Source organism: Cynocephalus volans, chromosome 2 (genome assembly GCF_027409185.1).
Source record: "Cynocephalus volans isolate mCynVol1 chromosome 2, mCynVol1.pri, whole genome shotgun sequence".
Classification (NCBI taxonomy): Eukaryota; Metazoa; Chordata; class Mammalia; order Dermoptera; family Cynocephalidae; genus Cynocephalus; species Cynocephalus volans.
In genome coordinates, this window is record NC_084461.1 from 203,290,621 (window position 1) to 203,412,516 (window position 121,896).

At 47.4% G+C, this 121,896-nt stretch overlaps 3 protein-coding genes, 1 non-coding gene and 1 pseudogene across 6 annotated transcripts; 2 read left to right on the plus strand and 3 right to left on the minus strand.

The window, feature by feature from the left end:
- The first annotated feature begins 34,003 nt into the window (after positions 1-34,003).
- Positions 34,004-42,457, plus strand: NEFH (neurofilament heavy chain). The gene is made up of 4 exons (XM_063088055.1): positions 34,004-34,871; positions 36,831-37,030; positions 38,134-38,258; positions 40,372-42,457. The coding sequence occupies exons 1-4, from the start codon at positions 34,004-34,006 to the stop codon at positions 42,125-42,127; spliced, it is 2,949 nt and encodes a 982-aa protein (XP_062944125.1). The 3' UTR covers positions 42,128-42,457.
- A 7,915-nt stretch (positions 42,458-50,372) lies between these two features.
- Positions 50,373-50,677, minus strand: LOC134370749 (HIG1 domain family member 1A, mitochondrial-like; annotated as a pseudogene).
- Positions 50,678-54,932: 4,255 nt separating this feature from the next.
- THOC5 (THO complex subunit 5) lies at positions 54,933-88,209 on the minus strand. Of its 2 annotated transcripts, none has more exons than XM_063085894.1 (21): positions 88,121-88,209; positions 84,987-85,118; positions 83,558-83,701; positions 82,627-82,740; positions 82,358-82,455; positions 80,143-80,289; positions 77,738-77,852; positions 74,158-74,290; positions 73,436-73,471; positions 72,196-72,273; positions 71,538-71,578; positions 71,189-71,288; positions 68,630-68,738; positions 64,333-64,434; positions 63,513-63,609; positions 62,822-62,936; positions 61,389-61,492; positions 61,148-61,235; positions 59,257-59,372; positions 58,389-58,579; positions 54,933-55,294 (listed from the first exon to the last, which is right to left on the minus strand). In XM_063085894.1, the coding sequence occupies exons 2-21, from the start codon at positions 85,080-85,082 to the stop codon at positions 55,231-55,233; spliced, it is 2,088 nt and encodes a 695-aa protein (XP_062941964.1). In that variant the 5' UTR covers positions 85,083-85,118; positions 88,121-88,209; the 3' UTR covers positions 54,933-55,230. The 2 variants fall into 2 exon arrangements, with proteins under 2 accessions (XP_062941964.1, XP_062941963.1); XM_063085893.1 differs by having other exon boundaries at positions 74,062-74,290.
- Positions 88,210-90,213: 2,004 nt separating this feature from the next.
- Positions 90,214-104,695, minus strand: NIPSNAP1 (nipsnap homolog 1). Of its 2 annotated transcripts, none has more exons than XM_063087814.1 (10): positions 104,658-104,695; positions 98,590-98,717; positions 98,347-98,392; positions 97,979-98,073; positions 94,382-94,452; positions 94,097-94,237; positions 93,749-93,780; positions 93,298-93,392; positions 91,842-91,925; positions 90,214-90,344 (listed from the first exon to the last, which is right to left on the minus strand). In XM_063087814.1, the coding sequence occupies exons 1-10, from the start codon at positions 104,693-104,695 to the stop codon at positions 90,280-90,282; spliced, it is 795 nt and encodes a 264-aa protein (XP_062943884.1). In that variant the 3' UTR covers positions 90,214-90,279. The 2 variants fall into 2 exon arrangements, with proteins under 2 accessions (XP_062943884.1, XP_062943882.1); XM_063087812.1 differs by having other exon boundaries at positions 104,598-104,695.
- A 937-nt stretch (positions 104,696-105,632) lies between these two features.
- Positions 105,633-105,706, plus strand: TRNAL-UAG (transfer RNA leucine (anticodon UAG)). Its single transcript has one exon. It is a non-coding gene; the product is annotated as a tRNA-Leu (tRNA).
- The last annotated feature ends 16,190 nt before the right edge of the window (positions 105,707-121,896 follow it).

Sequence of the window (121,896 nt, forward strand, 5' to 3'; positions counted from 1 at the left end):
TCGGCCAAGTGTGGGTGTGTTCAGCTCTGTGAGAAAAGGCTCCCGCTTCTTCAAGACACCCACGCACACCATCAAGGTCAACAGCGACAAGAACAGACACAGGCCTCAGCCTGTCCACATGGGCTCCAGGATTCCAGCAGGTTCTTGGTGTTTTCCCCTTTCCTTCCAGATGGCCTGCCCTGTGGACTCTAAGCTCCAGCATCAGACTCAAGGACAATGGCCTTCCAGAAACTGCTTAAGCAGTTCCCACAATCGCATAAGTTCGAATATCTAGGACAAATCCCTTAATCCATATGTCCTGGTCTTTCTGTTTTTCTGCTTGAACCCTGACTGGATGAGAGGGGATACATTGCTTCAGAAGAGGTGGGTACTTAGAGGTCATGGCCTCCAAAACCTGACCTCAACAGGGCCTGCTCAGAGTCCAGCTTTCCTAACTGCCCTGTAGCCATCAGTTGCTGGAGGACAGATTTTTCCCAGGCTAACGCCAACAGCAGAAAGCTGCAGTTACCTGCTGACCCATGGCCAAACAAAACAAAAGGAAACCCAGAATCCAACATCAAAACTAGACCTTCCATATCATAGGGGGTAATTTGTTAAGTGGGCATCTTGGAGCTGCAGCAGACTGGGAACAAAACTGGTGATGGGACTGTCAGTGGGTATTAACCCCCCACTCCCCCACCAGGATGCTGAGACCTGGTTGCTGAGACCCTGCTTGGCCATCTACTTCCGGTTGGGTGAAGAGGCACATGTGAGCTGGGCTCCCAGCTGGGGCTGAGCTGGACTTCATGATGCCCAGACTCTCCAACTCAGGCCTTGGCTGGCCACTAGAGGGCTCTGAGGCCATGTTCAGGAAGGCAGTGATGTCCTTAAGGGTGCCAGGGTGGCTGGGAAGTGGGAAGAATCCAGGGAAGAGGAGTTGGGCGGGACTGGGTTGCCCAAGGGGTCTTCAGTGTGGATCAGGACAAATTCCCTGTGCAAGGCAGCCAGCTACACCTGTAGGAACTCTCGGTGCTGCAGCTCCATCTCATCACCGTGGGCAGCTGGGGGTACAGATATGAGTTAGTGCCATCTAGGACCCCCATTGGAGCTACACTCATGTGGGGTGGGAGGCTGAAGATGACAGGCCTCAGCCTCATGCGGATTTCTGTTACTCCACTGATCGTCAACTGTGATCCACTGACCCCTGTTCAGGCCTCAGTTTCCCCATCTATACAATAAGGGGCTGCATTGGATGTTCAGTCGGGTGGCTTCCAGCTTACTGGTAATAATATTGATTATGATGGTCACCACATGCCAGACTCCATGCAAAAATCATTCAGTTGGACTGTCCCCCTTAATCTGCACAATAACCTCACGGGGTAGGCACAATTGTCATCCCCATTCCATAGATGAGGACATGCAAAGCTCATATAGTTGGAAAAGAGCTGAGCTGGGAGGGAGAAGGTACAGCTGGGAAGAGCCCAGCCCAGAATGCCATGGACCAGGGCTTGGACCCAGGTTCTGCCGTTTCTAGCTGTGTGACCCTGAGCAAGTACTTGCCCTTTCTGTGCTTCTGACTCCTCTGATGCCCACTCGGCAGGGCTGCCAAGAGGACTAAAGGGGGCAATGCACCACACCTGGCACATAGGGAGCACACCGTAGACATCAGGCATTGTTCCAGATTAAACTCATCATTATCTGTGGCTGAGATTTGACCCACACAGTTCATTTGATTCCATAGCCTGGGCTCTCCACCCTCTGGGGATGTCCCTGGTAGCAGAGGGTGCCTGGGTCCAGGACTGATTTCACAACAAGCTCAGGTCACCCCCTAGAGGAGCCTGGTCGACACAGCCGCACCACAGGCCTGCCAGGTGTCCAGAAAGCTGCCTGCCCAGCTCTCCACCAGCCTTCTCCCCTCACCTGGCCAGCAGCCTCTGCCACCCCATCCTGGCATGCCCATAACCAGCCCCTGCTCCCAGGAGCTTCCTGTTTGTGCCTCACCAAATGCTCTCAGCCCTCCCTGCAAGGCCCAGCTTTAACCTCACTTCTTCCCAGGCCCTGGGAAAGCCCTGTGACCAGGCCCTTGACAGCAGCCCCATCCTCAGTGTCTCCAGAGCTGCTGTCCTCTCTGAGTTCCTCAGGGGACTGCCATCCAAGTTAGCTGTTGTGGAAGCAGCTGTGGCTGCCCTCTTCTTTACCCTTACCCACAGGCAGATGCCACATGCCCTGTGCCAGGTGCTTCCCACACATGATCTCCTTGGAGTCACTTGGCTGGTAGGTGATCAAGGTGTGATTTGAACTCAGGACTGTCTAGTCCAAAGTCTACGCTCTTAATCAGCCTTCTAACTCTGCTTGATCTCTCCTCCAGGGAACACCTCCCTGATTCCCTGAACTTCTTCAAGAAAGGGCCTGATCCAGCCTGTTTTGGACTGTTCTGCTCCGAGTCTCAACTGGATCTGGAACCACACTCACTTTAGCCCTCTCTTGTCTCCTATAAGCTGTTAGTTGGTGAGTGGCTGCATGAATGAATGAATGAATGAAGGTGCTGATTGTCTCTGTTCCAGAGGATGAAAGAGTCAGAAGACTCAGGGAAAGGATAGGTGCCTTAGGCCTCTCTGCTTGAAACAAAACTGGGTTTACCAGCCAGCTGCCAAAAAAAAAAAAAAAAAGAAACAAAACTGGGGAACTTTTTATTCATTTGTTCATTCTTTTTGACAAATGTTTGTGGACTCTATGCCAGGCCCTGGGGCAGACCTGGCCTCCTGGGAGCATGCACTGCCAGCAGACAACTACTCCTGTCTGTGTGGTCAAAGCACAGAGCAGGGGTGAGGGCTCTTCCTGGAGAGGAACAGGGAGGGCTCCTTAAAGAAGGAACGTCTGAGCAGGGACCTGCCATCAGGCCTAAGTTTGTGGATCATACCAACCAACGTTTCAATTAGTAGCTGTGAGACCTTGGGCAAGTCTCTTCACCTCTCTGGGCCTCAGTTTACTCAAGTGTGAAAATGAGAGCTACTTGGAAGGTGCTGTTATGAGGTTGCTATGAGATAGCACATGTGAACTGGGGGTAATTCTTACTATGTAACCCTCTCAAGGGTCCAGTGGAAGTTGGGTGCACAGTGGGTGCTCAGGAAAGTGAGCCGGCTAGCCAGGTAGGTGGAGCACCCATCCCCCCCGGGCTGGCACTCTTTTGGGCTTTCACAATTGATAGCTTTAATGCCTTTTAATGCCAAGGTCAAGGGTTCAGCAAAAAACAAATCAAAACAAGAGCTGACTGGTTAGCTCAGTCCATTAGAGTGCACCCTTACGATGTCAAAGTCACAGTTTGGACCCCCATATCGGCCAGTCATAAAAAACAGACAAACCAAAAACAGTAATAACAGTAGCAACACTATCATCACTATCAACATTAAAGAGTGGGTGAGTGGGCCCATCTCTGAGGAACTTCCAAATTCTTATACCCTGAGTCTTAGCTCCACCCACGACCACTGGGGTACAGGACAGGAGCCCCCGGCAGTCCCCAGGCAGCTCCAGGGTCTTGAGTGTCCATCCATTTGGCCAGCCTTCCTTGAGCCTTTTGCTGACATGGTAGCACCTCAGCTCCTCTGCCATGTACTCATTGGCCTGGACAATGTTGTCATGGGCAAGGTGAAACAGTGGGACCAAGCAATGCTGGCGGCAGCCCTCATGACCTCAAGACCATGTGGCCAGCATCCAGGACACCTGGAAAAGCACTGGGCTATAGTCAAAAGGACCTGGGTTGGGCCGGCCTGTGGCTCACTCGGGAGAGTGTGGTGCTGATGACACCAAGGCCACGGGTTCGGATCCTACATAGGGATGGTCGGTTCGCTCACTGTCTGAGCGTGGTACTGACAACACCAAGACAAGGGTTAAGATCCCCTTACCAGTCATCTTTTAAATAAAAAAATAAATAAAAAGGACCTGGGTTATGGATGGATAAACAAAATGTATATATCTGTACAACTGAGGAATGTCTTCATTTATGCCTAGAAATAAAGTGCTGATGCATGCTACAACATAGATGAACCCTGAAAACACACATTATGCTAAGAGAAAGAAGCCAGACACAGAAGGACAAATATTGTATGATCCCATTTATTGAAATGTCCAGAGTAGGCAAATCTAAAGAGACAGAAAGTGGATTAGCGATTGCCAGGGACTGGGAAGACAGGGGAATGGATAGTAACTGCTAATGGGCACAAAGTTTCTTTTTGGGGTGATAAAAATGTTCTAGAATTAGGTGATGGTTGCACAACCTTGTGAGTATACTAAAACCCACTGAATTTTACAATTTAAGATGGCAAATATGTTATGGTGTGTGAATTATATCTCAATTAAAAAAAGAAAAGTGTTGGGCTGCAGTGCTGGTTCTAACCACGTGACATTGGGCAAGTTTCTTAACCCACTGGCACCTCCTTTCCCTCCTCTGTAAAACAGGATAATAATTTCTCCCTTTGGAAGCTGCTTGGAGGATTTAACATGTTAATGAGCATAGAGCCTTGGCCCAGCACCTAGCCCATGGCAGATCCCTAGTGATGGATGTGGCTACTATGATGGTGGTAGAGCACGAGGATGATGTCCACCTTGGCACCAGCCAAGCCATGGCTGGGGATGGGCGACAGAAAGAGGACACTTTCCCAGGCTGCTCACTGTATAGCAGGATATATGTTGGAAGTCACAAGACCTGGCCTGGCTGTGTGACTTGGGGCAAGTCACTTGTCTTCTCTGAGGCTCCATTCATTTCCTCATCTGTACCGTGGGGATGATAATAGTCACTTTCCCACCATAAAGCTGGAAGAAGTGGACAAAAACTCAAGTGTGAAAATGCCAAGTAATGAATAGATGCCTATGCTGAAAAGAGTTGTGGTCATGACTGTGAACTTGGATGGGAAAAACTGGCTCCCAGCCAGCAGACATCTGGCTGGGTGGACCATCTTCCCAGAACTGGCCCAGACAAACCCTGCCACCCTGGAAGCTGCAGAGGTGAGTAGGAGGGGACTGCAAGACCACAAGGAGGCAGATGTCCCAGGGCAAATATCAAGGCTGGCTGTTCTAAGAGCAGAATCAGCCAAGCAGGGGTGACAGGAGTCCTTGGGAGGCGAGGCCACTGATGCCAGCTGGCTTGAGTGGGTCTGGTGCCCCCAGGCCTGTCCTCAGGCAGCCCCCCAAGGGCATCCACCCTGACCTCAAGTCTGGGCTGGGCTCCATTGTAGGACACATTCACAGCACGTGCTCACAGAATGCCTCTGGTTGTGTGAACATGCACCTTGCCCTTGGCTAGGAGCTCTCCAAGAGCAGGTGCCCAGTCTGTCTAGTTCTCTGCTATTCCCCACACCTTGCAGAGGGCTGAGATCCTTCTAGAGAACAAAGCTTAGATACTGAGGGAGAGAATGTGAGAAGGCCTCATCAGCTCACTAGGAGCGTACCTTGGAGGTCTGCCCACCAAGGCTCTCACTGCCCCTGGGAGTTAGGCTGGGGAACCAGAGGCCGGGACTGTCTCGATCAGCCTGAGCCCAACATCCACGTGATGCTCAACATCCTTCCAGCTTCTACAGGCCTGGAGCAAGGCCTTGGCACTGCATTTGTAGTACTGATGGTGTTGACGTCCTGTGGGGAGGCTGAGGTTGAAACACCGCATGGGAAGGGGCAGCCATGGTCCAAACCAATGAAGACAGGGACGACAGTACTCCCCTCTTCACTGTGCTCTTACCAAGAGACAAGCACTATGCTAAATGTGCAAGAGCGACTGTCTCATGTTTAACCTTACAACTGCTTTGCAGGGTAGATACTATTGACCCATTTACAGGTGAGAAAATTGTAGCTCCGAGGGGTTGAGTAACCAACCCAAGTCACACAAAGAGGAAGAATGTAGATAGGACTCAAATCTAGGCTCTGGCTCCACAGCCCACGCTCATAACTACCAGCTCAATGACCCCAGTGATGGGAGAAGTTTATCATTCCCATTTCACAAGGAAGGGACCAAGTGTCAACAGGGGACAGACATCACATTTTGGCTTATGGAACAATCCCAAAGGTCCCTAGGCTGTGTCCTGGCAAGTGCAATAGACATGGCAGCAAGAGTCTGGGTGTGAACCTATCACTGTGTGACCTCGGACTGGTTATCTCACCTCTCTGATCCACAGTTGACTCATCTGCCAAATTGGGAGGGGGGCTGCACCTGCCTCATGAAATTGCTAGAGGATTAAATTAGATGATGAATGTCAAACTGCTGCCTAGTGTCTGGCACATAGCAGATGCTCAGTAAAGGCAGCTGAAGAAGAAAGCCTAGGCAGAATGCACCCTGGAAGCTTTCTCAGCCCCTGCACTTCCCAAATTAACCCATTATAATTGCTCTGTATATTGAACCCTGACTGCACCAGGTGTCTGGCATTAAGTCACTTAATCCTTACACAGAAAGTGCCCGGAGGTTGTGTGTGGGGGGGGTACTATTATGATCTCTATTACACAGATGAGGAAACTGAGGCTAGAGAGATCCTGGGACTGTGAGCTTCCTGAGGGCAGGGAGTGCATCTGTGTGTTCACAGCTGTTTCACCAGTGCCCAACACAGGGCGTGGTACATAGTAGGTGCTCAGTAAACATTTTGACAATAGGGTTAGTAAGGTGTGGAGTAGGAAATTGGATCTGCATCTGTCAGACTCTTTTCAAAGCCTGGCAGGGCTGGCCGGTTAGCTCAGTTGGTTAGAATGTGCTGTTATAACACCAGGGTCAAGGGTTCAAATCCCTGTATTGTCCACCTGCAAAAAAATAAATCAAAGCTTGGCTTTTAATTGCCATCCTGAGCTGTGCATGCCTATTCCTCCCATGTCATTGCATGCTCCTGTGATTAGAAACTCAGGGTCTAGTGCTGAATAGGGCTAAGTAAATAAAGACATGTGGACTGAAGGAAGAAAGAGTGAATTGAATAGCAGTTCAGGGTAGTCTGGATTCTTGGAAATGCCTGGTGTGAGAAATACTCTCACCCGTCCAATGCCAAAGGATGGACACGGAGACATGAGGTACAGTGAAGCAAGACTTTAATAATGGCCTTGCAGGGAGCAATAATCAGCTACAATGTATATCGACAAAATAAAATTAAAAAAAAAAAATAATAATAATGGCCTTGCAAGGTTCGGGTGTCTGTGAATGGGACAGACACATGGAAAAGGGCTGTAGCAAACAATTTATTCCCTAGTATGCAAGTCCCTCCCCCAAGTTCCTCATTAGCTGTGTACTACAGGGTAGCAATCTTTCCAAAGGATACCTAAAATTTATTACCCCCTGTAAGGAATTCCTTTGCCTGGGGCTCAGGACAGGCCTGCAAAAAAGGCCCGCTTAAGCCCTGTGAAAGGAGAAACACCAGTAAATGAAGAAAACAATAGGGGTTAGTAACTAATTACCATCTCAAGGAGCCCTCTGTCTGTTCAGAGACCCTCTGGTTATGGGCTGGACCAGTCAGACATATTTGGGGCTGGTCCTGAATCAGTTAAAACACCCTCAGATAAGTCATTTCTGAAAATAAATCACTTAGATTATTTTCTTACACCTGGGCCCCCTGCCATGGCCCCTGCCTCTTGTGTCCACACCAGCCCTCAATTCCCGGCTATAGCCCACCTACCTGGCTTGGATCAGGAAAGAGATGTATGGAGGCAGAAAAGGGTCCAGTAGTCACTGACAGCTTCATCAAATCAGCAGAAGCCATTCCAGCAGCAGTAGCATTGGGCGTCCTTGACCTTCTCTCTGAACGTTACCCACTGCCTCACATGGGTTGCATCAGCGCAAGGTCTTGAGCCCTGAAGAGAGAGGGGGCTCTAGAGCCACCAAGAAGAGAGTGGTAGGAAACAAAATCTACCTGGGATAGAGTGGAGGGCAGGGAAGAGCCTGGAAACTTGGCTTCATCTGACAACAGATGGGAGGCCACAGGGTTGAACCCATAAATAAGTCAACAGTGAACCAACTCAGTCACTGGATTTTCCCTACACATTGGGCATTTGGCTGATTCTGCAACTTTTTGCATCTTGAAGATTTGTATTGGTTTTACAGAATTGTTCTGTCCTTTTTTTGTTTCCTGCTTTTAAATTTCAAGTTCATTTTCTGCCAACTTGGCCCACTGAGCAACAGCTCAGAGTGAGCTTCTGGTAATAAGCGGGAACCATTTAGCAAGCAAGGCAGACAGGGTCACGATAAGAACACAGTTTTGGACTCAAGACTTCTCAGTTTGGATCCACCACTGGCCAACTGTGTGGCCTTGGACAAGTTAAATCATCTCTCTGTGCCTCTGTCCTCATCAGAGGACAGTACAAGGGCCCACTGGGCAAGGTTGTGGGAGGATTAGACGAGGCAATGTAAGTGCTCAAAACAGTGCCTGGCATGCGGTAAATTCAATGAATGCTCTCCATTGTGGCCGTTATGTCACGATCATTATTAATATATACCAGGCCCTGCTAAGGTGACACAGGGACTGTACCATCCTACTGATGATAAATGAAATCCTAATTCTAATTTATTCTGCTGGACCTGGCCCCAGCCCCACTCTGCCCATAGCTTGGACAAGTGCCCACCACTCACTCCCCTCCAGCCACACTGGCCTTCTTGCCCCTTCCCAGACATGCCAGGCTCATTCTCACCACATGTACACTTGCTGTTCTCTGTGCCTGGTAGGTCCGTTCCCCAGATCTCAGCAGAACTGGGTCCTGATCTCAGCACAAATGTCACTTCCTTGTTTGTGGAAGGAATTGCAAATTGAGAATCCCCCCCATCTAAAGCAGCCCCCTCCCCACACTCCACAGTCTTCATCTTGTCATTGGGTTTTACTATCTTCATGGCACTTATGAAATTATCTCATCACTTATTTACTTGTTGGTTTTCTGTCTCTCCTCATTAAAAAAAGAGCGTCTCGGTCTGTTTTACTCACCACTATACTCTCAGCTCCTAGCAAAGAACCTGGTGCATAAGAGGTGCTCAGTAAATATGTGTTGAATGCATGAATAAACCCCCATGCTAAAGACAGGAGATCAAGACACAGAGAGGTTAAGTAGCTTCCCCAGATCACCCAGCAGAGACGTGGCTCAGGTTTGTTTGGCTCCACAGCTCTGTTGGCTTCCCCCAGAGACAGAGGGTCTGGGAAGAGGCAATGCCATCGGCTGCTGCCCCAAAAGCCTAAGTTGGGGCTCAGAGACCTCTGAAAGATGATGGAAGCTATAGATGCCCCTGCCTAGAAAAATGCACACATTTTAGGGGTCCACCCAGACACCCCCATAATGCCTGCCTAGGTGAATTATTTGTTTGGCATAGTATTTTACCTACATGGTAAAATCATAGGTACGGCTTCCTGATTGCTCACCAGTAACGAGCCAGGCTCTCATGGGTTGAAACGATGCATTTCAACCTCCAAGAAATGTGCCGAGATACCTGGGGCTTCCCAGGACTGTCCCAGAGCCCTCTCTCTGTCACTCCTGTCACTGACTCACTTGGACCCTGCCACTCTGGCCTGCATAGCATTAACAACCTCTAACTAGCTTCTCTGCCATTGGCCTCCCCACCTTCCTGGCCAAAGGAGTGAGCCCTCTAGTGAAGCTTTAACGACATCCCCCTCCTGCTTACGGCTGTCTCATAGCTCCTGGGATCACAAAATAAAGTGCAAAGTCCTCTTTGTGGCTTCAGGACCCCTTAGAACACAGTCCAGTCCCCTGCTCAGCCTCATCTCTCTGCTGTCCCTCCTGGAGCCAACCCCACACCAGTGACGATGATCTGCCTCACCACACTAAACTGCAGCTTCCCCAACACACCCCACCAGGCAGAGACAGGCCCTGCCACTTTAGAGTCTTGTGACTTAGGCCCACGATACTTACTTCTCTGTGCCTTAGTTTCCCCATCTGTAAATTGGAGGTAATAACTGAACCTACCTGGAAAAGTCACAGGTACAGATTCCTGAGCTGAAGCATGTAAAGAGCTCAGTACGGTATAGGCTGTCAGTATATCTGAGCTGCTGTTATTAGTGCCTCTGGTGTCACCAGGATGGTGTCTACTTCTCAGGGTTTTGAGGGAGAACAATAAGATAGAATCGGAACCAGGGACCCTGGGTCTCCCCATGTGCGGTGTGAGAAGAGGCTGACTTCAGGCAGGGAGGCAGCACAGGTTGGCCTCAGGGGATGGGTGGGCAGGTGGGCAGGTTCCGAATTCCAGGTTCTTGTGCACATGCTTGATGCAATGTCCACAGGATGGAGGGGTCCAGATGGGCCGCAGAGACACTGCAGGATGCACAGTGGGGGTGCTGCCTCTTGCAGTGGCTGAGCTGCCTCTTGCAGTGGCTGAGCAGCTGTCATCTTGGCCTGGATATGCACCGACAGGTAGGCACCAGGGGCCTGATGCTGGTGGGAGAGGCAGTGCCACGAAGGCCAGCAGGGCCCACGAGGCTTTCCACAAATGCAGGACCTGCTGGGCTGGGGACGTGGCATCCACCTTAGCTCACACAGGCCTCCAGAGAGTTACCCATGTGGTCCCACCACACAGCAGATGGGTACATATCTGAAAATTGAAGATGTAAATGTGATTTACTGCCATAGAGAGATGTTTGCTCCACATTGTCAAGTTAAAAAAAAGAAAAAAAGCAGGTTCCAAAACACAATGTACAACAGCCAAAAGGTAGAAACAACCCAAACGTCCATGAACTAATGAATAAACAAAATGTGACATATACATACAGATGGAGTATTATTCAGCCTTAAAAAGGAATGATATATTGACACATGCTGCACACAACATGGATGAACCTTGAAGACGTTATGCTAAGTGAAAGAAGCCGAACACATAACAACAAATACTGTCGATTCTATTCATATGAAATATCCAGAATAGGTAAATCTAAAGAAAGAGAAAGCAGATTGCCAGGGAGTGGAGAAGGGAACAGGGAGCAACTGCTCATGGGTACAGGGTTTTCTTAGGGGTGATGAAAATGTTTTGAAAGTAGATAGAGGTGATGATTCCAAAACACTGTAATTGTAATGAATGCCACTGAATTGTACTCTTACAATGGATGATTTTATGCTACGTGAATTTTACCTCAATTAAAAAAATCAATAAATAGGGCTGGCCAGTTAGCTCCACTGGTTAGAGTGTGGTGCTGATAACAACAAGTCCACGGTTTGATCACTGTACCGACCAGCTGCCAAAAAAAAAATTGACTATCAAAAAATTAACAAATAAAAGCCCAGAAGATACACTGCAATTCCAGTTCTATCAGCACACTCCAGCACACACAGGTACACACAAAGATCCGGACGTGAGCAGGAATGGGATCACACATAACTTTTCTATTCTTTTTTGCTTGTATACATTTCCTAAATTTTCCACAATGAACATGTCTTACTTTCATAAAGAGGGAAAAACAACCAGCATTTTCTAAGGTTTACAGAGCACCTACTGTGTACCTGGCTCCCTATGAATGAAAGCAATAATATCTAACATCGGGACAGCCTTTGACAGTCACAGAATACCTTTAACCCCTGGGTTGGAGGCCAGTGGGTCAGAGATGCACATCCCCATTTTCCAGATAAGATATTTAAGGCTCCGACAGGCAAAGTCACTCAGGTCACTGAGCAGGTAAGTGGTGGGGGGCAGGATTTGAACCGAACCCCCTGGCCCCAAAGTACTTGCTCTTAAGTGTTACTGAGTTCTAGTGGTGCCCATGAACTGCTGGGCTCTGCGGCCCAGCTGCCATGAGTGTGTAGTCAGGTGAGAGTAAGAAGCACACACCCCAAGCACTACGCATGTGAAGCAGTATTTCCTGCAAGCCCCTAGTGCATACTGGGCCCTCCTGGGCCAACCTTCTTATTCCAAGAACAGCCCACACTCAGGTAACACTTCTGAGCCTTTTTCTAGGCTGTACACCTGGCCTGGAAGGTTTTCCAGCTGCTCCCTACCCCATCTGACCTCCATCAGCTCACAAGCCTCCTCAGCTGGGAAGCCTGCCCTGCTTCGTGGCCACAAACACTACAGAAGGAGCTTCCTTCAGCCCCACGGCTGGGTTCAAGGAAGGTGGCATCTGAGAAGGTGCCCCGGGCAGGAGGCCTGAGGCATCTCAGACTCAATTGGCCCTACACATAGGGCACCAAGCTGGGCTCCTTGCTAATCATTTCAGAAACACAGATTTTTTTTAAAAATTGTTTTTTCCCTTAACTACAAAAGCGACCTATGCTCATGGTAAAAAAGCTGAAACAGAACAAAAATTCCTTCACCTCGGCCTCACAGAGGTCATCCCTGAGCCAGGGTGGCAGCCCCTGCCCAGGAGGGCAGAGGAGAGTGCCCATGGTTGAGGCTGGGGCTCTGGAACTGGGGATACCAGTCTCAACTCACACCTGCTGCCCCCTTTGGCCTTGGGAGGTTTTGGGCCTCTCTGAGCCACTGTACAGTGGGGAGAAATAACAGGACCTCCCAACAGGGTTGTTGGGCTGGTGTGTGCACGAACAGTGCTTGGCACAGGGCTCACATCAGAGATCTGCTCAGTGGATGGAGGCCACTGTTATTGCTGATATTAGATCCTCCAAGGCAGATAGTCCAAGCTCCATAAAGCCAGCTCGACTGCAATGATAACACTCATAGCCACAGGAACAAGAGCCAGGCCAGGCCCTGTGTTCAGTGCCCTTCACAGTGTCGATGCACCCGGTTTTCCGGAGGATGTGGGAGGGGTCCTGGTCCCAAGACCTAGTGCCGCCCCTGGCCCTCACCTACTCCCACACTCTAGGTCTGCCCCTGGAGGGGCTTTCCTGAGCCTGGCGGAGCCAGGCCTACCACAGGCGCTGCAGGCAGCGTCCTCCCCAAGTGCTGCGCCAGGCTTTTTCTCTGTAAACTTCCCAAGCTCCGGCGGCTATAAGCCTTCTCCTGGCAGGGACTGCAGAGGCTTAGCCTGGTAGCTTGGGAGGCTGACTCTCTCGCCTTCCTCTGGCTCTGCAGGATGCAGCTCCTCTCTGGGGCCAGGGCAGGATGCCCGGGGCCAGGAGACTGCAGCATTCTCGTCCTCATCCTTCAAGGCCATCGTGAGGGGCTGGGATCCTCACTCATCTTGCCTGAGTCCCTGCCCCTCTTGGCCTCACTTTCCCCATCTGAAAAACAAGGGGCTTGGGTCAGAATCTTGCCTAAGTTCTGATGAGAGTCATAGTCACTGTCCCTAAGAAATGCTCACATACACAGAGCACATAATTTTGCACAAAACTTTACCAGCCACTTCTCCCACCAGATCCATCATGTATCTGACAGGTTAAGAGTTTCTGTATTTCAAAAGCTACTGTTATTTGCAAAAAGCAAGTTGCAAAACAAAATGTATTTATATAGTATAATATTTTTAAAACATAAAAATTAACATATATGTGTAAATGCATAGAAAAATGTGAAGAAATCTATATAATAAATGGTTCCAGAGCTTATGTCTAGACGGTGGGGTTTAAAGGGCCTCCACTGCATACCTCAGATATTTTTGTAACTGAATATATTTTTTTAACACATGTGTGTTACTTTTAGGGGGGTTTCCCCCCATTGAAAATATGATCCTGTAATATTATCACCAACAATCTAAAATTCTCCAGACCATTGATCCTTTTGTTGAACAAATTGAGTCAACCAGTGACTCAAAACAGTAATGAGGATTCAGGCTTCTGAAGTCTGATCCACAATTGATCAACATGGTTAAGGCCATGACTTGACACTTACCACTGGGTTCCTATGGGCAAGGCAATTAACCACTCTAGGGCTCAGTGTACCCTCTAAAATGGGGTTAGAGGGTTGTTCCTACACTTCAAAGAGTTTCTTACTTTGGTAGAAAAAAAAATTTTTTTTTTTTTTTTAAAGAAAAGACTTTCAGGATCTCTGCCTGGGTCCCCAGTGGAGGTGACAGGTCTTAGAACTGCATTCATTTGCCCTGGCCAATTTCTTCTTAGCTGGTGGGTCTCAAGGTGGACCCCAGAAGGTCCCCACAGGCTCAAGAGCCCAGATGACAAGTGTGGCTAATGAAATCCGGCCTGGACTCTTGCATCTGGCACCAGTTCAGCAATGGGGATATAAAAAACCCAGACATCACCTCATCGCTGTCTCATCAAGAAAGGAGACTTGCTCCCTGCACATCCCTGCAGAGGACAAATTCCTGCTGGTGTGTTGCCTGGGAAGGAACAGGAAAAGGGAATCTGGGGAGTGCTCCCCTTCTTGGGGGTCAGAGGGTAACCCAGGTCATCACAGCAGTCCGGGTAACCATGACAACCCCAGCTCTCAGGCACTGTGTGGGCACCTGACAAGCATAACCCCCTCCACTCCTTCCCACAACCTTTGCGGGTGGTCTTGGCATCTCCTTCTAACAAGAAGAAACTGGCCCTGCAAAGTGAATGGGCTTGTCCGAGATCACTAAGCTACCGTCAGGATTCACCCCATTCTAACTCTACAGCCAGCGTGCTCAGCTTTCTGGACGCCAAGAGGCCTGTGGTCTGAGCACAGCTCTCCTCAAACTCCACGTGTGATCCTGTGCTTCAGCATCCCTCTCAGGATGTTCCAAGGAACATAGCAGGCCACCCCACCCTTCCTCAGGGAACTTCTGCCATGAGTTTTTATGTTAAGCTTTCTTGGAAGATTTGGTCTGAACACAAAACAAACAAACAAAACCCCCACAGGACTGACAGTCTCCAAAAGATACAACAGGAAGGTTCCCATGGTCCTGGATACCCAGGACTTTCTAGAGACCAGTCCTGCCCTGCTGTCTCCCCTAACCCTGACTGCTCAGTCCACCGGGGTCCTCATGGTTTCTTTTCCTCTGACCTCTGTCATGAAGAACATGGGTCCCTTTGTGCCTCACTGAGTACTGGTCAGAATACTAGTGACCCTGTAGGTTTCTCAGGACTCCTCGACAGGGTTCCCCAAGGCCAATGTCCACAGTACAACCGTGGCATTGATGTGGCATTGATGAGGCATTGGCGCTGATTGACAGGCAGAGATGAATCTTATAAACAACCCCATCTTCTTTCCCTTTCCCAGTCTTTGGATTGATTGCCAAGATGGTAGACCCAGGGGAGCCAGAGCCTTTGGTATTCCAGGAGAAGCTATGAGTCCAGATTTTTATGCTAAATCACCTGGTTGTTTAATGTTGACAACTATACTGGTCATTTGCCATGTGATCTTCCTGACCCATCCACGGCCCTTCCTCTGCTCCGCTTGACATCCCGGGACTGACCCCAAGCTCCTTTGCCAGCAGCTCTGGTTCAGCTCAGCTGATGGAAAGCACTGGAGGGAGACTGGAGGGTGGGAAGAGGCCAGGGTATTGCCCGCTCCCTCGCTGGGTCTCCTCCAGACCGCCCATGCTCCATGGCCCCAGGTCACGGGTTGGGTACCCTCTCCTCACTCCCACCCCCAACTCCTGTTTGGCTTTTCAAAGTTGCCTCCACTGAGCCCCATAAAGTGGGCTCTGTTTTGCTGACTGGGCAACTAATTCCAATCCTCTTTTTTTTTTTTTTCACATTTAAAAAAATTGTGTAAAACATATATATATATAATAAAATATACCATTCTTACCATTTTTAAATTATTTTTTTATTTTAACATTTATTTGTACATACCTGTGGGATATACACTGTTGTTTTAATATATGCATATACTGCACAATGATTCACTTAGGATTGATAGCATAGTTTTGTACCCGTTCGTCCTATTTTTAAGTGTACAGTTCATTAATTACACTCAAAATGTATGCTACCATCACTACTCTCTATCTTCAAATCATATCATTTTTATACCCTTGGGGGACTGGACCAAAGTGGTCTGCAGGCCACATCAGCCTGTGGACTGCCTGCTTTCAAGCTTTGCTTCACAGGTGCAAATACCTTCTCAGTGCATTCCCTTTCCTGAGCACCCCAAATCCCTCCAGGTTAATGGGAGAGGGAAGATCACCCCCATTTCGCAGAGGAGGAAACTTGGGCTCGGAGTAAACAAGAGATGGGCCAAGATGCCCGACTCCCAGCCCTGTGCTCTGTCTGCACCCCACCCCGCTTGCTGACATCCCCCTCACCTGCACTCCAAAACTGCGCACATCCCTGCTCTCCTGCCCCCCACCGAGCATAAACTCCTGTCATTGGGTTCCCCCACAGAGGGTCACCCTGGGAGTGGGGTCCTGTATCTCTGTTGTCTACACACCCAAGGATACCACAGGACTGGGAACCAAATAAGAGTAACACCGCCATAATAATACCACCTAAAGTTTATGACACTCAATCCTGCACATGGGAAAGGAAGAAGAGTTCTGAGCACAGGCACCAGGGGTCTTGTGTCCCTGCTTTTCAGGGCCAGAATGGAAGTCTGGGGAGCTGGCAAAGCTTGGAGCCTCCGTAATTGTAACAACCCTGCTACCACTTACAGAGCGCTGACTGTATTCCCCAAGCAGTTTGGGGGACTTTGTCTCTTACTCCTCAGAGAAAACAGAGGCTCCTCAGTGAGGCACACCCACCCGGTTGCCAGCAGGAAGGGGTGGGGCTGGGACTCAAACCCAAGTCTGCCTGGCCTCCAAGTTGGTGGCATCCCCTCCCCACTCTGCCCGATGTTCCCCTGCTGCTATCCTGCCCAGTGCCCATTCTCTTCCACCCCGCTTCACTGTTTCTGCTCACTGGGCCTTGCTGAATGGAGACCCCCCCACAGCCCACCCAGTGCAGCCCTTCACCACTGCAGCCAGGCAGGGCTGTGGGCCAGAGCCCAGCCTCTGCCGCAGCCTGAGGAACAGAGCCAGGCCAGCAGCTCGGCCAACTGCTGAGGAGGCACAACAGCAATGGAGGAGGTACCCAGATGGGGGGATGGGGGCCTTTGGTGGCCCCACAGCCCTGCCATGGCATGGTGGGCACTCTGTCTCGAACCCTGAGTGAGACGAGGCAACTCACAGGCCTGGGTTTAAACCTGGCTCTGTATAACACACAGTTGGTTTGTCTGGGAGCACACAAACCTGCTCGGAAGGACACCTGAGAGTTAGATCATTCCAGCTGCCTTTCCTGCAACTGGGTAGCTGGGAACAGAAGAGGAAGAGGGAGGCTTTTTGCTATCTATTCTTTGGGTCTTTGGACTTTTGAACCATTAATAAGTAATTTAAAAAATTTTAAGCCCTGGTATGGTAAATTATTGCTGTGTGACCTTGAACAAATCACATAACCTCTCTGAGCCTTTATTTCCCCAGCCATAAAACAGGGTTAATCATAGCATTTACTTCATAGGGTAAGGGTGAGGCATAAATGAAAGCATGAGCATAAAGTGCTTAGCATGGTGCCTGACACACAGTAATAGCACCTGAAATGGGACTGCTATCATTATTATTATTTTCATAGCCATTTGCCTGACAGGCCACAGGCAAGGGCAACCACCACAGTCCTCTCTCACCTTCTAATATCTCATCCTCATCATCCTCAAGATGGAGGCAATTCCAGCAAATGCCAGCTCTGTCACCACTGGCTCTGTGACTGGGGAAGATCACATCACCTCTCCATGCCTCAGTTTCCTCCTCTGTAAAACAGAGATACTAGAACTTGTCCACTATTCACAAAGTTATTGACAATCAAGATTTAGTCATTCAACATTTCCCAGTGATCTTCTCTGTACCACAAATAGTGCCAGGCACAGGGAGTGCCAAGGAGAGGATGAGGGGCTCATAGTCTGGCAGAGGAGGCAGACACATTAACAGATGCTTCCAACAAAAGGGAGGAGAGCTGTATGGGGAAAACAGAGCTGAGGGAGTCCAGTGAAGGAGGCTAACCAAGCCTGGGACAGAGGGCATCAGGGAAATCTTCCTGGAAGAGGAGGTGACACCACAGCTGTGTCTTGAAGGATGACTATCAGTTGGTCACAGAGGAGAAAGGGAATGAAGGGCAGGGGAAGTAGCAAGAGCGAAGGCCAGGGATACAATGGATTGTTCCAGAACAAGCAGGAAGGAGGCTGGCACTGAGGGCAGTGGGAAGCTAAGGAAAGGCTTTGGCCATCAACTTTAGTGGACTGCCTGATTTCAGACCCTGGTTCCACCACTTACCAGCTGTGTCAACTTGGGCAAGTTACTTAACCTCTCTGTGCCAAATGAGGTGAACAGTGCTTACCCTTTAGTGTTGTTGTGAGGATAAAAGCAGATTAATACACGTAAGGTGCTTACAACTGTCCTCTGCAGGCCCAGGAACACAGCAGACATTAATGAGAAGATGCTGACTAAATATTTGCTGAGTTGATGAACAAATTAGCAAACAGGCCACCAAGCTCTTGACAGTCCCATGCCCTCCTTGCTGACCCCCAGTGTTGCGGCCACTCTGCTCCCCACGTCCTGCTCACCACTGAGCAGGGGTCATGCAGATCACCTGGAGGCACTTTAGCCACAGAAAGCCCTGTAACAGCTCACCTCCTGTCTTCTCACTGTTGGTAGGGGCCTGGACTTGACAGCCCCTGGGAACCAGGCTTGGGGATGCTGAGCCGGGCCTCGAAGGGGAAGAAGACCCATATTTATTGTCTCCTGCTAGAGCTGTGTCCAGCACAGGAGTCTGCCTCCACTAACTTAGGTCCGACTCTCTCTATTATGGATGAAGAGACTGAGGCTCATGGAGGCGACAGACTGGCCTGGGAGGAGGGGAAGAGTCCTGCTCAAGGCCATGGAACTCCAAAGCGGGCTTCTCCACCACCCTCGCTCCCCACCCCTGTCCTAGTTCTATCTTGCTTGCCTGGCCTGGTTGCCAAGGTCCCCATTCAGACACACAAGAGACTTGGAGTGGAGAATCAAGATGGTGGAATAGACAGTCCCCAGCGTCACTCTCTCTCATAATCAACCAATTTACAACTATTAAAAAACAGACACACAGGAGACTCAGTTCCAAGGCAAAAGACAGGTGGGGGTGGGGTGGGGGCTGGAGGGGTGATGTAAAAGGAAATCAGAAGCACAGATATCAGTGATGACAACTTCAAGATCATTCACACTGTATAACTGGGGAAACTTAGGCCTTGAGAGGTTCCATATGCCACTCCAGGCCACCCAGCCCATCCATGGCAGGGCTGGTTCAGAACCCTGTCCTTCTGAATGCACAACCTGCCATGATGTCTGAAGTGTCTGATAGTGGGGGAGGGGGAGGCCCAGAAGGCTATAGACTGAGACAACTGCAAACAGGGACCCCAAAAAATGGGCCAGAAGGAGTGGTGAGCAGGCAGTTTTGTTGGAGAGAGACCAGTGGAGCTGTAATTCAGGCACTGTGGCTGCTGGTCTGGAGCAGGGACTAGTGCCCAGCAGGGGAAGCATACCCACCATCCGTGCCCTCTGCCCACCACAGCAACGAGGATGCTGTGGATGGCAGCCCTGGAGGTCCTTGCTGAGTCCCCAGCCAGGCTGCAGCTCTGCAGAGGGAAAGAGGCAGGAGGAGATGCTGAGTCTGGGCACCCCTAGCCACAGTGAGAGCAGAATGCCTAGAAAGTTCTGCTGGGCATGCCCAGTGACCTTACCCTGTTGCTGGTGGTAGGAGAGGGCAGGAGGGAGGATTCAGTCCCTGCAGACCCAGTGGGTCGTGCCTTCCATGGCTGGGCCTGGAGAAAGAGGGACAGGGAGTGGGGCCCAGGGCCTCACTGAGGAGGAGCCAAGAGCTTCTGGGGCTCTCAGCTGGGTCTGAGGAAGATGGGGGAGTGGGAGTATTAGTCTGTTTGTCTTGCTATAACAGAAATACCTGAGACTGGGTAATTTATAAAGAACAGAGGTTTATTTGGCTTACGATTCTGGGACAGCTGCATCTGGCACAGGCCTCAGGCTGCTTCTCATCATGGTGGAAAACAGCAGGCAGCTGGCAGGTGCAAACAGATCATATGGCAAGAGGAAGCAAGAGAGAGAGAGAGGAGGTGCCAGGATCTTTTAAACAACCAGCTCTCGAGGGAACTAATAGAGCGAGAACACACTCATTAATCCCCCCACCTAGGGAGAGCATTAATCCATTCATGAGGGATCAGCCCCCATGACTCAAACAGCTTCCAGCACTGGGGATCAGATTTCCACATGAGTTTTTGGGGGACAACACATCCAAAGTCTATCTTGGGGCAACCAGGCCCTGCCCTGAGGGAGTTGATGGTCTTGTCCCTGACATAATTCACTGTGTTGCAGTGACAAAAGTCACCTGATGGGTGCTGATCATAGTATTAACAACAGCAACAGTGAGAAAAATGTGTGTTGAGCATAGCCAGTCACCGTGAGCCTCAGCAAGACCCTGGGAGGGAAGCACTGCTCATTCCCCGTTCTACAGATAAGGTAACTGAGGCCCAGAATGATGCCATGATGGTCTGCACACCTATGGTTGTGGGGTCTCCATTCCAGATCCCATAGAACTTTGCTGTGCCCCTTCTCCTGGGCTCTGAGCCCCAGGTGGGTGGGGGCACTGTCTGTTGCAGTCCCCACTCTATCCCTTGTGCTGTGCTTTGAGTGCAATCCACACTCAGTCCACAATGGGTCTGGCTGCTAGTTGCTTAGAGCACAGCCTTGTGTTTGGATCCCCTTACAGGCCAGCCACCAAAAAAAAAGAAAGTCCACAATGATGAGTGACAATGAGTGGATGTGTGAAGCCATCCCCTCTGGGGGCAGACAGAGGGAACACCCAGCTCCCCCCTCCTTCTCTACATCCAACCTTCTATCTGTATCTGGCAAAGCCCATGGTCTGGTCTGAGCTTCACATTGTCCCAAGAGGTGGCCAAGGCCTGGAAAATCACCCCTATTTCACAGATGAGAAAATTGAGGCTCGGGGAGATTATGTGCCTTTCTTGGGGCCCCCGCCAGCGAGAGTGGCAGGCCAGGACCCTTCCCCTCTTCCCGAAGCCTATCAGTCCTCTCTGGGCAAGGACTGGATTGGCTGCCAGGAATAAAAAACTCCACTGATAGCTAACATTTAGGAAGCACTCAGGATGTGCCAGGCATGTAGCATCTCATGTTTTCATGTAATAGCTTTGTCGAGATATAATTCATATGCCATACAATTGAGCCATTTAAAGTATTTAGTTCATGGTTTTTAGTATGTTCAAAGAGTTGTGCAACCATCACCACAATCAATTTTAGAACATTTTCATCACCCCCAAAAGAAACCCTATGCTCTTTAACTATCACCCTCCAATCTCCCCATCTCTAGGCAACCTTTAATCTATTTTCTGTCTCTATAGATTTGCCTATTCTGGATATTTCATATAAGTGGAATCATATAGCTAACAACCTTTTGAATAAGTTGTGATTATTATGCTCTTTTCCCAGATGGAAGTAATGAGGCTTGGACACGTGAAATCCTTACCTAAGGGCCGGCCCGTGGCTCACTTGGGAGAGTGCGGTGCTGATAACACCAAGGCCACAGGTTCAGATCCCTATATAGGGATGGCCAGTTCACTCACTGGCTGAGCGTGGTGCTGACAACACCAAGTCAAGGGATAAGATCCCCTTACTGGTCATCTTTAAAAAAAAAAAAAAAAAAAGAAATCCTTACCTAGTGCTCTCAATAGCAAAGATGGGAAAGATTCCAACCCAGGCCTGCCTGACCCCAGAGGCCCTGGCCTTTGTCATCAATTCCACCAGTTAGTGAGCCTCTGAGCAAAGGGGCAGTTCTCCCCATTCTCCCCTCCCCACTCCCTGAGCCCAGGGCCCCACCCCCAATCACACCCAGAGGTCCTATCAGGAAAACCCCAGGCCCAGGGAGCCCACCCAGTTCTCTCACGACCTCTGCTCTCCATCTTTCAGGCCTCAGCTATGCCACCTCCTTTGGGAAGCTCTCCCTGATTGCTCGCCTTCCTTGGCACTGCCACTGCCCATCAGCATTTGTCCATAGAGAATCAGGCAGCATGGTCCCCTCTGTGTGGATGGGAAACTGAGGCCCCAGAGAGGTATCTGGGGTCTTCCAGTGAGGCCAGGCAGAGTGGGGACCAGGGCCAGATCTCTGATTCCCACACCAGTGCTTTTCCCCCTGGACTGTTCCAAGGAAGGGGAGTGAGCACCATACTGTAAATCTGGGTGCCGGGGTCAGGTCCTGGCTCCAGGGGAGCCAACACACAGCTTGGGCCAGGCTCCAGAAGGTCTCATCTTCTCCAGCCTCACCCCACCCTGAGAAGTGGTGCTACCTAGTCCATGGGTAAGGGAGGAAACTGAGTCTCAGCAAGGATCATGGTCTGTCCAAGGCCACAGGCACTGAGTCAGGATTCACCTGCTGACTCTCAACTTGCCCCCTACCAAACACTGGGTCAGGAGCCCCAGTTTGAGGCTCTCACGGCCCCTGGACTTGCTTATCTATCAGCTTTTATGGAATTGGCCCCATACTTGTTGATGTTCCTCACAAGGGGAGCTAGGAGCCCATCTTCATGGCTATATTCCCAGTGCAGGGCTGAGCCTGATACAGGTCTCAGGAAATGTTTGTTGAATGAATGAGTGATAGAAGGAGAGAAGGGAGAAATGGAGTCTGGGGGTCAGTTCTTCAGACTCCTAAATCAAGAGGTCTTCTGACATTTTGGGGTCTTATGCCTCGAGAGTCACCCACACAATCCTGCACAGTTTTGAAGGCTCCTAGCCCCTTGCAACTCACCCACAGGCCCCCAGGAGTTGAGTCCCCATACTGCAGGTTGAGAACCCTGACCCAGGCCACACAGCTGCTGCAGGGACACAACTGAATGCACTTCATCCAAGCCTGAGGCACAGCACGCGCTTCAGTTACCTCTCTCAAACTACAAGGCCACGCTGAGCTCCTGCACACAGTGCAGCAGTCCTGACACCACTCCTCCACTTCCTCTGTCCTCACACAGCCACCGCCCCTCCCTAAGGGCTGCTGCCAGCCAGGGACGTGCTAGAGTGCCCGTGAATACCACCTCAGGAGTGGCAGCCAGCGTCAGCAGCCTCAGGGGTGGGGTCTGCCAGAGTTCCAAATTCAGATCATCTGCTGACTCAGCAGGACCCTCCCTGCTAAAAACCATCTGGGGCTCAGGGGGCGAAGGATGAGCACGGTCCAAAGCTCAGGAGCTCCCCCAGTGCCCAGACCAATGCTGCAGACATAACCAGTAATAGTTGTGTTTATTGAGGGTGTCCTAGGTGAGAAATGGTGTTAGGTTTTTTCCATGTTTTCTCATCTCACAGAATTCCACATGAAGCTGGTACTATGAGCACCCCATTTTGCAGAGGCAGAAATTGAGGCACGGAGAGATCCCTCGCCCGAGGTGCCTCACTGGGAAAGGGGAGGGCTGGCATTCAGCCTTGGACCGTCTGACCTCGGAGGTGGGCTCCCGACCATCAGGAGAGTGAGCCTCCCCCTGTAGGTACTGCTGACTGTTGGGAGGTGACTGCTCTCCTTCACCCACGCAGGGGGTCTATCATTGGCAGCCTCATGCCAGGGATGTTCTGAGTAAGATGGCAGATTCACGTTCATTACAAATTCTCAAAGGAGCTCAGTTTGCTGAGCCTCAGGTTGTCTCTTCCTCTGCAGACATCTGCAATCATCAAATATTCAAGCCCGAAAGCACCCTGGTGATTGGGATTGTCTCGTCTCTATGTTTTACTAATGGGGAAATTTAGGCCCAGAGATGCAGGGACATGGCCGGCATGCCTGAGTCACAGGTAATTAGGAACAAATGGAGTTCTCAAACTCAGGTCTCCCAACATGATGTCAATACTTCCTAAAATCAAAGAACATCAGCTAGGGAAAGAATGTCCACAGCCTTCCAGTCCAAGACTCTCATTTTGCAAAAGAGCAAACTGAGGCCCAGAAAGAAGTGGAGTCTTTATATGAGTGACACACAGGCAAGCAGAGTGAGCCACTGATGAGCTTAAAAGTTCATTTCTTACTAACAGTGTGTCCTGAACAGATGAGGTGACCTCTCTGACCCCATCTGTGAAATGGAAACAACAAAAGCTCTAGCATGGAATACTCTTAGCCCAGCACATAGTGAATGCCAAATGCATGGTATACATTATTAATAGTAGGCCCTTGTCATTTTCCCCTCTGCCTTTCAGGTAAGACATTTCTCAGGACAGTATAATGGGTAAGACTGGGGACTGCTGCTTCAGGCATTTGTGAGCAGAGTGGCCACTCAGCGACTGAGCCTCAAATGCCTCATCAGTAACCTGGTGACGGCAATACCAGTACCTACCAGACAGGGCTGTGGTGAGGTAGAAATAATGCAGGTGACTGACTGGCTTCACATAAAGCCAGGCACATAGTAAGTGCTCAATAAATGTGAGCTGCTACTGTTACTCCCATGACCATGCCTATGTCTATCACCGTCTCAGGCTGCAGGGCACTTGGTCTACCAAGGGTATGATCTTCAACCTCCATGACTCTGTAGTCTCAGAAGTAATAACACAGCAAGGGACGGAGCTCCCAGAGCATCCACACTGGCTTGCCTGACCCAGCTCTGATTTCTCAGGTGCCCGCTTGGGGTCGGGAATTCTGAATATGCTGAACGAGTCTATGGCCATACCACCCTGAACGTGCTGGATCTCCTCTGAAAATGCTGAACGAAATCCCAGTGTTTGCAGTCGTGAAAATGTCCTGGAAGATCTCCCACTTTTCAGATGCAGAAACTGAGTTCTGGGGAGTTGGAGGTTGTTGTCCACGGACACACAGACACCAGGACAGAAGCCGAGGGCTTGATGCACCAGCGCCCCGCTGGTGGCACTGTCCCCCAAGGAAGACCCCCTTCCTGAGGAAGAGCGCCGACCACGCCCCTGTCTGGGCCCCGTCCCCTCCGTTCGAGGCGACCCCGCGTCGTCCCCACCCCCTCAGAGTAAGCCACCGCCATGCGTTACCACAAAAGAAGCAACGGCAGCCAATCCATCACCACCTTTTCGCAGTTCCCGGGGATGCCTCTGACCCAAAACCGCAGCGACCAGGGCAGTAGGGGAGGTCGAGGCGGGCTGAAGGTGGAGCGCTGGGCAACCTTCAGGCGCTGGGGCGTTTCCGGCGCGGAGGGGCGCGGCTGGCCATGACGCAAGCGTGTCTGCCGCCGCCTGCAGGGGGCGCTGTTGCCAGCGAGTCTCTGTCAAGCAGAGAGCGGGCCTGGTTAGCGTGCAGAGGCAGAGAACGGGTTCTGTAGTCCCCAAGCCTCCGTTCCCTTCCTCCCCTAGAAAGTAGATTTGATGACAGATCTTGAGGCTGTAATTTGATGACAGATCTTGAGGTAAGTTTATAAAAGGAACCAGAAGGCACACTGATAAATAAGCAAGTTACTTTCTTCATTTTATTTTTTTTATAAGCAAGTTACTTAAACGATTTATGTCTCAGTTTATTCATGTATAGATGGGGATCACTGTACCTTCCTTTTGTGAGGATTGCAAACGTGGGGGGAAAATACATATAAAGAGTCTGGCACCTTGTAAGCACCCATTAAATGGCAGTGATTGTGATACCAGGCAAAGCACCCTGCCAAGCCAGGAAACAACGTCCTAGTCTTGGTTCCTGCCCTCACGGAGCTGCAGCTGCAACCTGCGGTGAAAGCACTGGCTGCGACTCAGACCTGCCACTGACCACTGGGCCTGCTTCCTCACCTGTACAAGTGATGGTCTCTAAGGCACTCTGAGCCCAGCTTTCTTCATCTCTGTCCTATGAAATGCAGCCCAAGATGGCTTATAATTAAACATATGACATGGAGTACAGTCTATGGGAAGTCACTGCTAACTGGCATTTATTCATTCAACAAGCTTTACTAGTACTCTGGTACCAGGCCCTGGGGATACAACATTGAATAAGAGATGATGGCTCTTGCCCCTATGGAGCTCACAGTCCAGCTAGGAGACAAACAGCCCTTTAGAATACCATGTTAGGGCCGAGCCCGTGGCGCACTCGGGAGAGTGCAGCGCTGGGAGTGCGGCGACGCTCCCACCGCGGGTTCAAATCCTATATGGGAATGGCCGGTGCACTCACTGGCTGAGTGCCGGTCACGAAAAAGACAAAAAAAAAAAAAAAAAAAAAGAATACCATGTTAGGGAGGGCTGGCCAGTTAGCTCAGTTGGTTAGAGTGCAGTGTTAGGAACACTGAGGTCAAGGGCCTGGATCGTGGGAACACTTATTCTATTTTATAGAATGAAGATTTACCTGATTCTAGAATCACAATAAAGCCAATTTGGAACTTCGAAAAAAAAGGGGGGGGCTCAGACCCCTGTACTGGCGAGCTGCCAAAAAAAAAAAAAGAATGAGGGGAAGGCAGGGGACTGTGGGAGTCCAAAGGAAGCAGCCATCAAAACCCTGGGGCTTACTGAAAGCTCCTTGAAGGACAAGGTGACACGGAGTATCCAAAGTATAAAGAGGAGTTATGTGAGGGGTGGGGGCAGTGAATATAGGGATGGAGAAAAGGATTTTTGATAGGAAGTTCAGGGTGCAGAAAATGTGGCAGAATCAAGAATTTCATGGAGATGGACCTGGCATGTAGAAGAGATTTGGGCAGGGGAGGGCACCCCAGCCCTTTCCGTCTATCCCATCCAGCCCTGCACCCTCTTAAGCCACCAGCAGGGAAAATTCTTGTGTCCCTCTTCCTCAGTGGTTATGTCCCCAGCATTTGTTCACCCACTGCACATATCCTGAGTCCCCATGGGCTCATGATCTAGGAGGGGACAGAAGGCACAGGCCAGGGACTCCAGTACAGGTCATCACCTCTGTCCCTGAACATGCACTTAGATAATGAGCAGGGCACACAGTGCCACGGAAGACAGGAAGGTGTTCCTGGGAGAGGACCAGTCTTGAGGTGGGACAGGGTTCTAGAGTTTTGAATACGGGCTTGTGCTTGGCAAGTGATTTAATCTCTCCAGGCCTCCATTTGCTCACTAAAGCTTCTTAGAGTTGTTGTGGAGCCTAAATGAGATAACATGTAAAAGACTTCACTGCAGTAGCTCAATCAGTGAGCCCTGAAGGTTGGCAGCTGTTCTGCTCCAGGAACACCAGCTCAGAATGCACATCCCCAGGCCCCTTCGCCTGAGATTCTGACTCAGATGATCTGGGTGGGCCTGGGAATTTACACTGGTGACTAGCATTGAAGGAGAATTAAAACTTTTTTAAAAAATACAAAGTACATTATCTCTACTAACTCCCCCTAACAGACAGCAAAGACCGGGAGGTGAGCTCTGCCTCCTCCTTCCTCCACCACTAACTTCTCCAGAAGGCAGTTCAGGCACCCAGCAGAGCTTTCACTGGTGTGCAACCCAGTCCCTGGTTCAGGTCCACTTTGGGCTCCTGCAGTCTTCCATCCATAGTGAGTGCCTGGCTTGGGGCTGAGGCAGAGGTTTCAGAAACTCTCCTGGCAAGTCCCTCCCATGCTGGCATCTGCTGCCTTTGAGCAGTGCTGGGCTGCTGCCGGGCCCTGTATGTCCTCACAGCCTGACTGCAGAGGGACAGGCAAGGGTACAGCTGCCCCCAAGCAGAACTTCATACCCACCAAGTCCAGGACTGTGCCCATTTGCAGGGGCCTCTTTGAAAGCCCAGTAATGCCTCATTTACCTGGGAATGCTGACCATCAGGAATGAACTTTTGTTTACTAGTTTTTTGGCAGCTGGACAGTGCAGGGATTCAAACCCCTGACCTTGGTGTTATAACACCATGCTCTAACCAACTGAGCAAATTGGACAGCCCAGAAATGAACTTTTATCCAACTGCTAATTCTCCCCTCATGTCTCAACATCCCAATTTAAACTCTTTGGCATAGAATATTTCTAAAATGTACTATGGACCTCCTTTTTCTCCAAAATAAAGAAATGAGCCATCACTAAAACCATTTTTCCCCCTGAGAGCCAATGTAATACTGGGAAGCACAGGGGTCCTGGGCCACTCAAGGCCTAGGTGTGAGCCACAGCTCCACCACCTTGCCCTGCAACCTTGGCAGGTCACTTTCTTTCTCTGACCCCAATATCCTACTCTATAGAAGAAGATAACCCGTGCACCTGGCAGAGTTGTTGCAGATACCATGTATGTAAAGCAGCCAGAATACAGCAGGCAGGTGCTTACCACACAGAGGCTGCCAAAATTGTTTTCTTGATTACTAAAGATTTACACTGTGAACATCAATCATCGTTCCATAACTCCTTTCTACTTATCTGTCTCCTCAGCTGGGGTTGTCCAGAAAGCTGAGATGGCCATCATTTCAACTTCCTGACTATACTGCCTGGGAAGTCCCTCCCCTCTATTCCCTGTTAAATAAAAATTATAGAAGGCCATTGTTTTGGATCAAGTTCCTGCACTAGGTCCCAAAAGACCAGACTAAAAATCAAAATGGAGTCACCCCTGCTAAGTTCCATGTCACTTAGGCTGTGGTCTGACCTTTCAAGAAATCAGGAGAAAGGTAACAGCCAATTTCCCAAACAGGCCAGTTTTAATCTTCAATAGGTATGATAATGAAGTTTCTTCTGCTTTAATTCTTACACAGGAGAGATAGTTTGAAGTAACCTGATACTATTTTTCTGTTGTTCTTTCTGTCCCCACCTCACAAGGAAAGTAACTTTGAAATGACCAATGTACTTTTTGTTCTTTGTTTCTGCTTTCTTTAGCCATTTTCTGTCTATAAAACCAAGCTCTTCTGCTTGGCTCACAAGAAAACTTACTCTTTTTTGATAGAACACGTGTTGCCTGATTCTAGAATCACAAGAAGGCTATTGAGATCTTCAACTAAATTTATTGTAATTTTGTTTTTTGACACCCCCCACACCCTGACCCAAGACAACCCAGAGCAAAGATAAGAACCTGGAAAAAAACTCACAACTAGTTCTCAACTCTACTTGCTTCCACCAAGGCGCCAGAAGGAACCCCTTGAACAGAGCCTTCAGCCAGCCATGAGAGAACCAGGAAAGTTCTGGATCCAGCTGGGCCTTCCTGTAAACATTAAGACATAGTGGCACAGTCTTATAGACTATACCTGCTGCAGAGCCCATCAGACGAGACTTCAAATCCCAGTTCCACCACATACTAGCTGTGTAACCTGGGACAAGTTACCCAACCTCTCTGAGGCTTCATCTCCCAAACCATGAAGTGGGGATAATAACAGTATCTCCTTCATAGGGCTGCAGGGATGAGAGAGGCCAGTCATAAAAGTGGAGGCATCTCCTCCCTTGCTTAGACAACAGCCTTCATTCCTACTGCTACTTAGCCTCTGCTCTAGTAACAAGAGTAGTGACAGTTCTAGAGCACTTGTAACTCAGCAAGCTCTACTCAGTCACTAGATGAGGGTTCCCTTAGGAAAGACCAATGAACCATCTCACTCCCAGTCTTGGGAACCACAGCCCAAGAATCATTCATCCATAGTTGCCCACAACAGCAATCAGAGCAGGGAAGATGGGGCATCCATCCTATGTGATCCACCCTGTGAATCCACCCACCAGCTCCTGGCTTTTGGGGCAGAATTCAGCCTCCCACCCAGTGCAGTCCCAGGGTGGCAGATGGGGCAGGAGGGCAGGCCTGCTACAGCCTTTCATCACCTGTGACAGTCCCCTGGTGGTTAGGACTGTGGGTGGAAGCTAGGAGGGGGAGACTTATGCAAAACTGCACGTAGTTCAGTTTTTGTTGTTTGCTTCCCAAAGGGAGTAGGGGTAGGGAGGCTGTCTACTCTTTACTATAAATCAGATTCAAGCCCAGCAAAAATAGGGCACCTCTAAAGAGCGAGAGGACAAAACAGGGAGCGAGAGGGGAGGAGGGAAGGGATAATGAGGATAGAGAAATTGGGAGGAAACAAGGAGGGATATGATAGAGGGAGAAGGAAAGGAGAGTAGAAAGGGGATGAAGTGTAGAAAGAAGGGGGCAAGGGAAGGAGAGGTGGAGAATAAGGAGCACGATGAACATTTAAGAGAAAGAAAGACAAGAAGAAAGAAATGCTCAGCACTTTATAGATACATAAAAAGAATTGCTGAACTCAAAAAGAAAAAGGAAATACTAGAAGTGGGGTGAGTTTGCAGGCAATGGAGTGGACAGGGTTTGAGCCTCAGCCAAAGTGAGCGCACAGCTCCGACTGGGAGGCTTCAGGCCTGAGGATGGAGGCCACAGTTTCAAGCTCACCTTCCCCAGTCATTCTGCGGATGGCCTCCCTCCAAGGGCTGAGCAGGCCTGGAACTGTCCGGATGCCTGGTGCTGAAAGGTCCCCTTGATCATCAGCCTCTCAAGCAGAGACTTGCAGTCATCCTACAACTACTTGTTAAGCACTTACTGTATGCCAGCCAATATTTCAAGCTCTAGAGAAATCAGCAGTAAATAAAAGAGACAAAATCCATGGCCTTATGAAGCCTACATTTTAGTGGGAGGAAACAAGATAAATAAGACGCATAGTAGCATGTTAGAAAAGGTCAAGTCCTATGGACAAAAATAAAGCAAGAAAAGAGAATAAGGAGTTTAGCAAATGCACCCCAAACAATGGCAACATAATGTTCCCCACGGAGATGACAGAGCGGTGCAGGATCCCCAGGCCAGGAAGTGGGCCCTCACATTAAGGATGTGTTGAGGTTGGGTTATGGGTCACAGGGACTCTCAGCTCAGCGACCTGTCAGAGGCCAGACCCCGCCCTAGCCCCAGCCAGCTGCCTGTTCCCTCTGTGGGGATCTCTCATGCCTCTACCCTCAGACCATCCAGGCCTCTACTGTGCAAGAGAAATGGGTTTCCCTCCTGTGTTTCCGGTACCAGCTTAGGCCTGGATGATTTGAGACACTGGGATTTACTCTGTCACTGAGTCAACTCAGACAACCCACTTGTCCTGGAAACACTCGGGGGTGAGGAGGGCCCCAGGGCAAATAAGTTTGGGAAACTTGGCATACTCTACTTGCCTCTGGGAGATTCCCAATGCTTGTTGCAAAGTCCAGGCTCCAGGAAGATCTGCTCCAAAAAACCTGTTTAACTCCTTTGGCCATGAAACTCTCTCTTTTCCTCTCCTTTTTGGAGGAACACCTATCATCGTCCTGAAGGTGCCTTGGGAAATGCCAGGCTGGGATTTGGGAAAGAATCGAGAATCCTTGTCCCAGGGACACAATTTTGAGGGTTTATGGGGTTCTATAACCTCAACATTTAGTGCTTGCTATCACATGCTCAATAAGCATTTGATGGGTTGCTGAATGAATATGCTGTTCTATTGTTTTTCTCACTTCCAAATGGTAAGAATCAAGGGGAAGGAGGTGAAAATGATCGAGCCCCAAGGACTCAGGGCAGAATAATTCTTAGTCCCCTCTAGACCACAAGCTGGAGAAGTGATGGAATTTATTCATCCACTCATTCATTCACACCACAACACAGAGAGATAAGCACAATGCTAGGGATTGGCAGTGGGGGCTGTGGGAACACACAGGAGGAGATAATTAACTAAGTTTGGGGATGAAGGAGGCCAGGGATGTCTTCCTGGAGGTGAGCCTGAAGGGCCCTTGGGGGAACTGACCTTAGGGCTCTAGTCCTCATGCCATTTTTCCAGCCTCAAGAGTCATGCTTGAGGCTTCTTGGAATCCACAGTCAGCTTCAATCTGATGGTTGTGGTCCCCTGGCCTCAACAGAACCCATCTTGCTCCCCACCTTTTACCCCAACCACTCCCGCCATTCCTCCTTGCTATCAGCTGCTTGTTAGCCTTCTCACACCCTAAGAATATATCTGCATTCTCCAGACTGAAAAGACTCAAAGGAACAAGGCTCTAATGGCAAAATTCCAAGCAGAATGACAAATAAATGGGAAGCCATCTGAGAGCAAGGGGGCCCTGCCCAAGCTCTCCCGAACCCCCCACAATGCCTTTCTCAGACCAGCCACTCACCTTCATCCTCCCAGCACTACCTGCAAGCCAGCCCCTCTGCCCTCTGCAAACTGGAGCACGACTGGGGCTTTCAATGGGAGAAAAATGCTTCATCATGTTCTGCTGCTTCGTGCAAAACAGAAACTCCCTTCCCCCTCTTCCATCCTCCCCAGCGCACTCTCCTTCCAGTAAAACGTAGTTAAAGGGACAGCACCATCACTTCCCCAGCTCTAAGAGTTTGCTTAGAACCATGGCGCTGGAAGGCAAAGGGCAAAGAGAAAGGAGCTAGTGGAGATGTTTCCTGGGGGGGGGGGAGTCTGTCTGTCCCTGTCCTGAGGATTCCCCTAGAAGAAAAGCCAGAGTAAACTGGATGTCATAGGGGTTGAGATAATTGCCTGGGGAAGGTTCAGATCTGGGAGGGGAGTTTACACTGATGCAGGGTTCCCAGCATCCCCGAGGGTCCTTTTAGCTCCCGGTGGAGGAGGGGGACAGCCCAGGTGTGTGTGGGAGAACTTCATGGAAAACAGGGAACTGGATCCCTAACAGAAAGTGCAGGGGTGGGTCCCTGGACCCCTATGTGAATTTGCCAGATCATTCACACGCCCCTCCTCAGTTCCCATCTGCAGGGCACAGGGGTCAGGCAAAGGAGACCTGGCATGCCTCCCTCCCCTCCCCCTAAGGTAAAGGCAGAAGAGAGATTAACCACTTCCTCCCCAACAAAGAGCAGGCCCTGTCCCTGGTGCTGAGGTGCAAGCCGCAGCGCCGCCCCCACTCTCAAGGCTTTGACATGAGCCCACACCAAGAAAGAGCCCCGAAATTCCAGGGACCCCTTTTTCTACCTGACCCCCTATAGGGCTCGTGGAAGTGAGGGACTTTGGTGCCCAGAAAACATCCCACCACTTCCCCGGGTGCGGGAAGGATCCCTATAGAGGCGCCCGGTTGTCTGTTGTGGGGGTGGGGAGAGAGATGACAAGTTGAAGCTGAGATGGGGAGGGAGGGAGGGAGGAAGAGGAACTTCCTAGTTGTGAGAAAGCGGCTGCCATATTCACAAGCAATACATGGGCCCCCCTCCTCTAATTCGGCTAGAGACATCCCCCCCACACACACAAAATGGAAGCTCCTGGGGCAGGTGAGGGTCTGGAGTTACAGCCCGTCCCTGGGGCAAGACCCTCTTCACTATACAGATGGGAAAACCAAGGGTGGGGAAGGCACAACTTGTCCAAGGTCATTCTGCCAGCAAACTGCAGAGCTGGCCCCAGTGTGCAGAACGGGGCTCCGGTGACTTCTAGCACACCCGTCACTTCCCCTAGTCCTGCACAGGGGCCGGCTCTCTCAACTTCATGCCCAGCCCCCTGCAGCACCCCCACTCTGGGTTCTCTGCCCCTCACACTCAGTCCAGGTTCCTCCCACATATCCAGTGGACCCTCTGCCCCTTCGCTGAGGGTCCTCCTTGCTGGGTTCGGCTGCAAAGTCTCCCGCCTCCCATCTTTGGGGCCACTGTAGACTTCTCGGAGACCACTGTGATCACCCCATCCGAGTTTCCCTTTCTCCATCCTCTGCAGTGTCTCCCACACCCCCATTAGGGATAGCCTTGCCTTCTTACCCAACTCCCGGTCCCCCTCCCCTATTCCGGAGCCGACTGCAGAGTTTCTTGAGCCCTCTCCTGGTGGCCCCTCTAGCTATTAGGGGAACATTGTAGTTAGGTCAGTGGTCCCCTACCTCTATTCTCTGTTTAGCGTCCACCATTCAATATTGCCTTGTTCCTTCCCCTGTTCCGGGGCGAACTGCGGAGTCTTTGCACCCCCTATCCTGAAGGCCTAACTAATTGGAAAACTTGTGTCCCCTCTCACGCAGGTGCAGTCTTCCATCGCTCCATCCCGAAGGAACCCTGCCCCTATCCCCATCAGGTCTCCTTGTACTTTCCCTATTTCAGGTCCCCTCTCTTATTCCTAACACGCTAGCAGACTCTTCCGACCCGGGGGTCCCCACTGGTCCACTCCGGGAGTTCTCTACCCCCTGCCCCGACCTCGGGTGGTGGGTGGGGGGGCTTCTCTGGCCCTGCGTCAATTCCCCTTCACTCCTTGCTCCCCCTGCCCCGCCCCTCTCACTGCGGCGGAGCCGGTCGGCCCGGGCCGCGGGGGGAGGAGGCGGAGAGGGCGGGGCCCTTCTCCCCACTCCCCCACTGCCAAGGGGCTGGACCGGGCCGCGGCGGCTATAAAAGGGCCGGCGTCCCGGTGCTGCCGCAGTGCCGCCCGCCCAGCCCCGGCCTCGCGCTCCGGCTCCGCCGGCGGCCCGCACCTGCTCCAGCCATGATGAGCTTCGGCGGCGCGGACGCGCTGCTGGGCTCCCCGTTCGCCCCGCTGCACGGAGGAGGCAGCCTACACTATGCGCTGTCCCGCAAGGGAGGCGTGGGTGGGATGCGCTCGGCGGCCGGCTCCTCCAGCGGCTTCCACTCGTGGGCGCGGACGTCCGCGAGCTCCGTGTCGGCCTCGCCCAGTCGTTTCCGCGGTGCGGCTGCCTCGAGCACCGACTCGCTAGATACGCTGAGCAACGGGCCGGAGGGTTGCATGGTGGTGGCGCGCAGCGAGAAGGAGCAGCTGCAGGCGCTGAACGATCGCTTCGCGGGCTACATCGACAAGGTGCGGCAGCTCGAGGCGCACAACCGCAGCCTGGAGGGCGAGGCGGCGGCGCTGCGGCAGCAGCAGGCAGGCCGCGCCGCCATGGGCGAGCTGTACGAGCGCGAGGTGCGCGAAATGCGCGGCGCCGTCCTGCGCCTGGGCACCGCGCGCGGCCAGCTGCGCCTGGAGCAGGAGCACCTGCTCGAGGACATCGCGCACGTGCGCCAGCGCCTGGACGACGAGGCCCGGCAGCGCGAGGAGGCCGAGGCGGCGGCGCGCGCACTCGCGCGCTTCGCGCAGGAGGCCGATGCAGCGCGCATCGAGCTGCAGAAGAAGGCGCAAGCGCTGCAGGAGGAGTGCGGCTACCTGCGGCGCCACCACCAGGAGGAGGTGGGCGAGCTGCTCGGCCAGATCCAGAGCAGCAGCGGCGCCGCGCAGGCGCAGGCCGAAGCGCGCGACGCTCTCAAGTGCGACGTGACGTCGGCGCTACGCGAGATCCGCGCGCAGCTCGAAGGCCATGCGGTGCAGAGCACGCTGCAGTCCGAGGAATGGTTCCGAGGTGCGCAGGCGCCCGGGGGTGGGGGGCGGGTCGCCCCCTACTGACCTCGCAGCGAGCGGCGCGGCGGGGCGGGGCAGCGTGAATTGAGAGGCACTGGTGGACTCATGGAGTTGGCTGGGCCAGAGGGCCTGCTGCTCAGGTCCCTCTGCAAAGTGCATCACCCCTAGTTAATCAGAAGTTTTACTCTGGGTCTCTTGTGGGACGTCCCCAACCCTGGCTTCTCCTTTAGTTGCCTTCCTCCAAGGCCTCTCGGCTCTGCACTCCAAACTTAGGAGACTCCACTCTGAGGCCCTTCTCGAGAGCAAAACAGGTTCCCTCTACAGCTCCAAAGTGGAGCCGGCTTCTGGACCACAAGTGCTGGAGGCTCTTTGCCCTTCAGAGTAGCATGCCTTCCCTGCCAACTCTGCCCATCTCCCTTTCCTGCACTTTGCAGAGGACCCCATTCTCCTGACTTCCACCAGGCTCCTCCCCACTACCTGCTCAACACTTAACGTCCCCATCTTAATCTGCAGGGTGGGATGAAAGGCTCGGGGCATTCTCACATTCTTTCTTCCCAGCAGAGACTGTCACCATAACCAATTGCTGTCAGTGGCTGAGGTGGTCGCTGGGCCCTTTAATATTTTAATGTCCCCTCTGTCCTTCAGGGAAGTTGGGAACCTCCCAAGTCTGCTCCTCTCCCCCAACTCCATGCAGCCCTGAGTCAGCTTAGACTGCAGCACTGAAGCTGTGCCTAACAGTCGCAGGATGACCTTGACCAATACTTGACCTTTCTAGTTTTCATTTCTTTTGGGGGGGTTGAAGGAGCAGAGCAGGGTGGACCAACTGGGCTTCTTAATCTGGGGAGTTCTGTGATCCCTCCAAAACTGTGTAGGACTGTGCATTGTTTTGGGGATAGAGTGCAGAGACTTCGATGATTTTCAGACAGGTCTGTGATCCACGATAGGCGATAATCCTCACCCACCTGGATGGTTCCTAAGTCTTTGCCAGAACTAACAGGAAGAGCCAGGAAAGCTGAGATTTGGATGCATGGCTCTTCCTGTTCCTTTTCTACCCCTCTGCAGTGGCAGAACTGTCCCCTCTCCCATTTCTGCTGCAAGGCCCCTCCCATAGCAAACCTCTGCTCCCTTGGCTTTGCCCTTCACTTCACTTCAGACCATCCCAGAACTTTTGGCCCACCAGCCACTTCTTTCCTTCCTCCCTCTCCATCAAGACTCAAGCCCTGGGTGCCACTATCTGGGGATCCGGGATATTCACTTTCAGGAGATGTAGACCAGTCTCCAGACCTCCAATAGCCCCAGATAGTCTTCTGGGAACCAGAAACCAGTTGCTGGCAAGCGCCAGGGTGTAGCCACCATTGGCTCAGGAGCTCCTGTGCTAGAGAATGTGCACTCAGGAGGAGGAAGGGACAAAGGGTCTGGCACACAGGCCTTGGGCTCTGCTGTGACCTTGGAGTCTGTGTGCAGAAACCTGCAAGGAAGGAACTGTGGCTTCATGGTGACCTGATTGCTCAGAGCATCCTCATGCCTCTGAAGGTCACAGGCTCATTAACTTGTTCAGCTACAAGCCTCTGACCTCCACCTCAGATTTAAGCCCCGTGGGCCAAATCTCACATCTGAAACCCCAGCACTGTCACCTTGCTGGGGAGCTGGACCAGGCATTAGGGCCAGAAATGGGGCTTCCTCTGCCCTGCAGGGTTTATGGATCCCTAGTTGGGGGAGACAGAGACTGATCTGTGGAGCCGGATAGACACTAGATTTGAATCCCAGCTCTGCCACTCACTAGATAGGTGGCCTTGGGCAGTAATCAATTGCCTGTCTCACAGGATGGGATGAGTTAAGCTTTCAGGATGGCACCTGGCATCCTAGAGGTCATCAACCAATGTGTGTCACCTTTGTGATCTGGACATTGGAACCCAAATCCAGGTGTTCTAATCCTGTGCTCTGCTCCCTTCTCCTGCAGTGAGGCTGGACCGACTGTCGGAAGCAGCCAAGGTGAACACAGACGCAATGCGCTCAGCCCAGGAGGAGATTACTGAGTACCGGCGTCAGCTGCAGGCCAGAACCACAGAGCTGGAGGCTCTGAAAAGCACCAAGGAGTCACTGGAGAGGCAGCGCTCTGAGCTGGAGGACCGTCATCAGGCTGACATTGCGTCCTACCAGGTGGGTGGGGCAGGGCAGAGAACCAGATTGCCTAACCTGGTTGGGTAACACTGGACAAGTCACTGCCCCTCTCTGGGCAGAGGTTGTAGTAGTTAAGGCCCTGAGCCTTTGGCCAGCTGGTTAGTTCAGTTGATTAGAGCACAGCATGGGTTTGGATCCCTGTATGTGACAGCCACCAAACTAACAAAAAAGGCCATGGGCCTTGGAGTCAGACATACCAGTACTTCCTAGCTGTGTGGGGGAAAAAGAAAATGTTTTTTCAGGAAAGTTATCTTCCTGTCTGAATCTGAATTCCTAATCTGAAATGAAAAAAAAAAAAAAAAAAAAAAAAGAATGCCTGCTTTGCAGAGCTGTGAAGGCTAAAGAGATAGACAAACTTTAAATGAGATGATTGTGAGCATGCACAGCAGGGTCATGGTCACAGTAGACATTCAATAAGGAGTAACCAGGGTCTGTGGGTATCCTGGGGAAAGCCTTCGCAGATTCCTCCTGTTAAGATAACTGGTGAGAGAAAATATCACTTTCAAAGAAATTAGTATGCAAGTAATACATGGTGATTGTAGAAAAATTAGAAAATAGAGAAAGCAAAATGGAGAAAATAAGAAATCAGCCATTATTTACTTTAAGCAGTGGCTACAGTGGGCCTGGGATTGGGGGAGAGGTTTCAACTCATATTTAAGATGCTTTCTTTGTATGGTCTCAGTCATCAACAACAGATGCTTACCAAGCCCTGGCTGTGTGGCAGGCATTTGGAGGCATTGTGGAAACAATGGGGAGCAAAAGCAGAAAAGGCCCCATGCTCACTGAGCATTTTCTAAGCTTAAGAGATCTGCAAAAATTTACCCAACATCCCACCAACAAGACCAATGATAACTACTGTTGACATCTGGTGTGTTTCATTCCAGACCTTTCCCAATGTTGAGATTATAAACACAGCAGGATGTTTGCTGCAGATTTTTCCATGTCCATGAATGATGACTCTGCAGCTTTGACAGGATGGGGGTTGGCTCCAGTGTCTGGTCAGGGCTGCTCTGGGTTTGCAAAATGGTCCCTGAGGGCCAGGCACTGGCCAGCAGGTGATGCGTGTGACCTCTCATCCCCAGGAAGCCATTCAGCAGCTGGACACCGAGCTGAGGAACACCAAGTGGGAGATGGCAGCCCAGCTCCGAGAGTACCAGGACCTGCTCAATGTTAAGATGGCTCTGGATATTGAGATTGCAGCTTATAGGTGAGGTGGAGCAGGGGCCTTTGGGTGGGTGGTAGAGAACCCTTGTGTTCTTACAAGGAGCTAAGCCTTGGGTTTCAAGCCCTCATTTAGGCAGCCTGCCTGTCTTAGAGACAAAAGATTTTTTTTTTAAATTGTGGTAAAATACACAAAAACATAAAATTTACCATTTATCTATTGTAAGTATACAGTTCAGTGGTATTGAGTACATTTACGATGTGAGGCAATCATCACCACCATGCATCTCCAAAACTGTTTCCATCATCCCAAACTGAAACTCCATACCCATTAAACACTAATCCTGCATTCTCTTTTTCCCTCAGCCCTGGCAACCATTTTCCTTTCTGAGAGACAAAAGTCTTGAGAGTGTCTTATTTTCATTCTGGCAGTGATTTAGAGGATTAAAGCTCTTCATTCCCTTTTTAAATCCAGCCAGTGGGAGGCCTGCTTTGGAGGGAAAAGAGGTACTTGAGTTGTCAGGAGCCTCTACAGCTCTGTCCTTTAAGAGTTTCTTAGCTCTCTGAGCATTTGTTTCCTGGGAAAGGAAAATGGAGATGATGGTAAGAGTACCCACATCGTGGGGTTGTTGGGGGGATGAGCTAATCCTGTTCACAAGCTAATCCAGGTAACACCAGTCCCACTGGACTGCCACAGAGGAAGCCCTTAAATGGTAGGTGGTAGCCATGAGAAAGCCAGTCCCCAGGAATGAGACCTCCTGGCTTAGCAGGGCTGACTTCCTGGGTGTCCCAGTTGCTGACTGGTGACCCTTGACTTCCCACCTCTTGGCTCTAGTCTGTAGTCTTGCTGCTCAAAGTGCAGCCCATGAGCCAGCAGAATCAGCATCACTGGAGAGCTTGTTAGAAAGGCAGACTCTCAGGCCCCTCCGCAGACCTGCTGAGTCAGAATCTGCATTTTAATGAGGTCCCCAGATGATTTATATGCTGTTAAATTTGGGAAGCACTGGTCTGTCGGGGTAATCCCTACGCTTACTCTGAGGCAGACATGATGCCAAGTCCTTTTTACTCATTATCTCATTGAAGCCACCCTCTGAGGCAGGGACTCATGAGAACAGTTGAACAATTTGTCTCCTGCAGGTCATATTTTTCAATTGATTGTTCAGTTGAACAATTTGTCTCTGTCGGTTTAGCCACAAAACCAGATATCATAGCAGTCATGGTCTGGAGAGGGGAATATGGGTTTTTGGTATTGTAGATACTACCCATCAATCAGCTATTGGTTATTTGGAAATTGCTAGTCACCGTTCTGCCCAAACTTTGCAACACATTGTAAGACCATGAGAGGAGTTCGTCATGATATGTTGGACTCATATTTGGCCAAACTTGTGTGGCATGATCAATTTGGAAATAATGCTTTCAATTCCCTTTTACTGCATATATCAGAAAAAGTTAGTGTTAACTAATATGATGTTTTGACTTTTGGTTTTAGTATGTTTTATTACAAATATCCAGGGACAAATTCTTCAGGTGAATACATCTGAGAGACAAAATGTTCAATTGATCCCTCTTATGACCTTCTTTCTGTCAATGAGGAAATGGAGGCTTAAGGGGTTTGAGTGGCTTGGCCAAGGTCACCCATCTAGTGAGTAGCAAAGGCAAGAGGAGAAACTGCTGCCTCTACCCTAATTCTAAAACCCAAAGGATGACAATATAAGGTGACAAGAGACCCTTGAAATTCAAATGGGGACATTCTAAGATCTTTTAAGCCAAAATTTATACATGTGGAATTATTTGCTCAGACTCCCAGCTTTCCCGTGATTAACATTTTAGTTGAGTGACAATAAATATAACTTGTGTTAATTTCAGAGCTCTCTCTCGAGGGCCCTTTTTTAGGGGGAAAAAAGTTTTATTTCATAAGTTACAGCTTTAGCTACATTAAACAAGAACAATCCTATGGGGGCATGGTTTCTGGGTGGTCACTGGGATGATTGGCCAAGTGACTTTCTCCAAGCTCCAAGTGCTCACCATTCATTCACATTCTTCCTTCACCGAAGTGCATATCATTGGATGCCATGGAGCTTCAGGATAACCTAGGAAGAGCCCAAATTGGCAGATCTGCTCTGAGTTAATGGTAATGTGCTCCATTATTCATTCTGCAGAAAACTCCTAGAAGGCGAAGAGTGTCGGATTGGGTTTGGCCCGAGTCCTTTCTCCCTTCCAGAAGGACTCCCCAAAATTCCCTCCACATCTACTCACATAAAGGTCAAAAGTGAAGAGAAGGTCAAGGTGGTAGAAAAGTCAGAGAAGGAAACTGTGATTGTGGAAGAACAGATGGAGGAGATCCAAGTGACTGAAGAGGTGACTGAAGAAGAGGAGAAAGAGGCCAAAGAGGAGGAGGGCAAGGAGGAAGCAGGGGGAGAAGAAGCCAAGTCTCCCCCAGCACAGGAGGCTGCATCCCCAGAGAAGGAAGCCAAGTCCCCTGCAAAGGAAGAGGCCAAGTCACCAGCTGAAGCCAAGTCCCCAGCTGAGGTCAAGTCCCCTGCAAAGGAAGAGGCCAAGTCCCCAGCTGAGGTCAAGTCCCCTGCAAAGGAAGAGGCCAAGTCCCCAGCTGAGGTCAAGTCCCCAGCTGAGGTCAAGTCCCCTGCAAAGGAAGAGGCCAAGTCCCCAGCTGAGGTCAAGTCCCCAGCTGAGGTCAAGTCCCCTGCAAAGGAAGAGGCCAAGTCCCCAGCTGAGGTCAAGTCCCCTGCAAAGGAAGAGGCCAAGTCCCCTGACAAGGCCAAGTCCCCAGTGAAGGAAGAAGCCAAGTCCCCTGACAAGGCCAAGTCCCCAGTGAAGGAAGAAGCCAAGTCCCCTGACAAGGCCAAGTCCCCAGTGAAGGAAGAAGCCAAGTCCCCTGACAAGGCCAAGTCCCCAGTGAAGGAAGAAGCCAAGTCCCCTGACAAGGCCAAGTCCCCAGTGAAGGAAGAGGCCAAGTCTCCAGCTGAGGTCAAGTCCCCAGAGAAGGAAGCCAAGTCCCCTGCAAAGGAAGAGGCCAAGTCCCCAGCTGAAGCCAAGTCCCCAGCTGAGGTCAAGTCCCCTGAGAAGGCCAAGTCCCCAGTGAAGGAGGAAGCAAAGCCCCCTGAGAAGACCAAGGCTCTGGATGTGAAGTCCCCAGAAGCCAAGACTCCAGTGAAGGAGGAAGCAAGATCCCCTGCAGACAGCAAATCCCCTGAAAAGGTGAAAAGTCCTGTCAAGGAGGAGATCAAGTCGCCAGAGAAGGTCACATCTCCTGTGAAGGAGGAGAAGCCCCAGGAGGTGAAAGCCAAAGAGCCCCCGAAGAAGATGGAGGAAGAGAAAGCTCCAGCCACGCCAAAAACTGAGGACAAGAAGGACAGCAAGAAAGATGAGGTGCCCAAGGAGGCTCCAAAGCCCAAGGTGGAGGAGAAGGAACCTGCTTTAGAAAAGCCCAAAGAAACCAAAGTTGAAGCCAAGAAGGAAGAGGCTGAAGGTAAGAAGAAAGCAGTGACCCCAGAGAAGGAGGCTCCTGCCAAAGTGGAGGCGAAGGAAGAGGCTAAACCCAAAGAGAAGACTGAGGTGACCAAGAAGGAACCAGACGATGCCAAGGCCAAAGAACCCAGCCAGCCAGCAGAGAAGGAGCTGGAAAAGCCAAAGAAGGAAGAGATGCCAGCAGCACCAGGGAAAAAAGACACCCAGGAGGAGAAGACCACAGAGGCCAAGAAGCCTGAGGAGAAACCCAAAACGGAGGCCAAAGCCAAGGAGGATGACAAGACCGTGTCCAAAGAGCCCAGCAAGGAAACCCCCACACCCAGCCAACCCAAGATGGAAAAGGCTGAAAAATCATCTAGCACAGACCAAAAAGACAGCAGGCCTCCAGAGAAGGCCCCAGAAGACAAGGCTGCCAAGGGGGAGAAGTAAGGCAGGGAGAAGGGAACATCAGAGTAGCCAAAGAAACTCAGGAGGGGCCCAGAGCTCAAGGGTCTGTGTGATGAATTTTCCTTTTTCCTCCCTTTTCTTTATGTAAGAAGAAACTCTGTTTAGATGACGGGCCCTCCTTCACCAAACAGGAATTTCTGTTAGCAAAATGTTAGCAAGACAGGGCACTCCCAGCCCCCTGCCCTCCATGTCCCAAACCCTCCCCAGGCGACGGACAACTATGTTATGATAGCTTATGTAGCTGAATGTGATATATGCCGAATGCCATACGTAAACACTTGACTATAAAAACTGCCCCCCTCCTTTCCAAATAAGTGCATTTATTTCCTGTATGTGCAACTGACAGGTGACCGCAATAACGAATGAGCAGTTAGAAACACATTATGCTTGAGATGTCTTAACCTATTCTCAAATGCCTTCTGTTTTCCAAAGGAGTGGTCAAGCCTTGCCCAGAGCTCTCTATCCTGGAAGAGCTGGAGCGGGTGGGGCTGGGCTTTGGCCACAGAATCACGCCAGGGCGCACTTTCCACTGGAGTCCACTTTCAATTGCTTCTGTGCAATAAAACCAAGTGCTTACAAAATGAAAATGCTGCTGCTATTTATTCTCTTCCCCTGGGAAGTCTGGGGCTAGGGGCAGACTTCATGGGTCTGAGCGAGCATCAGAGTTCTCTTGTGGGTCTGGGACCAGTTGCATGGCTTCTCTGGTGCTATTTCCCGGCACGAACCATGTGCCAGGCAATGTTCTAGGTGCTTTATTTGTTTAGTGTATAGACAGGTGGCCTGGTGTGCAGTTGCTCAGTTCGGTCCAGGGACCACCTTCATAGTAGCACCCGGGAGCCTTATAAAAATGCGGACTTCCTGACTCCACCCTAGACCATTGAATCCCAGTCTGAGCAGTAGGCCTGGGACAGTTACACACTTCACTAACTCTCAGTTGATTCTCATGCACACTGAATTTTGGGAACAGGTGAGGTCCACGAGGACTTTGAACAGTCTATTTATAGGGCTCTGCTTGTGCTCTTTTGTAAGGACGGAGGAGCCTTCTGACTGACGGGCCATATGTAGCTAATTCACCTATAAGTGAAGACTTTAGTCACCACTTCATTGGGAACTTAATTAGCCTCCAAGGTGCTTCTCTGGACATGGTTTCTTAAAGATGTGGTCTGCTTGTAGATTTACTGTGAAATCTGTGTGCAGTTTCTCATGTTAGGACTGTTACAGTACCTTCTTCTGTTTGCTTGGTGACTCTCCTGGGAATTGCTTCTCCCCCACCTCAACCAGAAGGTTCTCAGGGAGCCCTCGTATTTCCTAATTGCCCTATACCACTGGTCACTGTTGATGATTGGTCCAAGGATGGCCACCTGGCACCAGCTGAGCCAATGAAAGCCCTTTCCTGGGATTTTAAGCTTGTGACCAGGGCGAGGGGCTGGCAGTCCTCTGGTTGTGGAAGGTGAGGATGTGAGAATCAGGAGCTGTGTGTGCCGTGTTTCTAACCTTGTGGAAATGCTAGTCTGAGAGAGGGTGGGATAGACAGACGAGATATCTAGAGAGCCATGGTAGATTTCAGCTCCCCGATTCATGCTCCTTTCCATAGCTTGTTGGCCATTCCTTGAGCCAATAAATCCCCCTCTGCCAAAACTCATTTGGGTTATGGTTCCATCATTTACAACCAGAAGAGTTCTGAATGGTATAGACTGAAGGGGCCGATTGCTATGCTAGAAACCAAGTAGTGAGCTCTCAGGGAATGAAAAAGTACCTCCTCAGAGTTCTGCCCAGCTCAACTCTTCAGGCCAGGGTCCACATCTCACCTTTGGCAACCATTTTTCATCTGTCACGAGGTCTGGATTTTTTTTTTTTTTTTTTTTTTTTTGGTCTTTTGCGTGACCAGCACTCAGCCAGTGAGTGCACCGGCCATTCCTATATAGGATCCGAACCCGCGGCGGAGCGTCGTCCCAGCGCCACACTCTCCCGAGTGTGCCACGGGCTCGGCCCACGAGGTCTGAATTTTTAAAAGAAAGAGTGCCGAGACTTTTTAGGGTGGTCACACTTAATCAAGGGGATCTTTAAATGCTATTTTAGAAATGATTTTGATTGGTTTTTCAAGTTATCAAACATGCCCGAAGACTCTAAAAATCTAAGCAATAGTTTTCTGAGCAGCTGTGTCCTACGGAAGTCAGACAGACCTCCACATGCTCTGGCACATAGCTACAGCATCTGAATATCAAGCTGGGATCTGGGACCCAGGAAATCCCCATGTGTCTTGTCTGAAAAGTTTCAGTTGCCTGAGTACCTCAAATTGTTTATAATAAGTACGATTTGTTGAGATAACTATGTGTATTAGTCTGTTTATGTTACTTATAACAAAATACCTGGAACTGGGTGATTTATAAGAAAATGAAATTTACTGCTTACAGTTTTGGAGGCTAGGAAGTCTGAAGTCCAAATTCTAGGGAACACATCTGGTGAGGGTCTTGATGATGACTTCAGTGATGGCAGGAAATCACATTGCAAAAATGGCAGAGCAGAGAGAGATACATACTCTTTATGCTCCCCTTTTAAAGTTCTCAGAACCATGCCCCTGACCACCATTATTAATCCATTCACTATGGCATGGGTCCTACAATCTAATCACCTCTTCAAGGCCCCACCTTTCAATTACTATAATAGGATTTCCCACCCTCTTAACACTGTCACAGTGGGAGTCAAGTTTTGGGGGGACACTCAATCCAAGGCACCATGTTTTTACATAAATTCTCTTCTATCCACATGGGCATTTTGCAAGGCAAATATCTTGATGCATATTTTAATGTAAGAAAACAGGTGAGGTGAGTTGCCCAGAGCCACACAGCTGGTAAGTAGTAGAAACAAGATTTGAGCCCAGAACTTAACTCCAGAGTTTGTATGCTTTTTGCAGTACCATGCCACAGAATTCTGAACAAGCTGCTTTGGTGTTTCATTGGTTTAATTTTGTTCATCAAATGACTGCTATGTAGGGTGACAACTGTCCCAATTTGCCTGGGATGGGGGATTTCCCAGGACATAGGACTTTAGTGCTGAAACCAGGAATGTCCTGGGAATATGGGGATGAATTGCTCCTCCTAATGTTTGAGCAGCCACTTTAGCACATTTCAGAATAAATCAGGTGATGAAAACCTATTGGCTAGACTCTGAAAGGTCTGAAATGAAGTCAATGGGACTCAACCATGTTGTTCTCAGCTGTTTTTCTCAATTTTGTCTTCTGTGATAAGCTGCTTTTAAAATGACTCCCAATGATTCCCACCTCTGGTATTCGTGCCCCTGCCCTTGAGTGTGGGCCTGGCCTAGTGACTTGCTTCTAATGGCTAGAATAGGGCAAAGTAATGGGATGTCATTTCTGAGAATAGGTTACAAAGATTACAGCTTCTCTTTTGCTTGCTCTCTCATTTGCTCACTCTGATGGAGCCAGCTGCCATGTTGTGAGCTGCTGTCAGGAGAGGCCCATGTAGCAAGGGACTGAAGGAGGCCTCTGGCCAACAGCCAGTGAGGCACTGAGACCCTCAGTCCCACAAGGAACTGAATTCTAATGACCATGTGATTGAGCATGGAAGCAGATTCTCCCCAGTTGAGCCATCAGATGAGACTGCAGCCCTGGACAACACCTTGACTACAGCCTTATATGAGACTTTAAGGAAGAGCCACCCAGCTAAACTGCATCTGAATAATAATAAATGTTTGTTGTTTGAAGCTGCTAACTTTTGGGGTATTTTGTTACACAGAAATAGATAACCAACACAGCTTCCTTCTCAGGAAGGCCTTTCTCTTCATGGAGATCTTCAGTAACTATGGGCTTGCACTCTTGCAGGTACAAATCGGGGGAGAGAGATTCTGTCCCCACCAGTTCAAACCAAAGTCTGAGAAGTGAATTTCATTGAATGTTTGGGTCATGTGCCCATTCCCAAATTAACCACTGTGGCCAGGGAGGATGGAACACACCAGTTGGACCTGCTAGGTCACCTGCCTGACACTAGATCCAGGGATGGAGTCAGCCAATCTGAATCATATAAACTGGACCTGGCATTTCAGCACCCAGGGATAGAGAGCATCCTAAGAGCTTCCAGAGAGAGAAAAAAAGGACAGTCCAGAACCAGAATGGCCCCAAACTTCTCGCAGCAATGATGGAAACTGCTTAGAAATAGATACTTCTATGCATGAGGATAGAAATCAAGTGTGAGGATAAAAAAAGGACAATTTCAGGCATATGAAGTCTCCTATAAATTAAAATTACTTCCCATAACTTATTGGAGGACGTGCTCCAACAAAAGGAAAACATAAACCAAGAAATAGAAACACTAGAAATACAGAAAACAGGGACTACAAGAAAGAGAGAAGGGAATCGTCAGGATGGTGACAAAGAGGATTTAAAGACAATAACTGTGCAGCCCCTATCCTTGTTGGAGTGGGTTTTGTGGGGAGGGGGTTCCAAGAAATAAAAATTGAACCGATAAATTATTTGACATGATTGACCATGAGTAAAACTGAATTACACACCTTTTATTGAGCTATTGGAGATTGTGGGAAGATTTAGTCAATTGTGAAGGAAACAAATAATAAAAGGAAGGCAATTATTAACTCCAGGATGAATAAAAAATTATGTATAAAAGGAAGTGGGATCATGATACACTAGTTATTTCAATAGATAACAATACTTACATAAAAATAACAAAAGCAATGAATATGGATTATACCAAAAAGTAAGATAAATATATGGAAATGATGGGGAAAGGGGAAGAGGGATGTGTGACTGATCAAAAACACTCATTTTTCATCATAGAAAGTCTGGAGAAAACACAAAATTGGGCCGGCCTGTGGCTCACTCGGGAGAGTGTGGTGCTGATAACACCAAGGCCCCGGGTTCGGATCCTATATAGGGATGGCCGGTTAGCTTGCTGGCTGAGCGTGGTGCTGACAACACCAAGTCAAGGGTTAAGATCCCCTTACCGGTCATCTTTTTAAAAAAAGAAAAAAAAAAGAAAACACTTAAAATTGATAAATCAAAGAAAAGATAGAGGATTCCCATACCAGCCAGCTGCCAAAATAAAATAAAATAGGTATATGAAAAAGGAAAGATGGAGATGGTATCACAGACTGGAGGAGACTAAGCAGAAATGAAGACAAAATGCAATGCAACTCTCCACAGTATCTTTGCAACTTCCAGTAAATTTAAAATTATTTTAGGGCCGAGGCCCGTGGCGCACTCGGGAGAGTGCAGCGCTGGGAGCGCGACGACGCTCCCGCCGCGGGTTCAGATCCTATATAGGAATGGCCGGTGCACTCACTGGCTGAGTGCCGGTCACAAAAAAGACAAAAAGACAAAAAATAAATAAATAAAAAATAATAAATAAATAAATAAATAAAATAAAATTATTTTAGAAAGTGTTCAAAAAATTGGTATATCAAAGGATTGCATCTGATTAAAAATATGGCAGTAAATACCAGAACTTAAAGACTTAGAGTTGAAGAAAGGAGTAGATGGGGCTCGGGGAGAGGAGGCAAAGCCCCCCCTGTGTTATTATAAACAGATCATCATTAGTCAAAGCAAACAGAGACCAAAATAGCCTCTAGTCCAATCTCCTTATTATGAAGATGAGGAAATGAGGCCAGCGAGGCAGGAGCCTGCCCAAGGGCAAACAGCCAGTTGTGTAGCAGAACTATACTTTGCGATTTGTTCTATAGGGGAAATATGGATTATATGGATATTAATTTTTTAAAGAATCTGATTTTTTAAAGTTGTCCTGAGTGACCCTTAATTAGAAAACCTACATTAATCAATTTTGAAATCGCAGGGAAGACATGATAGGTGTCAGAGCTACAAAGGGTTCTTACGAATCATTGACTCACGTGAAGTCCACAGAAGACAAGAAGGGACTTGTCCAGACTAGAATCCAGGTCATAAGCTTTGACATCACCATGGTCACCACTTAGCACTTGCCAAGGACTGGGCCCTGGGCTAAGCATTTTACGTCTGTAAGCTAACACCAACCCAATGAGGTGAACACTCTTGAACCTACATATCACAGTTGAGGAGAGTGAGGTTTACAGAAGTGGATTTTGCCAAAAATCCTACAGCCAGGAAGAGATGGAGTCTGGATTTAAATTTGGTCCATGCTTGATATAATCCCATTTGTTTATTTTTCCTTTGGTTGCCTGTGCTTTTGGGGTCATATTCAATTAACAGAGAGAAAAGACAACCAACAGAGTGGGAAAAAATATTTGCAAAATATACATGTGACAAAGGATTAATATCCAGAATATACAAGGAACTCAAACAACTTTACAAGAAAAAAGCAACCCAATTAAAAAATGGGCAAAAGAGCTAAGTAGGCATTTCTCTAAGGAAGATATACAAATGGGCAACAGACATATGAAAAAATGCTCAACATTACTCAGCATCCAGGAAATGCAAATCAAAACAACATTGAGATACCATCTCACCCCAGTTAGGATGGCTAAAATCCAAAAGACTCTGAACGATAAATGCTGGCGAGGTTGCGGAGAAAAAGGAACTCTCATACATTGTTGGTGGGACTGCAAAATGGTGCAGCCTCTATGGAAAATGGTATGGAGGTTCCTCAAACAATTGCAGATAGATCTACCATACGACCCAGCTATCCCACTGTTGGGAATATACCCAGAGGAATGGAAATCATCAAGTCGAAGGTATACCTGTTCCCCAATGTTCATCGCAGCACTCTTTACAATAGCCAAGAGTTGGAACCAGCCCAAATGTCCATCATCAGATGAGTGGATACGGAAAATGTGGTACATCTACACAATGGACTACTACTCAGCTATAAAAACGAATGAAATACTGCCATTTGCAACAACATGGATGGACCTTGAGAGAATTATATTAAGTGAAACAAGTCAGGCTCAGAAAGAGAAATACCACATGTTCTCACTTATGGGTGGGAGATAAAAATAAATAAATAAATTCACACACACAAAAAAAAAACTGGGGGGGAGAAGACACAACAATTACAATTCCTTGAAGTTGACACGACAAGCAAACAGGAAGGACATTGTTGGGTGGGAGGGGGGAGAGGGAGGAGGGAGGGAGGTTTTGGTAATGGGCCACAATAGTCAACCACATTGTATATTGACAAAATAAAATAAATAAATAAATAAATAAAATAAAATAAAATAAAATCACCACAGATTTTTTTTTTCACTTACTTTTAATAACAATACATATACCATGTTATGACCATGGAATTTAGTTCAGGTTAGACAAGATAATTTCACAAGTGTAATAAAGCACTCTGTAGTATATCAAAGTTTGTGTAAAATGTCTGACCAACCAACTTGCTCATAAATCATTAATCACCTCCATTATAGGTCATTTGTTTAGCTTAACATTTACTATTCTTACAGAGAAAATAACCATACTGCACACATTTAAAAAGTGTTCATTTACCTTTGTATTAGCACTTAAAATACATACTTCTATTTCAAGATAACATTTAAAAATTATTCTAATATAACATTAGCAGCAAAAATGTAATTCTGCAATTACAAAAGAGCTAAACTAGAACCATAATTAAGTTATTCTCATGTTTACAAGCGTGATTCTGAAATAAATACTACTTCTCTGCAGCTCTGTAAGCTTTCTAGATTTAGTTTAAACATACACATGCATACACACACGCACACACACAGAGACACTTTCAGTTGTGGGAGGCTTTACAAGTTACATTCCATGCCATTTTTTGAAAGAGTTGCTTTAGCCAACCAATCCTAAAAACAGAAGTACTCAACCACTCCACAAGGCAGGCAGAAAAAAGTTAAATTAACTGAAGTAAACAGGATTCCTACATAATAACATCCAAAGCATGTAATATTCTGCAGCAAAGAGGGAGTACTTCAGGGTTGGCCTGCTGTTGTCTTTAGAACTACTGTAATTTCTTGTAAAGGTTCAAGTAGATATTTAACATTATCAAGTGCATTTAAGTGATATGTTTCTTTTGTGTTAACTTGACTTTCCTTAATGACCTAGTTAGTGAAATAGTCACTAGTAACTTGGTCATTAGGCAAATCAGGCCTGCAAGAAAGAAAGCCAATATTCAAAATACCATGTTATTGTCTGAACCCACTCAAATGATTTATTTTCAACATAAAACATGTAATGTAAATAATGAGATGTCTGACTAAAGCAAGCTCCTCCAACAAGACCAAGACTGCATTTTTTCTTCTAAGGTTTAAGTTTTGCCCAGAATTCCCAATACATGAAACAGACCATACCAAGAGTCATCGGTCCCACAACAAAGCCTTGGGCTGCCATGCATGTGGATCAGATGAATGGACATTTTAGTATCTCCTCTGTTCTTCAATTTGTATAATCCGTATGCAACAATTGCTACAAAACCTGCCATTCCAATGGGGACAAATGGTGCTTCTTTAGCTTTTCAGCTGAGTTTGGATCCCTGATCTTCATCATATGAAGAAAGAAACATCTGTGTCAGTTGACAGAGTAGTTGCTTGAAAAATCTTCCCCATCGTGCTTTACTTACTGAGAGCCCACCACAGCTTTTCACTCAAGCTGTTGTTACATCCCAGCACATGGGTAAGTAGTTGGTTTTTAGGTCCTTCACGTAGGACTTTACATTTTGACTTGTTAGAATGGGTCCATCTTTGGGATATTTTGGGGACCCCCATCCATTCACTCATTCCACAAATGTACCCTGAGAGTCCCTCTCCACCAGGTCCCAATGGGGAGCATGGGGATTTCACGGAGGAGCAATACAGGACCTTCCTTTCCTACCTTAGGTCATCAGCAGAGGTGGCAAGAAAGCCAAGTTAGAGCATCATGTTGCAAAAGCCCAGGAAGTGAAGGTAATACTGTGGTGGGGACCAAGATGCAGACCCACAGAGAGCAGGGACCAGATAGATGTGGGGCTAATGGGTGTGGTTAGCCCAGTGAGTGAGGGATGAGAGCCTGGCTACACCTGAGGACAGAGACCAGCTTAGCCACTGGCTGGTGAACAGACTGCTAGCAAGGGAGGGACCAGGCCAGGGAGAGCTGGGCTTCCAAAGCTGAGGAGCCCTCCAATGGGGAAACGGGGGATCAAACAGGAAAGGCCTTCCTCATCCAACAGGCCCCTTCTCCAGACTGAAACCTGGAGGAAAGAGACAATCTCTCCTCTCCACCAAGAAGTTTCTGGGCATAATTCTGAGAGAGTTGATACTTAATCCCCACAATCACTTTGTGAAGAAGATCCTATTCTTACCCCCAGGTACAAATGAGCACCCCTGAGGCTTAGGATGTGTAAAGCAATCTGCCCAGGGTCACACAGCTACTGAGGGGTAGAAGGAGGACCCAGATGGGTCAGTCTGACACCAAGCTACAACTCCTGGTCACTGTGCTATCATGTTAGTGTTACTGGAATGAATAAATGACCCAGCAAGAGTGCCAGCCTGAATCACACGTTGAGCCTGAAGCTGCTGTGAAAAGGAAAGCCCTAGAGGCAGATGGGCCTCTGCTGGGCTCCAGTCCTGGGTGATCCCTGGGTGGGCAGCTCAAGAATTGTGAGCATGGACAAGCTGTTTAATCCTCTGAGCCTCAGTTTCCTCATCTGTAAAAATGAAGAGTTTGTGTATACGTGGTGGCCTATTGTAATTAAATAGGACAGCGAGTGTAAAATTGTGATTAGCTCAGGGCCTGACCCAAAATAGATGCTGAATACCTGTTCTCTTCAGAGAGGCTGCTGAACATATGGAAAGGACAGAGTTGGGGCTACACAAACAGGGACAAATTTCCTTTGGGGCTCTGGCAGCACTGCTCCTTCCCATGGATCCAGTTTTTCTTAGCTTCGTTTCACCAGAGTCATCAGCAGGAACACCCTTAAAGTAAAAAGAGTCTTAAAATAAATAAATACATAAAATAAAATACAAAATAAAAAGGGTCTTTTGCATTTATTCATAGAGAAAACAGTAAAGTGCAAGCTGGGGAGAAAATAAGGTAGAGACTAGAAGATACCAAGAAATCAAAAATATGGAAGGGGAGCTTTAAAAAGGCAAGAAACGTGGGCTGAGTCCCAGGTTTGAGAGGACAACAGAGAAGGGCTACAGTTTGGCATGTGGCCCAGAGTATAACCTAAAGAAAGGCTATGGACAATTCCGGCTGAGGAGAAAGCTCGCTAGGTCCTCCCAAGCCAGGCCCCTGCCCCCTGATCTGCCTGCCCTTGGCATAAATAAACAGCTCAAAGGGGCTGTATTGTTCTGGGCTTCTCATTTGTTTAAAGCCAAGGGATTCTTTTGTTCAGCCTGCTCCTTTGAAAAGGGAAAATCTCCAGAGAGTGACGGACTCTGACATCTCCTGCCTAGGAAGCAGAGCCTCCTCCCAGCCTTCACGAGCCCTCTTTGCAATCTTGTCCCAGCTTTTGTGCTGAGTCATTGTGGCCACCTTCCAGCCAGGAACAGAAGTGGAGGCTGCAATGCCGGGGCCATTGAAGGAACTATTTTTAGGTCAAACTTCAATTTTATTTAGCATCGGTGGTGAGATACAGGGCCTGAAGGTGGCCAGACCAAGGGAATGCCAGCAGGGACAAAGTCCCAGGCAAGTAGGTCAGGGAAAAGACAAGGAGAGAACAAAGCATGCAGAGGCTCAGGCTGCTGCCCAAGGTGCAGAAGATGAGAAGAGAGAGCTGCTGGCGGAGAATCCGGCACTCCCACATTATTTGAGGAGTCACCAAGAAAACTCAGGGATGGGAAGGGAAGAAAGTACAGTGCCATCCAAAAAGAGACTAGGGCAATCTGCACCTGGGGAGCTTGTTAAAAATACACTCCCCCAGCCCATCTCAGGTCAATGGAGTAAGAATATTTGGAGTGGGGTGCGGGGGATCTGCGTTTCTAATCAGCTCCCGAGATGGGTGACTCTCACACACGTTAAAGTTGAGGACTTCCAGGGGCCGGCCCGTGGCTCACTCGGGAGAGTGTGGTGCTGATAACACCAAGGCCACGGGTTCGGATCCCATATAGGGATGGCCGGTTCGCTCACTGGGTGAGCACGGTGCTGACAACACCAAGTCAAGGGTTAAGATCCCCTTACCAGCCATCTTTATAAAAAAAAAAAAAAAAAAAAATGTTGAGGACTTCCGGGCTGGAGAGTATCTACCTCTGGAATTCAAAGAAATGATGTAGGCTGAGGGTAGTGGTGGCCATTGAATGGTCACCTAAGGTGCCAATCTCTTTTTGCTGGGCCAGGGTTTCCATCTGTAAAATGAAGGGCCCTGTCTGGGCTAGGAGTCTAGCTCTGCCTCAGCAAATCCTATCCCTGGACTGTATCCACTGGGATGCTCAGTGATCAGCTAAGAGGACAGGAGAAATGGCATTAACACCAGAGGTCTGCGTTATCCAAGGATGATCAGTAAAAGTCCACATAGAGGACGGGCTGGTTAGCTCAGTTGGTTAGAGTGTGGTACTGATACCAAAGCCTGGGGTTCAATCCCTGTACTGGCCAGCTGCCAAAAGAAAAAAAAGCCCAGGAAGAGTGAATACACTTACAACAGTAAACACTCTTACAAACATCAAAGTTATGTTGTGAAGGAAATCCTTTGATCGGGACTATTGCAAAAAATAACCTTGAAGTAAGCAAACTTTATACTTGCAACTATGTAATAATACTTAAATATTTTTACATCTTTATGTCTTTTTTTTTTTTTTTGGCAGCTGGCCAGTACAGGGATCCAAACCCTTGACCTCGGTGTTACAAGGCTGTGCTCTAACCAGTTGATTAACTGGCCAGTCCTGTATCTTATTTCTTAAAATGAATAAAGATTGAACTGAGTACTGATTTTGGGGGGGCAGGTTATTTTTTCAGACAAAACTGTCCAAGAACACTCTATGCCAACCTTCACTTTGATTTTTGCAGCATTACAAAGGAGGTAATTTTGCAAACATTTTTAAAGGGTGTTGCCTCTTTTTCCAGGACTTTTCTTAATCTTTTGAGAGTCAAACCATTATTTTTTGAGGCACCTATCATGTTATTACCATGAAAAATCTCCTCAAATGTCACCTCGTCTCACTTGCCATTGTCTCACTGGCCAGTAGCTCTGCATGTGATTCCCCAACATCACTTTCATCGACTTCATGAAATCCTGCAAGATTTAGAATTCCTCTCTGGGATGTATTTGTCTTCTGAACACTGTCAGATGTTCATAACAGCCAATGATCAGGGAGAAGTGGCCATCAGGGACAGTGAAAGGACTAGTAGAAAGAGTGAGGGGAGGGGAAAGAGGAGCCTGTGCTTTTTGTGCTCTGCTGACTGACTTTTCTTGCAACCTCCTAATGGCAGGAAGCTAGGATATTAAATACCAAGATAATGAGGATTCCCCCAGAACAGAAACAAATAAAGTGTATATGGACCAGAGGGCAGCATCTCTCTGCAGAATGGCAATCTTTTTGTACTCTGCTTTTCTTGGCCACCTAGACAAGCCTATTTACAAATGCTCTTTCACACTGTGCCATGGCTCCCACCTGTCCTTCCAGACTACAAAGCCATCCACCCCCAAGGAGCCACAAAGATCACTGGTCAGATGACACTTTATTTTTTATTTTTATTTTTTTATTTTTATTTATTTATTTTTTAAATTTTATTGTCGATATACATTGTGGCTGATTATTGCTCCCCATCACCAAAACCTCCCTCCCTTCTCCCTCCCCCCCCCCAACAATGTCCTTTCTGTTTGCTTGTCGTATCAACTTCAAGTAATTGTGGTTGTTATATCTTCTCCCCCACCCATTTTTTTGTGTGTGTGTGGGTGGGTGTGTGTGTGTGTGTGTGTGAATTTATTAATTTTTAGCTCCCACCAATAAGTGAGTACATGTGGTATTTCTCTTTCTGTACCTGACTTGTTTCACTTAATATAATTATTTTATTTTTATTTTTTTTGTGGCTGGCCAGTACAGGGGTCCAAACCTGTGACCATGGTGCTATAAGACTCAGATGACACTTTAATAGGGTAATACATCTGGGGAATATCAAGAGCCACATGTGGGCCAGAGCAGCAAGCAGAAGCCCAGTACTTGGGGGAAAAGACGAGCCGAGCAGGTCAGCGATGGCTGAAGAATCCCTGAGGATGGTTATATTTAAACGGTTTCATCCTGGTGGGACCCCTAGAGAAACAGAAGGGAGAACAGTTAGTACCATTACCTCTGGACTGATAAATTATGGTTCATTCACACAAGGGAATACTATGTAAGTGTTGGGGGGAAAAAAGAGGTATAGTTACATTGACGCAGGACACTGAGAAAACCACACTGTAGAACAATGGGTAAGGTGTGATACTGTTTTTGTAAAAATGTCTTTATGTGCTTGCAAATGTGTGAACATAAACCTGGAAGGGGCCTTGCTGACAGTGGGAACTTCTGGGAACAGGGCTTGCCCCACTTTTTGGATTGTTCCTTGTTGTTTATATAACAACAAACATGTTTTATTTCTGTAATTTAAAAAATGTAATCAAATTAAAAAATAATTGCCCCTTGTGGGGAGATTCCCATGCAGGCAGGAGTCTAGGAGTGAAAAGAGTATGCACCAAGTATCTGCCAAGAGCCGTGTGCTTTATACTTACTACCTCTTAGGTATCATTTTATAGATTTTACAGATGAAGAAACAGTAAACTGCCTGCCCAAAACTATACAGCCAGGAAGTAGCAGAGCCAAAATTCAAAAACAGATCTGATGCCAAAGCCTGTTTGCCACAGGAAGGCTGAGAGTCATGGCTGGGCAGGGCAGGGCAAGCCCTGTATCCAATGCCTTGGCCCCATGATGCTTAGGGGCTTCTGTCATAATTCTGCACTCCAGTCATTTTCCACACAATTTCACAATGAATGGATATCCAGCAAAAAGGGTTCCTTCCCCATTTTCGTCTGTGATTGACATTCAGTGGTAATCAGAGGGTAACGGCCAGGGTCTTGGTCTAAGGGAGTGCACATGTGGCAGGTATTGTAGAGAAGTGGGGAGACAGGGCTTTTCTTCCACCACCGGTGGCTACGGGCTTACTCGGCCTGCACTATGCTTGGTGCTTTTCATGCTCCATCTCATTTAATTTCATCCTCCCACCACCACCAGCTGAGGACACTGAAGCTCAGAGGGGCTAAATATAGATCTAGTTACACAGGTAGGAGCTGGAATTCAAACCTAGGTTTTTCTGGCCCCAAAGCTGTGCTTGTAACCATGATGTTATGTGCCTCCCAATACCAGAGGGTGCAGAGTCACATGGGCAAGTCTAGGCATGTTGCTGATGGAGAACCCACAGCCTGACAGTAACCATCCAGGCAGAGCCAGATGGTTTTCCACTGCCCATGCCAGCACTCTGCACCCTGGGCCCTTGCCCGATCCCAAGGGTCAGCTGGACTCTAGGCCGAGACTTGTACCTCACAGCCACCAGTCAGGAAGTTAACTGAATCTGAGTTGCCAAAGGAGCAGCTTCCTAGAGTGCTGACAAAGGAGCTCAACCTGGGTGACATACAAAGCACTTCAGGAAATGGGTCCTTTGGGAACCATCAGAGAAAAGGAAATGAACACTGGCCATGTGAGAGCTCCCACTCTGGAAATGTGCTACAGCGGGCTGGGAGGGTGGGAAGAGCTGAGGCTTCACACAGACCCACTAGGGAGAGAAAGTCCTTGAAGGCACCAGCATCTAGCCGCCAGCTCCACCTCCCAGCAGCTACCCTGGGCCGGAGCTGGTTATCATTAGACAATACGAGGAACCAGGCCAGTGGAGCCTCAGATGAGGTGGGAGGATGCTGGGACTGCTTCCAGGGGCTGGAACTAGTGTCTGGGAACAAGGTGAAGAAAAGGTAAGGCACAGGGAACAAGGGGGATGTCCCAATTAGAAACAGATTATAGCCCGTCTTCCTTCCCAAACACCACTGCTCTCCAACCCCTACCCAAAAGGGATGGGACATCTGAGCCAGTGGACTCTGGGGTATTGAAATGGACTCTATGATGAAATACTGCCATTTGCAACAATATGGATGGACCTTGAGAGAATTATATTAAGTGAAACAAGTCAGGCACAGAAAGAGAAATACCACATGTTCTCACTTATTGGTGGGAGCTAAAAATAAATAAATTCACACACACACACACACACACACACACACACACACACACACACACACACACACACACACACACACACACACACACACACACACACACACACACACACACACACACACACACACACACACACACACACACACACACACACACACACACAAACTGGGGGGGGGCGGGGGAAGAAGACATAACAACTACAATTCCTTGAAGTTGATACGACAAGCAAACAGAAAGGACACTGTTGGGTGGGAGGGGGGAGAGGGAGGAGGAAGGGATGTTTCGGTAATGGGCCACAATAATCAACCACATTGTATATCGACAAAATAAAATTAAAAAAAAAAAAAAAGAAATGGACTCTATGAACAGGAGCATGAGTTAGGGATGAAAGGGAAATAAAGGACCCAACATCAAAGAGAAAGGAAAGTAGCTGGCTGTGCCGTGAGCCCAGACACTAAATACCAAGCCGTCAGGAACTGCTGATGTTTTCTGAGCCCATCTTATGCCTGGAACCATCTGGAAGCTTAATATGAATTATCACTGATTCATCATGAGCTAGAAAGTATTACTTCCACCATTGAGGCCTTTAGGAAACAGGCTCAAGGCTGAGTGGAAGTGACTCTTCCAAGGTCACTCTGCTGGTCAGCCACAAACTAGAGACCTACACTTGTGTGTCTTATTTCTGAGCGAGCTCCTTCAGTAATGCCTAAAGCTGTGTTTCTCACTGATGTGTGAGCACCCTACAAAGACAACACCAGACTCCCTGGCTGATGAGGATGCACACCATTTAAAATGCTTATATGAACAATAAAAGGCAAACAAACCCTATTGTTCCCCTAGAAAGTGTAGTTCAAAATCCTCTTGGTTCATGGTCTGGTGGCACTTGCTCGGTGGGTATCCCACCTTCAGAGGGTGTTCGTGAAGAACAGGTGGGCCAGGCTGGTTGGAGGTGGGCTGCAGGGGAAATTTCAGGAAGGGGAGAGCTTGCAGGAAATCCAGCAGCAGGATTTTAATTTCTCCTGTGAACAGAGATGAGTGCACTTGGAAACGTGTGTGCCCCCTGTGCCCTGCACAATGTGACCTAGCCATCTGCCTCACGAACCCATAAGAAGTCACCAGAGCCCCAGTCCACCTCCCTGCCCCTCACCTGAAAAGCCGCAGACACATCTTCTCCTGTGGAAATTCCTTGGGCCCCTCCACGCTGTCGTCATGGCTCTCGGTCTCCAGGTAGACGTCCAGCAGCACACAAAGCCGCTGTAGCTGGTTGGTCAAGAGCTGGTGGCTGGGCTGGGGGCCACACAGCTCCTTGTAGCACACATTGACTTCACTCTCCATGGCCTGTGTGGGTGGAAAAAGCCAGCGCCTCAGCACTACCTTCCTGCATGAGGCTGACCACACCAGCCAGGCCTCCGTTTCCAGCTGGGCCTGAGGGCTGGTGCCTCTGCAGAAGCTGGGCCACCAGATCAAGCTGCTGGTTCATCCTGAGATCCCCTCTCCTCAAGACAACAGGGTCTTCCTGACTCTGCCCCATAACTTTCCCTGCCTTGTATGCCCACAGCCAGGAAGACAAAGGTGTATATAGAAGGAATCTCAATATCCAAGTCAGAGGTGTTAGGGTTAAAAACATTCCATAGCCATAAGACTGCTACCAAATCAACAGCATACTGATAATTAACAGCTGCAACGATCTCATATATCTCATTCTAGCCCTTCTATAATGCTTCTGTTTATTCAAGTTTTCACAGATGCCCAAGATAACCTTTCAAGGCAGGTATTTCTCCTTATTTTATGAATGGGGGAACCTGTGGACCCCAAGGTAGGTAAGTGGGTGAGATGGGTCTAGGCACTTTCCTCCACTATACCATACAAGCTTCAGCAAATCCTGCAAATCTGGCAAGCCCCCTGTCCAGGAATTAAGGCAGTGTCCAAGCCCTTAGCTGTGGCAGGTTCTATCACTGTCCACCCCCACCCTGGAGACTCTCCCTGCTCCTCCTGTCACCCCCAGTGGGCCTTACCCGAATGTTGTCATCGTTGCTGTTCGTCTTCTCCCCTTTCCAGTTCAGACAGAGCTGGAAAATGGGAGGGATGGAGGAGTAGCCGGGGTTTAGCACCACGGCAGCCTGGAGTTTGGCTGGGAAGAGATGGGAGAAGAAAAATCAGTGCTGTGACCCAGCTTGCCAACCATGGCAGCCTCCCCACTGGGCCCGAGGACAGCTCCAATGACTCCTATTAATCCTAGGGCTGCAGAGTACACTGTGGTACTAATTATTCTAGAATCTAAATCAAAGTAGAATTGACAGGTTGCAGAATGTGAGGTCCTGAAATTCTGGTTCCTCCAAGGACCTTGATCTATTTACTGTGCCACAAGGGTGTGGACTGCTGAGTCTGATCCACCTTGAGTTTGCCCACGAGTTCTATTTGCTACTTTGACAAAAGTTTAATTGTCATTTCTTTATTTGCCAGCAAATTAAGGATTTTTCCACTTGAAAGCTTACTGTCTTTTCTTTTCAGCAATACTGTGTATCAGTCATTATCTCAAATATATTTCTCTATTCTCTTCCTTTTATTTGTACAATTTACGTGAAATTCTTTTTAGTAGCCAACATTCATTGAGTCCTTACTCTATTCCAGGCCCTTTATATATATTTTATTTCATCCTAACAATGATTCAATGAGATGGATACTATTATTATCATCATCCCCACTTTACATATAAAAAAACTAAGGCTCTGGACAGAAACTTCCCCACCACCAAAGAGTGGCAAGGCAGCAGTCTTGAGTTTAACCAGAACTGCCGAATGTCAAAGCAGTGTTCATAATCATTAAAAAAAAAAAAATTGGGGGGCCGTTTCGGATCCCTATATAGGGATGGCTGGTTAGCTCACTGGCTGAGAGTGGTGCTGACAACACCAAGCTAAGGGTTGAGATCCCCTTACCGGTCATCTTTAAAAAAAAAAAAAGGGAAGAAGATGGGAAGCAAATGCACAAATTCCAAATAATGGTCACTTGTCAGGGAATGAAGTGGGATCAGGAGGCCTCAACTGTCTCTGAAACATTCAATTTCTTCAGAATATTAAAAATAAAAGACATAAAGAAAAGAGAAGGGAAGAAAGCGGGGTAGAGACAGAGAAGCTCAGATATCAGAGTCCAACCTTTCCTTACGTTTCTCGCACTGTCTTAGAACTACAGACAACTTGCTGGGCTTGGCAGCCACAGCACCGAGTCTCGGGGGATCAGCTCCCATGGGCAGTGCCAGGCTTGCTGAGGCTGGTGAGGGACACAGCACAGCAGCCCAAGTGCAGCATCTGGGGGGCCCCAGCAGGAAGCCCCAGCAGATTTAGCTGCCAGGAGAGGTGTGAGGAATCACAGCTTCTGATGCCTCTAAAGTGAGTGAAGTGCAGGGACTGCAGAAGAGGGACGGGGTCCTGAGACTCTGCCCTTTACAACCTGAGAGTGACACCTCTGTCCTTCTGTGATGAGGAGAAGCACAAAGTGTCTGATACTAGAGAGTGGTAAAGCAAAGGTCGAAGAGCTCAGGCTGAGGAGTCAGCCTGGGTTTTCTTAAACCAGAATTTCCTCACCTATAAAACAGGAGCTTTACTACCACCCTCAGGACTGTTGTGAGGATTAAATGAGATAAAGCAGGTATGTGACTGTGTCTCAGAACAAGCCCTCGCTGAACAGCGGCTCCCACACTCACGAATATTTGCTAAGTCCTGTGGCAAAGATTCCAGGGTCTTTCACTTCCTCTGGGCAACCCCAGGACATACAGAAGCCCAGCAAGGTGTCTGCAGTTCTAAGACAGTGCAAGAAACATAAGGAAACATTGGACTCTTTGATATCAGAACTTCTTGATTCTTGGTGGCTCCTGCTGCCTAGAACCACTGTGATCAGCTGAGCAATTACCTGTGCCCCTTTCAATGAGTGCCATGTAGTAGAGATTGGTGTCCCCAGCCAGTCCCGTATCCACAATGTCTTTGGTGAAATGCAGCTCCTAGAACAGGCACCAGACAAGGAGTGAACTGCTGTCTCCTTAAGTCAAATCCCCCGCCCTTCTTGTATGGTTAGGGGGAAGGCAGAAGCTGAAAGGGGATGTGGTCCTGCAGTCCCCAGGACAGCAAGGGTGACCTATCACTCCTCCACCTACCATGTAATCCTCATGGGCAATTGTCACCCACTTCACCAGGCGAGAGACAACCTTGGCAGGGAAGAGGTACTGGCAATCACTGGTAACTGGTACAATGCCATGCTCTAAAAGAAAGCAAGACAGATGGTATCACAGGCAGAAAGCAGGTGTCACAGCTGGGTAACGAGCATCCCCCTGGGGCTCTCTAGAGGGCCAGCTGTCCAGGTATACCGAGCTCTCAAGTACTCAGGTCAACACATACCAGGAATGCAGGCACACCAACCTGACCCTCATCCAGAGCTATGTGCCTGTGGCCAGATCCAGCACCAGCATCCATGGTGCTTTATCCTTACTGCAAATAATGGCCAACACCACAGAAAGCCCTGCAGCTAGAACCAGTGCCTTTGCAGCAGTGACTGTTAATTAGATCAAATTGCCAAAAGGGCTGTGTTTTGAAAGCTGACCTTGATGGAGGAAATGACTGACGTATTCTGTGTCAGTTCCTCTAAAAGAGAACAGCCTGACAACTGCTCCAGGGTAAATTCTTGCTGGCGTTTCAATAAGCAAATATGCCAACACAGTAAATGCCATCCAGAATGACAATCATCCAACCTTGGGACAAAAACAACTCAGCAATGCTGATGAGGAGCAAGGCCTAAAGGACAAGAGATCAATGCTGCCCTGGGGAGATCAGTGTCTATGTAGAGCCTAAGAACTGGCCCTGGGGGAGGGGTCTCTAGATGGGTCCTGGAAACCCAACACCTTTCCTGACAGTGGCTCTTCTACATTAGAAAGATCTTTACCCTCCCCGCCCACACCACCCTGCAAGTGCCGTGTACATGGTAAGCACCTGACAACTATTTACTGAATGAGTAAACTAAAAGAAGCCCCCGTGTGGCCACCACCTAGATCAGTGGCTCATCAGAATCACCCGGGAGCTTAGGCGAAAACATGGGGGGGGGGGGAGAAACTCTGCCTCTCCCTAGGGAATATCAGCTCAGTAGGTCTTGGGGGAAGGAGGGAATGGATCTCTGGACAGCTGCATTCAAATTATCTGAATGTGAGCTCTACAAAAGCAGAGGCTCTGTTGGCTGCGTACACTGTCCCTCCCTAGCACCACGCTTGGTGCCTGGCATGCATTAGGCTCTCACTAGTATCTACTGAATGCACATCAGGGTCTGTAATGCACTGACCAGGCTGAGCTGCCCCGACCCACCTGTGAAATTGTGCCACCCAGGCTTTGGCTTCCTCTGTGACAGCCCTGATGGCAGCTTAGACCTCTGCTTGGATGGATGGGTAGCTCTCCCCAGTGGCCCTGCCAAGACCCCTGCTCAGTAAAGCCCAAAATCCAGGTCTCTGTCATCAAGATTCAGGAGTTTGAGAGATAAGTGAAGTCATTTTTGTCCCTGTGTTGTCTGAGTGACTCTTGAACCTCAGCTCCAGTATCAGCTCACCTAGGGATGCAAACTGTTTGTGGAGAGCCAGGCGGGACTGCACCCTGGTCTTCAGCAGTTTCATGGTAGTCTCCATGTGGCTGGCACTCAGTGAGTGGTCAGTGATCACCGTGTGCTGTGAATGACAGTAACAGGCACACACCTGAGTGCTCCCCCTCCCTCCCTGCTGGCACCGCTCTCCTGGAACCTACTTACCTGTGACAGCCTAGACCACCCATGCCCCTAAATGGATGCCTTTTAGGAATGGCACGGTTTACCTGCTATGACAGTCAAGATGCTGAGTCCCGGCAGGAACAACAGAAGCTGCTGGGTTCTCAAGAGGCTGTGGCCAGCTCCTGAGAAAAGGCAGGCTTCTGCTAAGATGCCTGGCCTCGCGGACTTTTGCTTACACATTTCTGGCATCCTTGTACATAAGACCAAGGGCAGTAGAGCATGTAACCAGGCTGTACCCAGAGCAATGACCCAAGTTATCTTGGTTGAGAAGGCTACCAGGCTCAGAAAGAAGGCAAAAGTCACCTCAGCCCTTGTAGGGCTCAGACATTTTAGTATCCTGAGTGGATGGAGGCCAGATCACAGCCCTGGGGAAAGATTTCTGCTAGTTCCCAAAAGACCATCAGAGGCCTTTCTGTAGTCTGTCAAGAGGAGTGGAGGGAGAGCTCCTCAGCCAAGGAGACTGGATCAGTGTACATACCTGTGGCTGCTCTTTGGGGAAGTGGAGGCCACCCAGCTTCTGTACCCATAAGTAGGGGTGACCCAGGTCAAGCACATAGTCTCTCAAAGTCAGGATGCTGCAGAAGGGAAGACAAAATAAAATGATTTTATAAGTCATTTCTGCTATGGTTCCAGGACCCAGCACTCCCCCATCCTCCCATCCCCCACCAACAGGCCGACCCTGCAGGCTCAGCCATGTCACAGCCGGGCTGCGAGAAGAGCCCCTTAACTTCATCAGTCCCCTGTGACTCCCATCGCTCCCACATTCACTCTCCTCTTTTTCCCCTTGAGCCTTCAACTCATAGGTAAAGCTCAAATAAAAAGGCAATGTACTAATCTCTTCATTCGTCTACCAATTTATAAAATATATTTTAAAATTTTAATCCTTAGGGCCGAGCCTGTGGCGCACTCAGGAGAGTGCGGTGCTTGGGAGCGTGGCGACACTCCCGCCGCGGGTTCGGATCCTATATAGGAATGGCCGGTGCACTCACTGGCTGAGTGCTGGTCACGAAAAAGACAAAAAAAAAAAATTTTAATCCTTAGAGAATTAAAATGTTAAACATTTTTATTGTATCAAGAGTTCTTAAGTTCTCCAAGTTTTGATCCTTCTACTCTTTTCCACCCTTCCATGGCCTCCCTTTGCCTTGTAAGCAAGAAAAGCAAGCGTTCCCTCCGGCCACACGATCCTCCCTGTCCTCTGGGTGGCCTCTGACTCTAACAGGTCTCCAGCACTGGGCTTAAGCCACCAGAGAAACTCAGAAGTAGAGACGCTGGGAGAGGATGAAGTGCTGCTGACTCACCCGACTTTATCAAACTGATACTGATTGGCTGGATTCGGAGTTTTCTTTCCATGATCCCCAGGATACAAACAGCTCAGGACGGAGTCAGGGGACAGCAAGTCACTGGAAAAGGGAGAGGAGACTGCAGTGAGAATGCTGGCCGACATCTTGCCTCCAGGCAGACTTGGGCATCTAGGGATGGTAATGTCACCTCTCCCTGACATTGAATGCTTCCTGTGGGCCAGGCCCTTTAGGTCCTTGAGGTCATGAGATCCTCACAACACTGTGAGATAGGGAGGATTATCATTTCAATTTTAGAGGAGAAACTCAAGGCTTTGAAAGGTGTGGCTTGAATCATACTGCTAGTAAGCACTGGAGCCAGGGTTTGAGCTGTCCGATCAAAGAGAGTAGTACTCTTAACCACCATTTTTTAAAAAAAACCTGTCCTTTCAGTTGTTATATGGTGGCCAGGGCCTTGTCTCAGAGGAACAAAGCCCCATGACAACAGCAATAGATATACTGCTAGAAATAACTGTAGCAATAATAATAATTTGTTATTGAAGTGTAATAATTTATATTATAATAATAGAAATAATTATGATTTCCACAGAAGCAGAACAGACTCCTTTCCACCCCCAAGAGAACAGGTGTGCAACTTTGGTGCTGTGTCCACCTTACCTTGACCAAATCTTAAGCTAATCACAGAAAAAGGCCCCCTTTATGTTCCCAGAAAAAGATATCACATGCACTGGAGACAAGGTGACCCAGTGCTATAAGCAGAGAGACAGGGATGCTACTTCCACCCACCTGGGATGATTAGGGCACAGTCTGTAATTAAACGTGACAAGCAGAGAAGAGATGATGCAGGGGACAATGCAGTAATTTTATCACAAAGGACGACAAGGCCTATTCTTTTCCTGAACCAACATGGGCTTCTCCTTCATCTTTCCAAGGACAGCACCAGGAGCAACTCAGGCGGGACATGCTAATCCTGCTTTTTGACCCCAGCATGCCTTCAGGAACCTGACACCAGGACAGTGGCAGCTCCAGCTCATCCCTATTCTCTGTCTCACCAAGTGTCCCTGCCCGCTGTGGGTCTCTGCCCTGCTGCCCTGCCTCGCATGGACAACTGGCTAGAAAACAAAAATTTTTAGTCTTTTGGCCAGTGTGTAGTGACTATTACTAATAGATCAAATCAACCAAAATAAAACAGAACAGGTAAAACTGCACATGAGAATGGTTTTTAATTGACAAAACCTGATGGAAGAATCAAACCTTCTCAACAAAATTTACATCTGCAACATGTGGCTAAGGACAACTGAATTTGGTAAAAATAATATGCATGAAAGGGGAGGCTATCTATAGTCACAAAAATATAACACCATTGTTAGAGCATAGCCTTACAGAACACCAAGGTTATGGGTTCAGATCCCTATACCAGCCAGCTGCCACAAATAAATAACACCAAAACAAAAACTATTCAATTAGTCAAACCTTTGTTATAAAATTTTGATGGAAAAGAAGGATTAAAAAAACTTAAAAAGGTATAAAAGGAAGATGATTTTGTTTAATGGCTAAATGAAAAATTTATTAATTAAAATGGCCTAATGAAGATCATTCTGGAAAATAATTTTTTGAGGAATATTAAGCAATGTTGGTATAATTCTGATTCAAGTGTATTAAAATCATTAATTTCCTGATGAATTAATAGATCTAGGCAACAGGCATCAATGCTGCTAACACCACAAAAATAAAGACAGCCTGTGCCTCCTGATGGAAATATCTTACAACATCTATGGCACAGTCCTGCCCTCCCCCCCACAAAAAATAAAATGGAATCTGATCAAGCTCTAAATCAACTACCAATTTACAGGAAATACAGGGCAAAAGAGTGATACAATAAATTGAACCACAGGGCACAATCATCAAAATCTAGACTAGAGGGAACCTACACAGCAAACAACCCACTTTCCTCAGCAAATAAAAAGATGGAGGGACATTCAGATGAAAAGACACTTGAGAGAGGCTTCACTCAACTGCAATGTATGGGCCTTATAGTGATCCAGACTCAAAACACAAACTATAAAAACAAAACACCACCACCAAGGTCCAGCATTTGATCCCGGTACAGGCCAGCCACCAAAAAAACCCCAAAATGACAACGACCAAAAAAAAAATTTTTTATGAGAAAATCAGGGAAATCTGAGCCCTGACTGGATAATGGATGATATTAAGGAATTAATGATACTGTGATTATATTTTTAAAAAGTATCCTTATGTTTTATTAGATAAATCAATAAAACCATATATAAGGCTAGTGTCTCCACGGGGTCAAAGGCAGCCTATATTTGAGCAAAGCCTTCTGGGCTGGGAGTCTAGAGCCTCGGAGTCTAGGCCTAATGCTTCAATAACAGGTCATATGCCCCCTGAACTTCAGTTTCTCCATCTGTAAAATAGGGGGGGTGAGCTACACAACACCTGAAGGCCTTAAATATTTAATCCTGGTTTCATGGTGGCGTTTCCTTTTACGTCTTCTCCCTGTTTGGAGGCCAGGGCCCACCCTGCAATGACAGTGGTACAGTATAGTGCTACACAAGCCTGGCTGCTTTTGAATTGACTCTCTGCTCAATACCTGTGACCTTGGGGCAGCCCCTTAACTGTCCAGAGCCTCAGTTAACTCAACTTGTAGAGCTAGTGTGAAAGTTAAAAGAGCCAATGATGATAAACCAGTTGTCAGGCCGGCCCGTGGCTCACTCGGTAGAGTGCGGTGCTGATAACACCAAGGCCACGGGTTCGGATCCTATATAGGGATGGCCGGTTTGCTCACTGGCTGAGCGTGGTGCTGACAACACCAAGCCAAGGGTTGAGATCCCCTTACCGGTCATCTTTTTAAAAAATAAAAAATAAAATAAATAAATAAATAAACCAGTTGTCAATTCCCAAGTGCCTCATCCATGCTTTTCACTAGCACTCTGGGAGGGGATATCACAATTAATGACCACAAAGTGAGGAAACACACTCTGAGGTCAGCTATACTGCTTAGGAAGGAGCTGCAGTTAAGCACGCAATAAAGCCAGCCTGCGGTCCTGTCATTAGCATGTAGGGCATCTGAGAAATGAGCAAGCAGAATCCTTATGACAAGAAGCTCCAAGATCCCTGTACTGGCCAGCCACCAAAAATTTAAAAAATAAGCAGCAGCAGCAGCAGCAACAGAAGCAGTAGCAGCTCTGAGCTACTCATTGAACAGAGAGCCCTGGCTAAGCAGTCTTAACTGGGCACTCAGAAAAAACAAGCCCTTGGCTCCCTCTGCTGGGGTCAGGTGAGAACAGGGTCAATTTCATCCAGAGTGCCCCTGGGTAGTCCAACACTCTCAAGCACATGGACTGAGGCTGCTGTGGCCTAAAGGGAACATGGACTCATAAGTGTAGGGTCTAAAATCCAGGAGACACTCTACCAACAGACAGAATGGAAGGGGTGGGAAGAGCCCTGCTCCACCAGGCACCAGACCTGTGCCTCCCTGAACCTTAGTGGTCTTTCCACAGCTGACAGCGGGCCAGGTCGGGGCAGGGCCGGGAGTACCAGGGTGGGGTGATAATCCCATAAGTGGATTTCACTCCCAGATCCTCTCGGTTCTCTCTTCTTCACGCCCCTTGCCACAGAACAAGACTACAGTGGTCAGGGGCTTCCTGGAGATACTATGGCTGTCATTTCTGTGCCTCTGCTCACCCTCCTCAAAATCTCTACAGGGAGCCACAACAGTCCTCCTCCAACCACCTAGGTAAAGACAACCTGGGCTTGAGCTGAGCTGAGGAGCAAAAATCCCAGCAACTTGGATAGGAAGAGAAAAGGAAAAGAGCAGCCTAAATTTGTCAACCTGATAATGTCTGCCAAATCTCATTTTTACATTCACACACTTTCCACTGGTTACAAAAACCTGGTGCTCTAACCCACCTACTCAATTTGCAAATATGCTGTCATTACTTTTATCATCTGCTGTGTAGTAAGAGGACTTCACAGACTAAAGTCAGGGAGTGCTTTCTACTTTTTTTTTTTGGTGGCTGGCTGGTACAGGGATCTCAACCCTTGACTTTGGTGTTACAAGGCTGTGCTCTAACCAACTTAGCCAACCAGCCAGCCCTGAGAGTGCTTTCTAAATATCAGTGACATGCCAGGACTCCTAGTCCATGAGGACACGACAGAAATCAACATGACAGTAAACCTCCTCAGAGCCAGACGGAGGAACTGAGGGTGGTCCCACACCAAAGTTCTCATCACATCCCCCTCCCACACCTCACTCCCCATAGCTCTTGCCCAATACCCTGCACTGATGGGGGTGATCAGCTCCATGGCGGTTGTCACTTTAGCTTTTACTGTCATGATGTTGAGGTTCATAAGGTAGTAGAAAGTCAGGTGAAGCACACTGTCATCTAGAGGGGAAGGAAGAAGAGATAATTTATGAGTCAAAAACTCACAGCAGAGTCAACTGCATTGTAGAAAAGAAATTCAAAGAGGCTTTTACAATCTGTTACTATAAAAACAAAAATTTAATGGCAATATAATGTTGAGCAAAAAAAGCAGAGTATCTACAAATTTGCTACTTGTCCTTCCAGAGGTGGAGCTTAATTTCCCTGCCCTTAGGTGTGGGCTGAACTTAGTGACTCTGCTTCTAACAAAGATAATAGGGAAAGGCAGCCAAGCAATCAAGGTCATTACCAGTAAAAAGTCACAGTGATACCATGTACCCTTTTTTTTTTTTTTTTTTTTGCCTTTTTCATGACCGGTACTCAGCCAGTGAGCGCACCAGCCATTCCTATATAGGATCCGAACCCGCGGCGGGAGCGTCGCTGCGCTCCCAGCGCCCCACTCTCACGAGTGCGCCACGGGGTCGGCCCTCCATGTACCCTTAATAGGATGTGATGATGACCACTACATCTCTGCTATTCTTCCCCGAAACCCATAACCTCAGTCTAATCAAGGTCAGGAGAGACCAGGAAAGACTGTGGAACTATCACTGCTTCGAGGAAACCAAGGAGTATGACAGCTAGATGTAATGTGAGATCGTGGCTTGGAACCTGAACAGAAAAAGGACATTAGTGAAAAAACAAGGGAACTATGGAACTCTGAATAAAGTCTGCAGTTAATAGTATTTTTTTTTTCTTTTTCTTTTTTTAAAAGATGACCAATAAGGGCATCTTAACCCTTGACTTGGTGTTGTCAGCACCACGCTCTCCCAAGTGAGCTAACTGGCCATCCCTATATAGGGATCCGAACCTGTGGCCTTGGTGTTATCAGCACCACATTCTCCCAAGTGAGCTACAGGCTGGCCCTGTTAATAGTATTGAACAAATGAAATTAACAGTGGTTTTGATAACTGCACTGTGGTTAATTAAGACATAACAATAGGGGAAGTTGGATAAAGAGTATACGGGAACTCATTATCTCCGCAATTCTTCTAAGTCTAAAATGATCTCAAAATAAAATGTTTAATAAAAAGGCAAAGACAGGACCAGTGTGTAGAGCACATTTCCATTTGTATAAAAATTAAGGTGAGGGCCGGCCCCGTGGCGCACTCGGGAGAGTGCAGCGCTTGGGAGCACAGCAGCGCTCCCGCCGTGGGTTCGGATCCTATATAGGAATGGCCGGTGTGCTCACTGGCTGAGCGCGGTGTGGATGACACCACACCAAGGGTTGCAATCCCCTTACTGGTCACAAAAAGACCAAAAAAAAAAAAAAAAAATTAAGGTGGGAAAGGGATAAATACACATTTGTATAACAGCTTCTAGGTGCATAGAATATTTCTAGAAAATACATTAAAAAATCTATAATAATGGTTGTCCTTGGTATTAAGATCAAGGATTGGCTCTGATAGCCTGGGGTGAGAGGAAAACTTAAATTTCACTGTTAACTCTTACACTGCTAGAATGCTTTATCATGTGCTACTTTTTTCCAAAAACCACTTTCAAAACATATATAGTCAACTTTGTATCTGCAGGTTCTGCACCAGTGGATTCAACCAATTGTGGATCAAAAATATTACAAAAAAAAAATTATAATAAATGATACAAACAAAAAAACCAATACAGTATAACAACTACTTACATAGCATTTACATTATATTAGGTATAAGTAACTTTGAGATTATTTACAGCATAAAGGAGGATGTGCATAGGTTATATGCAAATATTATGCCATTTTATTTTATTTTATATTTTTAAAAAGATGACCGGTAAGGGGATCTCAATCCTTGGCTTGGTGTTGTCAGCACCACGCTCAACCAGTGAGCAAACCGGCCATCCCTATATAGGATCCAAACCCGTGGCCTTGGTGTTATCAGCACCGCACTCTACCGAGTGAGCCACGGGCCGGCCTATGCCATTTTATATTAGGACTTGAGTATCTATAGATTTTGATATCTGAGGAGGGTCCTGAAACGAATTCTCCCACAGATACTGAGGGATGACTGTATTCTCTGCAGAATACAAAGTTCTACTTATATTTATTAAACTAAAAATGTTGGTTGTGTTACTCAGAACCTGTATATTCTTCTAACTTGTTCTGGGTATTTGACTTGTCAAATTCAGAAAAACATGTAGTTTTACCAAGCTTCTCTTATGTGTCTGGAGTTTTGTTACTATGTTGTTATGGTTATGACTATAAAAAAAAAAATCACGGGCTGACGAGTTAGTTTAGGTGGTTACAGAGTGGTGTTGATAAACACATTCCATGCAAAACAAAGAGAAAAAAGAGATAAATATGTATGAGACCAAAACCATTTTTTGGGCAAAGAGGCCTCTGGCTTGCTGGACCCTCTGCACCTGCAGCTAGCAAACTCATAGGTGCTACAGGATCCCCTAGAATAAGGTGAGTACAGCCAGACCTTTGCACTTCAGGTCAAGCATGACGGACAGCGGATGCCTCTTCAACATCTCCTTGCGCTTGTCATCCAACTGAACCCCCAGCGTGGGTCGCCGGCGTTTCTAGACAAAGGAAAAAGCCAGGCTGAGGAGCACTGGTCATAGGAACACACCCCTTCCCTCTCCCTACCAGCCAGAGCCTCAGCACTGCTGCCTGGGACCTGCTACATTAGCCTGCCAGACTGCCAGGCCCCCCCGCCAGCAGCCCTTTCTTTCAAACCTCTTTCTTCTGTTCCTAGGGAGGACAGCATCTGCAAACAAGCAGGCCCCAGTGCAGCTAATTGGCCCCCCAGGAGAGGATGTGGCTCTCACCGTGGTCTGCTCCTCCTCAGCGTCCGAGTCACTCTCATCATCTGCAGCCACACAGAGAAGCCAGCAAGGGGTGAGAGGGATCCACATGCTCCCTAAAGCACCTCAACCCACAGGCATCAAGGGACCCAGACTCTTGCCTTTTCTAAATGGGTTTCTTTAGAATAAATAATAGATTAATTTGTTGCTGCTTATTCAGTATAGAAAACATGGTGATGAAAAAGAAGAAAAAAAGGAAAAAGAAGAATGACCTATAATTCCACCACTCCTGTTTTTTAAAGGGCTTTTAAATGTTATTTCTATGGACCCCAAGACCCTCCACTGGTGGTGGTGGTGGTGATAATAATAGTAACATAAACAACAACGACAGCAGCTCATATAATTTGAGGGGCTGCTATGTGCTGAGGATGATGCTACGGGCCTTGTGTGCATTACCCCATTTAATCTACATAGTAATTCCACAGAAGGTATTCTTATTTATTCTTCACAGATACACAAAGGCTCAGATCCAAAGGCAGCACTTTGTGACTCCAGAGCTGAGTTCTCCCCTGCCTACTCCAAGGAGTTAAGACATTAAAATCAAGCTTCTTGCTACACAGAACCAGTCACCTTGGGAGGTGACTCGGTGTCCCTAGAGGAGGCATGCCAACTACCACATTACCTTGGGAATCCTCAGGAGGCTTGAACAGAGCCTTGGCTTCATCCACACTGCCTTCGATCGCCACAGACAACATCTTATCTAAGGGCAAGAACAAGTTTCCTAGGAAAGCCGCTGAGGAAAGGTGCTACACGAAGCAAACGACCCAGCTCTGGGGCTGTATTCCTTCTACTTCTGCCCTAGCTCCTTACTGACTAAGGGTGGGAGGGCAAAGCCCTTTCTCCAGATAAAGAGGAACAAGGTAGGAAACTTGAATTTTTTTCCCATCATTTACTGAGAACCCAAAATGACTGGTGAGGAATGCCTCTCTTCAGGTGCACACCAAGGCAGAGAAACTCAAACCTAGGGCCTAAAGCTACATGGAACTCGTCTGCCAATTGTCTTAAAGGTTCTCGCCCAGAAGCCCATACCTGTCCATATCCTGGAAGCAATGGCTCTCACCTGACTAAGTGCTTCTTCTCTGTTCTGCACTACCCCAAGCAACTGGCTGGCACTGTCTCATTTAACTGGGAGGCAGTAGGAAGGCTGGTAGAAACTTGGACCCTGCAGTCCACTCCCAGGTCTGAGTCTACCCCACCAATTACCGAACATGTGTGCTGGGAAGTTATGTCACTGCTCTGAGCCTCAGTTTCTGCATCTATGAAGTCGGGACTCGATAAACAGTAGCTGCCCTATTGGGTGGTGGGGACTGAATGAGCTGATGCTTATAATTTTAATTATACAATTTTTAAAAATTAATTTTTAATGCACACAAAAACCCTATAGGAACAATATTATTATAGCCATTTATGGATAAGAAACTTGAGTCTGAGAAGTTGGGTACCATTATCAGGAAGCAGATAGCCAGGATTAAGACCAGTCTGTTCAATTTGAGCCTGGCTTCTCAAGCACTGAGCTACTGGCTTGTTCTGTGCACCAGGCTTGACACCTCACTGAGTGACGCCTTGGGCCCCCCTTTCTGGAACTCTAGGGGTTTTGTGTTGTGAGGTCAGACAGACCACCTCCGCTTCTGCTCTATTCTTAAGGGTACAGATAGTTACAGGAGCCTAAAACGGTTTGCCCAATGGCACTAAGGAGGGATGGCAAACTTCTCCCAAGCTGCCTATCTCTGGCAACCCTACATGAATCATCATGTAGCCCCCACCAACCACCAACAAATGACAGACAAATCTTAGAATTCTACAGTAAAACAGGAATGAAAACAGGCTGTGTTTCAAACACAAAATAAAAGAAAATTACTCACCCTGTCTAGGGGGCTGGGAGGAGGATTTCATATGAGCTGATGATGAAAACAGGAAGGAGAACAATGGGGAGGGAGAGGACAAGAAGGACCAGGAAGACACAAGAAGAGAGACACTAATGTGTTGGTGCCCATGGCTGGGAGGAGGGGCATGCACTAGTGTAATATATGTCATTTGATACGAGGGATGGGGAAGGGTGGGGAGGAAAAGTTCAGGTGCTGGGTGAAAGCTGCATTAGGATAAGAGGCAGGGCCTCCCAAAACTTCTCAAAAACCCCAGCAGAGTCACAGGTTGCCCTTAAGCGTAATGAGGACAAATCCTCTAACCTGGTAATTCACTGTAAAAACATGCAGCCTGTTTTGGGGCACGGCAAAAGCCTAGCAGAGCTGGCTGCAACCTGTGTTCACCATGCCCCCTCCCCACCCCTGAAGCAGAGCAAGAGGCACTAATCCACCTGCCAAGCATAGGGTGAGCACCTGGGAGCCCAGAAAAGCTGCCTGGGCATTGCACCCAACAGCCTTCCAGCCAGGCTCATGAAAGATTCAGAGCCATCCAGTGTGAAATGCCTCAGGCCACCTGGTCAAAGCAGCCATGCAGGGCAGTGCGGAGGGGAGGCAGCGTCTGTCACCTGAGGGCTTCTGGGCAGGCAGTGGTTCCAAATGACTCAATCGGCCACAGCTGCTGCTCCCACAGCCCCTCTTCCTCGCCCAGCCCCCACACTCACCACAGGCCTGCCCATATGCAGTGGCCTGGACAAAGAGGACATAGAGGGGAGGTGGCAGATGCCTGGCTGTCTCATACTGCTTGTGAGCCTGGTCAAACGGCATGAACAGGTACTCCTGCACAGGGAGGGAAGCCTGTAGGCAACAAAGGAAGAATTTTTGGTTTTCCTTTTTTAGCCAGTCTACATAGAAACATGTGGCTGCTTTAGTGATTGATTGTATATAGTTTTTTATTTACGAAAGTGGTACATAATAAACTAACAAACAGGCAGTTAAAAAGTCAATATAAAAAAATCAATTATATTTCTTCATACTAGAAATAGACAGTAAGAAAATTAAATTATAAAAAGATATTTCCAAGGGAGATGGCTCACTTGGGAGAGTGTGGTTCTGATAACACCAAGGCCATGGATTCGGATCCCTATGTAGGGATGGCCAGTTAGCTCACTTCAGAGAGCATGGTGCTGACAACACTGGGTCAAGGGTTAAGATCCCCTTACTGGTCATCTTTATAAAACAAATAAAAATAAAAAATAAAAAGATATTTCCAAAAGCATCAAAACATCAAATACCTAAGAATAAATAAATGAGGTGTGTAAGCCTCTACACAAAAATCTGAGAAATGAAAAAAATCTAAATAAATGGAGATAAATGAATGTCAATGGCCTGAAAGACTTAATATTGTTCAAATGTCAATTTTCCCCCAAAAGATCTACAGATTCAATGTAATCCCAACACAAAATCCCACCAGGTAAAAACAGACCATCTGATTGTAAAATGTATATGTAAATGCAAAGGGCCAAGAAAATCTGAGGCAATCCTGAAGAATGAGATTGGAGGACTTCAATGACTGTGCATTGAGACTTCTGATAAAGCTACAGTAAATAAGATGACAGTGTGATACTGGTACAAAGATAGATAAATATCACACACAAACCCACACATACACATTTTATTTGCAGAGCAGTGGGGAAAGAATAGTCTTTTCAATAAATGTGTCAGCTGAATACCTTCTATGGAAAGAAAAAAATGAATATTGACCTTTTCCTCTCACTATATACAAAATTCTCTACCAGGATGATTACAGATCTAAATGTGAAAGATAAACAATGGAGCTTCTGTATGGAAATACAGAATATCTCTATGACCTTGGGATAGAGAAAAATTTCTTACACAGGACACAAAAAACACTAACCATAAAGGAAAAGATTAACAATTAGGTTATTTTAAAATTAAGGACAACTTCTCATTAAAAGATACCATCATGAGAGTGAAAAGGTAAGTCACAGAATGGGAAAGGTATCAGCAAAAGACACACCTCCAGAAAATATAAAGAGCTCCAGGCACCCCAACAGAAAAATGGGCAAAAGACCTGCATAGGCCCTTCACAAGAGAGGTTATCCAAAAGCTAATCAGCATACAAAAGTGCTGGGCTCAATGTCACTAGTCCCCAAGGAAATTAAAATTAAAACCATAATGAGATACCCTCCAGAATGGCTAAAATTAAGAAGATTGACAAAATCTAGTGTTGCTGAGGATGTGGAACAATAAGAACTTTCATATGGTGCTGGTGGGAAGTGCCATAGATCAGTACAATCACTTTTGAGAACTGTTAGTGTCTAGAAAAGCTAAATACACGCATTACTTACTCTATGACTCAGTGATTTCATTCGTGGGTATACATTCAACAGAAATGTGTACACACATGTGCACCAAACAACGCAGATAAGAATGCTCATAGCAGTATTATTCACAATAGCCCCAAATTGGAAACAACCAAAACCACACACTAAACATCAACGAAAATAAATGAACTCCTGGTACTCATAACAGCACAGATTAATATCACAAACATACTGTTGAGCTAAAGAAGCCAGACACAAAAGAGTATATACTATGATTCTATCTGTATAAAGTGCAAAAACAGGCAAAACTAACCTATGATGTTAGCAGTCGAGCCAATGTTATTGGGGGGTGGGAGGTGTTAGTGACTGAGAGGGGGAATAAAGGAGCTTCTGGAAAATTGGTAATGTTTATTTTCTTGATTTTGGGTGCTGGTTATAAGATGTGTTCATTTACTGAATATTATTCACTGAACTATACTTATGAGTTGTATGCTTTTCTGTATGTTAAAATTATTTTTTTAAGTAATACTTTTTTTTTTTTTTTTTTGACTGGTAAGGGGATTGCAACCCTCGGCACGGTGTTCTCTGCACCACGCTCAGCCAGTGAGCACACGGGCCATCCCTATATAGGATCTGAACCCACGGCCTCGGCGCTACCAGCGCTGCACTCTCCCGAGTGAGAAACGGGGCTGGCCCAGTAATACTTTGTTTTAAAAAGTTGTGTTTAGGGCCAGCCCGTGGCTCACTTGGGAGAGCGTGGTGCTGACAACACCAAGTCAAGGGTTAAGATCCCCTTATCAGTCACCTTTAAAAAAAAAAAAGTTGTGTTTAAGTTTATAAAGCAAAAACTCATAGTTCCTGGAACCCAAAGATAATTGTCAATGGTTTGGTGTGAATACTGACTTTTCTAAGTGTACACAGGACTCACATATATCCATACAGATACTTTGTAAACTCCAGTATACAAATGAGATCATACTATATGTTCTATAGTATGAACATACATATGAACAGCTTACATTTTGTTTAATAATACGATAGATCTTCTTTCACATTTCAGTTTTCTATCAGTTTACATCACAGCTGTAAGCCTGTATCATTCAAGAATTTATTTAACCTACACCCTATTTAGGGACGGTTAGAGAGTTTCCAGTTAACAGGAGAAAATTTAGCCATGTAGAGGGGCTTGGGGATAAGTACAACCAAAACTTTTAATTTCTGCTGTTTTTTTGTTCTATTATGCAGTGTTACTGGAAAATATTTAATAACTCTAATTCTATGCCTAGAGTTGAAGGAAGGAAATGCAGAACTTGTCAAGTCCTAGAAAAATGAATTTATAATTTCTCTAGGGTCCTTTTACAAAGTTCGTACATATTAACCATCTACCCTGCTTCATAAAACTATAAGGATTTAGACCAAATCTGGCTTCATAAAGCAAACAAAAGTCGGGTCACCTATATATAAAGACATTTTATTTTATAGGTAAAGTGGGAACTTTTCCCCCTAAGGTACCTAATGGCTTTCATATATGAGTAAATTTCTTTTTTGAGTGAGTAGATCTGCCAAGGGTTTCTCCTGAGGTGTTGTCAGTGGGATCTAAGAGACATCCACAGGGAGCATGTTTAGACTCCTGGAGACTATGGGGCTGGAAGGGATCATGCAGGGGGTAAACTAAACTTCCACAGTCTGAGAAAGTGTGGTAGCCAGAGGAAGCTCTGGAAGAAAAGAAAATGCCCAGGTAAACGTGTGTATATATTCCTGAGCCCATGAGCCAGCACTTCTTCCCCTAGGACACAAGCTTATCGTACGACCTGGGTAGAACTGCAGAGAAGACTATCCTTACAGCGTACTCTAACAGTGATTAGGGTAACAGACCTAGAAAAGCCCAAAGGGGGATGTGGCTTCCGGCAGCCTCTGGTCAATGGTGAAGGCAACGAAAAGGGCTAGTGGGCCTCACCTGCATGATGCTGTTGAGGCGAGGCTGGAGGCTGCTCAGGTACTCCTTCTTCACCTCAATCTCCTTGAGGATCTTCTCCTTATTGGACAGGCACTCTCGGTACTTCTCTGCCAGCCTATTGGGGGAGGACAGAGCAATGTCACCCAATGCCCCCCAGGGACACCCCGACAAACCTGTTCACCATCAGAGTCCCCCTAGTAAAAGCAACTTCAATTAACTGCTAGTGTTTACCCAGCACTTACTATGTATCAGGCACTTTGGTGAGCTCTTTACAAGCATTATCACATTTAATCCTTATAAAAACCCTGGGAGATAGGGTCTTTTCTTATCCCCAAAGGAGGAAACTAAGGTTCAGGGAGGTGGATAACTCACCTGAGGTCATCCAGCTAAGAGAAAACACTGAGCTGGGCTTTGAATCTATGCCTCTCTCCAGAGACTCGGCCTATGACCACTAGGGAATACCTGTGGTTGTCTTCTGCTCTATTTCTTAACTGAGAAGCTAGATCCAAAACTTCCACAAACACGTGGACCTAGCAGCTATATAACTCAAATGAGGCCCATAGTCCAGCCTGAGTGGGTAAAGGTGGGAATGGATTGCAAACCAGTGCTGTAGGAATGCAGCACTCATGGCTCAGCCTGTGCCTAGGGCCAGTGGTGGACTGGACAGGGGTGTGATGAGCCAGCCTCATCTGCTAAAATATTGATGCAAACTCCCTCAGAACCAGACTCATTGCTTATTAAATTCATAAGATGGAACAAAGGCCTATAACAGAAAAAGGGAAGTATGAAAACAGCTGCTTCTCCAATGAAAAACAGAACAGGTCGACACCAAAAGCCCTAGAATTCTTCCACAAATATGAAAGGGGGAAAAGTCACCGTGAATAAAAGGGATACAACCATGAAAAGTCAATGATGAAAAAATACGATACAGTTTTCTTAGAAAGACCTAGATTAAATTAAACAGTATAGATATTCTATGGATGGTTAATTAATAAAAGTCTTTTTTTTTTTTTTTTTGCTGGCCAATACAGGGATCGAACCCCTGACCTTGGTATTATCAGCACCATGCTCTAACCATCTGAGCTAGCAAGCAGGCCTAAAAGTTCTTTATTACTACAAAAAAGTTTCACATGTAAAGGTTTGACTTGAAGCATGATTTATTATAGCTAAAATGAAAACAACTTGGGCCGGCCCGTGGCTCACTCGCGAGAGTGCGGTGCTGATAACACCAAGTCCCCGGGTTCGGATCCCATATAGGGATGGCTGGTTAGCTCATTAGGTGAGCATGGTGCTGACAACACCAAGCCAAGGGTTAAGATCCCCTTACCGGTCATCTTTTAAAAAAATAATAAAATAAAAAAAATAATAAAATGAAAACAACTTAAAAGTCCAATAGGGGAATGATTCTATGAATTACCATTTTTCTACACACTGGACTGTTGCACAACCTTCTGAAATGATGTTTACAAAGCTTTATAATACCATAAGGATATGCTAACAGATAGGGTGAAAAGGCAAAATACAAAATTAGATTTATGGGGGGCCGGCCCGTGGCTCACTCGGGAGAGTATGGTGCCGATAACACCAAGGCCACGGGTTCGGATCCCATATAGAGATGGCCGGTTGGCTCACTGGGTGAGCGTGGTGCTCACAACACCAAGTCAAGGGTTAAGATCCCCTTACCGTTCATCTTTTAAAAAAAAAAAAAAAAAAAAAAGAAAATTAGATTTATGGTACAGATGATATTTAGGTTTCAGGTGTTAAAATTTTAAAGGAAAAGAAATCACTCCAACTTTCTGTTAATAGCCTTTCTGTGGATTGAATTGTGTCTCCCAAAGTCCATGTATTAGAAACTTAATCCCCACTGAGACAGTGTTAAGAGGGTGGGAAATCTTATTATGTTAATGAAAGGTGGGGCCTTGAAGAGGTTATTAGATTGTGAGAACCATGCCCTAGTGAACAGATTAATAAATTGATAGTTTAACAGTAGTCTAGGCATCATTCTGAGGGCTTTAGAAGGACAGCATGTGAGGAGGTTAGTCTCTCTCTGCTTCTACCATTTTGCCATGTGATACCTTGTGTCATTGTAGAGATACCAAGAAAAGGCATTCACCAGATGTGTTTCCTGGACTTTGGAGTTCCCAGCCTCCAAAACTATGAGAAATAAAGTCTATTTCTTTATACATTACCCAGTTTCATGTATTTTGTTATAAGCAACAGAAACAGACCAATACAAGCCTTAAGCAATTACAACCCCACCCATGATGAAGGTGAATTAATCACAAAATAGGACTTGGTCTTAGAGACTATTCTGCTGGTTCCACGGTGCTTTGCTGTCTGATCCTGGGTCATGACAAAGCACTGTCATTCCATGGATAACAAGGTCAGGAAGGAGAAAACACTACCTTTTCCGCTGTTCCAGCTCCCAGTCCAGACGTGCCAGGGTTTGTTGGTGAGGGTCTCCCATGGTGACTTCAGCCTTGCTGATATCTGGTGGAGCCTCTTTATAAAACTCCTCTAAACTGACCAGGTCAATTTCTTCGTGCTTTGACCTACGGGCAAAAGCTAGATGTCAAGATGCTGTTCTCAGGAACCCAAACTGGCTTAAGCAGGCACAAAGTTTCCCCCATCTATGCCCAGATAGCCCTGGTCTACAACTACTCAGAATCCTGGAACCCAGTCTTCTTAGCAAACACTCATCAGTAGATGTTTCAGTGTGAAAAGAGGTAGTTGGTGACATGCCACAGGGTCCTTATCTATGCTGCCCAACCTTTTTATCCATGAATTAGCTAAAGACCTGGAAGGGATGTTTATCAATTTACAAATGTCTCCAAGCTGAGTAAGAGATCTAATAGTTCAAAAGAGTCAAATAAAAACACTATGGTCTAGTCCTAGACTGTCAGATTGAAACCAAGACATGTCATTTAACAGGAATGAATGTAAGAGTATGCACTTAATTTCACAACATTAACTGCATAAGCTTAGGACGGGAAAGATCCAGCATGGCTGAACCAGATGTGAAAAAGATCTAGAGGCTTTAACTGTTGCATGTATAGTGGCACACATGTATAAAAGAAAAGAAATCCAATTCTCTCTGCTGCATGAACATAGTTGAGAGCCCAGGTCATGGTCACAGGATGGTAAGAACGGCAGTTACCATACATTAATAAGCACTCACTATATGCTGTCCTCACCTCATTTAATTTTCAAAACAACTCCACGAGGTGGGAATTTTTATCCATTTTTCAACTGAGATGGAGGCTTCCATCAGTAAGCAGCTTGCTCAAGATCACACAGCTAGTGAGTGGCTTGAGCTCAGATTTGAACCCAGGCTATCTTACTTCAGGGCCCATGCTCCTTCCACGTGGCCACCCGCCTCCCAAAAGGCCTGAGTTCCACTGTATTCTGGGTTTGTCAGTTTCCTTCCATCTGATCAATGACTATAGACAAGGCATTACATTCTTTTATTTTGTTTTTATACCTTTTTAATTTTGAAATAATTTAAGACTCATAAGAAGTTTCAAAAATAATATTGAGAGTTAATTTCCCCCATGTCCCCTTCATCCAGGTTCCCCCAAAGATAATCTAACCTGATATCTAGCCACAGTACAGTCAAAACTAGGAAACCGACAATGATACAATACTATCAACACAGGCACAGACCTGATGCAGATTTCACCTCTATTCATATTTAAGTATTATTATGTGATTGATGGATCTGCAGAGCAGATAAAGCTGCCTTTCAAAAATCAGCACCATCATTATTAAACATATGTTGGACCCAATATCTAACATGGCCCTGCTTATGCCCAGTTTGTTATAAATAAAACCTGCTTTCTTTCAGTTTGCACAAACAGGTCTGACCACGCAAGAACCCTTTCCCTTCTCTTCCCCTGGTTGCTCCTTCCTCTATCTCATCTCTCAGCCTGGTTTTGCCAAGAGGCATCACATTTTTTTTTTTTTTTTTTTTTTAAAAAAGATGACCGGTAAGGGGATCTTAACCCTTGATTTGGTGTTGTCAGCACCACGCTCAGCCAGTGAGCGAACCGGCCATCCGTATATGGGATCCGAACACGGGGCCTTGGTGTTATCAGCACTGCACTCTCCCGAGTGAGCCACGGGCCGGCCCAAGAGGCATCACATTTTAAGGACACTAACAAACTATAGTTTGTTCGCCTGAAGGCAACTAAACAGCAAGAAGTTCAGGTTCCAAAGAATAAAATCCACTTGGAAAATGAGTTACCGAGACTTAAGAGGAAAACTGGGCCAAAGGTTAAAAGGATGTGATTAGAAGTGAACTGCTCCCATACAATGTGCCCAGGAATCAAACTAGTAAAGTAAAGGCTCCAGCTGGGGAGAGAGAACTGCTTTTTACCAAGTACAGAGCTCAGAGCTCAAAACTCAAAAGGGCCAGAGAGGCTTTTGAGGTTCTTTGTGCAACCTGAAACTACTGCTTGCAGATCTCCCCCTCAAAGTGATCTATTCACCCTTTGACCATATCCTGCAGTCTTCCAAGCTCATCAGATTTCTTTTTAAAGAGACTGGCTCACACAGAGCTATGTAGGAAACAGCAATTATCAACAGGCTATCTGTGCCAAAGCCCTGTCCTCCCAAACTCACTTGAACTCCAGACATTTGGTGATCTCCTTCTGTAAGTGCATCACCTCATACAACAGGTTCTGTAGCTGCAAGTGATAGGCATCTACTTTCTGCTTAGCCTGAAAGGAGGATAAGGTCAGAGGTGAGCAGGGCAAGTTGGGAGAGTGCAGGGCAAAGCAGGGCAGGACAGAGCACAGTGGCAGCAAACTCAGAGAAGGGATAAAGCAGAGGATAAAGGAGATGGGGAGGAGGGAAGAGAAGGAGAGTTAATTAAACCTCTCAACTCCTACCTCATGGGTCTGATCTCTTCCTTTCTTCAACCTGATGTGGGCTAATCGGTTAAGCTTCTTTAGAGTCATGAAATGCACACAGCTCTGGATCCTCCGTTCTTCGATTTCAATTGCCTGAGGGCAAAGAAAATGGTAAAGGCAACCAAAGATAAGTGCTGAGTCAACTTCCTTCATTCCCTGGCTGCTGACCCATCCTCATCCAGGGCCAAAAACAGAAACTGGAGGGAGCTCAGAACCATGAGAAATGGAAAGATGACTGTACAAGGGAAATGCTTAAGGTTCCCAGGCAAAAAAGCAACTTCTGCTTGGACTGGAATAACAGGAATTGAAGGTGGAGCAAGTACGGCCAATGTACAACTAACATCTGTCTCTACAGATTCTACACGGAGATCCTCACAATAGCATCATCCTGCCATAAAATGTAACCTCTATAAATAACATTACAGAATGATTTAAATGAAAAACATCCAGAATTGTAGTTGTAAAGCTTGGCTACAATAAACTAGATAGGATATAATAATCTTAACAATATTGGCCAGCATAAGCACAAATAAGTGAGATTCCTGGGGAAAAAAAAAGATTTTTAAAACTTATCCATCTAGTTTGTAGTCACATTGTTCAGTTTTTCAGTCCCTAAAGTCTGGTTTATTCATTTAATATTAATGATACTTTCACTTTTGATACCTATGATTTACTGTACATACCCATCTTTATAACATCAAAGGAATTTACATATGCCATCACTTCTCAACACCTAGCTAAATGCCTGGCACTTAATAAATAGGCAGGTCTTTGGAGCCCCCAGGCTCCAACCACCTAATTGTTGCTAGGGCAGAAGACCAAGATCAGGAAAGGCCCCATAGGTGGGTGCCAAAACAGCCCCATCTGTGCAGACCCACTAGGTTCATGACCACCTGGTCCCACTCCTTACCACATCCTTGCCGCCCCTGCTCTTTAGGTCCTGGATCTCGGCCATCAGCCTCTGTAGCTCCTGGCACGTGTACTTGTATAGCTCATAGTCTCTGCCAGGGTCCCGAAGGTCCACCTCGGCCTCCTCACTGTAGTATTTACCTTCCTGCGGAGGCAAGGATAGAGGTCCTGGATGGGGGGTAAAAGTCTCCCTTTTGGGACCAGGGACACTTGGCTGAGATCTCTCATCACACAAGAATAGTAACAATAAAGTCCCAAACAGGTCTCTAAAGAATCTGGTCCTCAAATCATATGTTTTTCTTCTTTTCAAAATGGAAAACTTTTTTCGTTCTGATTACACAGGTATGCATGTTTGGTGTCAAAGATTCAGAATATAGAGGAGTATAACAAGAAAATAAAAAACAGTCTGTAATTTCACCTCCCAGACCAAAACACCACAGTGAATACTGTGGGTAAACACACATTTGATTTTTAAACAAAATGGGATATTGTCCCGGCTGTTTAGTGTAACTTCCCATTCCAATAAATACAGATTTCCATCAAAATGGCTGCATGAGGACTGGCCGGTTAGCTCAGTTGGTTAGAGCGCAGCTTTATAACACCAAGATAATGGGTTTGGATCTTCCTACCTGCCAGCCATCCAAAAAAACAAAAAAGGCTGCATGATAGTCCACTATGGAGATGAACCAGAATTCACTTAACCACATTTCTACAGATGGGCATTTAGATGGTAGAATCAAGTTTTAGCAGAGACTAAAATATCATAATTGGTCTCCTAGCCTTTGCAGTAAACAGAACACATGAGATTTAAAAGAGCCAGAAATCAATGCCCAACAAAGATAAAGTTCTTCATTAATCTTGATTTCCTAAATGTGAGGAAAGCATTGTTTTTTAGTTTAAATTTAAGCTGGTATATTTCCTTATTCTAGTTTAAAAAACAAACAAAAAACCCCCAACCAATCAAAACAGCTAAGTCATTAATTAGCCTGTAAGATTCAAGGACAGAACAACAGACAAAAGGATAAGAAGACCCTCCTGACCACATGAGCTCTCAGGCCACAGAACAGGTTCTATGGGCACATGGTTCTGGTACTGTCTTGGTACCACATCCAGGGATGCAATAACTCTGAAGCTCCAGGCAGATGCACTGCTTTCTTCCAACCATCAGGAAAACTGGAGACACACATCATACTGGCATACATTTCTGTGCAGGTACTAATCATGTCTAATGATTGTTGATTCTTGGGATGCTGCAGCTAAACCTGATGTGGACATGCAGGTTTTGTGAAGCCATGGGAATTCCAGTCAAGCAGAGGTCACCAGAAGGTTGTCTCTGGCAGATGTGACCCCGAGCTGCTGCAAACCCATAGCCAGGTGCTTGGTCATGAGCTGCAATTTCTCAGCAGTATGGCAACCTTGGCTGATCTCACCTGCTCAGTATCAGATCGATTCCTTTTTCCTTCAGCTGGGGCTCCATCACTTCGGATAACCTTGGGCTTCCGTTTTTTGCTTGATTCTGATGACATGACTATTCCTCAAGGTCAGGTGGAAACACCAGAGAGCTGTTAAGAGGAGAAAGCTCTTGAGATTTTCCAGAGTCAGAGTTGGAGATTTATTTGTCAGAATTCTGAAGTCTTACAAGCAGTTCTGGCACTAACAGACTTGGTAACTCAGGAAAAGTCACTTAACTCTCCAAAGCCTCAGTTTCTAATACTCTTTAAAACGGAATCATCCTTCCAACTGTCCAAAATGAACTCATCTGCTCCACCCCCATCTCCTCTATCTTCTCCACCCCCACTCACATCCTGCTCACTCACTCTCCACAAACACATCCTATATTCAGGTATTCACCAAGCAATCCCAGGTACCATGCATCTCTCTCCATCTCAACACCCTAGGTCAGGCCCTCCACGTTCCTCTTCAGGACTACTCTAACAGTCCTGCCCAACAATGCTGTCTAAATTCCCTTTCTTAAAAAAGACCAACCTAATTAATGTACTCTACTGTTTCAAAACCCTTGCTGGCTCTTTATAATGCACCAAATGAAATCCACATTCCCTGGCCTAGCATAAAGATCTTTCATGGTTTGTCCTCAACTTACCTTCCAACTGCATTTCTTACATTTCTATTCTTATTAATCCTTCCCCTGCCTCCAACCTCTCCTGGCTACAGCTGCACATAACACTCCCAGTTCCAAAGCACTCCATATTCTTCCCCTGCTTGCAATGATCTTCCATTATACCTCTATATCCTTCAAGACTACGGAATGCTCACCTGCTCTGGGAATCCTCTCATGTCTCCCCAAGGAACTCCTTTGGGTACTCTGCATACACTATTAGGGAATTTATCTCTTTGAATGATTTATCTGCCTTCCCTGCCTAGGTTGTGAGCACTGCCCTCTTCCCATGAGCCAGGCAAAGCACTCCATAAACCATCATCCAAACTCCTCAGTCTGGTATATAAGCTTATTCCCAATGCTACTGACTGATCATTGTGTGCTGGGCACTTTATGGGTATGTTCTCATTTGATCCTTCCAACAAACTTTTCAAATAACTACCATTTTACAGATGATAAAAATGAGGCTCAGAAAGGTCAATGACTTGCCCAAGGTCATGCAGCTTGCATGCTAAAACTTGGGTCCATCCAATGCCATGTTAGTGCTCCTGCCAACTACACTATTGTGCCTCCTAGTTTTGCCAGCATCTCATCTGGTGATGCCATGACTCCCTGGTTGACCCTAAAATTTAAAAAGAACAGAATCTGAAAAAAAAAAAAAAAAAAAAAAAGAACAGAATCTGGGCCGGCCCGTGGCTCACTCGGGAGAGTGTGGTGCTGAGAACACCAAGGCCCCGGGTTCGGATCCCATATACGGATGGCCGGTTCGCTCACTGGCTGAGCGTGGTGCTCACAACACCAAGTCAAGGGTTAAGATCCCCTTACCGGTCATCTTTAAAAAAATAAATAAATAAAATAAAAAAAAATAAGAAGAACAGAATCTACATTTCATGGGACTTTAGGGTCATAAACCATCCTCTCTTGCCACTTCTCATGGTCATCACCACAGTCTCCTGAGGTGGGCAGCACTGTCCCCCTTACCCCAATCAATCTTTTAACACTTATTGAGGGAGCCAATAGTGTGTCGTGGTGGAGTCAGAGAGCCCTAAGTTGGAATCTCCACTCTACTATTTAATGGCTGAGTCCTGGGACAAGTCACTTCACTTTTCTCTGGGTCTGTTTCCTCATGACTCAAATGAGAATAACAGTCCCTACCTCAGGTGCTGTGGGCATTAACACTGGAGGCACTCTGCTGGGAAAGGAGATGAAGATAAGGACTTGGATGGTGCATGGGTGATCTAAATTAATGCTGAACACCTAGGGAGAAAATTAATCCTTTTTCAATTCTTTATTAAAACTTCTAATTGCTTCAAGGAGAACATCTCAGTTCCCTAGTTTGTCTTGAACATCTAAGAATGTCAATGTTCCTTTGTAACAAAAAGACTATCTCAGAGACTTAGACAATAAAATCTAGCCAGAATTTGTTAACACTGATCTGTTTTCATTATATCATATATATTAATTTTTATCATTATCTTCTCCAATAAAGACAAATGAAAGCAGTTTTCAACTTGTGGTAGAGAGACAAAGTTTTCTCTCTAAATGAATTTAAGTTTAAAAAGTGATTAGATTAAGGGGTCCTGCTAGGGCCCTGTGGTGTGGAGCCCAGGGAATCTGAACCCAGCTGCAACCATGCACACAGCACACCAACAACACCATTTTCACTTGGGTAGTCCTTCATAGCCACTGCAATTGCCATGGCTACTGCAAAAGTGGCTAGTCTCTATAGCAGCAGTCACAGCCACTGTGCATATGGCATGCACACGGAAAGGCACCATGGAGACACCCCCCCCCCCAAAAAAAAGAGGTCCTCTCTCTCTACAAAGCACACTTCAGAGTAATAGAATAATAGAAGCAACATCTGATTTATAACAGAGGAGGACCTGATCACACCTGTCTCAGTACTGGACAGATCATCTAGGCAACAAACCAATAGAGGAACAGTTAAACTATTAGATTGAGAGAACAAATCTATGGTTATTAGAGAGGGAAGGGGAAGGGGAGAGAAGGAGGGGGAGGGATTGGATACGGGGCATACAGAATAAGTGATTTGTAACAATGAATATACTAACAAAAAATTAAAAATTAAAAAGAAAGTGATTGAATTAAAAATCCTTAGTAAACAGTTGTACAGGTGGTAAGATTTTTGGCAAAACCCACAAAAGTGGGGCCTGAAAGGCTTAAGTGTGGGAAATCCTGACTTTGGCAACACAGCAGAGTACCCTGCACACAGAAGCGCGCAACAAATGTGAACTGTTACCACCACCATCACCACCACGCTACGTCAACATCAAGAGGCTACAACATAGGGCCTGCAAACATGCAGCGAACATCTGCCAGATGAGGAAACCGCGCAGCGACGAGCCAAGCAGCCAGGGACCCCGGGGAATGAGGACGGAGAAGCCGGGTCGGCTCCCAGCCCAGGGGCGCCCTTCGGGTAGTCCGCACCTCGTCCCGGAGCGTCCAGCCCCGCCGCTCTGGCACTTCTTCACCGCACGACTCTACGACTCTGCCCCGGCGAACAAGCCACTTCCGGCGGAAGGCCGACTGCGGCCCGGGCACCATAGAGAAGCGGAAAAAAAGACAGAACGGCCGACCGGAAGCAAGGCGCGGAGGCCGGAAGGGAGGCGGGACCAGCTGCAGCCCGTGCATGAGAGAGGTGGCCGCTGTTCCCAGGCTGCCGGCGCCGGTCCTGCCCTTTAAAACTGGCAAACCGAGGCTGTGAGGGCAAAGGCTTTTATGTGCCTTCTTCCCTTTCCCCAGCGCCTAAAGCAGCAACTAGTGAGCGCTCCGCAAAGTACCGTCGTTGTTGAATGAGTTGTGGTACGCCCAAGAAAAACACAAGAGCGTTGTAGCGCCTAGTGGACCCTAGTGGACTTGCCTCTGTAACCTGGCTTCTTCACCATTATATTCACCACAACATGCCACAGCAATGAAGGCAGCAAGTCAGGGAGGGCATTAACCCCATTTTACATTTGTTTTTTTCACAGGGTGCATCACCACTTTCTCCATTTCAGGCCCAATTTGCCTAAAATAGAATCACAACTCTAATGCAGTGTTTGAAAGCTTCAAGTGTTTCCTACACCTTGCATGAACTGTACTGATAGGGCTTAAGATTTTTGGTATAATTCCTACTTATCTGGAGCTAGAAACACATGTGTCCTGAATTCCTGGTTGTACAGGGCCGGTTCCTTCTGCCCTGGGGTAGGAGTGGCTCAGGAACACAATACCCTCCAGGAGGGCAGATCAGCCATGTGGGACTAGGAAGCAGGCCAGCTCTGCTCTTGAGCACCTGCTGAAGATCCCTGTAGATGAACAAAAGACACCTGGTTTATAGTAAATATTTAATCGGTTCCATCAGTAACTCCAGCACATGTTTTCCTGGAAGGGAGGCAGAATTAAGCTACCCAGAGGTTCATGAAGTATGAGGGTCACTGAGAAGGCCCCCAGAGTCACTGACCTCATTCTGCACACCTTGTGGCCCTGTAGAATAAGGTTTGGGCTGATAGAATGTCAAGTGGGGGACAAGGAATGCAGAGTGAGGGAAATACAAGCTCTGGCCCATACTTTTGCCTGCAGGAGGACAGGAGAGACTCCCTGCGCAGAAAGGCTGGAACTAGACATTCAAGTTCTCAATCCCATTATGTAGGGAGAAACGAGATGGGCCTGTCTCCATGTGTCCAGTTCTAGGAACCCCACCCCAAGTGGTCTTCTGTTATCTCTGTTCTATCTTCCCAATTCTGTGTTCCAAATTCCAGATTATATAGTTTAAAACCAAGTTCTTTTTTTTTTTTTTCTTTTAAAGATGACTGGTAAGGGGATCTTAACCCTTGACTTGGTGTTGTGAGCACCACGCTCAGCCAGTGAGCGAACCGGCCATCCGTATATGGGATCCGAACCCGGGGCCTTGGTGTTCTCAGCACCACACTCTCCCGAGTGAGCCACGGGCCGGCCCCTAAAACCAAGTTCTGAATTCAAAATTCTACCTTCCAGTTTCCGGTTCCATGTCTGTCTCCTGCCTCCAAATCCTTCCTGCTCTCATCCCTTTTCCCAGACTCTCTGTGTACCTGATTTTACTGATTTGAGGTGGTTTGGCAGTTTCAGGATTTTCCCCAGCAGGAGGGGCTTGGCTCAGCTTGTCCAGCACAAGGGTGGCCCAGTGCAGATCAGGGAATTCCTGAGGGCTGGCTTGGTCTGACCTCCTCCCTTCCCACCCCACCCTAATGACTAGACACACTACTTTTTGTGCAACTAAGCCAAACCGAGGGTTTCCAGGGTGATAATTGGGGACTGGTAGCATTGAGATGAAGAATCTTAGGGGAAAATGTGAGAAGACTTAAAAGGCTGCTATTCTTCAGTCAGGGAAATTAGAAACTGCTTCCAGCAGGGAAGAAGGAGGTGGGCAGGGAAGGCAGGAAGGGTCTGGGCAGAGCTGCAAATCCTCAGAACCTTGTCATCCTTCAGCTTCCTCATCTGAACTAAGCACTAGCCCTCAGAGTCCTCCCAGCGTCCTCCCAGAGCTGTAAGAAAACCAAGACAGCAAGACTGGGAGCTCTTCTGGGGCTGCCCTGAGGGAGAAGGGGAAGGAGGTGGAGGTATTGGCAGCATCACTGGAGAGGCGAGATCTTCAACGGGATCATAATCCGAGACTCCATGTGTCGCACCAGGGGGACTGTGGAGAGAGGGGCAAAAGTCACGGAGGAGGCCGAGGCAATGCAACAACCCTGCCCACTACTAGCCCTTTTAAAGGGAGAGGAGGCCCCGGATGCTGAGACAGGAAAGCCCCACTGCCTTCCTGGAAGGGCCTGTGGAGAGCACCAAGTCTCCCAAATTATGGGATAAGACAGGACTTAGGTGGTGATGAGATAAACTTTAAAAAAAATTTTTAATAATTATATATTTATTTTCTTGTGTATGTGAAAAAATAACAAGCATAGTAAAAAGCAATTTCATAGATTATTACTGCCAGAACAAAGCTAGATTAAGAACAAAGTAGGGGGATCTGAAGAAAAATAACAAGAAAATAATTGTAGTGGGAGTATGCTGGTAGGGCAAAAGCTGTGAGGGGTCCTCAGGTGGTTGAGGTTTGAAAAACACTGATTTAGTCCAACTGTCTCATTTTACAGGCAGCCTAGACAGAGTCAGTTCAAGGTCATCCAAGAGGTTAGACTCTTTCCTCCTGCTCAGAGATTTTCAAACTTTAACATGCGTACAATCACCTGTGGCTCTTGTTAAAGTGCAGATTCTGATTCAGTATGTTGGGAGAAGCTGAGATTCACATTTCTTGTGTTTTTGTTGTTGTTGTTGTTTTTGATGGCTGGCTTGTACACGGATCGAACCCTTGACCTTGGTGTTATCAGCACCACGCTCTAACCAACTGAGCTAACCGGCAAGCCCCTCACATTTCTAACAAGCTCTTAGGGGATGCCAATGCTGAAAGTTAGGACTACACTTGGAATAGCAAGGCTCCCATTAACTCCTTCAACAGACACATTCTCTCTCACACCAGTTGGTAAATGTTAATTATAAGTTCCTCAACGGCAAAGGCAGGGTCGTCTTCATTTATGTGCCCCCCAACCACCCATCCACCACAGTCCCCCGCACACAGTGAGGGCTCAATCAACACCTACTGACTCTAGGTGGTTCCAGGGGGCCTAGCCAAGTGGCAAACACCTTGAGCAAAAAAACTTGTTTGAAAAAATTTGCTGCATGCTTCCTTTGTGCCAGAGTCTGGATGAAGCACTTTTTATAAATTAGCTTGTAAAATCCTCCCTATAGCCCTTTGAGGGAGGTGTTGTCACTATCGCCATCTCACAGATGAGGGAACAACCTCAGCGAGGTGTAGAAAGATGCCCAAGGTCGCGGTGGGTGTTCAGCTACTCCACATCTCCCAGATGGCCACTGCCTGGTTGTATTACCATCCCCTAGAACACTCACCTAGGACTGCTGTATCCTGTGGAATGTGCCACCAGGATAGAACCTCAGTAACTCATTGTCTTAAAGGTGAGTTCCCCATCACATGAGGTAATCACGTGAGGCTAGATCTCCTTGCAGAGGGGATTCCATCCTCAGATAGGGCTCCCAACAGATAAGCTCCAAAAGCCTCACTGACCCAAGGAGTCACCTATGTTTACTCACCTGTGTTTAATGTTTACTAATGTTTACTCACCTGTGTAGTAAACATTTTCGTCCCAGCCCCTCTTCCTCCAGGCAGCGTTTCGAGTTTCCTCCCGAGATTGCAAGTCTTTGTAGGCTATGGGAAAGGCACAGGCTCACTCCTCAGGCACAGAGGATCTGATCCCTTACCCAACACAGGGCCCTCTTTATTTATTTATTTATTATTTTTTTAAAAAGATGACCAGTAAGGAGATCTTAACCCTTGACTTGGTGTTGTCGGCACCATGCTCTCCCAGTGAGCTAACCGGCCATCCCTATATAGGGATCCGAACCCATGGCCTTGGTGTTACCAGCAGCACAGGGCCCTCTTCACACAGCCCCAAACCCTGCTCCACTGTCTCTTTCTCTCCAGATGCCTCCCTCAGACTATTGGCAAACACTGTCTGCTTTAGCAATCCATCCCATCAGTACATATGTGGGCAACCCCTAAATTTTTATGTCCAGCCCCAAACTCTCCTGCAGGCTCCAGACTTGTGTATGCACTGCCCATGTGTCATGTCCACATGGATGTGTCAGCGTCTTAAATGTAACACTTTCAAGGGCCAAAATTGTACTCCTGACACCTCCAACCTGCCCCTCCCCTCAGTAAAGGATACATGGCTGCTCAAGAGGGAACCTGGAAGCTCTTCTGGAACCCTCTTCTTCCTCCCTCGCCCCACACAGGCAATTCATCCGCAAGTCCCATTGGTTCTATCTCTGGACTAAGGAATCTGTGGACTTCTCAACATCCCACTGCCGCCACCTTAGGCCAGGCCACCACTCTCTCTTGCATGAACTAGTGTAACTGTCTCCTTATGTCCTGCTTTGTCTCTTGCTCCCCTACCAAGCACTCTTGGCAAAGCACATGGCAGCCAGAGGAATCAGATCATAAATCAGATCATGTTGCTGCTGCTGAAAACACTTCAGCAGCCTCCCATTGCGTTTACAATAAATCGCAACTCGTCCCCACAGCCTGAGAGGCCCAGCCTCTCTGGCCCCCCATCACCTTTCCTATGCCATCTCCTCACACTTTTCCCTACTCACTCCACACCGGTCTTTCCACTCTTCGAAACCCCAAGGGCCTTTCCCCACCACAAGGCCTTTGCATGTGCTGGTCCCTCCACTTGGAATGCCTTCCCCCAGCAATTCGCAGCCGCTCCTTCTCATCCTTTAGCTCCAAGCTTACATTTTACCCTCTCAGAGAGGCCTTCTTTGGCTACCCAATCCAATGTAGCTCCCCTGTGTTTTTCTCTATCATCTCTCTAGGACTTTTTTCTATTATTACAAATAAAAATATTATTTGTAAAAATCTGAAATTAATCTTTTCTTTGTTAGTTTACATCAGAGGTAGTGTCTCCTTCTGCTAGAATGTAAGTTCCATGAGGGCACTAATGTTTCCCCATTGTCTATAGAGAGTACGAATGAAGAAAGGGGACTAATACAGGGCTCCCGAAAGGTCCCTGACCTACCCCAGAGATGGTGCACAACGTAGAGCTCCCCTATCTGTGAGAAGAAGCCACCCACTGCCTCCTGGTTCTCCTGCCGGTACTTGATGGCCCGAGCCCTGCAGATGGCAGAAGAGTGTGGGGCAGAGGCCAAGACCGGTGCAAAGGGCCCCTGAGGTATACCCAGGCTGATTCCTTGGACACACCTCCCAGGAGGGGCCTGAGATGGGGCCCATGGCTCTCAGAGATGATGGGGAAAGAGTGACAGAGATGCAGCCACAGGATGGATGTTCCACCCAGGGAGGCCTCTAGGAGATGCTCACCTCCTGATTGTTTCTTTCTCCCGGATCCGTGAGGGGCAGAGGATGCTAGGTTCCCTGTGACATGGCCCTGGGAAAGGTGGCCCACCAGGGGCCTTGGTGGGCAGGTGAACAGTGAGGGTCCCCCTACCCACAGCCCTGGTGCTTCCACTTACCAGTTGTTCCCCCACTCGATCATGGTTCCTGGCTGAAAGAGAACCACAGGGAGGATGGGAATGAGCCCCCAGCTCAACTCCTAGCATCATAGCTGGGCAAGGATGGGAAACTGTCCTGTCTCCTCAGCTCCAGGGGCTGCTCGGCCTCATTCAAGGGCCCTGACTCACACCTGGTACGTCTGTGTGTGCACAACCATATGGACCTCTGCTCTGAGCCCACAGAGAGGGAGAGGCCAGAAGCCCCATCTAGGTGCTATGGCACAGGGCCCATTAACCTCGGGGCAGCTGCAAAGCAGCAGTGCAGCAGGGAACATGGGGGGCAGGAGGGGATCTGCTGGAGGGAAGCACCTTTAGCTTGTACGTCCTCAGCTCATAGATGTTGGGGCCCACTCTGGGCTGTGGCTCGTTCCAGAAGCTGAACTCAAGGAGCAACTGGTTTCTCCTCGACAGCAGCATCTGGCTCCGCTCCTTTCGGAACTCCAGATACTCCTGTAGGCATGGCAGTATAAGCATGGGAACCAGGAAGCCCCCTCCATCCCAGCAGTGTGCCCATGGGGTGGCAGAGGAGCCCCCAGCACAGGGCTGGGCTGGAACCAACATCCAGAGAGGTTTGCTGAGTGGGTGCTGACATACCTTGTTGTTTTTGAGCTTGTTCATGCAGTCCATGAGGGCTGGGTAACCACCCGAGAATCGCCACAGGTGCACTGTTGGGGAATGGGAAGTGCAGGTCAGGGTACTGCTGGGACCCTGCCCTGCTCACCCCAATGCTGGCTAAGTGTGTACGTGGCAGTGGGGGAGTTGGGGGCGGGGGCGGGTAGCTTGATGCCTGGTTCCCTGCAGCATCAGGATTCTGAGTTCTCTTTGCTTTGTTTGAGGGCAGCACTGGGGAGGGGATGACTCCAAACACAAGTCCATGTCCCAGCCCAAGGGGTCTGGGTTTGAGCTCCAGCTCTGCCAAGTAGCCTCTGACCCTCTAGGCCTCAATGTCCTCATCTTGAAAATGGGGATAATGCTCTCACCCAACCTTCCTTAAATAGCGACAAGAAGATCGATGTGTCCTGTATCCTAGGAACAGTAGCATGTATAAGGATGACCACCAAGCCTGTGAGGGACAGTCTGGACAAAAGAAGGGGATAAGTCTGATGGGCTGAAATAGAACATTTCAAGGCAGTGAATCAAAAAAACCAAGGAACGGAACAGCACGTAAGGTGTGCTACCACATGGGTTTAAGGGTGGGGAGGGCGTACCCAGGGATGATGCTGTATGCATTATCTCTTGACAGAGACCAAGAGATCACGACAGGAGATGCCCCTGAGGCAGAGAACTGGGTGGACCCTAAATCCAATGACTGGATTATTGGGTGGACCCTGAATCCAATGACTGGTGTCCTTATCAGAAGAAGGAGATTTGGACACAGACAGGAGAAACCTATGTGAAGACAGAGACACACAGAAAGAACAGTATGTGACTAAGGAGGCAGAGATTAGAGTGATGCATCTACAAACCAAGGAACATCAAGGATTTCCAGCAGCAACCAGAAGCTGGAAGAGACAAGGAAGGTTCTCCCCTAGAGCCTCCAGAGGGAGCCTGGGCCTGCCAACACCTTGATTTCTGACTTCCAGCCTCTAGAACTGTGAGATTATAAACTTTTGTCATTTTTTTTTTTTTTTTTTTTTTTTTTTTTTTTTTTTTTTTTAAAAGATGACCGGTAAGGGGATCTTAACCCTTGACTTGGTGTTGTGAGCACCACGCTCAGCCAGTGAGCGAACCGGCCATCCGTATATGGGATCCGAACCCGGGGCCTTGGTGTTCTCAGCACCGCACTCTCCCGAGTGAGCCACGGGCCGGCCCAACTTTTGTCATTTTAAGCCACTGTTTGTGGTATTTTATTACTGCAGTAACAGGAAACTATTCTACCCTCCAATAATAAAAAACCTAATTAATTGTGAAGGAGAAGAAACATTTTGCCATGCTGGGAACATGGCTGGGCCTGTCAAGGGAGGAAGGTTGTCAAAGGGTCTGTCAGGCAGGCTAGAGCTCAGGGCGTTTGGCTGACCAGCAGTTTAGACGCTCATATTCTGTAACTTCCCATCCCCAGCCTGCCCCTCACCTGCCTTTTGACTCCATCTGTGCCTTGATTTTCCCATCTGCAAAATGGCCTGGCCCTATGGTTTAACGGCCTCTTTCCCAAGGGAAATAGCAAAAAGTACTGTATGGATACAAATCTACCAAAACCAGGAATGCTGAACTGTGGAAAAGGGGCTAACCTAATACTAGGGAACCAACAGAGAAAAGTTACAAGGACAGCATCAGAAGGCAAGAAGAAAGAATTTTCTAATGATGATAGTGCTTCCTATAGAAGATGGATAAATGGTTCCTACAAGTTTATTAAAATGCAGATTCCTGAGGCCTCCTCCTAGGGTCTGGCTGAAAGGATCTGTTCCCCAGCTGATTCTGCATGTGGGACTAAACTTCAACATACACAAAACATAAGGCATGCTTTAAAAAGTCCGGGTCCCATCTCTCAAACTTCATTTCACAACTAGCAAATACTTAAGAGAATCCAAGGAATACTGCTGGAACTGATCGAGTCATGCCTAAAATGGGAAAACTGTAGTGGCTGAAACTGAAGGCAATTTGCTTTTCTCTTATTCCCTTATCAATATGTCAATGCTTGTTACTGACACAGAATAAATAATTAAGATCTCTCTCTCTCTCTCACTCTCTCTCTGTAGGTCACAGATTTTCTTAAAGACACACAATTATCAGGGCTATCAAAAGATACGTTAAGTTGTCTTATGAGGTAGTGTGCTCCCCACTGATGGGAGTATGCAAGAGAAGTTTAGAGCCCTGTCTGTCAGAGCTGTGCTACGCACATGGTCTAAACCAGCACTGTCCAAAAGGATTTCCTGCTACAGTGGAAATGTTCTATAGCTGTGTCGTCCAAGATGGTAGCCACGAGCCACATGCGGACACTAGTGGGCACTTGAAATGTGGCCAATGTGATTGAGGGACAGAATTTTAAATTTTATTTCATTTTGACTAATCTAAATTTATTTGTTTGTTTGTTTGTTTCTGGCAGCTGGCCAGTATGGGGATCCAAACCCTTGACTCTGGTGTTAAAACACCATGCTCTAACCAACTGAGCTAACCGGCCAGCCCCCTTAACTAATCTACATTTTTTTTTTTTTTTTTTAAAAGATGACCGGTAAGGGGATCTTAACCCTTGACTTGGTGTTGTCAGCACCACGCTCACCCAATGAGCTAACCGGCCATCACTATACGGGATCTGAACCCATAGCCTCGGTGTTATCAGCACCACACTCTCCCAAGTGAGCCATGGGCCGGCCCCAACTAATCTAAATGTAAATTTAAATTAATTAATTTAAAATCTAAATAGCCAAGACCCCTATGAGTGGCTGAGATGCTGAGTCAACCAAATTCATGTGTGGGTCCTAGCAGCTCGTGCCAACTTTGGTGGGTATGCTGGCATGAGATGGAGCGTGCTGGGGTGCCCCTGGGAAGCTGTAAGGAACCAGATTAGACAAGAGCCCCCGTTTAACTCACAAATATGTGCTATATACTGGGGATTCCATGGTGAAGATGGCCATGGGCCCTGACCCCCCAGAACTTCTCACCTATATGGGGAGACAGACAAGAACACAGGCAGCTACAGGGGTGCATGATCAGGACGTGAAGAAGCAAGTATTGGGGGGTAAGGAGCCAAGGGAAGTGCCTGACCCAGCCTGGATGGAGAGAATCTGGGGAGGCCTCCAGGAGGAGGTGATGTCTACAGCAAAATAAAAGATTGAATAAAATAATGATGGGGTGGCATCTCCCTTGCTCACTTTATTAACGCAGGCAAGGGAGAAAGAATGCTTCAGGTAGAGAAAGCATGAAAAACAGTCTGGAACTAGAGAGCAAAACTGTTGATATGAGAAACTGAAAGAAGTCCTGGATAGGACAACGCAGGGAGCAAGGACGATGTGGCAAAATGAGGCTGGAAGCTGGGCAGGGAAGGACTCACAGGCCTCATGAGCCACCACAAAGGCAGAGGGGAACCACAGCAGGTATTTGAGCAGGAGAGTGAGGAAATGAGGTTTGCATTTAGAAAGATCCCCCCTGCCCCAGCTGCTGTTGGAGAGAGGGAGTGGAGGGCAGCCAGGCGTGAGAGGTGCTGGAGGCCTGGGCTGCACAGCCACAGTGGTGCTGGGGAGGTGGGCACCTCACCTGCCTGGTCCTGCTCCCCATACCATGTGTTCCAGTTGCCTACAAGCGAGCAGGGGTAGTCCTCATCCAGGTGCAGCTTGGGTAGCACAGCCTCCCTGTGGGAGGGGCACAGAGAGAGGGCAGGGCTCCCATCAGCTACCAGGGCCCCTGAGATAAGGATTCCAACTCAGGCCCCCAGGCTGGGCCTCAGTCTCCCCATCTCTAAGATGCAGAGGCTAGACAAGACATCCTTAGGACTTCCGGCTCTGAAATCTACATCCCCTGGATTTCTGCAAGGAGAATGGGGCAGAAGATGTTCTGAGGATTGCTGGGATGGAGTCCCCCACCCAAGTAGGGGCTGGGACAGGGGAATGAAGGGATATACTCACGTCAGGCTGTTGTAGGCATCCAGAAACTCAGGTTTCACATTGTGAACTGCAACAGAGGTCAGAGGGCAGGAGGTGAAGCAGGGTGTGTGTGTGGTGGGAAGCGGTCTGGGGTGGAGGAGCCCATAAGGGCCAGGGCTCCCAGGGCAGTGCAGGATGTCCCAGACCCTCTCATCTCCATGCTGGAGCCTCACAGGCCCCCAGAGCTGTGAGAGGGCAGGGTTGGCCAGCTTAGCAGCCACTCACACTGGATCTTGTAGAGGTTGCTGGTCTCTTTTTTGGATAGCAAGGTGGAATGGGCATCCTTCCGGGGATCCACCTTGTGGACAAAGAGAGAGCGGAACCAGCTGCCTTCATTATCCTTGGAATAGAAACTGTAAGACAGAGGAGTTCAGGGGAACACACAGGCAAGCCCCAGCAATTCCATCTCAGATGTCTTGCTTCCCCAGGCTGGTGACTCACATTTCTGGGAAGAGGGCCAGGGAATCCTGTGGCAACTCCAGAGTGTGAAATGCTATCAGAGCCAGCTGGGTAGACCTGGTCTCTTCTACAGAGATTCCAGCTGCCCGGTCATCATCTTGATACTCTACAGGGCCTCATGAGGCCAGGAGAGGCAGCCCCACCTCCAGCCTCTCTGCCCGCTTTTAAGAGGGCCACATACTTGGATAACACAACCGTAGCCTCTTGCCGAGAAGATCACACCCAAACCCACCTTGCCTGATGCCCAAAGCCCTTGACAACCCAACCTATCTTGTCAGCCTCCCCTCTTGTCCCCCCTACCTATACATCCCACTCCCCAGATGTGCTCTTCCCTGAACACACTTTCACTCTGTGCTTTCTTTACAAGTTCTGTCCCCTCTGACGAAAGGCTGCACTCACTGTCCTCCCCTCTTCAGCAGTGTTGCATGCGGCTAGTGTCCCCTCCCAGATCCCACAAATGAAGAGCCAAAGACAAATAAGCCTTGTCCTTAAGGAGGTCACATTCCATTAGAATAAACGGGCCTCAGAACACAATTCCCACCAGGGGTCTCTGAGAAAGCCCAGGTGAACCAGCCTTAACTCTGCCCCCGGCGGTCTGAGCAGACTGTACAGAGGAGGAGGTGAACTGGCCAGTCTTGTCTCCAGGGCTGATTTGGCAGATGGGGGTATAAAAGGCACTGCAAGATGCATTCACTCATTCAGCACTTGCCCTGCCCACCTCCACAGGGTACTATGAGAATGAATGAATCAATGAATGTGATTCTGTGCTTTGCCCATGAGGACTGTGGCTCAAAGTAGGGGGACAAGTCCTGACACACACACACACACACTGAGGACTGTGGCTCAAAGTAGGGGGACAAGTCCTGACACACACACACAAGTCCTGACACACACACACACGTCCTGACACACACACACACACACACACACACACACACACACACACACACACACACACACACACACACACACACACACACACACACACACACACACACACACACACACACACACACACACACACACACACACACACGGGCAGGGCTTATTTTGAGGCTCTTGGTGCAGCTTGTAGCTGGACCAGAAAAGTAAGTCTCCTGCTGGACAGATGATTCCTAGCCAGGAAGCCTGGCAGTGGGGGCCCTGGCCTCTCCTTTTCCAAGCCTTTTCTGTGGCTAGGACAAATGTCTTACAAATAAAAACATTAACTTTTTTCCAAACTATGGAACAGCCATTGGGACTGATGAAATTAAAGAATCATCGTAAAGTGGTGATACATTTATAAGAGCTTAGAGAAAGATGAGAAATTATTTGCTCCAAACTGTTAATACTGCTTACCTGGGAGAGGGGAGAGGGAGATGGTTAAATTTTTCTTCATTCATTATAATTTTGTATAAAGCTAAAAAATATTGTTTCAAGCATTTCCGAAGTCATGGGCTCTTTTGGTCATGGTGCATATACAAAGGTACTTCAATAAGTTCACGGAAAGATTTACATTATCTTTTAATTCTGTCTTTCATGAACTTTTTGAAGTACTCTCATATTTGCTTTATCAGCATAAGCAAAAACATAATTATCATTAGATGGGTATCGTGGTCTGTGAAATTTTAGGACCAGAATAGAGGAGCTTCTGAGCCAGGGATCTGTGATCGACTTTTCAGTTGCATGATCCAAATGAATCTATGTAATGACCTTATAGTGTTGGTACTATTAGTGTCCCCATTCTGGAGAGGATAAAATAGAAGCTCAGGGAGTTTAAGAAACTTGCCCAAGGTCACACAGCAAATCAGTCAGCAGAGCTGAGGCAAGAACCAACCCAGAGCTCTTTTCTCTAAAGCCAGCCCCCACTTTGGGTAGGGCACTGAGGGACCTGACCTTTGGTTTGAATGTAGAGGGACTGCTCCTCCTATAAGGGGTGGTGGCAGGGAGGAGGGCAGCTCCCACTATTTGCCAACCAAGACCTTTGCTCCAAAACTAGGCTTCAAGTAATTTATTAACACGGTACCGACCAAGATAAACAGCCAAGTGGCCATCCCTGAAGAGAGAAAGAGGGGGCTAGAATGCTGGGGTATAGAAGGGGGTCCAGGAGCTCTGATGGGCTCCCATCTCGTCCCACTGTTTTCTAATCCTTCCTGCCTATGGGCCTCAGTTTCCCCATCTGTCAAATGAGGAGAGTAGCCCATCTCTAAAGATCTTTTCTACAGGTAAAACCCAAGAAGGAATTTGTCTAAGATCCCAGGGCAGGGTCTGAACTCCAAGCCAGCATCCTCAAGTGAACATTTTCAAGAATTCAAATTTCACTTTCTCACTGAAATTGCAATGTTCTCCTACCCTTGACCTCCCCAAACCCTCTCACCCTGCTCTCTATTTTGTTCTACAGAGACTTCTAAAACATGATACCTTTTTTTTTTTTTTTTTTGCTTATTATGTGCTTTATTTATTGTCTATCTCCCCACTAGAAGCAAGGGCAGGGACCTCATCTCATCTGTTGTATCCCTGCTATATGCCCAGTGCCTGGAACAGTGCCGGGCACATGGCATGTGTTCAATCTATGGGAAGTGAATGAAGGTGTAGTGGGGCAGCTGACACATAGTTGCATGAAAATGATGAAAGCTGAAAGGTAAGAAAGGAAAGAAAGAATGAACCTGGACCCAGAGTGTGTACTCAGGGCTCAGGAGCCTTTTCCATCCCCAATACCGACACCAACACCAACGGCTTTAAGAGCACAGGCTCTGGGCAAACCCAGGTTCTAATCTCAGCTCAGATTTATCTTTTTGAGCCTCATTTTCCTCATGTGTAAAATAGAGGCCACAGATGGGCCTCTATTCCTACCTATCCTCCTGAATTGATCTCCTGGCTCCCCTCCCTCACTTTTCCTAATCTGTCCATCAATCTTTGTAATGCACCATTTTTTGTGATGCCATTCCTCTGCTCAAACACAGTCTATGGCTCCTGACTGCCTACCAAACAAAGGCCAAATGTCTTCACTTGGGATTCTAGCTCTAATCTACTTTGAAGAGCATTCCAGAGTCAACATCACCTGAGATTTGTTAAATTCTCAGGCCCCACCCCAGATCTACAGTGACAGAAACTCTGGGGGTGGGCCTAGCAATCTGAGTTTTAACAAGCCCAGCAGGGGATTCTGATGCATATTCAAAATTGAGAATCCCTGCTCTAGAGTAGTTCCAATTTCATCCTTTCTTCCATGTAACCTCAGTAAATCATCTCAGAGTGCCAAAGATCTTGGTATCTAAACTATATTAATAATGCCTCTTAGACCCCGAAAAACACAAAATTTCATCCAATCTATGGGAAGGGTCTGCCCCACCTGGACTCGTCCAGCACCTTCCCACAAAAACATCTCTCATATTTCCCCCTCAACCCTTTCATCATTTTCATATCCATAAGTCCTGTTTCCCCAGCCACACCAGAACTACAACGTAACTAATGTCCTTCCATCCCCAGGGTACCTAGCATAGTGCTTTTGGATGGGAGTTGCTCGATAACTATTTGTACCCCATGAGTTTTTTTTTTTTTTTTGGCAGCTGGCTGGTAAGGGGATCCAAACCCCTGATCTTCTGTTATCAACACTGCACTCTAACCAACTGAGCCAAATGCCAACATCTCAGATGAGAACTTTCCAGTCTCCCTTTAGAAAAAGTTACTGTAGATACAATTGCACTGGCAATAGGGATCCACAGTCTGATGCCTCCCTACATGAAAGTGCTCCTGGACATTATAAATTCATATGCTGGGAAGTTCAGCTTGATGTGCTAGGAAGCTCGGCTCCATGCACATTCTGAAACACTCCTCTCATTTGAGTTACCTGACTTTAGTAAGAGACCTTATTCCTGCTTATTTTTCCAGATGTGTATCTTTAGCTAGAAGAACTAAAGTTCTGTGAACAACAGAATTACTCGTGCAGCAGTTAACAATAACTGCTGTTTATCAACCACTTACTATGTGCTAAGAGCTAATCCTCACAATACATTTTTGAGAAAACTGAGGTTCAGAGATATTCCATGCCTTATTCAAGGATGGTTAATCAATGGTCAAGAGAATTCTAATCCAGGTCCATCTGATTTCAAAGTCTACACTCTGTCCCCACCCCAGCAGTCCCCAAACCTCAGGAGCTAGAAGGGCTGCTGCTGGCCCCATTAGTTACTCCAGATATGAGGCAGCCTGAGGGTCAGCAGAAGGGGATGTCTCCAGGTACCCAATGTGGGCCTGGGCGTAAATAACTGCAAAGCAGTCCTTGAGGGACTTGATAGGTATTAATCCAAGTGCCTTCATGGCAATACTACAAGAAACACCAAGCAGAGATCACCATCCCCACTTTACAGAGAAGGAAATTGAGAGTAACAGAGGTTCAGTGACTCTCCACGGTTATCGAGAGTGAGAAGCAGCAGGCTGCCTCTAAGTCCCACACTCCTTTTGTGGCCTCTAGGTATTTGCCACACAAATGGTTCTGCCGCCAGTCAATTCTGTCCCTTCTCTAGCCTTGACTTCATTTGGAAAACAAGATTCTTTAATCCTCAGCAACTCTATGAGATACATCCTATCTTATCACCCCCATTTTACAGATGAGGAATCTGAGGCTTGAAGAGGCCAAATGACTTGCCCAAGGTCACCCCACCAAAACAAGCTAAGTTAGATTTGCTGGTGCCAGTCAAACTTCAGACTCTTTCCATTATGTCAGCTTTCTCCTTAACTATTGGGCAGTCCAGGTGGGGGGCATATTCCTGGCTCCTCTTTCCAGCTGCCCAAAAGCCCCACTTCATAGTGCTCTAACATTTCATGGTAAGTTCTAACAGTAGTCTCCATCTTCACTCCTGGGCTGCAAGGCAGGAGGGACCCCTGCTTCCTTTCCACAGGTGGGGGGACAGGGGACCTCACTTCTTTGGCAAATGTTTTTGAGCATATGCTGTCCTGAGCCCTTTGGGGGTGGGAGAGGCTGGGGAAACCGAGAAAATGAGACAATGATCTAGTGGAAGAGACAGGCAAGCACCAGGTCATAGGTGTACAGGGTGATAAGTGGCAAGACAGGGGAAGAATAGGGTACTGGATGGAGGAGGAAGGGGCCGCCCAGAGCCAGTCAGGAAGGCCGAGCCTTGCCTCAGTCCAGAGCAGGGCCCAAAAACCGCCCAGGCTGAGCACATGGCACAGCCAGCCTCCCTCTCCCAGGAGGCCACCCGGTGTGGTGCAAAGTGCACGGTGCGTCAGGAGACCTGGGTCCCAGATCCGTTGCTGCCGCCGCTCAGCTGGAGAAGTGACCTTAGACAACTCCCAGCCCCTCTCAGCTTCTACTGCCCAACTTGTACCCTTGAAGGTGGGGGAGCAAAGCGTCTCTGCAGCCACGGCCCTTGGGGATCCCCCATTGCTCCCCTGTCGCATCTCTTCACCCCAGAATTTCCCGAGCGAGGAGCTGCCTCTCCTAGAGGCCCCCAGTGGGTGCTAAATCACAGTCACGGCAAAGGCCTGGGGAAGTGGCCGCTCCTCGCATCCTCCGCCCCCTCCCACTCTTCTGGACCCAAGATCTGCCCCTCCCACTCAACCCATCTTTCATTCTCTACCCAAACCCAGCTCCCTACCAGGACGAAGACCCTGCCCACACCGTCTCACCTCCCCCATTCTTTGCCCACACCCCTCCCCAGGCCTAGGTCCGGGCCCCGCCTCTAATTCTCAGCTTCCAGGCCAAGGAGTCTCAGTCCCTTCTCCAGGCCCAGACCCTGACCCCCGCGCGCGCGGCCACCCCCTCCTCGCCAGGCTCTCACCGCGCGGCAGCCGCAGCCGCAACGTCCCCGGCGCGAGGTCCCGGGCCCCCCAGCAGCTGCCGCGACACCGCAGAGATGCTGCACAGCCGCGGAGCCATGTTGGAGCGGAGTGGTTGGAGGAAGGCCCCGCCCCCGAACCCCAGCGGCGGGGGCGGGGCGTAGGTAAGCCCCGCCCCCTCCGGCTCATCTGCCTCTCTCTGCGCCCAGCTAGGTGGTTGTGTCCACGTGTGTCCCCCAACTCTGCAGGTGCGGGGCAGAAGTCATGTTCTAGTCCTCTGAGCCCCTGCAGCTCTGCCGCTGACTCGCTCTGTGACTTTTAGCAAGCCCTTTGCCCAGTCTAGGCTTGAGTGTTCGCCTCGGTAAAATGGGAGCTTTGGACAATAATACCAGGGGTTCTTAACTGGGGCTTTGGGGGATGAGCAGCAGTCAGTAAGACCCCTGAGATTGTATTATGTGCGCCTGTGCGTTCACTGCCTTCAGTTCTCCTTCCTGACACGTTAAATATGTATTGAATAAGTGAAAAATATGCACCCAAAAAGCGAGACTGGATGCCATCTAAATCTTGTATCTCAGGTTTTTGAGGAGGACACAGTAGGGGAAAGAACAAGATGTTAGTTTCTCAAGTGGTAGGAAGAAGATTCGGCTCTTGCCCGGTGGGAGGTGTTGTGTTACTTTTCTTTTTTTTTTTTTTTTTAAAGATGACCGGTAAGGGGATCTTAACCCTTGACTTGGTGTTGTGAGCACCACGCTCAGCCAGTGAGCGAACCGGCCATCCCTATATGGGATCCGAACCCGTGGCCTTGGTGTTATCAGCACCACACTCTCCCGAGTGAGCCACGGGCCGGCCCCTGTTACTTTTCTTAAAAGGGCAAACGAAGGGTGTAATGGATTCGGCTCTGGCGGAGGAGAAAGAACTCCTAAAGCGGAGGCACGGGTCCAAGCCGCCTGGCCGAGTAGGAGGGGGGCTGTCAGTCTTTACCGAGAAGTCAGTGGAATCTGTGGTAGCTGAGACTCAGGCCCAGGAGGAGAGAAGCTGGCCAGTTAGCTCAGTTGGTTAGAGCATGGTGTTAGAACACCAAGGTCAAGGGTTCGGATCCCCTTACCGGCCAGCCAAGAATAAAAAAGACAAAAAAGAAATAGGCAGAGATGAGGGCAGAGCTGTAGGGGAGCAGAATTCTTGGATGTTATTAAACTTAGAGCTTGTAGAGCTAGGGCTAGGGTCTGGAGCTCACAGACCCCTTGCACCCGTTCACAAACCCTTCACATGCAGCTCTATGAGCTAGGTAACTGGACAAAAAAGGGTCCTTGGAACCTTGATTGAAGTAGGAATATTCTTTATTAAGCACACACACGTCTAGGAGCTAGGCAGTACAAAGAGAAACTCCAAAAGTCAATGGCTACCAGCAAAGTCCAAGGAAAAACTGAGCAGCTGCTAGCAGAGTAAACATGCTCTATTTTTAGACTCGAGCTCTGCCGGCCAGAGCTGCTTCACAAACTGAAGAACACAGGATAGCAACAAAACTAAAAAGATACATTGGTGCACATGTGCACTAACTCCACTCACACACAACTTGTTTACAAGAAATGTGCTGCTCCATCCCCAACCAGACCTGAGTGGAGAGAGCCTGACTAAATTATCCTATTTTCCGCACAGAGCCTGTTAGCTCAGTTGCTTAGAGCACAGTGTTATAACACCAAGGTCGAGGGTTCAGATCCCCATGCTGGCCAGCCCACACATACACACAATAAAAGCACCAAAATGTTCTTGCCAATTGTGATAGAAGAAGTATGGGGAGGACTTCTAATGGGTTTGGCGGGGAGGAGAAGGGAGGTTCTGTATAGACCAAGTATTTATGTTGACTTTGTAAGGAAGTCGATTTTTTTTCTTATGTTTTCTGAAGTTGCTACAATGAACACATATTATTTGTGTGATTTGTTTAAAAAGGAAACTGGGGCCGACCCTGTGGCGCACTCGGGAGAGTGCGGCGCTGGGAGCGCGGCAGTGCTCCCGCCGCGGGTTCGGATCCTATATAGGGATGGCCGGTTCACTCGCTGGCTGAGCACGGTGCAGCCGGTCACAAAAAGACAAAAAAAAAAAAAAAAAAAGGAAACTGGATATCATCATGATAAATGAAAAGTCAGAATCAATTGTCATAAACAGGCAAATCCATCAAAATAAATGGAGACAACAGTGTTGATGCTACATTATAGCTAAGGGAGAAGCTGTGAACCTGGGGCTTGCTTCCTGTGTTAACAAAGTAAGCACATAGAGGGGGCCAGAGACACACTGAGCCCAGTCGCTCCTTGGGGTTATCAGAGGGACTGAAAGGGAGAGAAATCAGCATGATCTTGTCAGGGTTCCCAGTCACAGCCACTCAGGAAAAACCCAGATGGATAGATGGAAGCACAGCAAATGGAGACGTCACTGGTATTATGCAGTGGGAGCTGCTCTTCCCTAGGAACCCAGTGTAGAGAAGAGGAAGCCACCACTTCCACCGGGCCTTATAGAAGGCTTGACTTTGCACCTGACTTTCAAGGGATGAGTAGGAGTTTTACCAGAGAAGGGGGAAGGGCAAGGGGAACTTCAGAGGAAGCAATGTGCACACAGTATGTGTGTGGGCTGCCAAGAAGAAAGCACAATCAAATGTAATCAAAGGGTGGAGAGTATATAGTGACAACTTCTCACTCAGTACAAGGAGTAATTTTCTTTATGTGTGTGTGTGTGTGTTTGTGTGTTTTGGCGGCTGGCCACTGCAAGGATCCGAACCCTTGACCTTGGTGTTATAACACTGCTCTAACCAACTGAGCTAACCAACCAGCCCAGGAGTAATTTTCTAACAATGGAATGGACTGCCTTGGTGACCTGTCACTGAATTATGCCAACAGAGGCCTCATAGCAGCTCTTTGGCCATGTGGTAGAGGGTATTTGGCAATCAAGCCACAGGAAGATGGACCAAGGACAGGGAGAGGCTGGCCCTGCTGGTCTAGAGTGAGAGCCTTTTGTGGAATATACCAATATTTATAAAGCAATATATTTCACAGGGCCTAGCTCTCTGTAGTTTCAGGTTTAGCCTAACCTTTTGAAATTCCATAAGAAATGAATTTCCATAAGAAATGTTGACCTTGAAAAAGACAGGAAATTTTCCTTAGGCTAGGGTCTCTGATGTGGATGAAGAGTTGTGGCACAGCAAAGTTGCTGGCTCAAGGACAGACAAGTTACTTGATTGATATATAAAGAAACAGGGAAATTGCTTTAGGGAAAAACAGTGTTTGCTAAGATCAAGCTTTTGTTGGTGGATCTACTTAACCATTTACAAATTGCATTATGGAATGTCACTTTGCTTACTTCAATGATGCTAGTAGCTTTCCATTTGTTAGCCATAATTCTGCTGATATCCTTATGTCTTTGTAATGGTTAAATCAACTGAATTTTCTTGTAAAACTTCCTTGTCTTTACAATAAGCTAACTTTGGAGGTGGCTGCCACATTCAGTTTTGCTCCTCCATAATGAGGAAATTACTGAAGTGCAGTCCGTCCGGGCCTCAATGCATACATAGTGCTTGAGTATTCGCGTAATTCTTTTCTTCGTATCCGCTACACAGGGAAAAAAGGTGTAACAGCCTTTCACCAAAGCCTGGGTGTTTCTGGCTGCCTCACCCTTCTCCCAAGATGGGGAGAATGAGGGAGTCTGACCTGCAGCCTCCTCCCATTGGTCTTGGCATTTCCAAGAATGGTTTTCCTATCTCCTCCCCACCCAAGTAGGGCAGGAGTGGTAACTAACGAGTCCTGTGGGATTCCCCTTCACTGATAAACAACATGTGGGAGGCCTATGTGGCTGGGGGAATCCCTGACCTGTGTGGGTCCAAGTGTTTTCTGCTATAGGATCACCAATTACACCCTGCTAAGATTTGGGGTCGTTTATTTCACAATAATTGGAAGTGGTCTAATTCCTTATTTGTGAGAAGCTTTTTCTTTAGGAAAAGGCTTTTTCTTTTAGGAAAGTCTTTTTCTTTTGGAAGACATGGACTAGGAGATGGAGGGTAAAGTCCCAACTGCCTCCCTGATCGACCAAGGGCTGGGGTTTATATAGGTAAATGTGTTGGGGAAACAGAAGGTGGGGTCTTCAAGGGTGATGGACAGCTGCTTTTGATACAACCTTAGTTCATCATTATGGGCATTATGGGCTAGCTATAAAGGGAAAACAAAGTTAGTTCTATAGTGTCTACAGGAATGTGGGGGGGCTTTCTATGCTTGCAGGAGGGTGAAACAAGGTGGATCCAGGGGCTTGCTTCCACCTTTGACTGGGGGAGATGGGTCTCCCTCCCCATCCTGTATGAACCGGTGTGGCAGCTGACTGGAGAGGCAGCCTCAAGGCCCCCACTCCCATCCTAGCTTGGGTGACCAACTTATCCCAGTTTACCCTAGACCTTCTCAGTTTTATCACTGAATGTCCCCTGTCCTAGGAAACCCCTCAGTCCTGGGGAAAGTAGAAGCTTTGTTCATCCCAATTAGGGCCCTATTTCTCTCCCCAGGACACATACCATCTCCATCCTGAACCTTTTCCTTGCTTAATTCAACCTATTTACTCTACTTGAAAGAGAGGTGGTTGGAACTGAGCTCTCCTTGTGGCACTCAGTGAAATGCAATGCTGGTTAACTGAGTACCTGGTATAAATTTGTCCCTGCTCTGTGGACCATGAATTCTGGGCAGCTAACAAGTTGGATCAAAATTTCACAAATAAGGAATTACACCATTTCCTATTACTGTGGAATAAATGACCCCAAATCTTAGTCGCTTGAAACAATAAAGCTTTATTAACTCACACAGTTCCGAGGGGTCAGATTTCAGGAGTGGCTGGTTAGCTGGGATGGTTCTAGCTCAGAGTCTCCCACATGGTTGTATTCAAGGTGTTGGCTCAGGCTATAGTCATCTGATGATTTGACTGAGGCTGGAGAATCCACATCTGAGGTGGGTCATTCACATACCTGGTGAGTCAGTGCTGGTTATTGGCATGAGGCCTCAGTTCCCTGCCACATGTTCCAGAGGCCTACTTGAGTGTCCCCCCAACATGGCAGCTGGCTTCCCCTGGAGCAAGTGATCCAATAGAGAGGAAGGTGGAAACTTCAAGAACTTTTATGACCTGGCCTTGGAAGTCACACTCTGTCATTTCTGTTCAGCCCGTTGGTTACACGTGTCAGCCCTTTTCAGCATGGGAGTGGGCTATACAAGAGTGTGAACACCATCATGCAAGAGTCTCAGGGGCCATCTTGAAGGCTGGCTACCACAGTTAGGTTTTGCACCAGGCCCAACTTAATTACTGGGACCCAGCTCTTCAAGCTGTCTTCTACAATCAGTCATTCCCAGCATCCCCATTGGTCTCTGTCCTAGCATCTGTCCCTCTGCCTCTCTGTCACTTCCTCTCTGAGGTCCCTTTCTGCCCACCACTAAGTCTGTGACATTTCTTTCTCCTGAACATGTCTCCTATCCACCCCTTCCTTCTCTGCAGGGAGCTGACCCATCCTCTCCTCCTCCCTCCCCCACTTTCCAAAGCTGCCTCATGGAATCCACCTTCATAACCCTTTGCCAAGACCTACTGTCCAATATGTGAAATAAAATGAGAGGTGCCAGGGACAAAGACAGATGGGCAGAGCCAGGAAGAGAGGAACAGGCAGGTTCACAAGTGTAAAATATCGACAAATCTGCCATCGTCTATTCCCTGGGACAAATAGATCATCACTGAATAGGCTGCAGAAGAGCAAAGAGAAAAATGACCTAGCTGTGGCAGTGTCACCTGTTCCTTATTAATGGGCTTTTATGCTCAGGCATAACTGCTCTCTGAGAACTGTATCCACGGCTCCTATGGGATTCCAAACAGGAGGGACAGGAACAAAAAAGCCTTAATGTCTCAGCTGGGGCATAAGCCACAAGCAAGTCCCAGCCTTTGAATACTATGCATCGTATGCAGATATGAATTATGTGACCTTGACAGAGTGCCACATAAAAACATTAACAATAGTTTGGCCAGTTTGCTCACTTGGTTAGAGTGAGGTTCTGGTAAAACCAAGGTCAAGAGTTGGATTCTTGTACTGGCCAGCCACCCAAAAAAACCACAACAAAGCTATTAACAAAGCACCACTTCATGCAGAAATTATAAATAATACAAATGCCAGTAAAAAAATTCAACTCGTTAAATATTGAACAATACTGGTACTGTTGGGGTGGAATGAATTATAAACTGTGTTTATGCTATTGCCACAAGGTGGTGCCACTTTATCCAGGAAACAAATGCCCACATCTTATCTTTACTGAGAACGTTACATTGTTAGGGTGCTTTGGACTCTTTTTTTGTGGCTGTTGAGCTGTTATTTGGCAATTCACAGTTATTATAAACCACTTTAAAAAGGTATAACATTATTCAAGCATTCATGAAGTAGAGATGCAGTGCTGAAAAGCACACCTCCAAATCAAAGCATTTGGTATGAATATTGGACATAAAGACACCTCAGATTGGCTGGTTAGCTGACTTCGTTAGAGCATGGCGCTGATAACACCAAGGTCAAAGGTTCGGATCCCCATACTGGCCGGCAGCCAAAACAAAACAAAAAACACCAAGAACCACCTCCGTAACAGGTGGCACTGTTAATTTAGGAGCATGCCCATGGGTAGAGATAATGCTGCAAAGATACAAAGCTGCATCAAAAGCAAAAATGTGGCAAGAGTTTGTGTAGATTTATCAGCTCTGTGAGTGCATTTCATCCCCTACTTTACATTCATTCCTATGGGGAAAAACAGGTCTTGGAATACAGTTTTGACTCATGTGAAGTTTACAGAAGGCATCCTTCTAATAAAGTATCACTTCACTGGACCTCCCCAGGTATCCTGGCATAAATATGGCTGCGGGCGCCCACTCCTGGAGGGGGGTGCTATGGGTTGAATTGTGTCCCCCAAAAAGTGATGTTGATGTCCTAACTCCTAGTACCTTGGAATGTGACCTTATATGGAAATAGGGTCTCGACAGACGATGTAATCAAGTTGAAATGAGTCATTAGAGTTAGGGTGGTCCCTACTCCAATATGACTGGTGTCCTTATAAAAAGGGGAAATTTGGACAAAGACAGACATGCACAGAGGGAAGATGATGTGGAGACTCAGAGAGAAGGCCATGAGGAGACTGAAGTGAGGCTGCCACAAGCCAAGGGGTGTCTGGGCTACCAGAAGCTGGAAGAGGTAAGGAAGGATCCTACCCTATAGGTTAGCGGGAGTGTGGCCCTGCTGACACCTCGATCTCAGATTTCTAGCATCCAGAGCTCTGAGACAATATGTTTCTGTTGTTCAAAGCTACCCAGTTTTTAGTACTTTGTTATGGCAGCCCCGGGAGACTAACAAAGGATGTCAGCTCAAGACCCAAAAGTATCTACCACGTTAAGAAACAGAAACAGCAGCAAGTTACAAATTAGGCACTAGGATGAATTTTGGACAAAATATAGTCATTTTTCAGTGCCTCCTGTAGACACTTGATACTGACAACATGCTGCCCTTGAGAGACCATGAGCCAGAGCTGGAGACTTGGGTTAAGGATTCAGGCTCTGTGTCTATTAAGCCATATGATCTTATGCCAGTAACTTGGCTTCTAGTCATCTCAGTTCTCTTAACTGTCAAGTGGGCATACGAACCTACTTAATCTAGAGAATTAAATGAGAATGCATGCGTGTGAAAATGAGCACTCAGTATAAATTCAATAAATGTGTGCTTCTATGCTTCACTATTTTCTTTTTTGTTTTTTTTTTTAAAAGGTGAACGGTAAGGGGATCTTAACCTTTGACTTGGTGTTGTCAGCACCACGCTCTCCCAAGTGAGCTAACCAGCCATCCCTATATAGGGATTTGAACCTGTGGCCTTAAGTGTTATCAGCACAACACTCTCCCAAATGAGCCACAGGCCGGCCCTTAGGCTTCACTATTTTCAATCCTATTTCCTATTCTTCTCTTTTTAAGTGAGGATGAAATGGAGGCCCAGAGACGTTAAAACTTTCCTGAGGTCACACAGCACCTTGAACATAGAAGGTGCTCAGTAAACATTAACTGCTATTTACAAGGGGCTCTTAAACTTGTCATATCATTTATTATCATTCTCATTTTTACAGCTGAGGTAACTGAGGCTCAGAGAAGCTAAGTTGTCCAAGGTCGCAGAGAAGCAGAAATTCCACCACCTTGCAGATGACATCTGTGAATATTCAAAGATCTGCAATTTTAGTGTGAAGGGAACAGGATGAATACTAGTTACTTCCAGTGGTATTCTAGGTTGAGATAGGACTTATTACCTGCAGCCTGCTTTCATTCAGGCTCAGTGCCTCAGAGTGGTGCCTCAGTAAAGCCTTGGCAAGGTCACCTGGGCCAGGTGATAGTCAATGAGTCAGGTCACCTCCCTGAGTCACAGGCTATAGATAGACAAGGATAGTTTGCTTGGTTTCTATCTCCACTCCATTCCAAAAACAGTGTGGTACAGTTTACAACAATGTCTCTAGGACATCAGTCCAATCCAGAGAAAACATAAGACAAACCCACACTGAGTAACATCGGACAAATACTTGGCTGATACTCTTTAAAAGTGTTAAGGGGGTTGGCCGATTACTCAGTTGGTGGAGTGTGGTGTTATAACACCAAGGTCCAGGTTTTAATCGCTGTATTGTCCAGCCATCAAAAAAAAAAAAAAAAGTGTCAAGGTCATGAAAAACAAGGAATGACTGCAGGAGATTAAGAAGAAATAACCAAAAGCTATGTGGGATCCTTGATAAGATCCTGTAACAGAAAAAGGACAGAAGTAGGAAAATTGGTAAATTTGAATAATTGTTCATAGTTTAGTTTAGTTAATAGCAGTGTATCTGGGGCTGGTTGATTAGCTCAGTTGGTTAGCGCATGGTGCTGATAACACCAAAGTCAAGGGTTTGGATCCCTATATTGGCCAGTCACCCCCAAAAATAAATAAATAAAACAAAATTTTTGAGAATTAAAATATTTTTAAAAAGTAATGTACCAATGTTAATTTCTTGGTTCTGATCATTGTGCTATGATTAAGTAAGATGTTAACATTAGGGGATGCCGAGTGAGAGATATTTTTGCAACTTTTTTTTTGTTTTGTTTTAAAGATGACCAGTAAGGGGATCTTAACCCTTGACTTGGTGTTGTCAGCACCATGCTCAGCCAGTGAGCTAACCAGCCATTCCTATATAGGGATCCGAACCCATGGCCTTGGTGTTATCAGCACCACACTCTCCCGAGTGAGCCACGGGCCGGCCCTATTTTTGCAACTTTTGAGTCTAATATTGGTTTGAAATAATATTGGTTTATAAAATGTTGATAAATTATATATGTAAAAAACAATTTGTTATATAAAGTATTGACCTAGGGCTGGCTAGTTAGCTTAGTTGGTTAGAACATGGTGTTGTAACACTGAGGTCAAGGGTTTGGATCCCCTTACCAGCCAGCCACAAAAAAAATAAAAATAAAAATAAAGTATTGACTTAATAAATAAATAAATAAGTAAAGCCTTTAAGTAAGGGATCTATAACTGTGTAAAAAGAAACAGAGCTAGTATAATAAATAAACAGTAAGCAGGTGGGGAGAAAGTCACTGCAAAGTAAAGAATAAGGGCAGGAAGGAAGAATAAGACAAATCAAAGTTAAGGCAAGGCAAAAGTGCCAGAAGCAGATTTCAAATTTTTTTTTTTTTTTTTTTCTTTAAAAGATGACCGGTAAGGGGATCTTAACCCTTGACTTGGTGTTGTCAGCACCACGCTCAGCCAGTGAGCGAACCGGCCATCCGTATATGGGATCCGAACACGGGGCCTTGGTGTTATCAGCACCGCACTCTACCGAGTGAGCCACGGGCCGGCCCCAATTTTTTTTTTTTTAGTGGCTGGCCAGTAAGGGGATCCACACCGGCCTTCAGACTTCAAATTTGGCTCTGAGCTTCCTAACAGCAAAAGCCAAGAAGAAAAAATTGGTTACATGAGTCACAAAGTGTGTGAGAAAGAGGGCCGGCCCAAGGCTCACTTGGGAGAGTGTGATTGTGATAACACCAAGGCCACAGGTTCGGATCCTATATAGGGATGACCTGTTGGCTCACTGGCTGAGCGTGGTGCTGACACCACCAAGCCAAGGGTTGAGATCCCCTATATAGGATTAAAAAAAAAAGTGTGTAAGAAAGAAAATATAAAAATTTACATCCGTACATGGAGTTGTCAACCTAATTAACAGAGAGAAGCTCCCTAAAAGAAAATGATATTTTTTCAGGAATAGGTCATTGCAATGGGAAAATGGGTGCCATAGTTAGCTATGTGTATATTCAGGGAGGTAAAGGAAGATGGAGGGTTTTAAAGGAAAAATGATGGAGGATTATATAATTTTTTAGGGATAATTATCCTTGGCTACAAGGATCAATACCAAGGTTGGATGAGCGGTTCCTTGTAGAAGTATTTTTAATTAAAATGGTCTCTGAGGTGTGGCTTTGCAGCATACTTTGTGATAGTATTGTTATCAGGCATGCATGCGTGAGAACTGCCCACTTCATGGACTTTCCCTGGCTTTATTTGTCAGGGGTTTTAATACAAGTGACTCCATTGTTTATTTATTTATTTACTTATTTATCTTTTCATTTTCTTTTTTATTATATTCTGCTTAAAGTGCCTTCATTTAGATTCTGAAAACTTTCTGGGCAGCCCTTATAAAACTACATTACAGAATATTTAATGATACGGAAAGATATTCATAATATATTAATGAATGAAAAATTAACAAATCATAAAACAATATGTAGGATATGAAAGCAGTGGGCCTGTGGATTATGCAAGTTAAAATTTGTTTTTTCTTTCTGGTTGTATCAGTTTTCTAATTGCTGTGTAACAAATTGGTACACATTTAGTGGCTTAAAACAACACCCATTTACTGTCTCACAGTGTCCACGGGTCTAGAGCCCAGGCTCAGTTTAGGATAATCTTCTGCTCAGGGTTTCACAAACCCATACTGTAGTTCTCATCTGCAGCTCAGGGTCCTCTTCTGAGCTCATTCAGATTGTTGGCAGAATTCAGCTACATGTGGTTGCAAGACTGAGTTCCCAGTTTTCTTTAGCTGTTAGCCAGGGATTACTCAGCTCTCAGAAGCTGCCCTGAGTTCCTTGCTATGTGGCCCTATAGGCAGTTCACAACATGAATGTTTGCTCTTTTGCCAGTCAGGAGTGCCTCTCTTTGACTTCCTCCATCTCTAACCTCTAAACCCCCTTTAAGAGTTCACCTGAAGGAGAGAAGAGAACTGAGGTTACCAGAGCTGGGAAAGGGGGAGGTGCAGGAGGGTTAGTGAGAAATTGGTAAAGGGTCACAAAGAATGATTACATTACTTAATGGTGAATGTAAGAAAATAATCTAAGTGATTCATTTTTAGAAATGACTTATCTGAGTGTGTTTTAACTGATTCAGGCCTAGCCCAAAAGTTGTTTGACTGGTCTAGCCCATCCCAGAGGGTCTCTGAACAGACAGTGCTCTCTTTGAGATGGTAATTAGTTACTAGCCCCATTGTTTTCTTCATTCCCTGGTGTTTCTCCCTTCACAGGGCTTAAGTGGGCCTTTTTAACGGGCTTGTCCTAAGCCCCCAAAGGAATTCCTTGAAAGGGGGGAATAAATTTTAGCCATCATTCAGGAAGATTGTGCATCTGGTAATACTCAGCCAATGAGGGATTGGGGGTAGGGACTTGCGTACTAGGGAATAAATTGCTTGCTACAGCCCTTTTCTGTGTGCCTGTCCCATTCACAGACACCTAAAACTTGCCAGGCCATAATTAAAGTCTTGCTTCACTGTACCTCATGTCTCCATGTCTAACCTTTGGCACTGGATGGGTGAGGGCATTTCTCACAATTTGGGGGCTAGTCTGGGATCTCTGCAGCTGAAGGACTGGGACCCCGATAGAGGGGGAGATGCATCTCACCCAATTTTGGGTGGCCTGCTCTGTCCTGGTGCCCAGCTTCTCACATGAACACAGATATACCTGAGACTGTTATTCTGAGGATGGAAGAAGTGATGCTGGGCAAAAAAAAGCAGGAACCACAGGAACCAGGCAACCTCGTGCATGAGCCAAGGTAGGTAAATTGGACTTTAAGTACTACCTTGGTGGTTGGGCATTTTTGGAGGTCTAGTGTATGGCTGAGACATACCCTAGATATGAAATGAGTGTGGCATCTTGATCCACAGCTCTGTTCTCCCTTGAGGGAAATGGCCAGAGACAGATGAAGTGGGTCCTGATATGTACAAGAAACCTCCAGCAAGGGGGGTTGAGTACCTCAGGGAGTCCTGACATGTGCAAGAACCCCCCAGTATGGGGGAGTTGAGTACATCAGGGAAAACTCAGACTCAGGGAACACTGACATAAAATGAAAATGGGAAATAAGCATTCTAGGCCTAGGGAAATGAGGAAAAGAGGAATTAAGGAGATTCTTCCCAATATTCCCTCAGATAGTCCCTTAGGGGGAATGTTAAAGGACTGGGAGAGGAATTCCCAGACAAGGAGCAAGGAGAAACAGAAAATGATTAAGTACTGTTGTTTTATTTGGACCAAGGAACCAATTCATAACCCTTCAGTCTTCTGGCCACAATTTGGCTCAGAAGAGGACTGGGTCTGTCAGGCCCTTGTCTTCTATGTTGAAAGAAAGTGAGCCAAAATGCTGGGTACCGATCAAGCTTTATTAAAGAAAAAAAAAATCGGCCAGGCTGCACTCAAAATGGAGGGCAGCAGCTGGGGCTGCCCTCAAGGTGGAGAGCAGCCCCAGGCGTTAGGGTGAAAGAGCTTATATGGGCTATACGGAAGGCTGACGTAATCAGGGAGGAGTTTTGTGCTGATGTGGAAACTATGACACCAGGGTGGAGAATTGCACCCTTGCAGAAGCAAAAAGATTTGTTTCTCAGAAATCATGAGGTTTCTTACAAAGAGAGGGACTGGCAACCATTTTGTGCTTGGTTTTTCCTAAAATGGCACCAGTTATGTTCAGAACCTATCATTCACACCTTTTAAGTATAGGGAGAAGGGAAAAGGGGCAAAGGTCTCATTCTTCTGAAGCTACTTTCTGCTGGAGATGGGCGAAGATATGAAAAATATAAAAGATTTATGTAGGCAGGTAAAACAATTAGCTGGTGGGGTATTGGTTTCATGTGGGGAGGCTGCATTCCTTTGGGGAAGGGTTGACGGTTCTCAGGGCTGATATCCTCCTCCTAGGAACAATTCAGTGACCTTTTCATTGGTGAAAGCTTGCATACATTACAGCAAGAAATTAGAAAAACACCAAGAGACAGGGACCAAAAAGTAGGATGAATCCTAGCACAGTTAGGGGTCCTAGTAGGGGCATAAGCCAGGGTATCCAAGGGTTAAGTGACTGGGGCCACCCCCAAGGTGTGTTTGTGTTTTGTAACCCTTTGTGTTGGTGATCAATACTTGCTTTTAAATGGTTTAAGTTGTTTTGGATCACCCTGGACTCATTTACGTAATAGCAGCATTTCTCCCCCAAGAAGAGGCAGGTGCCTCCCTTCTCGGCTGTAAGGAGGTCAAGGGCCCAACGGTTCTCTAAAGTGACTGTCTCAAGTGAGGTGACCTGTCGCTGGAGAGAGGAAATGCTATCTATCACTTGGTTTATGTGTTTGTGTTTTTCTGAGAGTTTTTGATAGAATTGAGAGGTGGTAGCAAGGCCTGCTATACTAGTCCCAGTTGCAGGAAGGATCCCTGCCCCAATTAAAAAGGTACAATTAGTGCCCTACGGGAGTGGGGGCACTTCCTGGGAGGGAGGACCAAAGTTAGTCCCAGTTCCATCTCCATCTCTCCATCTGCCCAGACAGTGATGCTGGGGACAAGCCAAACAAATATGCAAGAAATTGCAGTAGGGGGCAGGCAACAGGATAATGTAGTTTTACAAAGGAAATACATTCCAGTTTTAGGGCATGAATGAGCAGGGGGTAAGTGAGTGGTAGCATTGCAAAGGCTGGCAGTAGTGTTGGTGGTGTTAGTAGGGCAGAGTGTGGGGAAGCCCCACACAATGCTGACAGTCTCCAATGAGGTGAAATTTGGGTAAGGGTGTAGAGGCCATGAGAAGGACCTGAGCGGGAGAGGAAGAGAGGGAGCCTGGTGGTTGAGTAGCCTGTTTTGTGGTTAGATCTGCCAGTTTGTTTCCCTGTGCTATGGGGTCATTGGAGGTTTGGTGTCCTCTGCAGTATATAACCCTAACCTCCTTTGGGAGTTGTGCAGCCTCAATAAGTATCTTGATAAGATGTCTGTTTTTAGGGCTGGCCTGTGGCTCACTTGGGAGAGTGTGGTGCTGCTAACACCAAGACCACATGTTCAGATCCTATATAGGGATGGCCGGTTAGCTCACTGGCTGAGCATGGTGCTGACAACACCAAGCCAAGGGTTAAGATCCCCTTACTGGTCATCTTTAAAAAAAAAAAAAAAAGATGTCTGTTTTTTATGGGGCCTCCTTGAGTGGTCATGTATCCTCTCTTCTTCCTAATGGCTGTGCAGAGTGTAGGATGTGGTGAGCATACTTAGAGTCAGTGTATATATTGACTCATTTGTTACTTGCCAGAGTGAGAGCGCAGGTGAGGGCAATGAGTTCTGCCTGTTGGGAAGTGGTGTTCGGGGGGTGGGGGGGCAGCCTCAATAACTTGTGTTAGATTTACTATGGCATAACCCACCCAGAGGGTGGGTGTGGAGGTGGCGCTCCCATCTATGAACCATGTATGTTGGGGCCGCCTAATGAGATGCGGGCAGATGTGTGGAAAGGGATTGAGAAAGAGGTCTAAAGCCTCCATGCAATTGTGTTCTAAGGGTTGTGAGTGTTTTGTGATGAGAGTGGCTGGATTTAAGAGAGGGTGAGGTTTAAAGGAGAACTGGGAATTTTCAATGAAGGTAAGGTGGATAAGGTGTAGGCGGGAAGGGGAGAGAATTGACATGGCCTTATGGCTGATAAGGTCTTGAATATGATGGGGGGAACAAATGACTGTTTGTTGTCCAAAAGTTAGTTTAGAGCTTTCTTATTTTAAAAGAGTGGCTGCTGCCAAGGCCTTTAAACAGGGAACCCATCCTTGAGCTGTGGTGTCCAATTGTTTGGAAAGGTATGCAACAGGGGAGAAGATATCTCCTGTCTCTTGTCCCAAAACCCCAACCACCAATCCTTGGGTTTTGGTGATGTATAGGATAAAAGGATGAGATAGGTTTGGGAGGGGTAGAGCTGGGGCTGTGAGGAGAGCGGCTTTTAATCGCTGGAAGGGAGAATGAATGGGCTTTGTGGGATCTAAGGGAATCTCCCCTTTGGCTGTCCCATAAAGTGGTTTTGCTGGCACACCAAAGTTAGGAGTCCATAGGCACAGATACCCTGCAAGCCTCAAGAAAGAAAGGATTGCACCCTTTGTGGTAGGAGTAGGGAGTTCAGAAATTAGATTCTTGTGGGCCGGCCCATGGCTCACTCGGGAGAGTGTGGTGCTGATAGCACCAAGGCCATGGGTTCGGATCCCATATAGGGATGGCTGGTTAGCTCACTTGGGAGAGCGTGGTGCTGACAACACCAAGTCAAGGGTTAAGATCCCCTTACCGGTCATCTTTAAAAAAAAAAAAAAGAAATCAGATTCTTGTGATCCACCATTATTTCTCTGGTGGTGGGGGTGAGGTGGACTCCCAAGTAGGTGACTTAAGGAGAAGAAATTTGGGCCTTGCTGGGGAACACTTGATATTCCCTGGAGGCCAGGAAATTAAGGAGAGCAACAGTGTGGGCCTGTGAATCCTCATAGGAGGGGCTACAAAGGAGGAGGTCATCCACATATTGTATTAAAGTGCTAGAGGTTGGGAGGGAAGTTCAGATAAGTCTTGAGCTAAGGCCTGGCCAAAGAAGTGGGGGCTATCCCAAAACTCCTTAGGTAGTACTGTCCAGGTGAGTTGTTGGGAACTACATGTATCAGGATCAGTTCAAGTGAAGGTGAAGAGGTTTTGACAGGAAGGGTGTAAGGGGATAGAAAAAAAAAGGCATCTTGGAGGTCAAGTACAGAGAAGAAATGAGTTGCTGTTGGGATTGTGGATAGAAGAGTATAGGGGTTAGAAATGATAGGGGTTGGGCCGGCCCGTGGCTCACTCGGGAGAGTGCGGTGCTGATAACACCAAGGCCCCGGGTTCGGATCCCGTATACGGATGGCCGGTTTGCTCACTGGCTGAGCGTGGTGCTAACAACACCAAGTCAAGGGTTAAGATCCCCTTACCAGTCATCTTTAAAAAAAAAAAAAAAAAGAAATGATAGGGGTTATGGGTAAAATGGCCGCATTAATGGCCCTGAGGTCTTGAATTAAGTGATATGAACCTTTAGGCTTTATAACCAGAAGGATGGGTGTATTAAAAGATGAGTGGGGGGCCGGCCTGTGGCTCACTCGAGAGAGTGTGGTGCTGACAACACCAAGGCCACTGGTTTGGATCCCATATAGGGATGGCTGGTTAGCTCACTGGGTGAGCATGGTGCTGACAGCACCAAGTCAAGGGTTAAGATCCCTTTACTGGTCATCTTTATTAAAAAAAAAAAAAAAAAAAGATGAGTGGGTAGGCCGTAAGAGATGTGAAGAAAGGAGTTTGTGTATGACAGGTTTTAAGCCTGTTAGGTGTTTGTTAGCAATGAGGTATTGTGGGACATTAGGGAACAAAAAGGGGTTCCACAACTTAACAAGGATAGGGAAATGGTGTGTAGCAACGGAGGGAGAAGAAGTGTCCCATACTATGGGATTAACCTTGTCCAAGGGGAAGGGGAAGGTGGAAGCCTCAGGGGCCAGGTCTGGAGCAGCTTGTAACAGGAGTATTGTAGCTGGAATTAAAGTGTTTAGGGTAAGGGTAGCTTTGAACTTCTAAAGATGTCCCATCCCAGTAAGGGGAATGGGCATTGAAGCATTATTAAGAATTTGTGTGTGAATTGGGTGTGATGTAGGGTGCAGGAAAGGGGTTGAGTGATCCGTGGGTGGTATTCTGGTCCTGTGACCCCCACTATTGTGATAGAGGATGGGGTTGTTGGTCATGCATATTCAGGAAGGGTAGAGTAAGTGGCCCCTATATTGATAACAAAAGAAATCGGCTTACCTGTTATGAGGAGAGTTACCCTGGGCTCATGCATGGTGATCTCTGTGGGGGCCTCGGGCCCTATGCATCATCAGTCCTCCTCCCAGGCAAAGCCGAGGAGCTCCAGTAGGCATGGCTGGGGAGCTAAAGGTTGTGAGTTAGTGACTGGGCCACTGCCTCTCTGCA

Coding starts and splice junctions, on each gene's coding strand:
- NIPSNAP1 (XM_063087812.1), bottom strand. CDS start 104,695: ATGGCTCCGCGGCTGTGCAGCATCTCTGCGGTGTCGCGGCAGCTGCTG. Junction 94,238..94,381: donor ACAAGCTCAAAAACAACAAG/GTATGTCAGCAC, acceptor CCATGCCTACAG/GAGTATCTGGAGTTCCGAAA. Junction 90,345..91,841: donor CGAAAATGTTTACTACACAG/GTGAGTAAACAT, acceptor CTCTCTCCACAG/TCCCCCTGGTGCGACACATG.
- THOC5 (XM_063085893.1), bottom strand. CDS start 85,082: ATGTCATCAGAATCAAGCAAAAAACGGAAGCCCAAGGTTATCCGAAGT. Junction 62,937..63,512: donor TCCCCAAAGAGCAGCCACAG/GTATGTACACTG, acceptor TGTCATTCACAG/CACACGGTGATCACTGACCA. Junction 58,580..59,256: donor GCAACGATGACAACATTCGG/GTAAGGCCCACT, acceptor CCACCCACACAG/GCCATGGAGAGTGAAGTCAA.
- NEFH (XM_063088055.1), top strand. CDS start 34,004: ATGATGAGCTTCGGCGGCGCGGACGCGCTGCTGGGCTCCCCGTTCGCC. Junction 34,872..36,830: donor GTCCGAGGAATGGTTCCGAG/GTGCGCAGGCGC, acceptor CTTCTCCTGCAG/TGAGGCTGGACCGACTGTCG. Junction 37,031..38,133: donor CTGACATTGCGTCCTACCAG/GTGGGTGGGGCA, acceptor TCTCATCCCCAG/GAAGCCATTCAGCAGCTGGA.